The sequence below is a fragment of the Pollicipes pollicipes genome, unplaced genomic scaffold (genome assembly GCF_011947565.3).
Source record: "Pollicipes pollicipes isolate AB1234 unplaced genomic scaffold, Ppol_2.1 Scaffold_7261;HRSCAF=8764_pilon_pilon_pilon, whole genome shotgun sequence".
Taxonomy (NCBI): Eukaryota; Metazoa; Arthropoda; class Thecostraca; order Pollicipedomorpha; family Pollicipedidae; genus Pollicipes; species Pollicipes pollicipes.
Window position 1 is genome coordinate 34550981 of NW_023597054.1, and position 140228 is coordinate 34691208.

Consider the following 140228-nt stretch of genomic DNA (forward strand, 5'->3'; position numbering starts at 1 on the left):
GTCGTTCCCCCGACGCGCCGAGTTCGGGCGACGCGGGCGGCCGAGGGAGGGGGCGACCTGACGACGGCTGGTGCTTGCCCACGTGCCCTCCGGGCGCTCTCAAGTAGGCCACCGCCATCGACGAGCTGCGGCCGCACGCTCCGCAATCAATGTGGGGGTAAATAATGGAGTGGAGCTCCTCGCCACCGTGCCCGGTGACCCAGGCCGGTCGGGGCCAGCCACCGGCCTTGGATGCGAACCACGACGGTTGCCGCTCCAGCGTGGCCAAAAGAGGCTTGTTCCTACGGCGCCGCAACAAGCCTTGCCTGGCGCAGGACCCGGGGGATGTGACTCCAGGGCGGATGGAGGCGTCGGCGGTCCCGAGACCGGCCGGTGGTCGCGGGAGGGGGGGGGGGGGGCGACTGGGCTTGGGACGGCGGGCGTGCCCGGTCCACACGGACACGCTGCCCCTGTCCGTGGCGATCCGCCGCTGCCCGGTCCGGCGGACTGCTACTGAATCGCTGGTGGCGTGATCACCGCGAGACGGAGGCCGGCCGCATCGCCACTGTGTTCAGCTGATTAATGCAGCGGGTATCCGTGTCGCAGTGGGAATTCCCAGCCAAAGCTGGCTGCGTGTCTGTCTTTGGCGTGCGCTGGAAAACCGTTCCCGGCATTAAAACGAGCCATCATGTTTGAATGGCCCTCCGCTCTGGTAAGCTGGAGACGATCGCCATCGTTGACCACGAGATTACTGACATGACGAGCGTTAATATTGCAAAAACCAAATAACTGGCATTGCATGCAATATCTGCGAAATCCGTTTAACAGATTTGTCTCATTTTACTGTCTGACCCATCGCGTATGTTGTCGCCGCCGCAGCATATGACATCCTTGCGTGGCTCACGTGCACCCATGGCATAGAAGTATGCATGTGTCGAGCGATGTTCTCGTGCACAGCACGGGATCAGAACCTGGCTTTTGAAATCATCGTGAGAACCTGCCCGTTATCCCATTGCGTGCGGCTGGACCTTGACGACCCGTCTGACGGCCCGACGGGACAGACGGGACCGGCGCACCTTGAGTGGCATGCCGGCTTCGAAATGACGAGGCTGGTAATCCACCCGGCGCGGCCATGCAAAATGACCTTTTGGTGTTGATGCGCTCGCCGCCCCCGCCCCGCCCAGGCAGCGGTCTGGTAAACCGGCCGTGTCTGACATGTTGCAAGCGGCCTACGCGTTCGCACGGCCCGACCGGCAACCCAACAGGAGCTCGAGCGTGTGCCGAGAAACCGGCCTTCGTTTCCTTGGTCTCGCCGCCAGGCCTGGGTCTGGCCTGAGTCGCTTGGTAACAGTACAATGGCTAGTTCAGCCAGTTAGCGGTGGCTGTGGTGATACTCACCTCAAACGTCCCAGTTATAGACACCTTTTACGCGATCCGGCTTTCGTTCATCCCTTTGTTTTGCGTCGTGATTTTGATGCGCTATGCTCCGGGGAATGGCTTTCAGCGATCACTGTGTGGTCCAATTATGCTCGTCGTTCTATGCTTGCGCCTTTTAGTGACGCCAGGACAATTGTGACATATGCAAAATCATCCCTTGCATGGCCTTGCCGACAAAGTTTCGCTGTATTTACCGTAGTTGCTTACCACTTGTCACAATTGAAGCATATGTTACCTTCCACTTGAGCTGATCGTAGGGGACAGAATTCAGAATGGAGAGAGTGAGAGAAAGAGAAGGCGTGAATACGTCGCGCGTCTTTAACTCACCTGCGTATGTTGTACGTGTCCGTTGTTTTGCAGAATAGATTAGTTGCCGTGCCGCGAAATTGAGCACGTGCCTTCCTCCCCAGAGCGACGTGATATCCATATCACCTCGCGATGCGATAACAGCTACCCTCCGCATTAAAACTTTGCCACGGTCCCTTCTAAGTTTAGCTCACCCTATGATGTGTGAGTTTCCAGTCTGAACTAGATAACAGGCGGTCATTGAACTCTCGTAAACAGCATGGCTGTTAAAATAAATTGGAGAGTGCTTTATCATCCAGTTGAACTATATATGACCACTCAACTTTTGATATGTTGTATGAGCGGAAGAGTGCCAAAAATTCGGTGCTGAAGTGGATGTCAGCTGCGATTAGCCAACGGCACGCGTATAACGAACTTCATGGTAGGGAATACTTTACTCGCAACCCAACGTTTTCGCTGCGTGAGAGTCCCGTTCCAGCAAGTTAATGTTGTATCCATCATTCACTGTTCTCGCTGTTTTAGAGTCCTGTTCAAACTATGATTACGTCCGCTAGGCTGGAAACCAAACCTACGTAGCCAACTGTCGCGCGAAAAGTGTGAATTCGATGACGATTTTTTTCGTAAAGAAACGGCAGACTTTTAATGTAAACTCAGTAGCGACTTATACGCATAGCCATCACCTATATGCCTGTGCATCACTGTTGCATACTGTCCGAGCCTAGTGTCAAAAAACCGCCTTATAGTCTACACTTTCCACTTCAGTTATTTCTAATAACGCCCAAATAGTGACTTTTATTACTTTTTCGTAAAGGAAAGTGTAAATTCACATCGCGACTAGCACACGCGGCCGTGATCCATGTGCCTATACACGATTGTTTGCATGCCTCCACGCTTAGCGGTGTGAAGAGAACCACACTCCAGTTGGCGCTTTCCATTTCATTCGCGATGAAATGAACGTGCTCGTGCTGACAACAACCCTTCATAGCGATAGCTTTGCCGGCATGACTCGCGAAGTTCTGCCTCGATGACGGAGGACCGACAGTTTTGTTCAGCTGTGAAAGCGCATTACAGCTCGGTGACTAATACCGAGGGGCGTTTTACTTTCCGTTCGAGGGCCCGAGCGGCGGCGGCAATGTACAGTGATGGCTGCCTCGGGCGGGCATGCTCGGTTAGAACAGTTCCACCTGTCGAAGCCCGATCACCTGTGGCGGCGCCCCCGGCACCGAGGGGGACGGGGGAGGGGGTGAGGGGCGCGTGCCCGCGGGCGGTGCGCCGGCCGGCCTCCCCCGCAGCCGGCGAATGGACCGGCCGCGGAGAGACGGAGGCCGGCGGCGGCCGCTCGCCAGTCGACGACTGCGCGCCGCCCGCGCCGCCAACGGTGTCAGTCGAAACGAGCCCGCCGCCGACCCGCGCCCGCCGCCCGCCCATGGAGTAGCCGAAGCGCCTGCATGGCTTGTCGGCGAGCGTGCGCGCCCGCGCCCCGCCGTCGCCGATGTCGTGACATGGCGCCGACGTGCGAGGATAACACATAGCCGCCTGGCCGTGCCGTGATGGTGCCGCGTCCCGGCCGCCCGTAGGAGGCCGCGCCGTGATCTCGTACAGTGGAGGCGGCCGCTCGCGGCGCGCCGCGAGCCCAGCCGAGCGGCTGGCGGGCCAGACTGGAGCGGCCTGGGCCGAGTGGGACCCGACCGAGGCCGATATGTATTCGGGCATGACCTGGAGCCACGTGAGCAACCCAGAGGTGTCGCAGCCCAACCATGCGACCGGATCTATCAAAGGTCAGTTGTCTGGAGGCGCCGGCTCTCCGGATCGACACGGTCCTGACGTTCGGTGCCCGGCTAGGCACCTGCTCCAGTTGGCTCCCACTGGTCAGAGGCGCGTCGTTTGCTCGTGACGACCGCACGGCTAGACGTCAAGGCCGTCTACAGAAATGTATAAGTAATTGCTCGCTATATAGAAGACCATATATATGACGGTTTGATGTGTTACAGTCACGCAATCTCGACACGCTGGGCTTCATATTTTTTTGTACGATGATGAAATGAAAAATTTGATAGGCACTTAAAGCCGCAAGTATTTGCTCTCCGTTGGGCTGGTCATGCGAAATGTGGGGCAGCCGGCCTGGAACAGGTTATGAAATCAGCCACCGCGGCCGCCTGCTTCGTCCGGAGTAGGCTGTTCCGTTGTACACCAGTGAGTTACGGGAAAACAACACCGCTTGCGACTGCAAGGTCTTTCCAGCACATGAGCATAACACACCGAATGGAGACGCATTTGATTGCCGGAGGATGCTTACTTTGTGTTAGCCGTGCATCATGGAGGCGTTGTTAGTGCTTGCCTGGCGGGCGTAAGTAGCCGAAACGGCTGTTAACCGTGGGTGGATACTTTTCTAACGAAGATCGGTGCGTCCGATTCTGGTACTTGGCCCTCATTTCACGACTTATGGGGGCAAAGAAACGGGCGATTGTCCTCGCTGAGTGGTGGGCTGTGCCGTTTTCTATCGGTGTCGATGCTCAGGCTGGTTCATGCGGTGATGGCGAAATGCCTGCTCGTGCAAAGCGAAAGTGTTTGAAATGGATTGCTCTTGTCGGCTCTTGATGCACCCGCCTGCTGTTTGGTTGGGTGTCGCGGGGTCCGCCAGCCACGGGATCGTGTCAGGAGCAGGTGGACCGTGGTGCCATTTCTCCTGCGTTTCTTTCGTGAACATCACTATCTCCGCGAGCCGTCGAGAGGCGTGATAGGCCGACAGGCCTTATTTAGTGCCAGGCGCGCCGTACCTGAAGGCTTGCTTCGTCATTTTATAGCGCGATACATTGTGTAATGCAGTGATGCTCGTCACTAAATTTAGCGGTAGCAGCTATAAACTTAAAAATTGTTAATCGGAAGGGGCCGACATTATTTATATATATATATATATATATATATATATATAAACCGATATAATCTATATATGTATATATATATATGTATATATATATATCGGTTTTGCTCTTCTTTGAGCCAACCCTCAGTCACGTGAGCGCCCGAGAAATTCCGGGCTGACCGAGAGAGCATGCTCCGAAATGTTTTGTCACCATCTCTGGATTATTATTATTTATTGCGTGCTCAAGGCTTCTGCCACTGACCATCTTAATTGCTATGATGGTGAAAAGTGATGTTTCCAACTTTGTTGGTTATAAGTAATTGCCATAATTTTGAATAATAAAGTTCGCCTTCCGTGTCATAAGTTTGTGGCGAGCCCGACGGATTCGTGCTTTTTATGACGTCATGGCTGTTCACTGCATTTTTTACATCATGGTGCGTACCATTTGGCGCATTAATTGATAACAGCAATGAACGCTACTTTGCTGGCGTATAACGTGGTACAAAATTTATCCATTGCTCAGTATTTCCGATGGTGAAATATTTCCTTTCGATAGCAAGAGTAAGCCTTAAAGCCCCCCATGTAAGTACCCTGTTTCCTTACTATATTTTTTTAATAATTGGTATGACGTTATCATTTTCAAGAAGCACCTTTGCACCCTAACAAGTCTCGAAAAAAATGCAATTTTGCTAGCGCGCACTGACTCCGGCGTAACGCTGTGAACTAAATACCCATCATGCGAATGCCATTTCTACGTGCTTGCCCCCATGGTTTCTATGCTAAAGTAAGATTTGCGGAATTACGCAGGGTAAAGCGAAAACTGTTCTCCAAGATAAAAATGTAAAATGAATTTCTCACGCCGAAACATTTCACGTATGTTACTGGGAAACGCGGGAGGCCCATTCCTCAGCAAAGGACCGGCGAACAAGACCTGATGCTGAGATGATTATTCCCCATGATTTGATGACCACTGGAATGGGTCAGCTCCCGCCTTTGCGGCCGACAGCGACGAATGAGGCAGGGAAGGATCACCTTAAGCAAGTGCTCGGCTGGTACTGTTGTCAGGCAGGATAAGCCTGCCGGTGGCCCGCAAAGCCCGTGCGTGCCGGCGACGGGCAGCGACTGTTTGCGTGCATAATTAATCGGCCGCCGTTCGTGGACGCACATGCACGGGCGAATTGATCGAACGGCGGCCGGCCGGGCACGCCGCCGGCCGCGCCGTGCCTTCCGTGTGCGCGTGCCGGGCGTCCGCGCCCCCCGCGCGGTCTGCCAAGAGGCGCCGTCGAAATAGGCAGCCGGCGCGGCGTCGACGGACGTCGGAGCCGACGGGCCGCGGCCGACGACCTCGCCGGCGGGGCGATGACCGACGAGCCTCCGACCGACGCCGACTCGGCGGCGGCCGGGGTCGGCTGGGCGGTGCTGGCGGCCGGGCGATGGCGTGCAGGCCAGAGCGATGCCAGCCGCACGGATGGGTGGGTGTTGTGGTTTGGAACGAACGGTTCAGAGTGTATAGCAGTCGGCACCACAGCAGGGTGGGTGTATGCGTCACCCAATACAGTTAGCATTGGCTTGGCCTGCGCTGGTGAGGGCAGATAAAAAGCGCATATACAACCTCTTATTCAAGTAGTCATATTATTGTCCTTGTCTCTCATTGTCATCAGTTCAGACAAGTATCTTGGAACTGACCAGACAGTATTGATGTGCCAGCCCTTGGTCCCCACGTACCAGGAGTGCTATGCTAGAGCGACAGTGAGCCCCGCGCAGGACCATTGTGCCCTGGGCTAGCGTACGCCCTGTCGGGGGGGGGGAGGCAAGCTTGGCTGGCTGTTCACGGCGGGATGTGCGCGCCGCATCCTTTCTCTTCAAACAGGGCTCGCTCTGTCGTGATTGGCTGCTGGCTGGCGGGCTGGAACGCCTTTTACCCGGATGCTGGGCCTGGTGTCGCCAGTGAGCCCGATGTAGTACCACTGCTACGGATGTATGGCAGTGTGTTTTATGGCGCCGATTGGAGCTCTAGACCTCCCATGCGCGCTGTGAGGTCTCCCTAGAGACCCACTGTGGACTAAACCGCCAGACCCGCTGTGGACCTGGACACCAGGCCCGCTGTGGACCTGGACACCAGACACTCTTTGAGACCAGTCAACCAGCCTGGATGTTGGCATGGACCAGCAGCCCCTCTGTGGGCGCGCTGACTGCGATACCCCGCTCCACACTGCCGCTCTATCAGTCTCCGTCAATACGCGTGACGTAAGCCGCGATTGAACAAAAACTCCGCCGAAAGGGCGACTTTCATTTTCATCATCCATCATGCCGGCCCTGGTGGGCTCGCGATAGGCGCGATTCCTCTACGTCGGCGGCAGGCTGGCGCGCCAGGAGCGGGCAGGGCAGGGGAGGGGGCCGTAGAGTCCGCACCCCGGGGCGGTGCTCAATTGAAGTGCATTTGCCAAATCTGGGTCAGCTGGCGGCGGCCGCTGCACCCGCGGCGACTAATGGACCCCCGGCCAGGCCGGATGCGGCTGCCCATGCCGGCCGCGGACCCACCCGCGCGCCGGCCCGGTCCGGTCCGGTCCGGTCCGGTCCTGGCGCCGCGGGGCCTCCCCGGCCGGCTGCGCTCTGCGGCTCGGTCGGCAGCGGGCGCGCCGATTGCTCAACCGTGCGCCGCGGAGCCGCCGCCGCCACGCCGCTGACGGCAGAGGCGGGGCCGGCCGGCCGCCAGCCGTCAGCCGGTCACGTGACCGGCCCACGCCGGCCGCGGCGGTGCGACGGCCGCGTCACGTGATGCGGCGCGGCCGCTTTACGCCGCCAGGCAAGCAGATCAGATGCGTCCGGATAAAGGCGTACTGGGGCGTTAAACGTGGGTCAGGAGTGAAAGGCTGTTTACTCGGCCACTCCCCTGCCTGTTTCAACAGCGAAACGGTCTGGTCTGGGTAGGCATTATCAGTGAGGTTAACTTTTATGTGTACAGCAATCAGTAAATTATCTTGCATGCTCGTTAAGACTAAACGTAACGGAACATGCAAGCAAAGTTATGTTGAAGTGAATTAAGTTAGGTCGGTTTAATAAAGCAAGATGATTGGTTGGAAAACGTCACCTAAATTGTGATGATTGTCGCCCATGTCTGTATCATTCAACACAGACATGGTTTCATACAAGTGGCTGTAAGCTGATGCTAGCAAACCAACCTGCCGTTTGTCTCCTACTAGCACTTTGACCGCAAGTGTTGCCACTTGCGTGACTGAGGAGAGGTGGCACTTGACGGGGCCATATCTCGGCTCCCATGGAGAAGAACTTTACTTCTCCAACTTCGCCACAGTCGATTTTTTCTCCCAATAATAGTCAGGAACGTTACGTCTTAAGATATCTGTTTCGATAAAAACACAACGTGAATTCCAAGTGTCTCCCAAATGCTGATTTATCCCCCGGTTTCCGAGACATGACTACACGCCCGGCAAGCATGCACCCGGGTCGTTCTCCGTGGCGCCGCGCAGCAGGGCTACAGAAAGAGAAAGTGCCGGCGCCGGGCGCCCTGTTCTACAGCGGCCCGCTGCGGCCGGCCATGTATGGGTGACAGGGTTCGGTGCTGCTGGCGGCCCGGCTGGCGGGGCGGGCCGGGTCCGACGGACACGCGTCACCGTGGTCAGCAGCCGTTCCTGCTGCGTCCTCTGCTCAGGCCAGACGGCCGGCCCCAGTCACGGCACACAGCCAAGCTTGTGTTGCCTTGCTGCGTCCTCCTTGCAGGCCAGACAACCGGCCTCAGTCACGACACACACAGCCAGGCTTGTGCTGCCCTGCTGCGTCCTCCGCTCAGGCCAGACCCAGTCACGGCACACAGCCAGGCTTGTGCTGCCCTGCTGCGTCCTCCGCTCAGGCCAGACGGCCGGCCCCAGTCGCGGCACACAAACAGGCCTGTGCTGCCCTGCTGCGTCCTCCGCTCAGTCCAGATGGCCGGCCCCAGTCACGGCACACAGCCAGGCTTGTGCTGCCCTGCTGCGCCCTCCGTACAGGCCAGACGGCCGGCCCCAGTCATGACACACAGACAGGCTTGTGCCGTCCTGCTGCGTCCTCCGTACAGGCCAGACAGCCGGCCCCAGTCACGACACACAGCCAGGCTTGTGCTGCCCTGCTGCATCCTCCGTACAAGCCAGACAGCCGGCCTCAGTCACGGCACACAGCCAGCCTTGCGCTGCCCGCTGCATCCTTCGTACAGGCCAGACAGCCGGCCCCAGTCACGGCACACAGCCAGGCTTGTGCTGCCCTGCTGCGTCCTCCGTACAGGCCAGACAACCGGCCTCAGTCATGACACACAGCCAGTCTTGTGCTGGACGGAGTCAGAAGCGACGCTGGAAGGAACCGAATTCTGGATGAGTCACTGCTGAATCGATTCGTTAAAATATCTTGCAAGTCTGAGTAAGAGTCAAATCACCGGTGAGTCGATTTAAAAGGAAATGTAAGCTGTGGGATATACGCGCGGTTGGCCAAGCGGGCCACCAATGGACACGTGAGCCAAATGCAACACAGCTCTGTATAACTGCGCTGATTTCGAAAATACGTTTCCTCTTTAGGTATTTATGAAGCAGATGTAACTGGCCTTCTCCTAGGCTGTTTTCGCTGGAAGCGACATCGTCGGAATCGATCTCAGAATTGAGGTATGAGGTTATCTGGAGCCAAAGTCGTAATGGATCACATTCATTGTGAGTCCAGAGTCCGAGTCTATCCGCTGAGGCGGCGCCAGGCCCAAGTCCGCTGGCAAGTGCTCCCATCCTGGTCTGGCACGCGCTGAGCAACGGCGGCCGGTCGGAACGCCTGTGAGGAGCCCCCTTTTATTGGCTGACCCTGTGAGTGCTGCGGCACCCTCGGTCTCGTGTGAACCGTAGAATCCAGCCGAATCAGCACAACACGGGAGTCCATTCCAGTCCAGTCCGAGTCCAGCCGAGCACTGCCGCGTCGGTTGGACTCGGACCTCTCGGTGATGACTATATCGTATATGCTCTTGTGTGAGATGAACTTCACGCTTCTTTGAGGGGGGCGCCGGTAGTGTAGTGGTTAACGTGTCTGCGCTAACCACTGCACATCTGGGAAACCAGAGGTACGGGGTTCGATTCCCCGCGGCGCTCGCCCTTCCTGCCAGGGTGAGAGGCAGGCGATGCCATATAGCCTCAGCAGCTAAGTGCGTCGTAAAGCCCCTATGACACACACACACACACACACACACTACTTTGAGGAACAAAGTTGCACATCTTAGTTTACATAGGTGCTTTTGACAAATAGTTGCTTGATGAAGGCAAAGCACAAAGATTGCTTAGCGTGTCTAAAAATTGACGGAATCAGGACCGCACCGACCCCGATGACATTCGCTATCCTAAGTCTGCAGCCATGCCACCTCTCATCCTTGGCAGACTGCTAAGCACGGCCTTTCGTCTGTGGCGCGCTCGGCCGAGGCCAGCGGCGACCGACTCAAGGTAACCCTGCCGACTCCCGCGCGCGCACCGCAGTCGGACTGACTCGAAACCGCAGAGTCATTGCCATGAGAGCGGTTTTGCGAAACGTGCATTAACGCGCCGCGTGTGCGCGCGGCTGTGACGGCCGCCCTTGATCCTGCGCCGCCCGGTCCCTTCGGCCCTCGTAGGGACGTCCCGATGTCGCGCCTGCCCGGCTGCTCCTGCCCCTGACGCCGTCCTGGCGCTTCCCCTGACGTCGGCGTCCCTCCCGCACTCCCACGCGGGTGTGCCCGCACGTCTCCTCCCCCACGTCCTCAGCGCGCAAGACGTGACGTCTCCCGTCACTTCCTTATCGCCTGTCTACAAAAGCCCATCTCCTCTCCCGAGCAACCGGTCGCCTGTGTTGGCGCTATCCCGTGTTGGCAGCTCCCGTTCGTCGGCCCGCGGGCTGGCCGGCCTGTTCCGTTTCCCGCGCGCCAGCGGTGCGGCCGCGTCGGCGCCCTGCTCCGGCGCCCACGGGGCACCCGTGCTGACTGCAGCGCCGCCGTCCGCCCATCGGGCCGGCCCGCATACTGGGAACGGCTCGGAGCCGCGCAGTGAAGGGATGCTGACTGGGCCCAGTATCCAATCACGTGCCGCCTGTGACGCAACCTCGCGCCGTGAAAGTGGGTCATAGTGTGCATTCACTAAAGACACGGCGCTGCGCATACTAAAACGCCGACCGGTTAGAAAAAATGGGCAAAAAGCGCATTCCTTGTTTTTGTTTGCGTCTTTTGATGTGTTTTGCAGCTGGTTCTTAATGCTTTTAATCGACAAAGATGCTGGTGGAACTGCTCGGCAGGATCCTCAGAAGACTTGCGAAACAAATGACACGGCTGCCTCTGGCAGAGCCATGACGTCATTTGACGCGGCGTGTGCCGTGGATTAGCGGGCAGCGCGATTTACTCCCGGCGAGACACCTGCTTGTACCGAAGGTTACTAGCCACTATTTTTGCGAACCTCAGCCTTTGCCTTAGACCCTCCAAATGCTGTGTAAGAGTGGGGAAGGACGTGCCAGGAGGCGGATCCTTAGTTTCGATACGGCGCTGCTGACAATCGAACATTTAGCGCAGTTTCGTGATTCTATTTCTGGCAGCAGTCCTGACCCACTATGTGCCGTGTTCCCTGGAAGCGGGTGTTGACTGACGCGAGGGGACAGCCGCCTGCTGGAACGCATGGCGCTCGGGGGCAAAGTACAGAAGTAACGGTCCGCCCTCCACTATTCGCCGCGGAATGCAGATGGCGCGTCGGGAGTGGGGCCCACGCGCTCCAAACCATTGCGCTCGCTGCAGCCGTGAGGGGCACGGACGCGGGGCGCACGAGGGGCGGCGTGGAGGGCGCTGCGCCGTGGAGCGACCCACTGCCCGCTGCGGATTACACACATGAGACAGCAGATGGGGAGAAGGAGCGGCCTTCCTCCGGATGCGTAGCTGCCGCGCCTTGTCAACGCGTGGCACGCTGCAGTCCGTGCTTTATTTTGACGTGGCTGGACAACCGGTCACCATACACGTCTTCGGTGGCACCGCCATGCGGCGCCGAGCGAGTGGGACTCGGACGCTCACTGCCCGGCGCTGCGCGTTCGGGTCTCGCCTGCGGCGGCCAGCCCAGCCAAGGGGACGCCGGTGCCAGACGCGCCGTAATTGTCGCCAATGCGCGGCCGTGGCCGACTGTGATCAATGGCCTGGTAACTGTAGTGGGCCGGAGCGGCTGCGTGACGCGGCGGCGGCGGCGCTGCTGGGGCCTCGGCTGCGACAGTGCTGCCGCCGCCGGCCCGGCGGACCAGGGCTGTGCTCATGGCCGGGGCCGGCGCCGCGTCAGGCCGGAGGCCGGCTGCGCGACGGCCACTGAGCGGCAGATAAACATACACAGCCGCCGACACGACGCGCCAGATGAGCGCTGTGTGGCCGTCACGTTCTGTCGTGCGGAGGCGACAACAGCTGGAGCAGCGCCGGATGGAAACAACATGATGCGGTGCCGCGCCGCGGGCTTACGACCTGATATTGGACATTTTGTTGCCGGCGAGTAACTGAGTGCGTGATTTGGCGCCTCGCTGAATATTACGGGGCGTAGTTTGCTAGCACGAACTGAATTACCGAAGTTAGCTCATCGGATGCCTGGAGCGTGTCGAGATTGCGTGCCGGAGGGAGCAACGTTTCGTGTTTACTGTTAAAACAGTCGTAATTGCCCTCATATGCCGTTTGTATGTGTTTCTTACGCGACTGCATTTTGTTGTTTCGTCAGTTTGAGTTCAGATTTTTTGTTTAATCTGCGTGTTTTTCTGCACATGTCGTTTGTTTGAATTGAGCGTCTTTTTATTTAGTTATCTGTTTCTTTTCTAGTTGATTGTTTGATGCCGCAAACCCTGCAGCAAGTTCATCACCCCAAAAGTTAGTTTGATACGTTTTCCTTTCCCTTTGCTTTTGCCTTCACTTTTCTATTGGTCATTAGCGCCTTTTTCTCTGGGTTCTTTCGCATGCGGGTTTGGGAGTACTATCACGGTGGTGGATGACTTATTCTGTGGATGTGGTAAATTATAATTGCGTGTGCTTGAAATGTTTGTCCCTCGGAACCGGCACACTGACCGTATATCCGCCAGTCAGCCTATCCGGACCATCTTATTCTATCCTATTCTAGACTATCCTGTGTGTTCGATTTCACATAATTGTCCGGAATCGGATGGTGTTTTAACTTAAGTGATTTGCACCGCTGTACTTTGGTCTGTAGCGGGCGGCGGCCTGCTGAGATGCCTTCTGCGGTGCTGAGGTCGTCAGGACCACCCCCCGCCCTGTACTCACCCCCGTCCCCGGGCACTGCTCTGCCCCTGCCCGGTACTGCTCCGCGCCCCCGTCCTGCCGCCGTGCCGGTCCTGGCCAGTCCTGCCCGGCCGTGTCCTGGGCCGTCTTCTCGCCGGCTCGCTCGCCAGTGTGCCGGGCGCGGGACGTGCGCTCCGTCCCACCTGTTTACCTGGCGTCTCCCGCGTCCCTCCCATTTCGGCGCTGGACCGCGCCGCCGTCTCATTTCCCCTTCCGTGTTTTTTGCGTGCCCACCCCGCTGGGTCGGGGCGGGTGGTGAGAGGACGCCCGGCAGAGGGGCCGACCCGACAGAGGCAGCCCCGGATCCCCCTTCCCGCCCCTCCACTGCCCGGTGCCAGGTGACAGGCAAGACTATGTATTCTGGATGCCGGCAGGGGGGTGTCCCGGCCCGTATTCACAGGTCGTCGCCAGGAACGTTCGGGACACGACCGCGTCAAATATTCACATGCTTACACGTACATGACCTGTCCGCGGTAAAACTGGTTGTGTTTGCGCCCAGCGACGCCAGTGCGTTTTCCATAACGCCACTGCCTTTCTCACTGGTCAAGCACGCCGTTGGGGGCAGCTCCAAAGTCACATGACCTGGCCAGCCGTTTCTGAGGCTTCTCCAGACGAATGAGCTCTTGTTCGTCGGGTTCATGACCAGCCGTTGACCCTGTGGCGCCCGGTGGCCCCCGCAGCGTGTGGTCCTAGTCGACGCCGGCACGGACCTGCGGTGGTGCCAGTTGAGTTTCCTGGGATATGTGAGTTCGATTGTTGAAGGTGTGCATCTCTATTATTATGGTTCGCAAGGACGGTGTCGAAGCGCCAGGAGCTTAAGCTCCTGTTAATCATATGAAGCGCAGGTAAGTTGAAACTGGCTGCCATCATGCGGCAAATACACAACAGCTAACGGTTGTGACAATGGTGTAACCCGATTCGATATTCGCCTTATCTTAGAAGATGGTGGGGTTCGACAACAGCAAGATGGGACAGCAGGAAGACTGGCATATGCCTCTGCACGTTCCAGAACAGAGGAGGGCAAGACCTGCTCAACCTGCGTCTGCCTGCCGGGAACTGGTGTGGGCATCAAGCATAAAATGAACCCGACTCGGTCCACTTTGGGTTCTACCCGAGAGTCTACATCGCCGCATTTCTGTCTTGAGATAACTGAATATCTTGATCCCCGTCGATGACGTTGAGCGGTTGGCCGGAAGTTGGCCGCTGCTCAGTTCAGGGTAATAAATGCGGTGGCGTGGAGTGGCGTCCCGTTGCCGTGCTCCCCAGCTGTAGTCTGAGGCCGTTCATCGCGGACCGTCGGAGCTCGCGCCAGTAGCTCCGCAGTATGAGGCGACTCGACCTTTGACCTCAGGCCAATGCTCCTCTGGGCGGACAGCCTACCCAGTTGTTGTTGTGCGGACTGGTGGGATCGCCCGAGACAGGTGGTCTCCCAGCTGTCTGGTTTGTAAATCCCGGCTGGGTGTTCTCTAGAGGCGTTCAGCCGGTCTGCGCGCCACGTCACCCTGCGCTTCAGACCATCGCACTGGCCCGGACCGGCCAGCCCCAGACCACCGCACCCGCCCGGACCGGCCGGCCGAAGACACGCCGCAGGCTACTCCTAGGCTTGGGGCGGGATTTGTGATAACCCGTCTGACGCGGGATCACCATACATTCCCTGACACTCGGCGGGTGCGGATGCTGCACTTCGGTGGATGACCTGCGATGACCTGCGTAGCACATCTGATCACGCAACAGCACAATGCCGCCGGTCTGGTCTTCTGAAGTCTGTCTGAAGGCAGCTCCGGCTGCCATGCGGTTGGGATCCAGTCGAGCTCTTCCTTGCGATGCCGTCGCTTATGAGGCCGGGTTGTCCGACGTGTGTATGTCTCTTCCAACCTCGTTCAGAGAGTCTGAGTCCATCCAAGTCCAAGTCCCACTGTGACGCAGTAGGCCTTCAGGTTCGTTATTAAAGATTCAGTTGACTCGGTAACGTACCCAGGGGTATCCGGCATTGTGCGGCCACAACCAGACGCGCACTATTGATCTGTTCGGCCTGACAACGTCGCCGCTATGAGTCATTCCCACGGCATCGTGTTCTACGACATCAGCCCGGCCCGCCTGCTCGTCACGCATGCTCTTTGTCAGCGCCGTTCCGCCCGGCGGCCCTGCGCTGCGCAGTTATCGGTAGCCCCGGCTGCGGCGCGCGCGCCGACCTCGGGTGGTTCGAACACGTCGGGCGCAGCTGCCGCCGCCGCCGGGCCCGGACGCCTCCGGCGGCGAGGGGTGGCCGCCCCCGGCCGCCTCGCACCTGTCGTCGCACCCCGGCGCGCCCGCAGGCGACGCGGCGTCGAGTCCCGTTGGGCCGGCCGAACCGTTAGCCGGCCGGATCCGGGAGCCGGCGGCTTCTTGCGGCCGGCGGCGCCGCGGTCACCTCTGCAGACCTTGCCCCGACCAGGCCCGCCGGGCATCGGCCGCCGGCTGCGCTGATTGGCGCAGCGCCGTGATGCAATCGTTTGTTGACCCCGTTTGGATTTCAAGAAGGTGAATAACGCGCGGCGGCGGCCGCCGCCATCGGAACGAGGAAGCGCCGCCTACGTCACGGCCAGCGTAGCGGCTCGGCTCGGCGGGGCGGGCGGCGGCGGTGGCGGCGCGCGCCAGTGCAGTGCGGCAGGCAGCGCGTGCGGCTGGCGGTTCGGTGTCTCCCGCGTCGTGACCAAGTCTCGCCATGCACTCGGTGGGTCAGCCAGTGGCGCAGGACGAGATGGACGAGCTGCTGCTCGAGCTCGGGCTGGCCGCCCAGCAGGTGGCGCAGCTGAAACAGGGCGAGGCGCAGCTCGAGATGGCCGACCTCGAGCCGGCCAGCTCGGCGGCCGACGCTGCGCCGCTGGTCGTCGACCGGCGGTCTCCGGAGCCTGGCGCTGACGCGGCGCCGGTGCCTCGCGCGGTACCCCGCGCCGGGGCCGTGCAGGTGCGAGTCTCTCCGGCGTGCTCCACGGTCCCCCGAGAGGGTGCGCGGCCGTCCAAGTCCAAGGAGAAGAAGAGCCCCGCGGTCCGTGTCCAGTATAACAGAGGTACGTGTCATGTGTGGTGGCGGTGGAGGAAGTCAGGCGTCCGCTTAACAGGATGTCGTGCCCTGAATCTGGGCTCTGCGTTCATGACGCCTGGGACAGTTCCGAGACTCGGAATTCCACTCGGAGGTCTTTGATGTCACGCCGCGGAGGAAGTCGTATGTCAGCGTCTGCGATAGCCCTGCCTCTCCTGTCTGCGTGGTTGGAACGGCGATTGCGCTTCCTCAAAGTCGCTCGCGCAAGTGCCAGAGACATCCATCGGGTCTGCTACATTCGTCGGCCATTAGATGCGCCTGATGCATACCGTCCTGTGAGATCGGGAGCTGCCATCACTTCCTTCGCCGCGTCGCGTTACACTACCGCGCGTCGTCCGGCGCCGAGTGGTCGTCGCTTAACGGCAGCGCCAGCGTCCGTCGTCGCTTTGATCCCGTCCGGTGTAACGGTTCGACGCGGTGTCCGTTGTCGGGCGGCGCTGCCCGGCCCGCTCCGTCTCGCCGGCGGCCACGGCGCTTACGCCGGGCTTCACGCGCGGCGGCCTCCAGCCACGGCCGCGCCCAACGGTCCCGTCGCCAGCCGAAATGCGCCGGGCCGTACCGTTAACGACGTAATGGGATGCGCGGCAACAAATCCCCCTAAGCTCCGTGTAAAACGATGCTCACCTTCAGTGTGAAGCAAATGAGATGCAGCCGGGCACGGTGGCAAAAAAAACGCGCCACCATGCATCTGTCACTCAAATGTGAACGCTCCCAGCGGCCTAAGGGTCGTGCCCCGCGATTTCCTGTCCGCGAACGTGTCGGTCGTCAACCCCGCGGCGCGGCGCTGCACGGTGTCTGCCGGTCAGGTGTCGTCGACCTCCGTATCGGAGGTGGTCGGTGTTATGAGTCACCTGCAGGCCTTGGCACCGGTCGAAATCAGCCGTTCCGAGCTTTTTTTGCTCGGTGCGCCGCGTTGTTCCGGCTTTGCGCCCGGAGGACCGGCAGAGCAGGTTGCGTAGGCCACGGCGCCCGTTTTTTTCCGGGTTGATGGTTTGCTCTGCGGCGTGGTCCGCTGTCTGGCCGGTCAGCTCCCGGTGCTTGACATCCGCACCTGCCTTAGCTTTCATCTCCTGCTCCGCGCTCCACTCTCTCTATCACGGACACCTTTTATGAGTCCCTTGGCTCCACCACTCTTGCGCCGTCACACACCACCTCACCTCACCTCATGCCATCACACCACCACCTCACACATCCCCTGTTTCCCTCCGTACCACTTCTACAACACAGCAATACAACCTCCAAGCCGTCGCAGTTACCCATGCACGCCGCCTGTCCGCCGGCGCCAGTCCTCTCCCCCTCGGCTCGGCACCTCTGGCGGTGTCGCGGCCGCCGCCGGCCGCGCGCCCCCCTCCAGCTGACTCATTCAGCGGAGCGGCGAGGTCGACTTTACTACGCTACTACGGCAGAGGGGGTCAATGCGATTTCAAGGTCGGCCCGGCGCACGGCCCGACCGTCAAGGTCAGCCGAGTTAAAAACAAAACGGCTCACGGCGTCCGGGCGGCCGCGCGCCGGGCAGCCCCACACGTAACCCGCCGGTCCGCGGCCGGCGGGGTGCCCCCGCACGGCGGCCGCCGGCGCGGGGCGCGCACGTGCGACACGTCTGCTTCGCGCGGCCGTCGCATGAACGCCGGATTTGTGCGAGGGAGCCGGCGACCGTTTGTGGAAAGTCGTATTAGGAGCGTTGTTTTGTCTTTTCTGAAGCTTCTTCGCGAGCGCGTCGCTCGGGATGCCGACACGCGAGCGCCAGACCCGGGATGTTCCAAGGCGCGCTGGAACGTTGCCGAACACGGGAGATGTCCCGCCTATGATGGCTGACCGTCCCGGATCCACAGCGCCGCGCCGGCCGGCCCACGCGGAGGCCGCCGCCGCTCCCGCGACCCGGCGCATAATCAATTGCGCCGGAAGCGGACCTGACCCCGGCCCGGTGTTGTGCAACCTGGCCGCGCAGGCTCAGTCATGTCCGGCCGAACACGGATGACGCCTCGCCCGCGGACCGGCTGGCGCGCCGGCGGGCGGCCCGCGGCCCGCGGCAGTCGGGCCGAACCGTTAGGCGACGCGCCTGCAGCGGGGCCTAACCACCCGCGGCAGGAGAGGGCATTTTCCGCCAGCGACGAGGGGCCGGCGCGTCCCGGTCGGTGTGAACCGGCTTCTCGGAAGGGCCGTCGTGCCGTCACGGTGAAGTGTGCGTCATGGCAGGCCGGTGGGTGGCTGCTTGGGCTACCCTTCGGGAGACTTCCACGTACGAACGGAGTCGTCATGACGACCAGCCTGGGGCTGAGCGCGCCGGCGCTACCGCTGCGCTCGGTCGGCGGTTTCCCGTTACGACCCGTTGGCTGGTTGCGTAATGAGGCTATAATGGCTGCGTCACCAGAGCTCGCCGAATCCCTTTCGTCAACGCAGTGTCTTCATCAGCGGGCATTCTCTGGTGGGTCGGATGACGCCCGGTCAGCAGTGTCATCCGCCATCAGTGAGTCTCCTCCGGCGTACGGGTGGGGTCTCCTCCATCGGCCTCCTCCGGCTGACAGGCGGGGTCTCCTTCATCGGTCTCCTTCGGCGGACAGGTCGGGTCTCATCCATCGGTCTCTTCGACGGGACAGGTCGGGTCTCCTTCATGGGTCTCCTTCGGCGGACAGGTCGGGTCTCCTCCATCGGTCTCCTTCGTCGGACAGGTCGGGTCTCCTCCAGCTGGTCTCCTCCGGCAGACAGGTCGGGTTTCTTCCAGCCGGCCCTCTCCATCGGTCTCCTCCGGCCCGCATGGTCTCTCTGAGTCTGGTTCCCGTCGGCCGAGCCGTCTCCGCCAGTCCAGCTCGCCAGACCGCCGCCGGGGTCTGGTCCGGGGTCTGGTCTGACGTCTGGTAAGGTGGCCGGGGCGCCGCGCGGCCGTCCGTGCCGACCACCAGGAATGTCCGAGGCGCCGCGTGGACCCCATACCTGCAGGCCGTTCTGGCGGCTTCGGCCGGCGCCGCCGCCGCGCGCTACGACCGTCACGGCCGGCCGTTACGACCCACCGGCGATGATGACATCACGTACGACCGGGGTAATCCCATCGGGCGCCGACGGCGGCGCGCCCGGGCCCCGGCTCCGGCGCGCCTCGATGGAGGCCCGGCCCGGCTCGATGGAGGCCCAGCCCGGCGTGGGTGAGGTCAGCCATGGCAGCGTGACCCGGCGCGGTCCGACCTGTGGACAGCCTGTCTGGCGTGGCCCAGCCTGAGGACAGGCTGCCTTGCGCAGCCCGGCCTGAAGACAGGCTGTTTGGCGCGGCTCAGTCTGCAGGCCCGGCCGCCCACGCCTGCCGTGACGGCTACGAACTGAGCGTTGGAGCGGCCGTCTAGTTTGAACATACGGAGCCGCGCAAGGCGCTGAGCCGGAACTGAATGGTCTAGTGGGGGAGGTGCTCCGTCATGCAGTTGTCGGGATGAGACTGCCTCTGAATGTTCTCTAGTGGTGAGTTGACCCATCAGGCCGTTGTCGGGATGGATCTGCTTCTACTCAAGGTCTGTGGACACCTTTTAACTGCTGACTGGCAATCAACACTGGACATTTATCATTTGATGATTAGCGGATGTTCACGAATGGGATCCAGGGAAATGGAAATCACTTTGAAATGAATGACATCTCGTGCAAACACGCTGCCAGGCCGTTATCGCCATTCATCGGCGCTGGCTTATTGATCGTGACCAAAGGTCACACACCGCTCGCCCTCCGCACTCACCACCCAGCAGCTAGTCGACCGCCGCTGCTGCCTGTCTGGACACCATCCGCCCGCTGTTGTGTGCGGTGCCTGCCGTGGTGTCTTCCCACCCCGTCCTGCCAAGTGCCGAGGCGTCTGAGCGGCGATGCAGACAGGACGCTCCACTTCCCGGTGGCCGCCGTCCATCTATTTCTGCCGCCGCCCGGCGCTGGACGGCCTCCAGTTACCGCGCCGCCGCGGCCGGGGCGTGCTCGGACCGTTTTTTATCCGGCCTCTCCAGGCCGTTTTTGTGACCGCTCTGCACTAATCGAGGAGGCGCCGGCGGCGGCGGCGGAGGTCGCCCGGCGGCGCTCTGTTGCCGGGCGGGAGCTGGCGCGCAGGGCGGCGCGTGAGGAGCGGCGCCGGATCGTAGCCCTGTCGGACCGTTGGCGAGCGTTGCCGCTGCTGTAGGCGCAGCTGACAGACACCGGGGAGATGAAGTTGGCTAGGGGCTGTGGCGGCTCGTAAAGTCGCTATCCTGAAGCAATAGTGAGGTCTGGACGCTATTACTCACCCCGACCAACCAAAGCCTGCGGACCGCGGTCTTGTCTGTCTCCACTTGCCGCCCCATCCCTCCCGGTCCTCAAAGCACGTAGATTATCTTTCCAGATGTCTTACATGGCTCGATGCACTTTTCAAGATGTGGTTGACCGGCCACCCTGCAGTTCCAATGGTCCATGCAGCCTGGCACTAAACCCCGCTACATGTGTAATTGCAGAATACTAACAGCCTGTGGTAGTGGCCGCCGAGTAACTACGGGTGTCGGTTAATTTCGTGCTGAACCCTACTCGTGTCAGCGGAGTTCGTTATCTTGATGCATTGCTGTACTTGACCCGCATTCATGAGTAACGTTTAGAGTATTGCGTTCTGCTGCCAAGATAAACATCTTAAGAGATCATTACAGAGGCATGTGGCAACGCCTTGGCGCTCGTAAAGTGAGATAACATTTGCGTTGTGCGGTGTTCATTCAAGCCTGGTAAACAGTCAACAGCCGGTTTCTCTCATTAGCCTTCAACATTCGATTTCAACGCTCACGCCATCGCCCAGCGGCCTGTGCTGACGCTCCGTTCTGTGCTCTCTTTTCCAGCGCAAATTGAGATTATACCGTGCAAAGTGTGCGGGGACAAGTCATCCGGCGTGCACTATGGCGTGATCACGTGCGAAGGCTGCAAGGGCTTCTTCCGCCGCTCGCAGTCAGGCATAGTGAACTACCAGTGTCCGCGACAGAAGAACTGCGTCGTCGACAGGATCAACCGCAACCGCTGCCAGTACTGCCGGCTGCAGAAGTGCCTGGCCCTGGGCATGTCTCGTGACGGTGAGTGAGGCCGGGCCGGACGACACGTGCGCCACCATCCTCGCCGGCACCGTCGTGTCGAGGGGCGACGTGACTCGCGACTCCCTGGGGCGTCCGCAAGCCGCGAGCGGCCGTCGGGAACGGCTGGTCGTTAGGAGGACGCGGAGGCGGCGAAGGCCAGAATGTTGATCACGATCGGTGATCTGATGCACCGTTCCCGAACTGCAGCTCAGCTGACGCTGGTGGTGTGGGTCGATGCCGCAGTGGTCTGTGTCGGCCCCGGCTCTCAGAGCCAGCAGGGCGCCACCGCGTCACTGGTCAGCCCCGTCGCAAGCGGTGTTGGCCGGCGATCGTGGCGGCGGCCATGCAGCCGGCTTGACGCCGACCACAGCGTCGAATTAGCCGATAACGCGCCGAAGGCCGCCCTCCGCCATAATAGGCGTCATCTCGGGGCTATGGGTGTCGCAACGGCACTCGTTCCCGGGCGGCGACCGGCCACTTTCCACGAGCCAAGGCCGCCGATTCGGGCCCGGCCGCCGACAGATTACAAGTGCTGCCGGCGCACGTGCCCCGCCGGGCGCAGAGGCACGGCACATGGCACAGCGGGCCGTCAGCCGCGCCGGCCGCCGTGTCAGGCCGTCCGCACTGACCCGAGCGGTGTGGACGGCTCCCCAGCTCGTTAGCTCTCCAGCTGCGATTCCGGAACACGTCCTTCGGCCTGACGGCGTATTCATTTTTGACCGCTCACTCCCTGCGACTTATGCAGAACCCTTCGCTCGGCACGTCTGTCAGCTGCTGCAGCTTGCGCCGCATGCCGTTTGCAGTCGCCGATAGCAGCTAAGCTTGTACGCGGGTAAATGGGGCCGGTAGGTTAGGCACATACCACAAATACAAAACACACACACATACACACGTGTGCACGACGGATGACACAGCATGGGACGACGATATGGAGCGGGGTGGCGCACACCACACGGTGGATACCGCCTGGGGGCGCGCTATTTGCGCTCGGCCGCCAGCGGTGGGTGCCCGAGCTGTCGAGGCGCGTGCCTCCTGCGAGCGTGGCGGACTAAAAACACACGGGGCAGCGGCCTACTTCTGGCTGTTTACATTATCATTTGGACTGGGGTGCCGCGTCGTTGTCGCCGGCGGCCGTCGTCGGCGGGGCGAGGTTGTCCCCCTGTGACGTCACGTGGGCGTCCGGAGACCGGTTGACCGAGCGGGGCGAAGCTGTCGCGACGCTGGCGAATGCCTGCTTCATGGTCACGTAGGCTCGCCCTGGTTTCTGAAGGCACCATCGCGTTTGTATGCGAGATTACGTGGACACTTGACAAACGGCTCATCGTGCATTGCGGACGACCTCGATGCATTTGGTGCGTGGCACGCACGCGTCGAACCTGCCTAAGCACGCCATTCATTGTGCACATACGACTCTGTGGATGGCAAAAAGGCAGGCAGCAGGATGTGGCAGCATTGGGCCGGTCGCGTCAGCTAGGTCTGTTCACTCCGGCGTCCTCCGCCCAGGCATGAGAGGGAGGCGCGACCTTTCGCTTCCAGATGTGACGGGCGATCGTTGCCGCTTATTGCCTTTATCTTAATTCAGCTGGCTCACTCTGGAGTCCAGTGGCGATAATGGTGGACTGGCGCTGCCAAAATAACGCGCTCAGCGCCACCGGACGTGTGGGGAGGGGCCGTGAGGGGGGAGACCTGAAGCGCGCCAGTCCTCGCCCCCTCCTCGCTACGGCCGATATTACGCCCGCGGCCCTTCGGTCGCCCCCGCCCCTAACCGCCTCCCCTCCGCTGTCGGTTCGCTTCCTATTTACGGGACGCGCCTGCCTTGCAATCCAGGTCGCCAGCTAGGTGCATTCGCAGCGACCCTGACGACAAAGAATGTATGTCGTCGACGTCATGCATGACATCATACACAAGTCGCTTTGCGCGCCCACGACCGACCAAGGGTGATGTCAAATGCTTCATTTGTTTCAGATAGCGTAAGTCGCAGTTTCCATTGTTTGGAGCACACATAGCACATGCAACGAAAATGTTGTGTGTTGCATGTGTTGTTATTGTCTCCAGTCTCCAGTATGACGGTTGCGGAGACGTAAACAGAAAACGTGTCGCGCAGTGGCTACGCCAGGAAAAGATTCTACGCGACGTCATATATTGACAATGTTCTTGGTGCGCTACGAATACACTCCTAGGCCTGTCCAGAAACAAAATGCATCACTTGCAGCTGAAAAAATGCTTTGATTGCGGCGTTTCAAACCGGACAGCGTAAAATTGCCTGCCCTAAAAATATATCTGTTTGGCGGACTGGAGACGGCGGGACGGTCGGTGTTTGGACGGGCGGGGCACGACGGGTGCCTGTCGACTGGTAAAGGTGGCGGCAGCTGGCGAGGGCTAGGGCCGCCGGTCGATGGCAGTCGGCCCTGAGAGGCCACTTGGGCCGCCGCGCCTGGGATCATGGCCGCCGCCCCGAGCGCCCTGGTCATCAACTGTAGCCAGCTGTTGCGGACCAAGACCGCTCAGGCGTCGAATAGCGCTGTGCTGCCACCGATCTGTCCGTGCTCATTACACCGTCAGCGTGTCTGCGATAATGTTGCCTCGTGGGCCGTCAAGCACGTCCGTGGCTTCCACCCTAGCACGACGCTGCGGCTTTTCCGCCGCCGGGTGCCAAATGTCAGCAGCACGCCATATGACACGTGTGTAGCCGACGGCAGCATGGGCGGGCGGCAACAGTGTTGGGCAGCCAGGTCCGTTCCGAGAACCGCTCCCCCGCTCGTCCGTCCGCGTAACGGTGTCAGTGCTGCCACCTGTCGGCCGTCACGGTCCCTACTCCCGCCGGCTGGGCTTCTTCACCAACGGACGTGCCTACAGAGCGGAGCTTCACGCTCCGATGCGTGGCTGGCAGCGCGCCAACTAGGCTGCATGGCCGTATCTGTCGTCGACTTCAAATTAGCGGAGCCTCGGAAGTTATACTGGCTTCTGGGAGTTGGTTGCTCACGCATAGTTTGGCGAGAATGATTTTGCCATTTTTAGCTCGCTAACTAACAGGATACGTTTTTCATTTCGTGATATATATATGTGTATATATATATATTTACACATTTATTTTTGGCAGCCCTGAACCATGTGAACTAGTGTGAGCTCAGTTCCCCATGTGAGAATACCATGTACCGGCCATGGCGCCATGGATCTGTCGCTGCCCTCGCTTCTCCTTTGCTTTTGGGAGGTAAATACGAATGTCAGCTTAAGTCGCGGCGACCAATTTGCCACAGCTTAAAATTGAATTGGCATCATAAAAATGAATGTGAAGTATAATAATTAGTCCTTAGTAAATAACAAAGCTAAAAAGTCTAAAATAGGTAACCGAACAAGATATTTCTATTCTCAGCTTCTTCAGGACTAAAAAGCAGACGTCGGCAAATCAACAGCGTTTTTGAAAAATTGGTCGCACGTTTGGGATGGATATCGTTATTGACGCTCTTTGTTGGCCATTTTCCTCCAAAATGAACAAAAGCTGCATACTATGCTTCACTCTTTATTTTGGATTGGTTCGTTACACGTCGTATGTCAGGTAATTACTCATTCATGTATCCGCCAGACACTACGACCTGCACGTTGAAGCTAGGCTGAGACATTCCCCGCGGGACTCCGCTGGCGCTCAGCTGCCCTCCCCTCGCCGTGCGCCATACGGTGGCGGGCGGCGCCGTGCCGGCCTGCGCACGCACGTGCGTCGCGGCGCCGGTGGAGGAAGGCCACCGCTCGTCGGCCGGCCTCGGGGCGCCAAGGTCCCGGCGGCGGCCGGCGGCGCGCGCGCGTGCCTCGGGCGCCCCGCTGACCTTGCCAGGTGGCGCGCTGCGATCGGCGGCGGCCGGCGCGGCGTATCCCTGGGCAGCGGCCTTCGGACGGCGCTTCCTGCCCGGCGTGGGGCGGGCCGGCCGGCCGGCTGTCGCCCCCGCCGCTCGCCTGCCGCGCTTCTTCCGCGCAGGCGGATGGCGCGTGCCCGGAGAGGACGGTCTCCGATCCCGGCCCCGCTCCCACCCCCCGTCACAGCCGCTCCCTGGCCGGGCAGGGTGTGACGCACTGACTTGTTCACGGGGACTCGGGGGGCCCAGGCTCCCACAGGCGTCGCGTGCAGACGGAGCACCATCAGACCGCAAAGCGCGGATTGGCATGCATAGCGGATAACGTAACGAAATTATCATGTTGGGAATCAGTTTGTGGGGACCGGTCGAACACGGACTAACAGCTGCCGTCCAAACCCTGCTGGCGTGGAATTCCCTAAGCCGCTTGCCCCGTGAAATGCGATCGATGGTGTGCGGTGACGTGCTAACATTGATGTGGGCCCAAGCCGGCACACGGTACTTCTGTGAAACACCTTTATAGTGGTCTGGTCGTATTGGAGAGCTAAGTATCATCGCTGGATGCTGACGGGTAATGGGCGCGATGCCTGGAGGTGGCAGTGGTGCGTGTGGTGGCCGCTGCCTGGAGTGGCAGTAGTGTGTGTGGTGGCCGATGCCTGGAGGTGGCAGGAGTGTGTGTGTGGTGGCCGATGCCTGGAGAGGTGGCAGTAGTGTGTGCGGTGACCGCTGCTGGCGCGCCCAGACCCACGCTCTGCCTCCGCGCTCAGACCAGGCAGCGGCCGGCCTCTGCTCGACAAGGGCACGCGGCGCATTCGGCCGACTGGGTCACCGTGGACTCGCATGGGGTGAATCCGGGTACGGATGGGCCGCGTCACAGGAAGGCGCACGTGGCGTGGACTGTGTGAGACGGACTGGCGGTCGGATCACGGTGGGCTGGTGGATGACGGGCTCCGAGCTGCTTCCGTCCTCTTCCTTCCGTCCTCCTCTCATTCCGGTGCAGTTGAGTGTGTCGTATAGCGCACAGCACACGCTTGCTTCTATCCACACTGAAAGCCTGGACACAACCTCGTCCGAACGCTCGTTCGACTAGAGGTTGCGTACAGAGCCGGCGCGTTGGCCATGGCGTCGATAATGCGCGCGGCCCGTCTCACTTTCGATGACACACATGACCTGTCGCACCATGCTCAGTGTCTGTGACCGACATGGCCTGCGTAAGCATACACGTGGTCTTTGTCGTTGTCAGTGGTCTTGATAACGCACCACGTTGTCTTGGCACCGCCTCCGACCGGCGTCGCGGTCTTGATAGCGCACTCGGTCCGTGTCATCGTCTTGATAACAGACCCGGTTCCGTGCCGGTACCCACACGGCTGCTGTCGCCACCCACGCGCTAACGGGCCGACCACTTTAGCGCGCAAACAAAAAGCTATCCATCTGTGGCGCTGGCCGGCCGCGCCGCCGCGACGGCCGGCGTAAACAATGGAAAGTAGGCCGTCCGCGCGCAATGCCCAGCTCGCATGCGGGCGATACGTCGGCACCAGCGGCAGCCGGGCCCGCACGCCGGCTGTACCCCGGTCAAGGGGCACGAGTGGGTGGCCCTGCTCGGCCGGTTTCCCGACTCGGTCCCAGGTCCCGGTCCCAGGTCCGGGTCTCGGTTCATGTCCAGGTCCATGTTCAGATCCAGGTCTAGGTCCCGGTCCCGGTCCCGGTCCCGGTCCAGGTACAGGCCTAGGCCCAGGCCCAGACCCAGGTCCAGGTCCAGGTCCAGGTCCAGGTCCAGGTCCAGGTCCAGGTCCCGGTCCCGGTTCCGGTCCCGGTCCCGGTCCCAGTCCCGGTCCCAGTCCCTTGACGTGAGCAGGCGGTCCTGTCGTTCCTCGTCCCGGTCCCGTCCCAAGTTGCAGCTCCAGTTCCAGGCCCGCACGCACAGCGCGGGCGCCTGCCACGGAGCTGGCGTGGGTATGACTGTCGTGGTTTCTGAAGAAGCCGGTCGGTCGGCGCCAGCGTGGGGCCGTCGATGACGACCGTGCGTGAATACGACGTGTTGACAAGAGTCGAACAGGGTCGCACGGGCTTTGTATGGTGACACGCCGTGGCTGCGGCCGTGGGCTTACGAAATATGGCATGCTAAGACGTGCCTGGTGTGTGGGGTCCCTCTATGGTGGGATGTGATGCTATTTGGGCTCATAGGCGCTTCGACAGCCCTGGTCATGTTGTGCCCATGCCAGGCTGGCGGGATGTGATGTGCACTGTGTGTGTGTAGCCTCGGGTATGATGGTGTGGTGGTATGATGACGGCCGTCTGTGTGACTGCCGTATGATGACGGCTGTCACACTGCTGGGTGGGATGCGGTGTCTGACCCGGCTGCGGTCTGTTGACCCGGCAGATGGTTGGCAGCCGCCGCCGCTCTACCCCCGCTGCCGTTGTTGCCATTTGGCTGCGGCTCGCTTTGTTTCACCCATAAATAGTTGGGCTCATGTGCATGACGTCAGTGGCTCGATGGTGAGCGCCAGAAGTGGGTTAACGAGTCTGGTGCGCGCGGTGCGAGCCCAGCCCTTCCGGCGCCGCCGCCGGACCGTCCGGGGGCGCCAGTGACGTCGCATCACGGCCGCATCGGCGAGCGCCGCCGGGCATGGTGCGTAACATCACCTCCGGCTCGGCTAGACGTGTGAGGCGAGAGACGCCCGGAGACGCGTCTCGTACGTGACGTGCAGGGCGGGCCGGTGTCCGTCCTGCCCGCGCATGTGGAAACGGCGGAGGCAGATACACGAGACCGACCAACAGGCGATTTGTGAGCGGCGGTTGAAGCGAATCCAAAAAACAACGTTCGTGGCGTGAGATCCAGGCCGTCGTTTCGCCTATCGCCAAGGCCGGTCTTGCCGAACTGCCGTATTTCATCGCGGGTGAGTCACGGGCTGTGACGTCACGCCAGTTTGGCGCTGCATCCTGCGGCATCACTTTCACTGCCGCCGGCCCTCGGCCCGGCTCAGTCGGCGCTGACATTGCGTGCGCAGCTGCCCTGCAGCTGTGGGACCGCCATCGGCCAACATGGAGACCAACTTTGGGGCCGCCGGGGGCCGGATAGGTGCGGTGGCGGCATGGGTAGGATCCTCGCTGCGAAAATTTCGCCAGTGGGGCCGAGTGCTGCGCGTTGTTTATGTCCGCTGTTCAGCAAATGTGGACATTGTTTTGCTCCGGCGAATGTGGCTGTTATGCAGCTAAACATGGAACTGCTGCGGCCAATATTGTGGCGATCCATCACGCCTCGGATGGAGTGGAAGAACGGAACAGTAGCAATCAACAGCCAGCGAAGACGGACGGCCATGGATATGCAGCGCTTCGAGGATTACGCCTACGCCTTGGAGTAAATAACACACTGTAAGCACACTGTAGCACACTGCGGCTTGCTGTTCGTCCCGAGAGAGGCTTCGCTCATGCAATTGCTGTCAGTACATGAGATTCATGAGGTCCGAACGCAGCGCGGTCGGTGACGTTCCCGCTGACCTCCACGGTTTTCGGGCGATATGTGGCGAGCGTCGGTGACCTCCGTGTTTTTTACGCGATATGCGACGCAGTCGGTGACGTTCCTGGTGACCCCCACGGTTTTCGGGCAATGTGCGGCGCGCGACGGTGACCTCCGTGGTCTTTGGGCGATACGCGACGCGGTTGGTGACGTTCCCGGTGACCTTCGCGGTCTTCGGGCGATATGCGGCACGCGGCGCCCCTCTGCAGGCCGTGCTTGGAACGCTTTAGGGGCCGGGCCCTGCTGGCTGCCGTGATTTTCCGCTGCGGGGCCTCGCTTCGAGTTCAGCTCACGTCCGGGGCGGGCGGGTCAGAGCGAATCTGCGGCGAGCGCGGCCGCCGGCCCGGGGCTGACCACGGTCGGCGGGCGTCGGGCGGAGACGGCTGTGATGCTCAGGGTGGTCGTGCCGCAACCAACAGCAATGCGCGTGTGGCCGTTAGCTGCTGAATATCAGACAGCCCTTTCGGGTATTTCCTCGAAGGCTTGCTGGAGTCGTGCTCGATGTTGAACAAATATCCAGAAAGTTCTCCGGACAGCATTTTCCGTGACGTGGATAAACTCGGTCCGTTTGCTGCAGCGCTGGCCTGCAGGGTTTGTCGCCACTGTTTTCGTTCTCTCGCACCTGGCTATCAGCGATCATCGGAGCTGATACGGCCCGCTCCGTGCCGCCCGGTGTTTCCGCGGAGCGCACCGGCGACCGGGCCGGCTTTCGGAGTTCAACGACCGCCGCCGCCGCCGGACGGGCTGGATGTGCAGCACGCGCGTGCAGGGCCCAGCTCAGCACGTCTTGGACGGAATTCCGAACGGACGGCGTCACACGAACGCCAGAACGGAGCGTTGGCCTCACGGGGGCTAATCCCGCCGTCGTCCCCAGCCCTGCTCCCGCCGTCGTCCCCAGCCCCGCTTACCGCCGCGCGACACCTCCTGAACCCTCCGGCTCGGGGTCAGTAGTCGAAGCGTAGGTGTGATCCGGCGAGGAAAATCGGCCCGTTGCCAAGCCAAACGCAGCTGTCGGGCGACGGGCGCGTCGGGCCGAGTTTTGTCGCGTCGCAGGCTAACGGACTCAACAGATGGATGGAGCTGCTGGGCTGCTGCAGCCGCGGTCGGGCCGCGAGCCTGCCAGCCTCCTCCCCGGAGGTGGCGCTGACTGAGAGTCGGGTGGTTTTGTGATGGTCCCTGTCACGACAGAAAAGTGGCGCGGTTAGTCAGGTCGTGGTGGTGGCCCTTTTGTAACGAAAGGTGACTGGACTGGCTGTACATTGTGAGATGATTTTTGCGTCGTGTGTTCACGATGTAATGCTTAGAGCAACGTCCGTACCCATTTCAGAAGAAGGCATACATGCATAACCAGCTTCCTTTGTATTAAGGGAGCGGTGCATATTATTTCGTAGTTTCAGACGAACATGAATTTCACGGTCCAGTGTTTTGCGTTTACGCCACCTTCTCCTGTGTTTGCTCAAGCAGTTGCTGCCCCTAGTCTCAGTCGCACATGTCGGATGGCAAAGTTGTCTGCGCATCCAGCCTGCGCAGGGAATCGAATGAACTCTGCGGCTGAAGAGGACGAACGGAGGGGAGGGGGGGGGGGGGGGCGACGTGCGGCGCGGCTGTCGCAGATTACCGAGGCGGAACTTGCACAAAGTGGGGGGTGGGGTAGGGTATTTGTGTGCAGGGCGCAGAGCATTGAAGTCTTGGGTTCCTTGCAGAATGCCAGAGTCCGACGTGTAATGGAGTCCTGGACACAAGCGATGCTTTCCGCTGGGGCTGCAAAAGAGCTCGCACAGCACGCACAGAGGCGTGGCTTTTCGTTTGCATGATGGCTCGAGCGGAGACGCAGCGTCCTGTGGGCGCAGCACCCCCCGGTGGCGCCGGGCGGTCGGTCGGTCGGCCCGGAGCGGTGGTGGGGCCGGATCGGCGGCCCCGGAGACGCCAGGAGGAGCCGCCGCCGCCGTCCCGCCTGGCCGCGTCGCCGCCCGGACCGCCGCCGCCGCTGGCGATCTTGATGACCCGGACGGCCGGACCCGCCGCTGGCAGGCGGCCAGACTGGGCCGCGGACCGTGCCGCCAGCAGACGTTGTCGGGCGCCGGCGCCACCACGTCTTCGGGCACCGCCCGGTGCTGGGAGGTGTCGTCGGGCCTGACGACCCGCTGAAGTTAGTTAACCCGTGGCGGTTATCATGAACGCTTTTTCAAGAGTATAGGCAGGGTTTTAGGGACTTCGGCAAAGTCCAGGTTTTGCTCCAGGTGATAGCTGTGCGACGGGATTGTGTCCACGAGTTGTAGAGGTAAAATTATTTACAAAACACGTGTGGCACCAGGAGTCCGATTTTCAAAATAGGTACAGCAGGAATAGGCATTGCCAGGGATGCTTTGTTGTGCGATATCAGCGGCTTAACATTCGACACTGCCCCTTTGCCCAGACGACAACGATTCAGCAGCTTGTTGCGTCTCCGACTGCGCCGGCTGCAGAGCGCTGCAGTTCGGCCAGACGGACTGGCGTCCGCGTGCTGCCGGCTCATGACCCGCCAGCCGGGCCGCTTCCGGGAGCGTGCGTCTGGCCACCGGTTTGTACTCGACAGGGGCAAGGGGGGGGGGGGGGCTGCGTTGGCCCCGGCTCAAGTGTCCGCCGGCGCTGGCGTATTATTGGACCGGCGTCCCGTGTCCGAGCAAGGTCGTTGCCCCTGCGCGTCGGATTGACCGGCGGTCCAGGGGTGTGCGACCAACCTGTTCCAAAGAGCACAGGCGTCGGACGCTGGCGGTGCCTTTCGGCCGTGGCCCCCTGCACCCTCGAATTGGCGCCGCGACCGTGCCTGCCGTGGCGGCTGCTAACCGTGCCTTGTGTCGTTTTTCGAGACTGCGCCAGAGAGCTGGTTGTCGCTTCTTTGTTTTCCGGTGTATGGAGAGCGATTTGCCGCGCTAGCCTGGTGCCGTTACGCCGGGGTTAAAAACCCGTTACGCGTCGCGTTCCGACCGGTGCCGCACGGACAGCTCCTGCCATCTGTGGGTGGTGGAACGCACTACCACTCGCCGCGCTGCGCACTGGGTCACTGGGCCCGTGACGTCACGGGCTTCAGTCGTGGTGACGTCACCAACCTCAAGCGGCGGCAGGTGGCCGGCGGCGGCGGACTGGGCCAGTGTCTCACCGGTGCGCCATCTGGTGCACCTGCCGCGGTATCCCAGCGGTCCCGGTCCCGGTCCCGGTCCCGGTCCCGGTCCCGGTTCCGGTTCCGGTTCCGGTTTCGGTTTCGGTCTCGGCTGGACCATTTGTCCCCCGGCGCAGGTCGCGGGTCGTAGGGCGCGCCGCTGACCCAGATGATGCGGGCGCTGGATTATCGAACTAACCTATTTGGAGGACTTCGTCAGCGATGGATTTACACCGCCAGCCTACATGTCCCAGAAACAATAAAGGCGATAATGGAGTGTTGTTGGTGTGGCAGCGTGCAATCAGGATCACCATTCAGACATAGATTTCTCTGATTGAGCCATAGACACGACAACCTCTTTTACATGAACTCTGTCTGGCCAGCGCTTGTAAGCCTGACATCACACGGAGTGTGTTTTTCTCGACGTCCGTGCCATCACCGCGCCCCATTCCGCTATTCCCCCCCCCCCCTCCCCCACCAGCAGCCTCACCTGACCCGCCGTTGCCCACCGGCAGCCGTCAAGTTCGGTCGCATGTCCAAGAAGCAGCGGGAGAAGGTGGAGGACGAGGTGCGCTTCTACCGCGGTAAGATGGTGTTGGCGGCTGAGGGCTCGTCGCCCGACTCGTCCGTCTACCCGGACGGCCACCAGATGCCGTCGTCGTCGCAGGACCCCATCGGAGCGTACAGCAACTATCAACCGTGAGACGGACGCTTCCGATGCTTTCTTGGCGGTGGTGGTTTTCGTTTTTTAAGTGCTCCACAATTTGTCTATGCCAGCGTGTTTTAGGAACGTTGGTGCATCAAGTCCGTAAGATGAAAATGGTTACAATGTTTTCATGTGGCTTGATTCATTCTGTCTGTGGGGCATCCGGCAAACCGCTTGCGGGAAAATTATTCATAATGGTGTAGCTGCTGCCTATAAAAGTAGACATTCGTCGTGCTTTGTGTGTCGTCCCGCTTAACACGCTGCTCGGCTTCCAGTGGTGGCTTTCGTTTTAAGTGCTTAGCGATTTATCGATGTCATCGTGTTTTTTAGGGGGGGGGGGGGAGGGTATTGGGGTTTGGGGCTCTGGTGCATCAAATCCGTAAGAAAGCACTGGATGCAATGTTTTGATGTGGCTTGGCTTATATAGCCCGGCATATAGAAAGTATGTAGAGTACCGGCAAACCGCCTACTGGAAAAGGATTCAAAATGGCCGCGAATGCTCGCCGGCAGAAGATAACGTCATGCATGGTGTATGTCGGCTGACGCTTGGCGGCACGGTCGTGGTGGCGTCGGCCGGTGTTGCGCCGTGTGTCGGGGTGAGCGTGCAGTGTGTCGGCGTGAGCGTGCCGCGTGTCGGCGTGAGCGTGCCGCGTGTCGGCGTGAGCGTGCAGTGTGTCGGCGTGAGCGTGCCGCGTGTCGGCGTGAGGGCGCCGCGCCGACAGTCCGCTGACAGTCGTTCGTGCGCGCCCGGCGCCAGGTACACGGGCCCCAGCGAGCTGTCGGGCCAGTACCAGCCCAGCGGCTACCCGTCGCCGTTCCCGTTCTCGATGGACGACGGCGTCGACTCGACCACGCCCTCCTGGCAGTCGCCGATCGAGGCCATGTCGAGCAGCCAGCAGCTGCCCGGCGCCGGCCTCATAGGCGCATTCGCCGGCTCAGGTACGGCGCGCGGCGGCTGGTGACGGCGGAGCCCCCCCCCCCCCCTTCCCCCTCCCGTGCGGATCGGGCGACCCCTCCGGCCGCTGCCGAAGCCGACTGCGACGTTGTGAGATGGGAATCGTGGTGCGTACTCTTCTATGTCTGTCCTGTCTAACTGTGATGCATGCGAGTTGGTGAGGGGACATTTTTATGTTTCAAATAAGAAGGTGATGGCGACCTTTCAAATCCAACGCTTCATCTTGAGATATTTCACTGTATATAGTAAGCTCCTATTCAAGTTAAAGCTTCAGTAAGTTTACATTCAAGCGGAGTGGTTTGCCCTGCTCCGAATAACAATGTCATGCTAGACACATGTGACATAAAGATCCACAAAACAGCTTCATGGCCTGATCTTCATCCACTTCTTGTGTCACAATAGCCTGCCCAGCAAGCTCTTCATTAAAGCTATCGCCTCTCGCCACCCTCGGCTAGTCGCAGTGGCCGATGGTGCCTTCGCATGCTGTCTGATTTCTAGCGCATCTGCCCTTTACCAGGCCGGACTCAGGCACAACAGCAGCAGCAGCAGCAGCAGCAGCAGCAGCAGCATCAACAACAACAGCAGCAGCAACAGCAACAGCAGCAGCAGCAGCATCAGCTACACCAACAGCAGCAACAGCAGCAACAGCAGCAGCAGCAGCAGCAGCAGCAGCAGCAGGCTCTGTGTCAGCAGCAAGGTCCATCGCTGCAGCCGCCTGAAGCACAGATCCCGCGAGTTCATAGAATAACAGACTCAATGATCAAGGAGGAGATGGAGGGCGGAGGCAGCGGTGGCGGCAGCTGTCTCAGTCCACTGGGCAGCTATACCGCCGTGGACAGCACTGACGAGCGGCAGCGGAACGCCTGCTCCACCCCCACTCCTAGCCTCCCCCCGACCGACCGGCCGCCCGGTACGTCTGGCCAGCGGGCGGAGCACTCGGCGCCGCGGCAGGCTCAGCCACGGCGCCCATTTCTCGGCCGACCGCGCCCACTGGCGTCGGGTTGCACCGTACACTAGCCAGATTGAGCGATTTGTGAGCGCTCTTGGTCATGCCCGTCCTATTTGGCGAGTGGCCCCGCCCGGTCTCGCAGTGTGATAACATCGGCCCGCGGTAGTAACCCATTGAGGTTGGCGGTCTGCCAGCTCCCCGCTTACCGTTTTGTGCAATCGAGCCGGAGAGGCGGTCCTGACACGGCTACTTATGCCGCCGCCCCCACCCCCAGCCCCCACCCACCCGCCAGTGACTCCACCGAAATCTTCTGTTCGCCTGCTGTCGGTGATGGGTTTGACAGTCCTTGGCACTGTTTATGGAATATGATAGAAAGGTTCTTCTCTCACTGTCGCGTCTTTCTTAGCACTTTCCAAACAAACTTTACCACTGGAGGCTCCCATTGCTTCGAGCGGCGAAGGGGCCGCCTTTTGCCACCTCTGTCCCTCTGTCGGCTTGCACTGTCCGGCCCCACCGTTCATGACGCCCGTCTCGTCCGCCGCGTTCTGCGCCGCCCGGTAAGCGATGACGTGGGGCGCGTCTCTGTGTGTGAGTGTTCGGTCAGTAGCTTCGTCTGACTCACGCCCTGGGATGAGTTCGGCCAGCAGTGTCGTCGGCGGCCGAACCGTGACGCACCTCCGTCGACAGATCCGTCCCGCCTTTCGTACCTGCTGGCCGAGACGGTGACCGAAGCGCACAGGAAAACGCTGCTCTTCTCGAGCGAGTACATCCAGGACATGCTCAGGAAGCCCCAGGATCTCATTAAACTCTCCTACTTCAGTAAACTGGTGAGTCGCGGCGCCGTTGTCGGTGGCGGAGAAGGCGGGGGTCGCCAGGTCGGCGCCGTTGTCGGTGGCGGGGAAGGCGGGGATCGCCAGGTCGGCGCCGTTGTCGGTGGCGGGGAAGGCGGGGATCGCCAGGTCGGCGCCGTTGTCGGTTGCGGGGAAAGCGGGGATCGCCAGGTCGGCGCCGTTGTCGGTGGCGGGGAAGGCGGGGATCGCCAAAGCGGCGCCGTTGTCGGTGGCGGGGAAGGAAGGGATCGCCAGGTCGATGGTTGGATAGAAGGCTCGACCAACCGGAACGAAGTGATTTTGGATGATGGTGATGGATGATTGTGTAGGGCTGCAAAACTCTTCCGAATATTTGCGACAACGCTGTTGATATAAAGAAGGCTGATTGAGCGGTAGAACCGGCTGAATGCATCTAAAGTCTGATGAGTGAAAGAGCAAGCGAGAGGCATGCCGGCGATCCATGTGGCCTACGTCGTCCGCATGTGATCCACGTGGCGTACGTCGTCCGTATGTGATCCACGTGGCGTACGTCGTCCGCATGTGATCCACGTGGCGTACGTCGTCCGCGTGTGATCGAGTGGCATGCGTGCGTGAGGACCCCGTGCCGTGCTGCCGTGAGGTGTGGAACCAGGCGCCAGCCGGGTTGTGACGCTGTGATCGGTTGCAGAGTCACGAGGACCTGATGATGGACGCTGCCCAGAAGGTCACCTCCCAAATCCAGAACATCATCGAGTTCGCGAAAGCGCTGCCGGGCTTCATGGACTACCCGGAGACGGACAAGATCACCCTCTTGAAAGCAGGTTCGCGTCCCTCTGGGAAGTAGTGCACGGGCAGGGTCCGTTCCGTGAAGTGATAGGGCTTATTGTGCTACCTTATTGCCACGTATGCCACCCATTCGATACGGTGTCACTGTCCCTTCCCTGTAGTATTTGCCTGAACGCGGTGTACCTCAGGGTACATCTTGCCTTCCTCGACTTACATTAGTGACCCATGACCGTCCTCGTGTGGTGTGAGCGCTGAGGCGTGAGGCATGAATAGCGAATGCATCCTCCGTCACAGCTCTGAGCAAAAATCAGCATAGACGTGCCCAACTTCATTACTTTGTGCATCAACCTCTACTCATCACTAGGCGTTGGAATCGTCACTCCATATAGTGTCGAGCTTTAACCACACAGTGTATCCACACTGGCATCGAAATACTGAATGGCCTCGTGAAAGGGCTGTAGCCTCGGCTCTGGTTCGCACCAACGCCCGACTGCGGCGGCCCCCAGCCCCCACCGCTGCGTGCCGCGGCGCGTGATCTATGGGCTCCGTCGTGGAGAGCCGACCACCTCGGCCGCCGTCGCTGCCCCCGAAAAATGGCGCTGCGTGGTGACGAATGACTGGACTCCGATCGCTGCCGATCAGACGTCGCGGCAATCAGCGCCGCTGACAGTTTGGGGACGAGCTATTTTATTATGACGAAGTTATGATCGCTGAATGGAGCTCATCCGTTGTGATGTCGGATGAGATGTTTTATTGCGCTTGTGTTGAGAGCGCAGTTGTGTTAACGTGCTTTAGGCGCTGGGAAAGAGTCATAGCGTGAAAGATATGCGGGGATAGAAAATGTATTATTTTCTCAAAATTGGAAACTGACTGACAATATGAACTGACGTGCACATCACAGCGAAGTGTGCCCTGGATTACGAAGCCCACCGGCGTGTCCGATAGGCCCTGTGTCTAGCAGGCTGGCGCGCCTCTGACCGCGCGTGCTGCGCTTTCAGGCGCGTTCGAGCTGACTGTGCTGCGGATGTCGCGGTACTTCGACCCGGCCCAGTCGGTCGTGCTGTACGGCGACACGGTGATGCGGATGGACTTCTTCCTGTCGGGCGACACGATGGAGATGAAGCTGGTGACGGAGGTGTTCGAGTTGGCGCGCGCGCTGGCCGAGCTGAAGCTGACGGAGACGGAGCTGGCGCTGTTCTCCGCCTTCTGCCTGGTCTCGCCAGGTGGGGTCCGCTCGCTGCGCTGCCCGTCCTCCCTCCCTCCCTTCGAAGTCTGCCGGACGACGCGCCGACTGCTGCTGGCACCCAGCGTCCTGTCGGCCCGTTTTAGCCGTGGCATGCATCTGGGGACGCTTTTGCGTTGGAAAGTGTGTGCCATTTCAATCATGCCGACGCACGCCATTGAACTATGACTTGTTACATGAGCATGCGGGTCGGACCTACTGTGCACAGGGTTGCACGTCGACCATCCCTGCCCCGTTCTGTGAGGTTGTGACGTACAGGTATGTCGGGGAGACATTGGCCGAGTAAATTTGCTCCGTTCGAATAGCTTGTTTAGTACGACAACGTCAGTGAAGCGCCCTGGCGCTTCCACTGGCTGATAAATGTTTACCACGGCGTCGAGCCGTGTCCGCTGACTGTGTCCGTTGGTCGTTTGTGTCCGCTGTTCTTGTCCGCTGACTGCGTCTTCTGACTGTGTCCGTTGTTTGTTTCTGTCCACCGTTCGTGTCCGCTGACTGTGTCCGTTGTTCGTTTATGTCCGCTGTTCTTGTCCGCCGACTGTGTCCGCTGTTCGTGTCCGCTGACCGTGTCCACCGTCCGCCAGATCGGCCCGGCCTGTCCTGCCTGGACAGTGTGCAGCACCTGAATCAGGAGCTGCTGAAGGCGCTTCGCATCATGCTGGAGCGCTCGCACCCGACGCCGGTCAAGGGCGACGTATCCGCCTACCAGCTGCTGGTGTCGAAGGTCCCCAGTCTCAGGTGCGTCGGTTGGCAGGTCACGAGCGCAGACGTGGGACACCGCCGCCAACACTGACAGGAAACTGGCTGTGTAATGGGGAAGCGGCGTGAGGCGAGCTTTTGCTTCTGCAGTTGGCTGTCCCGTTGGTTTTCTGGTCATTTGAGGTACGCTGCAGATGCTGATGAATATCACGCAAGTTAATGAATGGGCGTCGGTGCACGCTGGTTGTTTCCATATGTTGGCTGCCAGATTGCAGGTGCCGCCTGGTCACCCGTTCATGATGTGCTCGATCGTTCTAGGGAGATTTCGTCCACCTACTTTGAAGTGATCGCAAACTTCAAGCGGCTGGCGCCTCACCTGGAGTTTCCGGCCCTTCACAAAGAGCTGTTCTCAGTCGTCAGCTGAACGAAAGGTAGCCGACGCGCTCGGTGCCGGCCGCGTGCCGGCCGCTGGCGCTCTGTCCCCGGTGACGGTCTGACCGCCGCCAGCTCAGGCGCCCGCCCCACACCACGGGCCTCCATAATGCTGCCTTCCCTGGACCAGCGCTCTGGCGGCGGGGCCGGGGGCCGCCCGCCCGCCGGCTGGCTGCCGCGGTGGCTGGCACCGACATCTACCTGCATGATTGCAATCAACTCAGGCTTTCTCATGGCGTTGGAACTAAGGTACGGGGCTGCATAATAGAGCAGCGGGGCGGCGCCGCGTCCGGTCCGCGGGGCAGGACGGGCGGACGAGACCCGCCGCAGTCGGGCCCAGGCCTGGCTTATTTTCCACGCGCTGTGGCGGACGTGAGCGTACGTGCGTGTACAGAGTGAGTAGCGTAGTGCAGAGGCCTCCAGTGTCGCGCTGTCGCGCGCCAGGGTGGGTGGCTGAGCCTGTCCCCATCCCCCTACCCCTCCCCACCTCTGTCGGGTATGGGCTGGTCCGGTCGGTCGGTGAGGTCCCACCTGTCAGAGGTGTGTCGGTCGGTCCGATCGGTCGGTGAGGCCCCACCTGCCAGAGGTGTGTCGGCTGGGCCGGTCGGTCGGCGAGGCCCCACCTGTCAGAGGTGTGTCGGTCGGTCCGGTCGGTCGGTGAGGCCCCACCTGTCAGAGGCGTGTCGGCTGGGCCGGTCGGCCGGTGAGGCCCCACCTGTCTGAGGTGTGTCGGCTGGGCCGGTCGGTCGGTGAGGCCCCACCTGTCAGAGGTGTGTCGGCTGGGCCGGTCGGTCGGTGAGGCCCCACCTGTCAAGAGGTGTGTCGGCTGTATTCGGTGCGGTGCGGAAAGAAGTGGACGGCTGTCGGTGTTGTAATAGGGCTCGGTAAGAAGCTTTTATTGACAATGGGATGGGTTTAAGACTGGTTCTAGGCGAATTAATCTAGAACCGCCTGTGAGTAAATACTGTGTAATGCTGATTTGTGCCCTGCGAACGGTTCTAGTTGACTGCAATCAATAACGCGTCATGGCTACCTGTCGCTTTTTACGGTAAATGAACAGCAGCATATTGTGTTTCATTGCTGGCTTGATCAATTTCATGGCATAATCCGTGGAAAGATCGCGTTTGATATGAATATGCCGACACGACCGCTTTCGGTCGTCGGACGCGCATAGCATGAGTCTTTAGTCTGAGGTGACAATGAATTTCTACTTCCTGCCTTGTGCAGGATCTTAGAGCATGTATTCAAATTTTGGCACCTCCAAGCTATATCCACACCTGTGTCATCGCCGAGGTACTCGCTCGACATGTAGGTGTCTGAACGTTGTAAATATTCGTTTGCGAGGTTTGTGAGCCGTGTTCGATCACGCCTGTGTCGGTGAGCGATGGCGGGGCGCGGTCTCCGGGCGGCCGGGCGGCGCGAGCGGCGGGCCGAGCAGCGCCCTCCGAACACTGCCGGCCGCCGGCGCCACCCACACAAGCTGTGCGACTCGAATGTGATACTGGTGTGACCTGCTGGTGTTTGTCACTGCACTGACCTGGGCAGGAGTTTAGTAGTTATTTAACTTTGAAAATAGTACAAAATTTGGCCCGGGCTTAGCGCTAGCGCGGCGGACTGGCTCTGTCGGTGGCTGAATATGCGCGTGCGTGCGTACGGGGCGCTGATGAGCACGAACGTCCGGCGTTGGTGTGTGCTGGGTCATACCATCAATAACGATTGTCCATGTGCGACCATGAGACAGCGTTGGCGTGCGGTGCGCATGAGCGCGCTAAAATAAGACTACCGATTGTTGGTGCTTTGCGATCGAAGCTGTTCTGTTGGTGGTGTGTTTGGATGCGTGTGTGCGTGTGCCTTATTTGCGCCGGCCGGGCGCCCTTCTGTGTGGCTCGGGGCGGGCGCGGCCGGACCTGCAGCCGCGCCTGTCTGTCAGCCGCAGCTGGGTGGGGGAACGGCACGCCCACCAGCCAGTGCCGCCCCTCAGGTCAGGTCAGGTCAGGTCAGGGCGGCTCAGAGCTGGGTCCCGCCGTCTGGTAAGGCAGGTCGGGTTGGCGTCGGCCCCGGTCGCTTCAGCTCTTCTCGGTGAGCTGAGCTCCGCGACATCGCTAGGTCAGGAGGTTCTCTAAATCCGTTGTTAATATTGGTGTCGTGCGGATGCTGCCCGTTTGTGACGATTGTGCGGCCCGGTTAGTTTTTTACCGTTACGTGCAATGTTTATGCGTTTTGTATATGAGTTGTCCGATGTGCGATAGTACAGCGTACAAGGTCGAATAAAATAGGATTGTACTTTACTAAACCGCTTCTTTCCTTCGAGGTGATGGGTGCACGGCTGTCCCCGTCTTCACCGCTCCCCGCTGGTGGTGGCTCACTCGCTCTCCCTCTGTCCCGTGGCGTCCGGCGGGCGCGCCCCAGCGCCTCCCGGACCGTCACGGCTCGCACGACTAACACCGGTCGGTGGCGCCGCCGGTCTGGCCCCGCCCCGGCCGCCGCGTCACCGGCCGCGCACAAACACCACCGCACGCCCCCCGGCGCCGCTCAGGCCCGCTGCCCGCCCCGCGTGAGTATCGCCCCCGGCGTCGGAAGGCCTGGACGAACGCCCCGCGGGGTGTCAGCGCTGACGTAGTGCGCACCGCCAGCCTGCGTCGCGATGCGGGTGACGGCACCTGTCAAAAATGAGTTTCGTTCCCTTTCTCGTGGCATATGCTTTCCGAAGTTGTGTGCGCTTTTCGCAGTGGACACCGTCGATGCCCATGGCAAACGGCGATTTGAGAATGTCCATCCTCAGCTGTGTTGAAGGGGCGACTGGCCTGCGCGTTATGGACATGGCTGTCGCGGGCAGCGGGAGAGTGATCGCCTTGGGCACTGCGGTGCGACTGTCGCCGGTTCCGTGGACAGCACTGTCGCAGTGACCTCGGCCGCCGCGGGCGCCGTGACCTGGCCGTCGTGAGCTGCGCACGCCGCGGCTGACCGCCTGGTGCCACGCCCGGCTGAATGGCGTCCGACCGTTTCAGTGTGCGGCTGCACTGTGCGGCTGTGTTTCAGTGTGCGGCTGTGTTTCAGTGTGCGGCTGCACCGGCGCCGTAGGAACGCGAAACCCACCGGTGGCTCGACGCCGCCGCCGCCACGCTTAAACCCGGCGATCGCCGGCTCCTCGGTGAAACAGGGGCCTATGCGAGGATCTGACGGCCTCCAGAGGGCCCCGAAGGCCCCGGCAGCCGACGCGGGCTCTGCAGTCCCGGGCGGGTGGAGGCCGCTCGCGCCTCTGGCGGCGATTAGACGGACTATTTATTGACGTGTGTGTGTGTTGTACATTTATACATAAAAGTAGTACGCTGTACGCTGGTGTCGGGTGGTCCGTGTTGTGCGCGCGTGCCGCGAGGGACGGCGACTCGTTCTGTTTGTTGGCGCCCGTCACCCTGCGAGGGCTCGTGCCTCTGTACAGAGACGGGGGCAAGCCGTACTTCCGCACCCTGGCGGCAGGAGCCGCAATCACTGTTGACGAAGACGTGGCGTCGATGCGTGCGCATAATGTCACAAACAAGTTACCTTTAGTGACTGAGCTGTAAAAATACCGGTACATCTGTCATTGTTATTGTTAAAAGTACAAATTGTTTAGCCATGCTATCAAATGGCATGGCCGCCCTGCCGTTCCCGGCCGCTCCGAAATGGGGCTAAAAATTACATTGAAAGCTGTCCCGTGCGACGATTGTAAACGGTTTTGCCTCGCGTGTCCTGAGCTGCGTGTGCTGGGTGTTGTCACATGGTATGGAATGTGCAGGTGTATCATTGTCTACATTTGTAAGCTGTGTCATGTCGGCATGAACGTTCGAGTCTTGCGCCTTGTTCGTCATTCTCATATCGCTTCATGTTCCGGGCGCTCCTGGTAGGCTGCTCGCACGCAGAGGACAATGCCAGATGTCTCGTTTTATGGTATGACTACCGAGCTGTCTCCCGTCGCAGCAAGCGTAGCAGCATTTCTTAAAAGAATCGGTATTTTGTAAGCGCTACATTTGACAAGCTTTTGTGCGAAGTAACAGATGAATGAATATACGGATCACAAAATATGTTTCAGTGATGTGGGCAGTGTCATGCTACCAGCGAATAGAGGAAAGGTATGAAACAAAGGTACGAGTATTTGACGAAGCCATACATCTCTGAGACGCTTTCTTAGGCACCACAAATATTGAATGAGCAAATTACGTTGACCTAAGGTCAGGAATGAAGGTCAGACCAAGGTCACAACCTACCTGATTTATTACTCTATGGCTTTCTCTATGGGATGGCTTGTGGTGCTCATTTCGAATTTATTGACGGCAGGAACCGCATCATACATCCTCCATTGACTTCTTAGAGGTCAGAAAAGGTCATTGACCTAAGATACCCTGGGTCGAAATTTGGTTTTAGGAACATGCTGCCTGGCGTAATCTTTGTTGCTTATTCAAATGCAAAACTCAGAGCAGTCTTTTATGATTTTCGTCACCATGACCTTTGAAAGGTCAAACAAGGTCACTGACCTCAAATGGGCTTTTGACCTTTTGCTTAGAAAGAGTTGCCTAGGTTCTGGGGGCACTTTGGAGACCAACCTGGAAATCGACTTTGTTTAACCTTTTTGACCTGAAGGTCATAACCTAGGAAGCTCAAACTTTGACCTAAGTAAGTTCACGTACAGGTCAAAATACTATGTAAATGTTGTGTCTAGCTTTCTTAGTTCTCGAGATCTCATGGGGGTTAAATTCACCCCCTACCCGAGCGAAGGGCCGGCCACCCGGACGCGTGTTAAATTTTAAAGACACTACCGGCATGGGCGGCGACGTGTGGAACCCGACAGCCGTAATTTGGTAACGGGGTCAGCAATAGCCGAGTGGGTACGTGCGGTGTCCAGTTAAAACAATGGAGGTACGAGAGCAACCCAACATCGATCGTGATTTCCCGCCAGGTACCGTACCCATTAGCGTTTTTGGAGTCAGTCTGTAATGAGTAGGTTCTGTCGATGGGCTGGGACTCGTTCGTAACTAATATACAGGTGCCTTAGGAGCATGGAAGTTAGGTCGATTTTTCTTCACAAAACTAGAGACAACTTTCCGATGCTTTCTTCATTTCCTTTGCTTTCCATTTATTTCAGCGCCGCTTCTTGGTGAGGTTCAGACAAATTTTCGCTTTCTGAGAGTTGACTGCTGTGTGGAGTCTGCGCAAAACAACACGATAGTCATGAATAACATGCGCATTGTTCTCTTCATTTCAAAGTTATTTTTTTCGTTTCCATGCGCAACAGACGCACCATGGGACAGGACGGAGTTGCGAGTGCAGGTAGCAGCGCCGACGAACACTTGTTCTAGAAGGCCTTCCGCTCGATGTTTGAACTTTCCTAAGGAAGCTAGATTAAACAGCACAAGTATTGCCATGCTAAAATATAAGAAATCTGCCATGAACATTTGAGTAGTCTTCTGACATTTGCCCTTGAATTCGGTATTGAATGTCGATTTCGGCAGGCCAGGAGTTACAATAGGACGGACGCTAGCTTATGCACTTAAAGTGCTGCTGATTGCGGAAGTGTCCGTAAGTCTAATGCTGATTTCTGAAGTGTTTTTCATTCCAACGCTAATTGACCGAATGCCGTTTAGTCAAACGCTTATGCATCGGAATGCTGTTAACAGGTTGTATGCAGGGACTCTTTCTTAAAGTGGTACTGGCTGTCAAGGCTTAAAATGCTTCAGGTATCTTTCGTTTGAGTTTGCTACTCATATTCGTTTCGATAAACCCATGTAGCCGAAATATAAATGCATCTGTCAGTTATTTCTTCCGATTATTCTGCGATGAATTTGGCCAGCGGTGCTGTCTTATCTATAAAAATAATGTTCCATGCCCAATTGTTAACACTGAATGCAATAAAGGCGACGATTTTGGGCTCGCGTGCCTGTTTGGTTCCTGGCTTCACACGAAATATTACTAGTTGACCTGATGGAATCAAAGCTGATATTATTGCTTTCCTCAGGTCTATCAGGTCTACGTCTATTTAGTTGCAATTTTTTGCCTTGTTGCTGTCCCACTTTGGGGTCAAATAGCGCGGGTGATCCTCTTCATTCCGTTCTGTTTAAGCGTTGTTTAAAATATCCATGCATATAACTTTTTTAATGGACAGAAACACAAATATGCATCCCTCTAGCATCATTCCGGGCTCCATGGTTCCTTCATGTCCTTGCCAGCATTGGTTAAGCTCCCACAAGGGCCAGTAAATGCAGAACGTACTTTATGGGGTGCCCCTTATGGCCTACAGGTGTTATCACGTAATATCAATTTAACCTGTTTTTTCATATTTTTACAAAACGAATTCGGCTCTCTGACCATTTGACGCAGTTGCATGTGTTTAAATGTCGCTCGTCTATTTCTCGTTTCGACAAAAAGGCAGCGGTTAACACGCGCCCGGGTGACCCTTCGGTCGGGTGGGGGTCGATTTGACCAGATCTAGAGACACCAATTCACAGGGTGTGTTGACCTGTATTTGAACTCACTTAGGTCAAAGTTTGAGGTTCCTAGGTCATAGCCTTCGGGTCAAATGAGGTCAAGCAAGGTCAAATTCCAGGTTGGTCTCCAAAGGGCCCTAGAACCTAGATAACTGTTTTAAGCAAAAGTTCACATGCTCGTTTAGGGTCAGTGACCTTGTTTGACCCCTTTAATGTCATGGTGACGAAAATCATAAAAGACTGCCTTGAGTTTTGCATTTGAATAAGCGACAAGGATTACACTAGGCAGTATACTCTTAAAACAGATTGTTGACCTGGTTCATTTTAGGTCAGTGGCCTGTTCTGATCCTTAAGAAATTCATGGAAGGTATACAATGTGGTGCCTGTTTTCAATATATTCGAAACGTGCACCAGAAACCAGCCCATACAGCAAGTCCTAGCGCAAACAAAACAGGCTGGTTTTGACCTTGGTCTGACCTTCTTTTCTGACCCCAGGCATTCTGACATATGTTTAGTACGCACTTTGTCTTTTAGCTGTCTTTATCATGGCAAAAACATGGCGGAAAAGGCAATCCGGTTTTCAGGTTAGGCAAAAAAGCATTCGACTAAGCACCATTCGGAAATGTATTTCGAACCGAGTTCCACGCCATTTGACCATAGGTTTTATATTCCACGTTGACCCTGAAAGGTCAGAACTGTAAGGTGTCCGCTGGTTTGAGTTGGCTCGAATTAGAACCTTGTCAGCCATCCGTAATCATCCCAGGGTTATGTGATGAAGGAAAATAGGTAGTAGTTGGCAAGACTGCAGGTACCGCGGAGTTCTCCGCCGAGAACTGTAACTGACCCTTGGTTTGACTTTGAAGGCTGATATTGTAAAACAGAATCAGATCCAGTGCTATCGTGCCGAATTTAACCATATAAGACGTTCATATATCTTGTTCACGCATGTTCGCATATGACATTTACATGTGGAGTTAATACAGACGATCACATACAAGCTGAATTCGGACTTGTCGCCAAATGAATCCCTTAATAAATTGCTGGTTTCCCGCACTTACCAGTGGCGCTCTCGCCCTGCTTTTAGTTCTGGCGCCACTGATTGCACTTGCATTGAATTCTCAGTAACCGGCACTACGATTCTTGGTTTGTTGTGCCGTTGTGTTTTCCTGAAATCCTTAAATGCAGGCATGCAAGGGGCCGCATGAAAAGGATCTACACCTAATGCAGTGCGAAAAATATGGTTGCAGCTGATAAAAAGGGTTAATATATAACTTGCTACGTCCGAATAGAAGTTATCTTCCAAACGAATTGAATGGACTTGATGCGTTTCAACTGCATTGCAGCCAGGGGTGTAAATTTTTGTAAATGATTGAGGGGGCGATCCGAAGGTCGGGCAACCTGCCCCCCCCCCCCCATTTTTTCTCACCGGATTTAGCCCATCAGATAAAAGCAGTCTATGTTTTTAATCTTTGTATAATTTATAAGTCTTTAATTTCAGCAGTATAGAAGTCATGCCGGGTTGGATCCAGGGAGCAGGCGCTGGATGCACGCATCTCTTCTGATCAGCACATGAAGGCACCCCTTTAGAGGCCACCTTAGGGCACCGATGGCGTTCTTCTATGGCGATCATGGGAGGTGGCACGCATTTTGGTTGTGGGGTACGGGGACGGGGTTAGCCATGAAGGACTTAGGTCATCCCCATATTCCAGAGCTTTTCACTTTTACCTCACAAATCACTGCGCGTCTTATGGCGCTAGGTATGTGAAATTTATTGCGTCGTTTATCCGCTCAGTTGTTACGATTTATATCTTGTGGTGGGAGCAGCCATGACTTTTGTTTTGAGAGTGGTACGAGACACCACCACGCAGAAAGATAAAATAAGATAATCTTTGCGTTATGATCATCTTTTCACCGAGTTTTTTAGCATTTCAGCCACAGCCGAAAGCATTGGGGGGGGGGGGGGCAAGCCAACATTGGGGGAGGCCCAACTCAACATTAGGGGGCCAGGGCCCTCACAAAAGAATGCAAATGAACATCCGTGATTGCAGCACTAAACTGATGACGTCACAGCACGTCGCGGTCCGTCGTCGCCCACGTCCATGTGGCTTGGTAGCATAATATGGGCCATTGCGTGGCAGGTAAAGACTGGCATACAAGCTAACACACTATCCCAACGTAATGAGATGGAGCCTTGGCTCATGCGCGCTAAATGCCAGTTACATCAGCACTGAGGTCAATATGATGCGCGCATGGAAAATGACAAGGGAAAATGACAAGAAAATGACAAAATGTAACTGACCCTTGGTTTGACTTTGAAGGCTGATATTGTAAAACAGAATCAGATCCAGTGCTATCGTGCCGAATTTAACCATATAAGACGTTCATATATCTTGTTCACGCATGTTCGCATATGACATTTACACATGGAGTTAATGCAGACGATCACACACAAGCTGAATTCGGACTCGTCGCCGAATGAATCCCTCAATAAATCGCTAGTTTCCCGCACTTACCAGTGGCGCTCTCGCCCTGCTTTTAGTTCTGGCGCCACCGATTGCACCTGCATTGAATTCTGACAGATACAGCATTATGAGTCGAGTGAGCACAGACTGAGATTCGAGCTCATGGCTGTGAAAGGAAGAATAGACCACAGTCTCATGGCATTTGCAAATAAGGTCTGAAGCACGACCTGCCTCATGTGTCCTGTTTTCGGTGTAATTTAATGTATCAGAATACTTTTGATTATTGTTTTTTGAATTGTAGGTGTGATGTTTGCCATGTGGTCCCTATACTTGGAACCTGGGTACCCTACCAGAAACAATGCTAACATGACAACCCTAGTTTTGATATCTGGAATTTGGAAAGTTGTCAATGTGGCGCCAATTAAGTTTTCAGTGCCTGCATGCAGATGCCTGGCGGTACATATAACACAATATAATAGAATTCTGACTTTTTGTTGCTGAAAGCTGCATGAATCTGCGCTCCGCGGTTGCCGATATTTTAGCTTCCAGAAAGCATAACGGCATAGCCGGTTCAGGCCTGGCCGGACCGTCGAATTAAAGATGTTCTCCTAGGTTGACTAAGGCTCAATCGTTTTGTGTCCTCACTCGTTACAAGTGAAATGCATACATGGCTCGCCCACCGTGTCTGGTATCGTTTACTTTGCCATCAAGTTTGTACCAATTTGTATGAAATGCAGTTCACTGGTCGTCAGGTTGTGGTTAGAGTTCTCAAAATATCATCAATATATGTATATTTTACGATATTTCACGGTCATGAGCAACGAATACATTCAAAAACGTATAGCAACATTTTTACGCACAGACCTCATGATATAAATGGCACCACATATCATTATGTACATACAAGGCCCGGTGTGTCGGCTGCGGATGGACGCAAGGTAAATGGTAGTCGGCCATGGAGGCACATCACCGCATGGCGGTGCCGTCACCATGCGGGCCCGCTGCCGACCCATCAGCGGGTGGGACGGCCAGTTGCCGGCTCTGCGCTGCTACTACCGCTGCAGCTGGCTGATGCCGCGCATCTCTATTACATGAAATTTACCCGTAGACAGATAAGGAACGTGATGTTTGGCTTCGCTCGCGCCTCCGATGGCATCATCAACCAATCCAATTAGCTATAAGTAGGACTTTGTTACATCTCGCCCCGCTCGCTCGCCGGCAGAAACCCCACGCCTGCCTTCCCGCCCCCTCCCCCCTCCCCCCTCTCTGTGTGTCTGTCTCTGTTTCGCTCGAGCTCACTCCCCAGTCTCTGCTGGCGACCTGCTGGCCCCTCCGCCGCGGTTGGCGGCGCGCCTCTTCCAGCGGCGGCGGCGGCTCTAGATGAGCTGGGCGTCCTCCTCGCTGGAACTGCGTGCGATCGCCTGGTACCGGTCGGCCGCCAGCAGGTCCGACTCGTCGTCGCTGACCTCGTACCAGGGCCGATCATCCCGGCGGCGGCGCAGCTTCTTGTCGACACCCTGCGGCGACGGAGGCGGCGCCGGTCACGGCCAGTCGCCGCGCCGGTTGCATAGTGGCGCACTCACACCGCAGCACACTCACACAGCAACACAGCCACACGATGGAACAGTTGCATCGACGCACAGTCGCATCGCGGTGCAGTCGTATGGTGGCACAGTTATACAGTGGAACAGTCCCACAGTAGTGCGGTCACACCGCGGCACAGTCACACGGCGATTCAGTCACACCGCCGCGCAGTCACATCGTCGCACAGTCAGGCTGATGCGCAGTCGCACAGTAGCACAGTCATACAGTGGCACCGCCTCACAGCGCCACAGCCATGTCCCCGCAGTCACACCACTGCACATTCACACCGCTGCACAGGCACACCACCCCACATTCACACCACCTCACATTCACACCACTATACAGTCACAACACCGCATAGTCACACCACCGCACAGTCACACCACTGCACATTCACACCACCCCACATTCACACCACCTCACATTCACACCACTATACAGTCACAACACCGCAGTCACACCACCGCGCAGTCACACCACCCCACATTCACACCACCGCACATTCACACCACCGCACATTCACACCGCCACAGAGTCACACCACCGCACAGTCACCCCAGCGCACAGTCACGCCGTCGCACAGTCACACCACGGTTTGATGACACAGGCACAGTTACACAGGAGCATGGCCGCACAACGGTACAGCGCCAGTCACTGCGGTAGTGTTCGTCGATCGACGCCAGCCACACAGCAGCACGAGTACATGGCGGTATGGTGGCACCGTCAACCAGCAGCACAGTATACGCGCAGTAAAGCAGTGGCCCAGTTAATGAAGGCGGTGGCACAGTGGGATAGCGGCGCAGTAGTATGACGATGCGTCCTGAACTGGCGTGAGTTTAGATCACACGCGGTGCCATGGGTCAGGTTACATGTGCCAGCAACGGTCACTTCGGCTACCCACCCTCCGTTATGAGCGAGCGCGCTGAATCCTCAACTAAGTGGCCATTTCACTGTATGTGACGTATGCAGCGGCATGTGAGGCCGCATGTGACGTGTTTGACCGCATGTGTGACTGCATGTGAATATTTGAGTGTGTGTCACGAAAATCTAGACCAAACAAATAAAAGTTGTTTGGTGCGATAGCGAGGATCATTATTCACATAGATAAGACAGTAGTAATGGCCTTATTGTTTGGAGAAAGACCAGGAGAATGGAGACATAGTTGAGTTGATATTTCGGCAACATGCCTTTAGCGAAACAATAGCAGAAGCTATCGTTTCGGTAAAGGCAAATATCAACCCAACCATATTTGGATTTTCCTAGCTTTTCTCCGAGGAATGATACTATTACTATTGTCTTAGCTATGCAAACAAATCACATTTCACGTCCCATGTGAGTGCAAAAGGCTCTGCTCACACATGATGCGCTACAGCTGCAGGAATCTCCATATTCACAAGCACTGACAAAAAGGTCCGCACAGGATAAATGGAGTTGTTGAACACAGTAGTAAATATATCATACTTGCACAGTTTGGTTACACGCACTAGCGTAAAAAGCTCTAATTGCACCCGGTGATAAAGCTTCTAAGCGAGAGCATTAGTCGCACAACAGCACAGAATAGACGCACGATCGTCAGTGACACGATTGACACGTGACCTGACGCAGCGACACCGTTACTTGGCGAAACAATCAACGACACGAGTCCCGGTCACACATAGTGCAGTCGTCGGTCAGTTCCCGACACACCGAGGTACCGGGTCCGAGGTCCGGCCCTACGCAGGTTCAAGTCCTAGACGCCCAGTCACATGCATGCGCAGAATCGGTGTCCATGTGCGTTTCAGTGGGCAACTTTATGGCAGTGAGCTGGTCACACAGGAGTAGATCGTCATGGATGTACACAGAGGCAAATCCTCGCAGCTATACTACGCAACAGTCATACAGATGCCACAGATGTCACCAGTCGCACATGTGGTCCGCCACACACGGTAGCACCCCATCCAGGTGAGGTGCACAGACACACCATCCCGGTCACTCAGCGGCACACGAAGCAGGCCACACACAAAAGCACGTGGTCACCGTCATACAGAGTGGGAAAGAAGCGAACGAGAGGGCCCAGCCTCACAGCTGCGGGGAGGGGAGTGCCTGCGTCCCACTCACCCGCTTGAGCTTGGGCGCGGCCGGCTCGGCGGGCGGCGCCACGCGAGCGGCCGTCTCCTCGGGCGCGGCCGCGGCTGTCTCCTCGGCCTCGGCCGCCAGCTTCTGCACCGACTCGGCGCGCAGCTCCTCGATCTTGTCCAGCTGGTTCAGGTGACGCGTCGACTCAGTCTTGGAGACGTCCGACGCGTGCGAGGGCGGCGACAGCGCCGACTCAGTCTTGCTGGCCTCGCTGGGCGCCGGGCTGTGGCGGCCTGCGGCGCCTCCCTCGGGAGGCGGCAGCAGCTCAGACGCCAGCGCGCCGGCCCCTGCCAGTGCGAAGCCCTTGTACGGTGGGAAGGTGGAGGCGGACGAGTCGGGTCGGCTGGCGGACGAGGCCGGCCGCGGCACCTCGTCCGCTGGCGGCTCGGCCGGTGTGGGCGCGGCCGCCGACGGCAGCCGGCGCGGCAGCGTGCGCGGCTTGGCACCCAGCCTCGGCTTGGCGGGCGGCGCCGGTTTGGAGTCGGCCAGGCGGTCGGCGGCGGCGGCGGCCAGGCCGGGCGGCGGTGATCGTGGGTCGCTGCCGGCTGCCGCCGCCGCCGCCGCTTCCTTGTGCGGCGACTCGGGCGGTTCGTTGGAGTCGCTCTCTCGCTTGGACGCCACGGAAGCGCGCTTGGACCGGTGCTCGGCGTCGGAGGCCTCCGACAGCGAGGCGCCTTCGCCGTGCGACACCAGCGAGAGCCGCTTCTTCTCCTCCAGCGAGGAGGCCTCCGAGGCGCTGAGGTCCTGCGACGAGACGGACACGTCGCGCCCTTCCTGCTGGTACATCTCGCGAAACTCCTCGACACTGATCTCCTGGCCGGCTCGCCACGGCCGCTCCTTCTTGCGGCTGTTCCAGCGCGTGCGCATGGCGAACTTTTGCAGGAAGCCGCGCCGTTTGCCGCCTGACGCGGCGGCGTCGGGCGCCGGGGCGCGTCCGCCCTCGAGCTCGAACAGCACGCGGTCCGGCTCCTCAGCGGCTGTCTCTTCCTGTCCGGGAACCGCCACGGGCTCGGCCGGCTCGGGACGGGCCGTCGGAGACGCCTCCTCCGCTCTGTCCAACGTGTGCCGTGTGCCCTGCAGGATGTCTGGCTCCGAGAGCACTAGGCTAGCCAGACTAGCACCACCGTCCGACCGTCGGCCGTCGGCCGTCGCGTGCGCTCGCCTCACTCCGTCACCGTACGCGCTACACTTGGCCGCCTCACTCGCCACTCTCGACCGGTGCGGTTTGCCAGTCCGAAGTCCTAAAAAATCACTGTCGTCCTCATTAGGGGTGCTCCTGCGCGCGCGCACCTGGTCGAGCTGCTTAGCCGTGTCACCAGCCGCCGGCTCCTGGCGTCGCTCACGCGAGCGCGACGAGTCCCGGGAGCGCGCCTGCCGCGCGCGCCGCTGCGCCTCGATCTCGCGCTGCACCAGGTCCACCGTGCTGCCGGCCTCGCTGCCGGTCGGCTCAATCACCTCGAGCACCGATGCCGAGCCTGAGTCGGACACGAGTGCCAGACCGCGCAGCTGTCGCCGAAGCTCGTCCTGCGCGCCGTCCGGCGCGCCGCCGCCGCGCGGCCGCGCTGCGAACGTCGAGTTGTGCACCTCGTCACCGCCGCCATCGAGCGCGCCGTCGCTGAAGTCCAGACTCTTGCTAAGGTCTAGGTTGCGCGAGAGGCCGCCGGCGGAGGAGGCGGCTGGCGCGCCACCGCCCGTCACGCTCACACTCAGTCGCTCCATCTTGTCGACGCTCTGGCCGCGCCGCTCCCGCACCGGCCGGGCGGCGCGCGCCGGCCGCCGCCGCGGGCCCGACGCCTGCCGGCCGTAGAGGTCCGTTGTCTCGTGCTCGCTGAGGAAGCCGGCGTCGAGCGGTTGGCCGCGCGCGGCGCGCCGCCGCCCGTTGAGGCGCGCGCCCGCGCCACACGCGTCACTGCCCTCCAGCGACTTGGCGCCGTAGATCTCGCTGGCCGCCGGCTCCTGCCGCTGCGGCGAGATCTGCTGGTACAACTCCGAGTCGACCAGGGAGTTCTCGGACGACGACAGCGCCCGCGAGTCCAGGTAGCGCGTCTGCGCCGACTGCGCGCGCAGGTCCCCGATCTTGTTCCTGTGGGCATTTTGAAGGGGTCAAGACTTTGGCTACCATACTGAAGGCGGGAGCGAACGTGGGAAAGTGCACTGTTTACTTCTTAAGTAGACCATTGTTATATTATTATTATTATTGTAGACCATCTTAAGTTATGACATTCAGACGTCGCCAATATATTAAACCGTCTGCTCTGTTCAGAGCTTATCGGATGTCATTCGGCGAAAGGCAGTCGATAGCACCACATGGGGAATAGACATCAGGTAGCTGGGGTCTGACACCACAGCAACATGCCAGACCTGCCTTCACCGCTGTCTGAGCTAACAACCCGCCTTCCGGGTCTGAGAGAGGCAGGCAGGCGGACCCACCTGACGATCTCCTGCGCGCTCGTCATGCTGCTGACGTTGTCCTTGCGCGAGGCGCGCAGTCGCTTCCAGGCCTGCTCGGCCACCAGCAGCCGGTGCTGGGTGTCGGCCAACGGTGCGGAGAACCAGGCGCGCTGGCAGTGTTGCCATCGCACGTGCAGCGTGTTGGCCAGTTCAGACGCCTCGTCCAGCTGCTCGGGCGGCTCGTCGGCCGGCTCCTGCAGCCGCCGGCGCAGCTGCCGGTTCTCGGCCGACAGCTGCTGCAGCTGGCCCAGCAGCCGGTCGTGCAGCTCCAGCGTGCTCTCGTGCAGTCGGCTCAGGTCTTTGCACATGTCCTCGCGCTCGCGCAGCAGCTTGCGAGAGACGGAGAGCACCTCCCTGTACGGAGAGACGCCGGGCTCAGACGGGTGGTGCTCCACGGGGGCGAGAGCACAGGGTCCGCTGGCCAGGACGGACTGTAGTGTGCCGCTTGTCGAAGCTGTTTTGGAATAGCAGGCGACAAAAGACGGCGCGAATGACAGAGGCAGCGCTCGACGCTATTTGAAATACTGTAGGAGTATTTGAGGCAACAGCCGAAGCTAGTGGAACAGGCTTTGATGCGGCGATGGACATTACGAAATAATAGCGCGGCCCTAATTCGAACCCACAGTAAAACGGTGAACCACATCACATAGAAAGTACCGATCTACCTCCACCCGCACCAGCAGCGCGTGTAAATCGAAGGTTGTTGGTGAGTGATGAGTGAGAGCTCGGAACGAGTGTCCCTGGTGATAGTGATGGGAAGTTTGCTCTTCATCGTGACGAAGCTGACCTGGGCTGCCTGGTGAGGCTGGTGGGATGCCGAGGCTACCTGGTGTTGATCATCAAAAGCTCAGGGTGTATGGTTATGCTAAAGGCAACACAAGTTGTTCCGATCACCCGGGTGGAGATGGCAGTGAAAACATGACCGCGCGGGTTGCGACGCCGCCGTCTCGACGCGCCGCCCGTCACCGAAGGGCAGCCAACGCATCTCACCGGAAGTTGTTCTTGTAGTCGCCGTTCTCGTGCTGCAGCCGACCGGCCTCGGCCTCCAAGCTGGTGAAGTCGACGGCCAGGTCGCCGAGCGCCTCGTGCGTCAGCAGGTACTCGGCGCAGGCGGCGTGACCGTGGTGCACCGCCAGCTCATACGGCTTCAGGCTCATGTCGTTCTGTCGGCGCGTCGGCGGGGTCAGGCTCGGCTCGGCCAACGCGTCGGCGGGGTCAGACTCGGCACGGCCAACGCGTCGGCGGGGTCAGGCTCGGCTCGGCCAACGCGTCGGCAGGGTCAGACTCGGCACGGCCAACGCGTCGGCGGTGTCAGGCTCGGCTCGGCCAACGCGATGCCAGCGGGCTGGCTCGTCACGTGCGTCGACCCAAGGGCACAGCGTGTGGAACGGAGCATGAACCTGACGGCTGGTGACCCAGGCACGTATCTAAAGAGGCGTTGGGAGAGTGGTGTTTGGTGGTGGGTCAGACGCGCAGAGAAGTAATGAAACCGCTGCAGTTGTTTTTTTAAACCGGTGAGATCCTGGTGGTGATTTGGGTTTTAAGGGCGCGTCGGCATCAGGGCCATTTTGCGCCCACCGGTGAGATCCTGGAAAAAGGTTGTTTTTACATCTTTTTCACCGAAGTTATACGATTCGGTCGTCTTTTGAGCTTACTTAGAAGTTGCAGTGTTCAGGTAATTCTTAAAGCAAAAATTTCGTTGCAAACATGTCATTGGTTTAAAATGAGAACTTCGATGTGTCCCTACTCGCAAGCAACGACAGCAAACCTGTGCTTTCTATGTGACAACGACATTGGACACAACGCGATAGTAACCACGTGTCGTTTGGCGCACAGTCGGCCGCGTCCCCCCGCGCCACCCTCTCACCCTGGCAGTGACGCTGGCGTTCCTCTCCAGCAGCCGCTGCGCCACGGCCGTGTTGCCCGTCTTGGCCGCCAGGTGGAGCGGCGTGTCGCCGTGGTGGTCGGCCAGGTCCACGCCCTGGCCCTCGCGCTGCAGCTGGTCGGCGCACCAGGAGGTGATCTCCACCTGCGGCAGGGCGAGGACGCGCGTCAGACGCCGGCGTCGACCGCACCGCCGTCGCGCGGCGCGTCGAGCTGCAGACCCCCGTGCGGTCGGCGGGCGACGCCACAACCGCGCGCGCCGATCTGCTGCCGCTGGGACGGCGAAGTGGGCAGAGTTTGAGAATGAAGTGTGGAAGCCTTCGTTGAGCGGCGGACGACGCTTCGGTCAACTCGTCACTTCCGGCCCTTCGTCCCATACGGTGGCAAGCAACAGTCAACGGTCAGATTCTCTCCCCCCCCCCCCCCTCCCTCGAGTCGTGTTTCCGGTTAGCACAGCTGCTATCGCCTGAAGTCTCACAGTCGATGCGGTGACGCCTCACGGGCGAGGTCACCTGGCTTATCAGCTCCCAGTGACGCGCGATGCCACTGTACGCGGGTGACACCGCTGCCATGACCGGCGCCAGCGCCACAATAAAGCCGGGCAGAAGAGCAGGTGGCCAGCACGGAGCCGTTTCGTGCACGCAGCTGTGAAGCTGTGTCGGGTGTTCGTCTCGGGAGATCTCCGACGTGCAACCCGCGGATGGCCGGGGAAGCGGCGTCCTCATTTCGGGAGCCATCTGATAGTATCCAGGCGCTGGATTGGAGCGTAATTGATGCACCACTTACGCCTTCATCCCTTCAAAACGTTGCAACACCCCCCGCGGTGTGCCTTTTGGCGAGTGCAATTCATGCTACATATACTTAATCAGGTTCTGTTACTGCAAGGTGTAATACAAATCCATGATGATCCGTATTCAAGTGCGTCCAGCCTTGCTAGCATTGCATCGTTCGTCCATAAAACATGAGCGGCCGTGGTTGATGCCTTGCCAGAATAAAACTGCCACATTCGCTGCCCAAACCATGTGGCGTACCGTACGCCTGACTCGACGAGTGAAGTTTCCGTATAAAGGACCGCAGTGCTGGCAACGTGTGCAGCGACCAGTCATGCGTAAAGCATTCTGCAGCGCTCTAAATATACACCCGACCGCGCGTTCCCAGGGATCGGGCCGCTGGCCACCACGGCAGAGCGGCCGCTCGACCCGACCGCTCCCTGCGCGAGGGCCGTGGTGGGGGCGGGGGCCACCCGCGGCCGCGCGGCGGCACCGACCCTGTGAGTGCGCGCGCCGCGTGCTCGTCGGCCGGCGGGCCCGCCTGCGTGGGTCGGACCGGTCCCCGCCAGACGGCGGGCCTCGGTCGCTGGAGCTGCGACTGGGCGCGGCGCGCGGCTGCCGCCCCCGGCGCCGCCTGTCCCGCCAGCAAGGTCGGACAGCAGCACCAGCCGAAATACGAGCACGGTGTCATGCCTCACGGCAGGGATGAATGATCTCTTAACATCAAGGGCGTAGCTCACATTTTAAAGTTATTGTGTATCGCGACGCATCTGCCGTGAAAGAGCTTTTGCCATTCCCTGTCTTATGATAACTGATAGCATAATATGACAACGCTTTCGTTCCCAGGTATAGAGAGATATGAAGGTGCTCTCTCGGGCAGAGACAGTTGGTAGTTATCTACTGAGCCTTCCTTTACCAAGGTCGGGAATTCATCCGAAGCAGCTCACGATGTTTCCATCGCCCGCTCCGACATGAAAACAGAAGCCGCGATGTGCATGCGCAGCTTCCTCCGCAGCCACATGTGATCCGTGTGGACCTCGCAGTCTGAGCTTCACGGGCGGAGGCTGGCGGTTGGCCTGGCGCACTCTACGCGCTGAGTCCGGAACTGCGGACGCCGTCCGGCCGGCCCGCGTCGCTCCGCCGCCGCGCCCGGACGAAGGTCGGCTGTGGAGAGCTCTGGCCGGCGCGCCCGCCAGTCTGCTCTGTTCGGCGGCCGGCGGCGGCGGCGGCGCCTCGCTCCAGCCGGCTGCCCGGCGGCGGCGGGCCTCCCTCCCGTGCAGCGAGCGCTGTGCGTGGGCCCGGCGCGGGACGTGTCGTCGATGCCCCGCGCCGACCCGGCTCACGTACACCCAGCTACCTCTGATTGAACAACAGTGACGACGCGGAATGTTCTCATTTGATATACAAAATCTTTAATAGAACGTGCAATAAGGGCGAATTTGCCGGGATGAATCGCGCCCGACCGACCTTACCGCCGGCCCCGCTAAATGAGGGTCGCACACCGTACATGCAAGATAAAAGGCCTGCATTATGACTCGTCAGAAGAGGGCCCGGAGGCACGCGCTCCGCCGTGTCACCCGCCTGCGGCCCAATCTTTGAGCGTGACTTGCCCGGCCGTCGGTCGGAGAGAGAGGGGGGGGGGGGGGGGGAGACGGTGGTGCAGCTCCGAGCCGGCCCATACAGCCAGCTGAAGGCTGCTTAGAACAGGCGCCGGTGCGACCGCCACGCGACGGCCGCCAACTGGGGTCCTTAACAGACTGGCGGTGGTGAACCGAGGTCCTGGACAAACTGATGTCAATGGACTGGAGGCCTGTACTGACTGATGTCAATGGACTGGAGGCCTGGACTGACTGACGGCTGTGGACTCGGGTCATGCATAGATTAGGACGTATTATTGCTTGGATGGATACCATGTTAAAAAACTAAAACTGTGCAGTACGATAGGCAAAGTAGGCGGCAAGGGTGGGGGTCGGAAGAATCCTGCGTCAGCTCGGAACTTGATCCGACGATTTTTCGTTACTTGGCCACCTCTTTCCGAAGCTTAGAAGTGTAAATGCTGCTTTGAAAACCCGACTAGAGAGCAGATATGATGATGGGGATAACGACGGAAATTATCACTTTTCAAAGCGCACACCAGTTTTTCAGCGTTTCATTTTAATTTATCCGCCTTATTTGGACTATTTCATATGTTATACAAAGGCCGAATCGAAAAGTGCATTCGAGCTGCACACCATTGTAAAAACAGCTGTCTGAAGTCCTATCAGTTACACCTTTCACTCAACAATGATGAATATGTCCGATGTCGTTCAAAAAGAGTAGCATCGGGCACTTGGGCTCTGTAACGCATTTCGTGCGAATTCTGAGGAAATTGTGCGCGGATTTCGCCGATCAAAGAGGAGATATTGCAACTTTGCAATCTCGCCACGTGAAAAAGCAGCTTTTCAGGTCGGAAAAAGGCAACATTCCACTGTCGAAAAGGCATATCAGCACCATGCGGTCGGCATTCTCATTGGCGGACCCAAACTGCGGTCAGATCATGTCTCAGCGCCGTCTGAGCCGTCACGCGCCCCTCGTCTGTGCAGACGAGCAGCATCCCCAATTACGGTTTAGTGGCATCTGCCATCGGAGCCAAGCCGAGCCGATCCAGCCGCCTTGACGGCGACGCTCGTGCGCGCGCCGTTACTGGCCGCTGCCAGCGCCACATCCCGCCGCTGCCAGCGCCGCATTCCGGAGTTACACGGCTCGGCAGTAAGGCCCGGCCGTGCGTCGCCCGCCAGCGGCAGCCCGACGGCGGACGGCGAGCGAGTTCGCCGGCGCGTCTGCGCGTTCGCCCTCAGGCGCATCTCCTGAGGAGGTGGAGCGACACCCGCCGGTCGGAGCTAGGAGACGGCAGCCGGCCGCGTCCGCGTCCCATTCGGGCCCTGACCGCATACATAATGCGACGCCATTTATAACGGGTATGCAAACGGGCCGGCGCACCGTCAGCCGCGCCGGGCTCTCCCTATGTAAAACCGATCGGCGCCGCCGTTTGGAGGCAGGTCGCACGCGGCGGACGCACGCGCACTCGGGCGGAGGCGCGCTCTCGGCCGACCCCGGCCGACCTCGCGCGCGCAGAGAAAGGCGGCCGGCCGGCGACAGGCCGGGTCGGCTCCCTGACGGGCGCAGCGGAGGCTGGGTCTGGCGGCAGCACGGGCGGCGAGAGGCGACGTCACGCATCTGGCCCGGCCCCGTCCAGCTCAGGCATGGAGCAGTGGGTCGCCCGCGCGCATCTGTTGCGGGCCCAACGCTGACGCGCGTGTCAAGGGTCAGCTCGCCCGACCGACAACGCTGCGTTGCGGTTAGCGAAATGAGTCCAGTCGCTGAACTGCTGGCTTTACTAAATTGATCGCGTCAACGCATGCGTGCGCTGACTTCCCTTCGCTCGTCAAACAGCCAGCGGACCCTCACGCCAATGCTGGAATCGAGAATGGACCTCTGGCCCGTCCTTGACGGCTCAGCTGCGAGCACGGACCTCAAAACCCCTTTGCACGCATGCCCACGTCCTTGGTAGGGGGGGGGGGGGAGATCCCGGAGCACAACATAGGTACCAGCTGATCAAAATTGGGGCACGAGACTGCGACAGGAGGTCCAGTAGTCGCCGGAAAAAGAGCCGTTCCTACTCCTAATTGCCACAAGTAATCGATCAATGAGAGTTCATTCACCTCTCGAAACCTCAAACGATCCCGTCTACGATCACCAAAGACCAGGTTACCGAAACGCATCCATTAGGATATAATGTCTCCGGAACTGGTCGGCAGCCGAACAGCAATCAAACTGTTTAGCCAGAAAAGGCTAGAGCTTTAATAGTTTGCAGCAACTACGGTCGGTTGACTTCATAGCTGTCACTCGCCTGGCTGGGCAGAAAAGGGATTTAGGAACCGCAGAGACTGTAGCCGCAGCCACATGGCGTGGTCGGAGTGATGAAGCGAGGCAGCGGCGGCGGCAGCACCGCCGGTTTCAGTTCGGGGCCCAGTCAGCGGCAGCGGCGGACGCGAGACGGACCCAGAGGCGGCACGGGAGCGCCAGCAGCTGGCCGGCCGCCAAACCGCCTCGGCGATCGAGCAGCGTGCAGAAGCTGCGGGGCGCCGCGTTCTCACCGAACGCGCCACCTGTGTGTAGCGCGCGCGGGACCGGACGGCAGCCTGGGCCAGACAGCGGCCTGGACCGGCTGACGAGCCGGACAAATGGGAGCGCAAGCTCCCCGGCGCCGGGTCAGGTTCAGCTCCGCGCTGAGACGCGTCGGTTAGACTCGGATCAGAACTCGCCGACGGACCACGCTCGGCTTGCGGGAGCATGAACCGGGCCGCGCCCTGGCGCGCTGGCCGCAGCTGACCGCCCAGCGGCCGCCGGTCGAGGCGGATCTGACCGGCGCCAGCGGCCGGTACTCACCTGGCCGTACTTGGCGGCGGCGTGGAGCAACGATCGCTCCCCCTCACGCGTCAGCAACCGGTCTCGGATGATGGTGTTCTCCACCATCCACTGGACCACGTCCAGCTTGCCGCACTGCGAAAGAGACGGGAGGCGTTGGGCGAGACTGGGTGCACATCTGCGGCGCGTCACACACACCAGAATAGCCGCCGATAACAGGGAGGTAGCTAGTGAGATCGTTTGGCTCGTCAACCAACGGTTCTGGCGGGTGCTTGAAAAATGGTTAGGGCGCTGCCTAATCGCATGGCGAATGAAACGTATCTCATTGCTAACATTATAGTATCACACATTCAGTGAGCTGTGATCTGCCCACCGCACAGAAAACGTACTCGTCTCACGGGGCCTGGAGCCCGACAGAAGTATCTGATGGACAACTCGCTCGGCATCTGAAGTCACCGAATGCGGCGGAAAGCGAAGAGCGTTCTGCCCATGCTCAGTTGAGAGTGCGGCGGTGGCGGCCCGAGCACGATGGAGCGCGCGGCACGGGTGGCCGGGGGCCTGCCCGCTGATCCGGTGGCCCGGCCGCCACACGGCTGGGCGGGGAGCGGCCGGCGCCCGGCCCGGCTCGGCACCGGTCGCCGGCGACCCACGAGCTTAGCATATTTCCATCATTACCGGAGATCCTCGGATAAAACATGCTCTGAATTCCTGGCGGGAGGCCGGGCGGCCGAGCGAGACGGGCGCACGCGGCGTCTACCCATGCCGGAGAAACCGACAGGCGCTGCACGCCGCGTCTACCCACACCGGAGGGACAAACAGACGCTTCACCCCGCGTCTACCCATACCGGAGGGACAAGCAGACGATTCACCCCGCGTCTACCCATACCGGAGGAACAAACAGGCGCTGCACGCCGCGTCTACCCATACCGGAGGGACAAACAGACGCTTCATCCCGCGTCCATCCATGCCGGAGGGACAGACAGGCACTGCACACCGTCGTACTTCGATTCAAGACTCTGTCACCAGGGTGGACAGCAGGCTCGAGGTAACGCTGGCTCGTCCCGCGGATAATTTTTCCAAACTCATGTCTCACTTTCGCCAAAACGTTGGAGCGCTGACTGAACTTTTCAGAAAATGACCCCAGCAACGACATGCATCTTAGTTCATGTTCCGCAAGTACATTGTTCGGATTCGCATGCAAGTTGATTGCACATTTCTGTCATTGACACACTGATACAGTGCATGGATGTTTAGCCCGCCGAATCTGTGTTCTCAAACACCTTGATATTGTTCTAGAATAACTTTTAAGGCAATAAACGTAGAATGGTGACATTTGCATGGCCAGATTTCTCTATATTCTCACAGCTAGGCCAGTTCGTCTAAGTTCAGGCCAGCGATGCATGCACGACAAGAACACCTCTACAGTGATGATTCTTCAACCTTTCTTAACCTGATCTGACACGTCCTAGGCCACATGAGACGAAATCTGATGCCTTTTGACTAGCGCGATCACTCGTTGATTTCTTGTTTCTCTGTCGTACTATGTACAGTTCTCAAGATAACGGGTTTGGCGAGCCCCATATCCACGGAGTTGGTCGATGCGCATGACCTGATTTGACATGTCACATGTCACAAGCCATCAACGGTCAGGGATATACAACACTGCTTTCCCCGCTGCCGTGGCGCGCAGTTCTGAATATCGAGGAGACCTTAATGTATCACCGTGCGGGTAAATACCAATGTACGTAAAGTATCGCCGCAGGCGCAATGCTCTGCTTCAACCCATCAAAGGTCATGTGCACTGGTGACACTAACTGGACATTGATTTATGCGGGCTGTACAGAGCTGCCTTCCACTAGGCTTTAGCATGTCCTGCATTTGAGTGAAGGGCCTGCCGGGCCTTTCTAGCCCGGCGAAGATGGGAAAAACACCTGTCAGACCAGGCCTGAGCCGGACTAAGGGCTTTTCATATGCGTAATAAAACAAGATAGGAGTACATTCCTGCGGTAGATTGTAATGCTTAAGTGCTTTCTTCGGTGAGGCGACAATGCCACCCATGGGTTGGTTTATCGGCTCACATGTCACGCTATGCAGGGTTTCATGTTATCTCCATTAACATGGCTAAACTAACTGATTAGGTCGGGAACAGACGACAGACGACGGACGTACAACATAACTGCCATTGCATGACTATTTTTTGCTGCACATTTTGGGAGCGTTGCAAGTACCGTACTGTCAAGCGTCACAAATCGCATTTGCGGCCTTTCCTGTTAGTCGCCGTTTACCATAATCCACACACCACAATCTCCATAGGTGTAGCTTACGGTGCAACATTACAGCACTTACCGCATACTTTCCTGTAAGCAACCACATACAGTGAAAACACATTTGAGCTATTGCTGCCAGAGACACGCGACACGAAGCGAACAGCACCAAACAATGTCAAGGAGCACAGCTGCACCAGCGGCAGGCCCGATCTCAGACCCAGAGCGGTCACTTACTCGGACGGCGGCCACGCTGGGCGTCATGCCGTGCTTGTTCTCGTCGGCCAGCGCCTCGCTCAGCACGTGGCCGCACGTGCCCACCAGCCAGGCCAGCGCCTCCACGTGGCCGCAGGCGGCCAGCACGTGCGCCAGGTTGTTGCCGTGGTGGTCGGACAGGTTACGGATCAGCGTGGGCTCCATGTCGGCCAGAGAGGAGCGCTGTTGGGAGCGACAGGGCGGCGTCAGCACGTGGCTCGCGCCCTTCCAGCCACGCGCTGAATGCTGATCGCTGTCAGATAGCTGGTGAGCCCTGTCTGCACCTGGCGCAGAGCCCCGAACAGGATACGACGCCGGATTCATCAACACTGTTACTGGAACCTGACCTACACGCCAAAAGAGGATTACTTTCGATAATCCCGCGATGTTGTAGTGCAGGTGCGTGGCTGACCACACCTGCGTCGCCTCTCTCATCTCCCCTCGCCGGCGTGGAACGTGGTGGTGTTACCCCCATCCGTTACTCACCAGCTCGGCGGTGTTGCCCCGCCGCGCCACGTCGAAAATGGTGCGGATCCAGTCGGGCGTGCGACGCACCTCGTGCGGCCGCCGGCCCTTGATGCGGCCGTACAGGTCGTCCAGCAGGTCGTCCCTTCGGCTGGTGGCGTCGGCGGCCGGCGGCGGCTCGTCGCGTCGCTCCCGGCCGCCGCCGCCCGTCGCCGGCGGCGTCGGCAGCTTACCGCGCACTGCCGCGTTGTTGGCCACCTCGGCGCGGATGTTGAGCACGGAGAGGTCGGGCCGGCGGCTGGGGATGGGCGGCGGCGGGCTGCGCGCCGCCTCGGCCAGCAGGCGCGCGATGATCGCCTCCCGGTCGAGCGTCTGGGTCGGCGCCGGCCCGTCCGTCTCCGATCGGGCTCCGGGCGGCGGCGCGCGCTTGGTCGGCTGCTTGGGCGCGGGCCGCTGCGGCGCCTGCGCCAGCCGGCGCGCCTCCGGTGTGCGCGCCATCTGGCTGAGCGTGTCGATGATGCTGACGGCGCGCACCTGCGATGACGCCATGCTGGAACGGGCCGGGAAGTCGTACAGCTTCTCCAGCGCGGCCAGCTCCTTGTCGTCCAGCTTGTACTCCTCCATCACGTAGTCACCCTGCACGGAAGCCGCCGGCTGCGGGCCGGGGACGGGGTCATTGAGGCGGGCGGGGCTCGGCGTCTGCCCTACAGACAAACCCGGTACAGACGAGCGAGCGGGCCGACCAGCACTACACAGAACAGCGCTGCCCCAACACCGCCGGACACGGGACCGAGACGGGGCAGCTGTCGCGAGACAAATGCCTCGGCGCGCGACGGCGTGCGAAAAATTCCTCCGAGAGTAATGGTTTCGCCCGCTGGGCGTTTCGAGAAATCGCAGATCCCGTGATGGATGCGCCGACGCGGGAAAACAATGGAAATGTGCTGGACGCGGCGGCGCCCAGCCCAGGAGATCTCGCCACTTTCACCGGCCGCGCGCCTGGGAGGCGGCCGCCGGCTGCCACTCACCTTGCTTTTCGCGTGCGCACGCGCTGAACAGGTGCACGAGGAGGCGTCGGCATCGCGCTCCAGGCAGAGGATGTCCTGCGGCAGGGCGCGGCACCGGCAGCCGCGGCCCGGGCTGGAGCGTGGCCGCGCCGCACCGGCGGCCTTGGGCACGTGCGTCGGGATGAGCCCCGCTCTCAGGCCCGCCGACCGGCGGCCGCCCGTCCAGCCGGCCACGTCACCTGCGGGCGCGGCCAGGTGTGACGTCACACGGTGGCCGGGCTAAGTTTGGGATAAGTTTGCGTGTCGGCAGCGGTGCTCCCGTGGGGCACAGCGTCCGGTCAGAGCTCCCGACGCGCGCGACCACAGCTGGTGGCGCGCCGTGGTCCGCCAGCCGGCCGCTAACGTACGGCCGCGTATCGTCTTACGCATGGCGTCATCGGTCCGGCGTGCAGCAAAATAAATAATTCAGCGCGGCCCATTTGCGTGCAGCTAACTGCCGAGCCGTGCTTTCCTCAGGGCTCGCCGGCCGGCCGGTCGGCGCGCGCTGTAACGGTGGCTGCGTCGTCCGGCTACGCAGCGCCGGGCGGCGACGCTGCCCAACGGAGGCCCGCCGCCCGGTCTCGGGTCCAGCACCGGCCGGCGGCGGCTGCGCGGCGCTCGACGAGCGGGCCCCGACCCCACGCCGCCGCCGGAGACGTCGTCTGCGTCGCGAGCGCCGAGCGACCGCGTCAGCGCTGTCGTGTGGCCCTGTCGGCGCCGACGAGGCGACGACGGCGCGTCCGGGAGGCCCTTGCGACCGGCTGCCACGCCGCGCCCCGCCGGCCGGCAGCGATGCCGCGCTGGCGTGGCCGCCGCACATCCATCTCCCCGATCGTCAATCGCATTTTCCGTCCCAGATTCGGAATACCGTCGGGTAGTACAGATAAGCGCTGTCCGAATAATTTATCGACATTAATGGCGCTTAATTATACATTGAAAGCCGGGATGGACGTTCCGCTGCTAAAATAGGACCGTATGTGCCTTGCAGGCCGGGAGGTACCCATTCCCCAGTCAGCTGTGAACGGTGCGGCAGGAGGAGGAAGCATTATGGTCGCTCACGCCCACCAGTGGGGAGAGGCGGAGGCATTAACGTAACAGAGCACCGAGGCGGAGACAAAGTGAGAGAGACCTTTCACTGCTCAGACGGTCAAAGACAGCAACTTGGCGCTGCGAAATCGTGTTTTCAAGCCTCTTACATGTGGTTTTTGTGGAAGAGACGCCGGACTTTGCAATAATCACCACCGGATATATCTAGCGTGTACCACGGGCAGCTGCTGCACTTGACCCCGGGTACCGCCTGCGGGCGAGCCGGCGCTGCAACAGGCCGTCTGCACTTGACCCCGGGTACCGCCTGCGGGCGAGCCGTCGCTGCAGCAGCCCGTCTGTACTTGACCGTGGGTCGGCCGCCGCTCAGACCGCGCTGCTCCAGCCGGCCGTGGGCGTCGCCGGCTGGCGCTCGGCGGCCCGGTGACCCGCTCGGCCGAGTGCAGGGGCGATCGCGTGATGTCACGCGGCCCGCCGCGGGCCCCGGCCGCCCCCCCAAGCGGTGCAGCTGTACCGTGGGAGCCGCCCGCCGGCCCGGCGCCGCTGACGGCCGGTGTCGCATCGGCACCGCCAAAAACGGCGCGCCGCGGCACGCAGGGGCGGCAGGGCTTGCCGATTCGGTACCGGAACAGGTATCAGGCCGCGGCAAGAGCCGCCGCGTCATGCCGCCTCGCCGAAGGCAGCAACAGTGGCGCAGCCTGACGTTTGTCAAGTGTCATCAGCGTGATCAACGCAACGAGAAAAAAGAAATGGGCGTCAGCGTGCGTTGAATATCACACACATTTGCATACCTGATAACGACCAGTTCTTCTATCTCAGCGAAGAAAAATTGGCAACAAAAACCGCCGCAAAATGTTCAGCCCGCTACCACCTGTTACTGTGTTGTCACCGCCCCACAGGCTGAAAATTATACAGGCAGTGGACGGTAAAGCATAGTGAGAGAAAAAGACAGCAGTCCCGGAAATTCCTCGGATGTTATCCAGCAAGGTCCAGAACGGAAGTGCCTTGTGGTTGATTATCACCTTCCGCACATCCAAACGAATGGAGTGATTCGAGTCTCATCGTGCTGCTCATCCCACGCCAGCAGCAATGCCCGGTCAGGGCTGCACCCAACTGAGAACAGAGGCTCAGCCAAAGCCCGACCGAGGGCAGAGGCGCGGCCGAAGCCCAACCGAGGGCAGAGGCTCGGCCGGCGCCCGACCGAGGGCAGAGGCTTGGCCAGAACCCAACCGAGGGCAGAGGCTCGGCCAGAACCCAACCGAGGGCAGAGGCTAGGCCGGCGCCCGACCGAGGGCAGAGGTTCGGCCGGCGCCCGACCGAGGGCAGAGGCTCGGCAGGCGCCCGACCGAGGGCAGCGGCGCGGCCGGCACCAGGACGGAGCGCTATGTCTGGCCTGTCCTGAGATCAGGAAGTTGACCACTTTAGCCGCCGTATCAGCAGTGACTGGTTTGGTTACAGCAGAAATGTTCGAATGGAAAATGACAAGATCGGATGTCAAAGTCAAGATAGGATAAAACCTGTCTGGCTTCGTGCAAAAGGTGACACGGAACAAGCATTGGAAATATAAACGACTGTGCACCGCACAACCTGGTGGCCATACAGAGATGTGGTGGGCTGGGATCGGACTACCTAACGCTGCATCATGTGTTTTAATAAGTCCGTTTCATGAGCACAGTTCAATCAAAGCGAGTCACTGTGGGGAGCATTCTAGAATCAAAGTCATTGCTTATCCAAGGTAAATTACCTATCTGTTTGGAATGAACTAAATGTTGCTCCCATGATTTATGATCACTGCTTTTCGGACATCTGCTCCTTCGAAATCGTGGTCATGTTTCAGAGGTACCGTGAATGATCGTTGTCTGATACAACAGCTTTCGGGCTACACTTTTTCCACGGGTGAAAAGGAACCCATGCATCATTATCCGGGGAGCCACACTTTCATTTGAAATGCAGATGTAACTGCGATAATTGTACCGTCAATAAAAGAAATAACATCTTGCGCTTGCGTGCCCAAAGGACATAAATTCTAGCAATTCATGTGTATATGATTAAAGGAAGCTAAGATGGGGGTCTTGAAGTCACTTTGGCGTTAATCACAACGTTATGGCATTTCAACAATTTTTGGCAAGTTATGCTTTTGCACCTAAATGTTATCCTCTCGGTGTATTAATCACTTTAATTATGAGGATAATTATAAGTGTGTAAGCCAAAACAAGGCAAGCTTTAGCAAAAACGCATGGTATTCATCTCACTGCTAGGCCCGCCCAGCAGAATCGATTGGTTTTTGCGTTGGCATACAGTGACCGGAAACCGGCAACCATTAGTCCACCCAGAGTCTCCAAACCCTAGCATTTGCCAATGTTTAATCCAGCAATGGGCGCACGGCACCGCCTTGCTCCGATGAATGAAAGCTGCGTAGCTATGCCAGATTGCACCAACATGCAGCGAACTCCCGACTACTATGACTGAAGGAGGAGATCTATCATTCTCCTTTTGCACGGGACTGGCTCATGAATAATGCAGCGAGTCCGGTCTCGAGCTGGTCCAGCCATGGCCGGTGGTGGTCGTCCGTCTCGTGGTCCTGTTATGGCGGTCCGGGTATGGTGGTCCGGGTATGGCAGTCCGCGTGTGATAGTCTGAGCATGGCGGTCCAGTTGTGGTGGTCCGGGCGGGGTACTATGGGCATGGTAGCCGGTGTATGGTAGCTTGTGTGTGGTAGCTGGTGTATGGTAGCTCGTGTGCGGTAGCTTGTGTGTGGTAGCTGGTTTATGGTACCTTGTAATGGCAGCTCGTGCTTGGCAGCTTGTGTTTAGTGGCTCGTATATGGTAGGTTGTATACGTTAACTCGTGTTTGGAAGCTTGTGTATGCTAGTTGGTTTATGGTATCTCGCGTTTGGTAGCTTGTGTATGGTAGCTAGTTTATGGAAGCTTGTGTTTGGTAAGTCGTGTTTGGTAGCTTGCGTCTGGTACCTTGAGCATGGCAGCTGGTTTATGGTGGTTTGCGTTTGATAGCTTGTGTGCGGTAGCTCGTGTACGGTACCTTGAGAGCGCTAGCTCGGATAAGCCCGTTATGATGGTACGATTGCGATGATCTAGATGTGGTAGGCCGTACGTGGTAGCCCGTGTATGACACCCCGGGCATGATGCACCCATCGAAGTGGTCCGGTTATGGTGGCCCAACAATGGCAGCCCGAGCAGGCCGCACCTGGTGCGGTGTCCAGACATAATGGTCCGGATGTGGTGCTCGAGGTATAATGGTATGGATATTGCGGTACGGCTGGGGTGGACCGGGTAGGATGATTCACACATGATTGATTATGGCAGATGATCGTCTCATAATCCGGATACGGTACAGAAAGATGCCTCGTGGTCCAGATACGGTACAGAAAGCTGCTGCGTGGTCCGGATACGGTATAGAAAGCTGCCTCGTGGTCCGGATACGGTACAGAAAGCTGCCTCGTGGTCCGGCTACGGTACAGAAAGCTGCCTCGTGATCCAGACACGGTATAAAAAGCTGCCTCGTGGTCCGGACACGGTATAAAAAGCTGCCTTGTGGTCCGCATACGGTATAGGAAGTTGCCTCGCGGTCCGGACACGGTATAAAAAGCTGCCTCGTGGTCCGGATATGGTATAGAAAGCTGCCTCGTGGTCCGCATACGGTATAGAAAGTTGCCTCGTGGTCCGCATACGGTAAAGAAAGTTGCCTCGTGGTCCGGACACGGTACAGAAAGCTGCCTAGTGGTCCGGACGCGGTATAAAAAGCTGCCTCGTGGTCCGGACACGGTACAGAAAGCTGCCTCGTGGTCCGGGTATGCTGACTGGATCAAGTTCCGAACTACCTCCTCGTCTGCTGATGGCAGAAGGATTCTCATAGTCCGGGTATTATAAAAGACAATATCACGTATGAGGTGCGCATGCGGGTCCGGTAATGACGTAGGGCATATTTATGACACGGGCTTGGGGGTCGTAACATAAGCACTGTGGAGATGAGGACCGTTGTTTCATCCCCGTGTAGTGGAGGAGTGTGGCCCCGCGCAGGTGGGCTGAGTACTGTCGCTTGGTCCATGCAGAGCGGAGGACTGTCGCCTCGCGCAGGTGGCCTGAGTACTGTCGCTCAATCCAGGGATAGTGGAGGACTGTCGCTTCGCTTGGTCCGGGCATAGCGGAGGACTATCACACAGTACTGAGGTGTGATGGCGTGCGAGACGCGGCGGCGGCGGCGCTTTGTCAGATTATCACCACTGCTGCACACCGTCGGAGCATGCAGCATAGTCTGGGTTGTTGTCGAGCATCGCCTTAATGCCAGGCATGCCCAAAATAGCCACACGGCCAGTAAACGGTGGGAAACGCTGTTATGGTTATCAGGTGTTAGTGCTTGTGCGAGGAGCAAATGATTTGTAATGCTGCAAAGTACAGTCTCGTGACGTCTTCCACAGACAAAATGCATGCGAGGTTATTTAGAGGCCTTTCTTCCCTGCCGTGCAGGGCTGATGCTTATTTCATAGAATGTCATTTAATCGGTTAAAATAAATTCAAACGTCTCGCCCCTTTCCGCTGTCACTCACGCATTCTTTACCTTTTATGCTACTGTTATTTACCACGCGAAACTTTCTCCCCAAAGTCACCAGATCCATTAGGGAGCGGAGACTGACTTTCGAACGGCAGCTGCTTGTTTAGACTTCGCTGAATGCTTTCCTCTGAGTTATGCTGTACACCTGTGTGATGTTGATCCTTGAAACTCTCGAAGATATCCATGGACATTGAATGCACCATCCATTGCACCATTGAATCGACATCCTTTCGGCATAAGAGATGGTGCCTAATAACAATCTTTTTAAAGTGAGCGTACGGGTTTCTGTACGTTTTGTGTACGAGAAAGTATGTTCCATCGCACGAGCTGCAAACAGTTGCTTCTTCAGGGCTTCAGGGCTTCAGGCTCAGGCAAACTTCAGGGCTTCTTTCAGAAGCCCTGAAGGAAATCGAGCTCTTGGTGAAGAAGTCGGCAAACACTTTATATCCGTATCATTTGCTAAAAATATGTCCGACGATGAGAAAAGGAACAAATGTTAAGAACGTGACGAATGTTAAAAAAGTAAATGCATTGAATAGCTGAATCCACTGATGATTTCTGTTGTCAATAGTCCAGTACCCCAATAAATTGCTGACAGCATATAAAGTTTTCAAAATTCTAAGCACTCTGTGCTTTCTCCATCATGTTCAGCGTGATCCACCCAAGCAGCCGGCTTTGACGGAAAACCCCCAACGATCTCTGAGTACGTTCCTGCATTTCTGCGCTCCGGTGGCCGTCTATTTCGATAGGAAGATAACGTTTTAGGGCTGCTGCAGGGTGATTAGCGTAGCGATGTGGCAAATGCGGCATACAAAACGGGTGATGAAGTCATAAGTACTGGTTTTCTCAAGCAGCCCGCGGTCTTTGCGTGCCATATGGCATTAGCCGGGGCCGCTCGACGAAATAACGTCTTTGGGATTGAAACAACGCTTAGCATCGTACCTACCAGGTTTCCAGGTGAAACACGATGAAAATGGCTTGTTTCGACGAATGCATTGTGCCCTTGTACACACCCGAAAACAGCTCTCCATGACACGGGACTCATCGATGTCTTAGAAAGCCGTACCCGCCGGACTCTCGCAGGATGTCGTTGGAACGAGTGACGTTGCAATTGTATGCTCGTGCCAGGCCGTCAGCTTACAGCTGCTTCATCAAGCTGGACGAGGCTGGGTTGTAGACTGCAACATTCGATTAGCCCACCTCATCGCTTTACATATTTTTAATTTTCAGAAGATTTTTCCAAACTTTTTGGCAGATGAGCTAATGGGATCAGAGCTCATATTGCACATGACGTACGCTTATTTTATCGTGGCATATCACGCCTGTTGCATCAAAAACGTTCGCAACGGATCCATCACCAGTTGCCTTGTGCTACAGATATCGGCACGAACAATGCGGGGAAATGTCGAAATCTAAGAAGGAAAAAATGAAGCGCTGTTAACTGTGCCTCATTGTTCGTACACAGCGTCATCTACGAAGCACGATTTGATCACGCCTTCACCAGCTGAGCCAATAATGATGCGCATGTCGTGTACCAAACTTACTGTTTTTGCCATTAAAGCACAAGTCGGGGTAGTAAACAGACATGGGCACAACAGTACAAAAGTTCAGTACCAAAACGGCATGTTCATGACTCGGGTCGATGAGCTGTGCGTTTACCGAATTTACGAGCGATTTACCTTGAGGTTGCGAATTTCGGATTTATTACTTTAAAAGTAGCTGAAGTGATAGCTGTTGTGTAATGTTTAAGACACAGTCATGACATCCTGCTTTTTATGTTCTGAATATTTGCTGCCGTATGGCAGATTCATGTTAAAAAGCTACCGCCTGGCCGTATCAAATCTTTTAACCAGTCATGACTTCTGCAGGTACATGCTGGCCAAAGACATATCAGCATGCGCACAATCCCCTCTTCCTTTGCTTACAGTGCAAGATATCTTCCTCGTAACCCATTCAGGATTCTGTACCTAACGATGTGGGGTCTTCATTCTGTGTCGCCTCTGCTGGTGGTGTGATTACCATCTGTACATTCGCCCCACTTAAATAAATTACCAAAATTGTCATCAAAGTACACATATGAAGTGATTTCAGGGACGAAGCCGACAGCCATTTACATGACCATTTTACCACAGCCTGAAAGTGTCAATCCCGGTTAAAAGCATTCATAGATTAAATGTCTCATGCGACTGGAGTCATGACGTACAGAGATTGGGGCGAAAAACATGCCGGTATGTTTAAACATAGGTAGCTAAGCGATGCACACCTCAGCACAATACACAACACTTTTTTTCAGCAAGTCATCACCTAAGCAAGCGGCAGAGGCATAGCGTATTGAAGATAGGTTGAAGTGGAAACAAGATGACGCGAGCATTTCAATTAGCATAAGCCTTTTGGTGAGTTCCTTTTTAGCTGACTATTTCGCACGATTGGGGGGAACAAGGCAAATTAAGGTTCTGTCCATTTGATAAAAGACATCGTCAGGCGCCAGTGAGAAACATGACCTTGTCTTTAAACGCCAACCGCTGCGCTCAATGGTAGAGATGCACAGGACAGATTGATGAAGAGAACCTGCAAGAGCAAGCATAGGCTGCTCAGGGTGACCTTGTGCCCATCGATACCATATGTTCAATCATTTACACCTAGGGCGCTCATGGATATCTTATGAGCATCCTTCCAACGTGAAATGTTGGAGTTATGCTTCTCTAACCAAACATTGGTGGGGGACCGCCACACCCGTTCAGAAAAATAGAGACATGGCTGTATTCATTACCCCCCCCCCCCCCCCCCCAGATCAGATAAAAGCTTTTCGTATTGTTCAGGTCTCGTACTTTTAGTATAAGCGCCATATACATTTATTTCATATTCCTAGGCAACCAACGTCTTTTCACGGTCGCGTATAAGTAATGAATGTTACTTGTATTAACATGCGAATAAATGCTAAACATGTATTGCATCATATCGCGGTTCAAAGTATCATGCAGCCTGAAGCAGCTGTACCTTGCCTTCTGAAATTGCTACATATTGGGTATATATTGGGTATGTCACAACATGCGCTGCACTTTTCTCTCCATGGGTGCGAATTCGTGCATGCGAGGTCAAGTTAGGCAGCTGTCATTTATTTACGTTATAATTAAAAAGAAGAGCAATAGCATTCTCCCTCTCCATCGATCGACGTTTCTTGACTATCAAGAGCCACACTGGGTGAAGTTGGACTGTCGCAGGGTTAAACGTTACATCAGTCACTCAAAACATAAAAGTCAAAGTGCCATTAAAAGTCGGCAATCAGCTCCTTCATAACTAGTTGTGAAATTTTCCCACCACCTTGTTCAGGTCCATTCAGGCGTACACCGCCGAGATGCTTGAACAACAGCGGCATCGTATATGACAAAAACGATTTAGTCGCATTCTGCTCAAGTCACAGAACCATTCTCACGGCGGAACAACCTCGCCAAGGGGCCTTGCAGTGGCAGCGCTGACAATTTCGCCCCAAATCGATCGCGACGGTTTCCACTCACCATGCTCGCCGGCTGCCGGCCGCAGCGAGGCTCCCGCGCGTGCCTCCCGAGCGGGACTTGTCGGCGGAGAGGGTGGCGGCGGAGGCGCGGCGGCCGGCGCAGCGCTCTGGGCACGACTGTGCGCCGGCGCGCCGCCGCCGCCGCCGCCGCCGCCCGCTATTCGGGCGCCGCCAGCTCTCCCAGCGCCGCATACCGCTTCCTGACGCGCGCGCCGGCCGCCGCTCCAAGGCTGCGGCACGCACCGGGCGCGAGCGGCGACCCCGGCCGCGCGCGCCGCTGGCCGGGCCGGACCGGACCGCACAGCCGGCCGACCTGCGCCCGGCGCCGAACCGAGCCACCGCCACCGCCGCGGCCCCGGCCGCCCGCGGCTGCGCGGCCCTCCCCCGGACGCTGCCACCGCGCTGGGCCGCCAGCTTGGCACCCATGGATCCGCGCTCCTTTTGATCTCTGGACGGCTGTGCGCTCCTTAGACATACCGGCAGGAAACGCTCTCGCCATCTAGGTATGTCAAGCGTGTAGGCTGGGGTCGCCCCGCCATTCTATTGATAAATGAGTTATTGATGAGTTAATGAGCTACGAAGCACTGATAGACAAATCTGGCTGATTGGGATCAGTCGGTTACTATCCAGTCCAGGCAGGCAAACGTTCCCTATGTTATGTCCTTTTTGCCAAGAGTTTTACTCCACGCTGCAGTAATTCTGAGAGAGCTTTGGCTATAGCATGGACTTAATGAGGCAAAGCAAATCTGCGACGATGGTGCCTCCAATTTGAATGCTTTCGGTTTACAACGTTGATGCTGAAGGAAACGCAAAAGTGATAACTTTTCAGTTGTTTGGGATTTGGGGGGGCGCTGGGCAGATACTTTCTAGAGCTCTTATGGAAGGAAAGTAAAAATAGAATGGTACTTGATGCGTCTCATTGGCTTTCAGAAAGGAAATTATCTGTATCAAATGTGTCTTAAAATTCACGAATCTAAAATGTAAATTTAACACGGTATAATGGTAATTAGAGTCGCCAAACAGCGATTGTGGACACAAATATTCTAAAACCGAATGCACATCAGTGACTGTTGCCGCCGTCCTGAACCCAGCAGGGGTCGTCAGGTGTCGGTCGCTGTAAACTTAACACGCGTCGTCAAGTGGCGACCACCCTGAAACTGACGTAAACTGGTGACGGCCTCCCATCCTGGGTCCACAGCTGGGTTTAAAATCAACAGCACGGTGTGTGCCGGTTGATCTGTGACACGCAGTCAACCGCCATGTGGCCTCGTGGATGAGACTCTCTCCAGTTAGAAAGGTCAAAACGGCCATCAGTTTATCATTGTTCAGGCCATCTTCTCCTAGCTACCACTCGTAAAAGTGAACAAACATGACCGGGTGTCTCTCTTCTCCATCGGTCTGCGTTCACGGCCTCCAAGTTACGCCACACTTGGGTCCTTTGTTTTGCTGCTTCGGTGGTCTAATGGTATTCTCCTTGACTTTGGACGGAGGAACGCAGACGCCCTCTCCAGCTGGTGACTGAGCCTTGAAGGAAGAGAAAGGTGCCGCGCATACAGCTCCACCTAGGTATTTCATCACTAAGGGTCATCACTTTGCATGAGAAAACAAGTCTTAAAATGCGTGTTAGTCCTTGCAAAACATATACTTCATCCCACACAGCCAAGTATCTTATTATCATGCTCCTAAATGAATTCATCGAAGAAAGCCTCGCATTTGCTCTGATACATATCCTTAGTTCTAACCGAGCTTTGGTAGCCTGCAGCGATCAACTCATGTGGCAATCGATATATTTGGGGTTATCACAGGTGGTTTGCAGTTTACGCGGATGACTTCGTGGCTAGCAAACTTTCATACGTGCAAAGCAGAGTGGGTTGCGTGCGTGGACCTTCAGCCTGAGCGTACTAAGAGGGCGGTGCGAAATAGCACAACAGACAATGTCATGCGGCCTTTTGGCCATACCAAATTTCGGTAGGGTCTTTACAGTAATGTACGATGCTACGACACGGCCGCCTCGTGCCAGGTGGACCCTCGCCGGCCCATGGCTTACACCAACCTTTCCACACCAGTCAGGTCGGATAGGTTACACGTTCCAAGCTCAATCCCCAATGAGTCACACCAATGACTCAGACCTCAACACAACGGCGTAAGATAACGAAGCTGGTGTGCATTGCCAGTCACGATGAGGAAAATGACATCTGTTTGGCCGACTCATATGTGCATACTTTTGCCTGGTTAGAAGAGAACTCTGTCGCCGTACTTACCAGAACCAGTTCGTGCTTCAGACGTCACCACTGACGATCCAGTGGAGGCCGCGGGACGTTTTCGAAGAGGGTTGTGTTGAAAGTTCATATTCTGCAAGTAAAGCGAGCATTGTTAGCACAGCAATGTATCGATATCAACTTCTGCAAGGTACTAAAGCACATGGCAAGTGAGTCAATATTAATGTATCTTTCCGAGATGTAGAGCTTATAAAGCTTATTTTCAGGACTTCATTCAATGCAGATCAGTAATAAAAACCAATCTTCCTATCAGTCTGCGTTTCTCTCAAAATCTAAATCTGATCGGTTTTAATTCACCGTGCAGCAAAGATGCAATCCACCACGTTCCAGCTGAAGCTCATGCTAAAAAAGGTCTCACTTATCAATGCAAACCCTTTAAATTGTGTTTGCATTAACATTTGCATTTGCACTGAAAGAAGGCAATCCACAAGAAAACTTGGATAATACCACCCTAGGTCATGGTGCTGGGTAAAAATGTACATTCGGCTATTACGTGCAAGTCGCAGTCTATGCATACAGGATGAGACAATCTTCACACGTGCGATCCCGAGCAGCTGGCAGCCAGTGGCATCGCGGTCTTTCGAAGTATTGTCTGGACTTGACTTGACAATCTGGACTTCGACTTGACTTCGTCCGCCAGTTCGCTGTCATTGGCCGGGGCTCGGTATTCAGACCACCTCCGCCCAGCCTCAATCCGCGGCTGAGAGAGGTGCAGCAGCCTTTCTTGTCTGGTCGCCCCCCCCCCCCTCTCAGGCCGCAGTTTACGAGGGGCTAGGAGGTCAAAGGTCAGAAACTCGGTACATCGGGTCACTCCGAGTCACAGAGACACCCTGAGTCACTCGGGGCGTCCACCAGTCAGGACTTGGTGCGTAGGAATGACCAAGCTTGACTCTTTAATTCTTTCCAGTCCATCAATGCTGGACACCGTTTGCTTCCAGCCTAATCAAAATCATTGACATGGTCCAGTCCAGCCCACGAACTTGGTCCGAGTGCATAGATTTGTCCCGTCCGCGAAGAGCTCTAACAGTTCACGTGAGAGTACCTGAAGAACTCGTGGCTGTTGAGCAGCGTCTGGGAGTGCCGCTGACTGTTCGTGCACGGGCGCAACCCGTACCCTGGTTAGGCCAATACAATGGGGCCACCCGAGAATAATTCGCGTAAATTATGCGTTGGCACCCGTCATAGCAAACAATGACCGATATTGTTTGTCCTTGTTGTTGAAACAGTGGGTCATGGGCCATAATATGCTATAATTTGACCTCTTGAAACACAAGATCATTGTTGAATCAACAATGACTTCAACCTTCCCTTTTTATGAATCGAAAGCACATTTTTCCTCAGGGGGAGTCTCAAATGTCACTAAAGCAATGATGCCTTTGTGTTTGTTAATGGCCTTCCTCATGAAGCACTGTGTCGAAGTAACGAACGACAATATGCAACCCGCCACCGTTTGGGGGGTTATTCGCAATACATACATTTAGCACACTGCACATGCGCTGGGGAAGGAACCGAAATATCGATACATACAGAACAACGCCAGAAGCTGCTATATTCGATGCCTCCAAATTGGATGTTGGTACGAGGGTAACAACAGAATAGCCCATTCATAACATTTTCTCGAAATTTGGGGAAAATGATTAAGTGTTGGCCTCTCTGAGAATTTTAAAGAAGGCATGGTTGGAATGACGTGCCTGTGATCAAACAATATGATTATAAAATCAGTTTCCTCCTTCAAACTCAGCACGTGCTGGAACATATGCAGACGTCAGGAATTCGCAAGCCTAATAGCATACCTTTTCTGAGGACCTCTCCTCATTTGGCACCGGAGGGAGGAGATGGGGTCACAATGACCTCACAATATGCACTACTTAAACTCGTATCTTATAAAATATTTTCTGTTTGAGTGCTATGTTTTCAAATTGTATGTTGCTTCTGGATCAGAGGTACCTGAATGCGAGAGGTCCTGAGGGGCATATCAGACTGTGTTTTGCAAATAAGGGTCTGTCACTCAGTTTTCCATTCTACAAACTCCACAGTTTGCCATGAACTGGCTCAAACGTGGCAAATATCATCACGCCAAAACCCTCTGCTTTGCTTTTGTCATTGTTTACACGATTTTCTGATGATCAAATATGCAAAAGTGTCGACCAGCTCCAAAGGACTCATGGGATAAGCTTTGACAGAAAGTCGGCAATTACGTTTCAAAGGTTTCAGAAAACGGAAATGGGCCTGTGCAAACAATCTATCAACTGGGGTCGCAGCCCAGGTAAATCCTACACTGCATGCAGCCTGCTGGTTACTTCTGGGCGGCGCCCACCAGCTGGTTCCTGCTGAAACCAGCCCGACTGCTGGTTATTGCTGAGCCTTCCCCGCCTGCCGGCCACTTCTGAGCCCTCAACGCATACTGATCACTGCTGTGCCGTGACCTCCTACTGGTTATTGTCTATTCTTGTCCGCCTGCTGTTTGCTGCTGATCGAGTCCGTCTGCTGGTTATTGTTGGTTCGTGCCCGTTTGCTGGTCTCTGCGAGCCTTGCTCGCCCGCTAAGTACCACTGACTCGTTCCCGACTGCTGGCTTATGATGAGGCTGGCCCACCTGTAGAATGGTGCTGGTTCGTGTGCGGTTGCTGGATACCGCCGGGCGTTGCCTGCCTGCCAGACACCGCTGACGCCTCCCCGGCCGCTGGATTCCTCTATACGATCGGACGCAGCCATATGGATGGAAACTAGAGCGCAGCACATAAACGTAGCCAGAGATACTCAATGTGCTCACGTGCAGTCTCCGCGTGTGACGCGTTCCACAATAACATGAGAAGAGGAGAAATGCGTAAGTTGAGAACGCACCGCGCTCCTTTCCGTTCACTGTGCCTGGCTATGTAGGCAAGGAACAACGCGTCAGCGTATCACCGTTTGCATTGATATGGAAAATTAGAACATTTTTGGACGCCATCATGAATAATGAGCCGTGAGCCGTGTCACATATTCTGGAGCAGTTGAGTCCAATCTCGTTGGGTGATTATGTATGCCCAAAGAAGCATAAGGATACCGTGAGCGTCTTAAATTCATATGTGGATGAAAGGTTGCAAGGAAACCTTTCAACGAGTCTTGATATTACATACACCCACACATTGCAGGGAACCACACCAATGACATCCAAAAACGCTAAACAATAGCGGAACTGAGCCAGAGCAAAGACAAAGCATCCTGCCAAACGCTCAATGAAATGGCACCAGCGCGGATGCCATTCGCTGGGAAACTACTCACCGTTCGTCTGACAAGGTGAAAGGTGACGACCATCAATTCTCCCTCGATGTACCTGCCGTACGCACACGCACCCAGGCCATTTTTCGCCTCACATAATCAGTTCACTGTGCTGCTCGTCGTACCGCAGCAATTACCACCAATCTTGCACGTAAAGCCACTATTTCGGCCCAGATTTATCACGTCGTTGCTAGCCCGCCCGCCCGCCGCTGTGTGCGCGCGCCGCCATCATTGTGATAGTTGCCAGCCGGCGCCACGAGATGGCAGCAGCGTTGCCAGTTCAGAGGGCACGCCGATGCTCCGCCGCGGCCGCCAGGCGGGTGGCACTCGGACGCGGTGCGTCCACCCCCGCAGCCGAGGGACATCCCTGCATGCCCGTGGACGGCTGGGTCACACACTCTCGCCGGAGCAGTCCGAGCGGGCGTCGGCTGGTGGGGCGATCGCTGACGGGGCCCTGCGAGCGCGCTCAAACACCAGCCTTGAGTCTGCCAGCTTATAAAAACGACGAAGGCTCTGGAATGCGAGCGTCCCTGGGACAGCAGGGAGGGGAGGCCGGAGTGAGGATTTGGCGCACGCTGGCGAGACGGCGTAAACGGACCGGGAGGTTGAACGGTAGAAGCTGGAATCCCGCGCGATGTGACCGCTCATTTTGTAAGCCGTGAATAACACGCAGTTTAAATAAACGCAATGCTTTACCTCCATTGTGTTGCCAACCCCAACCGTGCCGCGTGTTAAAATGCGATGACTGTATCTTTGCAAAAGCGACTAGCTTCAATAACGCTCTTAAAAACAGCTATCTTCGATTTGATGCAGAGTACCCGGGAGGGAATGTGACGCGCGTCCGTCGTCTGCATCTACGCCCACATTTCTCGACCCATTTTCCGGTCGGCGGGTGTGGTTTACCCGTGTCGCGTGGGGCAGGTCGCTTATCTCTTCGCTATCCACGTCATCTGGGCCCATTAAATCTTGCGGGTTGCGTGACGCCGCGAGTGAATCATGCCGTGCAATACTACACCACCGCCGGGCGCCGCGCCGCCAACAGCCCCAAAACGCGGTGGCGCCGCGGCGTGGCTCGCCGCGGAGAAGCGGCGGTGACGGCGGCGCACCCCGTGCGTCGCGACTGGCGCGACGGCGGCCGGCCGTCAGCTGATGGCGGCCGGGCGGCCGGCGCCGGGCCCGGCTTTCTGCGGAGCAGCGTCGCCCGCCGCGGGCACCGCACCTGCCGAGCGGACCATTCCTGGGATTCTTGACTGGACGAGTCTACCTTCGGCCGGCGCCGGGGAGTCCGCATACCGGGCAGGAGCCGCCCCGCCCGCTGAAGGAGTCGCTTCGCTCGCCGGTAGATGGCAGCAGCTGAAGACCCGCCGAATGTCGACGGAGTCAGCGGTCTGGCAACGACCACAGTTGTATATAATGGAGCACCACCACGTCGGAAGCGATTGTGGTCCCAAAACGTGACTTTTAATGTCAGATTTGGTTCCAAATGGTGGATTCATGAAGACTACAGGTTTGCTCTTTACGAGATCCGGGCATTCTTGAAGCTCACCACAAGAGCGCCAACTGTCACTTTAATTTCACAGCGGTTCAGAGCGGTTACAAGCCTTCATACGGGTGCCTGAGCGCCTATGCATCTTAAAAAGGCCACCACACTAGCTCTCCGACGTCCACAAATTAAAACGTGCGCAACAATGTGAGTTTATTTGAATGTGCAGCTCAAATGTGGCTTACCAAGCAATGATCTGCAATATCGATGAAGCCGTCTAATGGCGTACAAGCTCAAGCTTGGCATGCAGCTATTGACGGTCTACACGAAATAGTTTTGTTCAACAATAGACAACCTCATCAAAATGCATCAGAAGTTGTCATCGGGTGTGAAGTTGTTCATTTACTGTTCTGATATTTGACCGACACGAATGGCCCGAAGGTACAATCCATTTTCCGAAAACGCACCAATAAAGTAGTCTAAGATATTCACAGTATGCTGGTGATGTCATGTATACAAAGCTCCAGTGCCTTTTCCGTGCACACTAGCCGAAACTTGATAGACCAGCCCAAATAAAACATACGGTATTGCTTTAAAAAAATAGAATTAAAATAGCTATTAAATTATTGACTTTTGTTATAAACCTTCAAAGACTCGTTGACCTTATACGACATTGAATACCTTACAATCCCGAAGTACACAGTAAAAAGTTGTGCATGCAACTTGCATTGAATACTTATGATATGTAGGTGTGGCAAAGTCTAATGACCCGATAAGGATTGGAATGCGAACAAGAATGCATAGTGAGTCATCATTACGTTTGCTTAGGATATCTGTATGTCACATGAATACATTATTTAGCGCCTTTTTACAGAAAATCTAACCTTTTGAATCCTAAAGGTCAAGATAGTTCATCGTAGTCAACTCTGGTGTATTTGTACACCTCGAGAAAAAATATGCCCCATTGATAACAAAACAAACACCGGTTACTCACATTGGTCCAAAGACAATGACCAATAAACAAACTCACTCCTAACTGATGTCACTTGACCTCTTTTGCTGGGTTTGCACGGTGGCTCTTGGTGTGCCACGTAACGTCGGCATAGAAGACTTAAGAGCAGAAATGAAAAATTGTGTCGTATTTGCGGCAGACCAGGAATGATCACCAATAAGGTATATGACCTCATACCGTAATTGATTTGACTTAAGGCCATGTAAGATGTCATTAACGGACAAGATCAAGAAGTCCGATGTGCCCGATACCTCAGGAGGAAACTAATGCATCGAGGAAACCCTTACCATCATGTGCGCACGAGAACAAAGAGGATACAAATCAAAGAGATAATCCTCAATTGGGACGTTTTGGGCTCCATTAACCAACGCTGCCTTTGCTGCGCCCATAAGGCAGTACTCAATGTACCAGAAAAGGAGTGAACAAAAGGTGAAACTCGGACGCGTTTCGATGCTGAGAGCCGATGACTAACTCATCAAACGGTGCCATTTGACCCAGGTCTTATTCAACACACGAGAGGTCTGTCCGAGTGCCAACCGAAAAGCACTTTTCGAAGCTTTCGGAAAAACTTAAAAGCGTTCAAATGGCAAACAGAGATAGTACTTCGTCGGTAAGCAAATAGCATGTTTACGATGCGAGGCTTCTGAACCCGAATTATATGATTAAAATAGTTATTCTCTGCACAAAAGCGTGCATACGGGCGTGCATACGAAAGCTAGCATCTGACCAGTAGACGATGACCAGGGGTCACGTGGTGACGTCAAAGCTCATACATATCATGACGTGCAAAATGTCTTGCTCTTTGCAAACTAAATCATTCTTGAACTTCTGCTCCTGGCCATTTGCTACTGAACTTATGTGATACAGCAAGTACCGCCGTGCAGACCCGGCCGTAGCTGCTCTTATGACCCGAGGTCAAAATGTCCTGGCAATTGGGGATTATTGTATTGATCAGCCTATCAGTATACTTGAACTAGATGTATGTGTTCCATTGCTGTCGCTGCTGGCATGTGATATTTCTTTAGAAATAATTGCCTCTGGTGCTGGTGGGCTTCTGTTTCGTCATTCTTCGTTACTCTGTTTTCCGCGTGCATTGATCTGCGTTTATATGCTGTTTTGCTGAACCGTTTAGGCACACCAGACCTGATCCTTTTCGTGGAGTAAAGAATAATTTTTTTTACACGCCAATGATTTTATTTGTTTTTAGTAACAAATGAATAACCCGAAAACTGTCCAGCTTTCACCTTCTGGCAAGTGACTGGTCAACATTAGTCCTGATACATTTTCGGGCGTCACACGCATTAACACGTATGATGCATAGGACCCCCCCCCCCCCCCCAGCCTTTTGATTCAGAATTTGTGCCGACGTTGTTCAGAACTTGCGATGTGTTGAGAGGCATCAAGTACAACACCAAACCAAGCTCATGTGTGTAAACTTATTCAAGCGGCACCCTTCCTGCAATCATCCTAACTGCGAACAGAGCCGCGTGTAAAACTGATCCCACCGATACAAAAATGTCAGTCATGGTATACAGGGTAGATTTCAAGCTTTTTTTGGATGGATTCACCATTTTTGTTTCAGTGCAATCTCGACGAGTCACGATGAGGTCAATCCAAAATGAAACTCACCATTACCTGCAGAATTTGATACATGTTCATGCCCCTGCACCCCATGCTTCTCCAACAGCGTGTCAAAATTTCGCAGGCGGGTGCCTCCCAAGTCTTCATTTAAACAGTATTTAATGGGACGCGTGCTCTCGTCCACGCAAAGCCCAACCCGCCTTCCTGTTTCACATAATTTGTATGATATATATGTTCACTGCTCATTTGTGGACATTCAGTTGTCCAGCACTATACAGTTTCAAGCCTGACATGTTTGCCGAGCCGATGAACGTGGCGCCTGTGTCGGAGCCGAACGCACTAGCTGTGACTGTTGAGAGCAGGCCGCTGGTCTGAGATACCCTGATGGCAGGGTTCAATTCTCTTATGATTCCGTTCGCTCTCTTTGTTGTCGGCTTATTTAAAATGGCTGGCGCAATAAGGTGGCTTGGTTGGTCGATGTCTTGAGGTTTTTGTTTTTGAGACATTTGCAGCTTGAAGCGGCGTAATCGATTTAGTTGTCTCGGTACCCGTCGTACTAAATATTTGAATCACTCGGCTGATGTTTTCGTCAGCTGCCTCTTCGTCCAATTAAAACCGAGTAGCATACTGCATCTACGAGCGTAGCACCGTGCGTGGAGGATGACAATAAAATAATCGATCTTTTCGACCAATGCGAGAGCCTGCTTCCATTGGAAATATAACGGCACGTGCTTAAAAATCGAATATAGCCAGCTCATACCGGAAAATAAAAACCTACGCTGGACTTGGACGAAATTTTGCCACGAGGCTAACGAAGACAACCTTGACGAATATAATTCCAGAGGATCACCTCCACCGCCTGTTGCCAAAGCACGCCCTTACTTACGGCAGAGGTTAACGGTATTCCCAACACCCATGAGCCAGGCCACACCTGGGGCCGATCGCATCCGTCTGCGGTTACCCACTCCACAAGTAGTCTTGGTTGTGGCGGCGTTCCCTGACGCAACTTTTATCACTGGTTTTATCCCAGCTCGCCAATACGGGGACCAATGTGTCACGGATCAGGGAAAGCTTCCCCGCTACCCCCCCCCCCCCCCCTTTGGATCTTTGCTTAGATGTTTGCAGCCTTCAAGGCAGTATTCAAGAGGAGACTGACGCAGCAATGAGTCTTATTCAAAACAGCATAACTGAGATAAGCCTATTTTGCACATCGCTCAAGGGTGTCAGGATCCTCCTGACTCATGTCCTGACGGACAGTGACGTAGGATTCGGCTCAGAGTCCTATAATCAAATGTCTGACATTGAAATGGCTAGCACACGAGCGTCGACAGCGGCCATGTAATTCATGCACCCGGTAGAGACAGGGGCTTGTGTCCAATCTCAAAGTTAGCCCCTGGTTGCATGCTCGCGACATTGACGGAATTTTGGGAGCGAGGGCCCTCGGCCTAGAAATGCTCATCCGTTCCTTTGATAGAATGGATGTTTATCACTCACCTTATCAAAACGTCACCACTCGTATCGAAATGGTAGGCACTGTTTCTCGACGCATTAATCCCGGTACACTGGTAATCAGGCAAGTACTCAGCACACCGCCGAGCTGTGTTTCACGTTCATGGCACCGCCCATAATTCTAAATTTTTATTCAGCTCACCCGATAGCTGGCTCATGCCAAAAGAGCGGTTCTACACTCCACACGGTCGTCTTACGTCGTCACCATCGTACGAGCCAGATGGGAGATGAGTCCGGCATGATGAGACTTTCTCGGTAGTGGCGCTTGTTGGTGGTGCTTTCAAGGTATGTTTTAGTCCATAGAGTTACAGCTGAGACCAAGTGAATGAATCGCAATATATCAGATGTTCTTGATTTATTGCGAGAATGGATTTGATTTGAACCGTTTTACTCATTCACGGCATAAAAAGGCCATTTCGGTTCGCCCGGCTCCTATTGGCACCCTTTAGCACGGCCGGGTCAGGCTTTTGCCCAGGAGGAGGCTAAACCAAGGGATATCAGTAACTTTCATTCAAGGGGCCCCATCTGGTCGCTAGAGAAGCTCTGCTTTTGCTTTGGGGGAATTTTGGCAGCTCGAAATCCCATTTTGATGCCTTGATGACCTGTTTTTGATATATTAGAACTTAAAAGCATTACGAGGGTGTTGGGCTGCCAAGAAGCGCTGGGGGTTGCTGCCCCATTGCTTCTTGCAATCACTTCATCACTCACGGGGGAGGCATGACCCCGAAGCCCCCTCCCAGCACTACGCTAATGCCCATAAGCTAGCACGCAGTGGTACCTTGCAAGATGGGGTGTCATCTTGCGCACGCTGGGTTCTCAGACCCCTAGCATCTTTTAATACTAGGCCCACGGCAGTGGCTGAAAAATGGCTTCAAACACAAAACCATTAATGGACATCCCTAACCACTCTTGGAGTGACACTTCTGATACAGTCCTTCAGCACCTCCAACAACTGTAACAGAAGCCACCGATCGCACCGACCAGCAACACTTCTCTTGAACTATAGCTGTCATGTACAAATCAACGCCCCCTATAAGAGCGTGGGAGACTGCAACGCTAGTGACTTCACGCACTGCGACTAAGTGCCGTAAAGTAATCCGAACATCGACTCAAACCAACAGAGGTGGCCGAGCGCATTTAGCTGGTTTCGCTGATGGACCCCAGTGACAGTATGGTATCATCCGAGCCTGCTCGGAGTCTGACTCATACAAATCTCGTGCAGATCTGGTCCCGGGGGGCACAGGGGATTTCCAGCGACCTACAGCTGGCGGGTTTTCCGTCGCATCCGACGTGGTCGCAGGTCATAGCGACCGCACGTCGTCTGAGAAGTCACTGAGAGGATCAGGTGAGCTGTTGCGTAGAGGGATTTTACGTGCAACGCTCGTCATGGATTGTAATGCCGGTTGCTAAGCAACGGCTGCATTCCTGACCTGGTTATACAGTTGTACGTACCGCTTTTAATATTCGAAGTCGCAAGTTAACACACTGAACAATTTTTGACTGGAACGTGCTTATCCGTTATAATAAGTTTGTGCTTGTCTTGGCTGCAAAGCTTTTCAGACGGCGTGTGACAGTGGCTGCCGTGCACGGAACGAAATTTATCAATCAAGACAGGCACGATTGGCCCACTATGCTGCTACCCCACGGTTGTACTGCTACCCCACAGGAAGCTCATAAACCAGCCTCCCAAAAGCATCCAAGACGTAACACGTGGCAAATCTTTACGAGCGCAACACAACGGTTCATATCAATCCTTCAGCACGCGATCTATTGTAATGCAAGGCTGAACAACTCATTTTTCGCTTTTTTCTAAGAATTTAGTCTGACCTCTTGAATCGGATGGAATTTTGGAGTCGGCGCTCCCGCCAGGCAGTCCTTGATACGTGAGTCCTGACCCCACCACCTGAATGTGAAATTCCAGGTCAACGGCCCAATTTTGCGGCTTAACATGTCGCAATGCTCGGTACCGTCCGTCTTGCCCTCTGACGTCAGCTGACCTTTAGTGCGGCCGCTGTCGCCGACCGCGGTCCATCGCAGTCAGAGACAAATGGTGCGTGCCTACAGCGACTCTTTACTTTGCTACCTTACCTTACCTATATTACTTATTCTAAGATGCGTTTATCTTACATTTCTTATTCCTTTACTTTTTGCTGCACAGGTAGATTTGAAACATTTAAGATATAATTTAGCATGGGTATTAAGCTAGAACATTTGCGTTCTTAATTTGTTATGCTCTTCAAGAATAGGGATAACAATTTCCTCTCACACAAGCACATTTTGCCGAATTCAATCGTGTCTCATATTTAACGATTACTGTGGCGAATTGATTCGAAAGCTCTTACCTTGAAACTGCATCTATATGGCCGGCCACCGGCTTGCATATTGAGCGCCTGTCGTCAGCTTGCGGTGTGCCGTTTAACGCACCACTGAATTTGGATGTGTCCGGAACCACTCTATATAGCAAACCTATCTCTCCTTATACTCCAAATGACGAATGATGCCCCCAGATCGCACGACCTCGGCACAGGTCAGTTTGTTGATCCTGAGATGTCTGCTGGAATCACAGGCCATATCAAAGGTCATAACTTTTCGAATGTTCTTGCGAGCCACAAAACCGTTCTCACCCATCCTGATACTGCGACGAAATTGAGCTGATGTAGATAAACCAAGATGTCTGCCAGATGTCAGAAATGCACTTATGAGCATTTATAGAACCAGTACTTTCGCAGATTACACAGTGGCGCATGTGGGGGGCTACAGGGGGCACGTCTCCCCCTCCCCTCTCCTTAGGCCCTGAGGGGCCCCAAGGGGCCCCACGAGACCGACGTTCTAGGGCCCGATTTGAGGGTCAGAAGGGCAAAAGGGCCGGCTGGAGGTCGCATTAAGGGGCTCCACAAGGGTGGGACACTCAAGTGTCAGTCGGAGGACCCTTTGTGCCGATCGAGAGCCCCTGAGCCGATGAGGGTCTATGTATCGGTCAGGTACCGCTGTTTCCAAACAGTCGGCTCTGTGTCGGTATGGGCCTGGAAACCCGATTCCAAAGCAGGAATAAGGCTGGGGCTGTTGATTTACAATGGCCGGGTCCCTGAGTCATTGAGGATCCCTGTTTCGGTTAGTGTCTCCCTGCGTCGGTGAGGGGCTCACAGTTTCCAGCAGCCGTCCCATGTTAGCAAAGAGCCTCAATTAGGCCACGGCCCGCATTTGAGGGGGCCCGGGGGGGCCGTGTTTGGGGGCCCAATCGGGGGGCTCGAAGGGCTGACGGTGGGCCATATTAAGAACACCGGCCCGCAAAGCCAGGACTTCAAATACCAGTCAGAGGGCCTCTCGTACCGACTGAGGGCCTCCTGGGAGTACTCGGGCCTGTATTTTGGCCAAAGGCCACGAAAATCGGACAGTCGGCTCCGTGTTCGGCCTGAGATCTGGGGTCCATTTCCCAGGCATATCAAGGCTGGGACACGCGATTCGCTATAGTCGTGGCCTCTGAAACAATGAGTGTTCCCTGTGTGGTCAGGGACCCACAATCCAAAAAGGGATCTTGTGTCAGCAAGGGGCCCGAGTCGGTCAGTGGAGCATTTGCTAGGTAGAGACGGGGATGGGACCGGATGCCATATAGTTTTTTTGCGTTGGTCGGGGCTATCGGACAATGAAAAAGTGAAACCTATGATGAGAACTTACGAGACAGTGGAGGGGGCCCTGTGCCAGTCAAGAGCTCCAGCACCGAACATCTCACAGCAACCCTGCATCCCATTTGAAGGGATGTTTTTGTTTCAAAGACGCCCCTGCGTCGATCCGGGACCAACTCGTTGGGTCAGAGGGCCTCCCACGCCAGGGACGGGGACACATGTAGGATTATCCCTCATAGGGCTTCTGTCACGACCAGGGGCTCCGATGCCGTGCCATCAAAGTAGGTGCCCCGCGCCGAAACGGAATGTCCCTTCAGCTCCTGACCGGGAAAATAGCGTTAACTCCGGTGTTCTACTCACGCGAGCCCTTGCTCGGCAAAGGTAAAGGGTCTCTTTAGCGTTTAATAAAATTGATCGAAATGAGGTAAGTAAACAACTCTTGCATTTCTGAGGACGTTCATCCTTTTCCACGATCGACCAGGGAAATTAATCTTAGGAATCTTAGGAGCAGGAACAGATATTGCTGGGCTTGTAGTATCCATGAAACTGATTGCTGAAACCGAAGCCGAGCGCAGCGTGAAACCGCTGCATCTATCGCCGGGCGTCGGGCACCGGGCGCGAGAGAACGGCCGTCGCGAAATAACGCTTCCGAAAGTTTTTTTTGAAATCAATTCGCGCCGTTCAAGAATAACACCGTGGCGTATATTTCACCAGCATAAATCCAGTCTGCCCCTTAAATAAAACAGTAACAGCAACACAGAAAGGGGGTTCTTCTTTTCATAGTCCAGTTCCACCAGCATATCCCGTTTGCCGTGTTATAAATGCATCTTTCTAAAAACTACACCGGTGAAGGGGACTCCCAGACTGCCTTTAAACGCCTGAATTGATGTGCTACTGCGTTCGAAGATGATTCTTTCAGAAACGTCATGTTTTTCGTGCGCTTGCTGACCACCGCCAGGCGTTACACGCGGCCACCGACTGCAGCGCGAACTACAGGGGCCGCAGCGCCGAGCGTCACTTTTTTCTCACACGCGCGAGCGCGCATGGTCAAAGCTATTTAGCGCCACATTATAAACGTTTTACCATTTTCCAGCCCGTAAAACCGCGGTGTGTGACAGGCACACAGACGTTTTTCACCACCCGCCGGGGGTAAACGCTCGTATTTGCCTCCGTCTCTAACCTACTCACATCACCTGCAGACGGATCGTTACCGGGCTCCAGGCTCCGGGCATATCATGGCTCCGGACTGAAAGATAAGATTGCGATCCGTTCTCAGTGAGCTGTGCCCGCTCTCCATGTAGACTATCCTGACTGAGCCCCAGCGAGCGACCTGTAAGGCGATTCGATTCGTAATCACGCCAAAGATGGGCTGGGATCGCCAGGTCCTCTGACCGGTTGAGCTACGCAGGGCCAACAAGTTGTGCTCTTGGTTGCGTTTTGTCGTTTTGGTGATCGGTAATACCCCGACACCGGCACTTTGACGTTTTAAGCCCCATGTCTGAAAGAGGCATACAGACTTTTTCACCACCCATCGGGTGGTAAAGGTTTTGCATTTACCGCCATCTTGGGACTAAACTACCTATATTACCACCTGCAGATGAATTACTGCCTCTTGCTACCCTTTGCAGGATGCTCGTCTAGTTTGTTGTACCATTTTCCGGAAGGTGACCAGGGAAGCCGACCGTCCATCCACTGGTAAACCCTTCCCATCTACCGCCACCTCGAAAGTTACCCTTTTAATTACCCTTTAAGGACGAGAGACGCCTCCAATGTTACCCTTTCAGTGAGGGTCAACCTTCTTGGTTCGCCATTCACCCGAGGAGAACCTCCGCGGCAGGTGACAAGCTCAAAGGCGTTTTCTGGCCGCCTGCGGGGCTGTAGTGGCGTGTTATTTAACATTAATCGCAAATAAATGCAAACAGTGCAAAGATAAAGAACAGTGCCAACGACGAACAGCACTAGGCCTATCATCGAAATGAGCGCCAGGGTTTGCGCTACGTGGTGTGCTCCTAAAACACAGTGTTGACCTGGGTCATCTTAGATCAATGAACTTCACTGACCTTTAAAATGTGCGTGGAACATGTCTGTCTGTCACTTATAAATCTAGATATTCATTCATTATTGATTGTCATGTCTGTCACTAACCAGTTCAAATGTACACCAGAAACGACCCCCATAAAACCAAGCACTCGAGTTAAAAAGCAGGATAGTTTTGACCTCGTTTTGATCTTCATTCCTGACCGTAGGTTAATGGGACTGGTGGTAATTTTAAAATAAACGAGTTTATTGCGCAAGAAATTATATCAGACATGTATGGCTTCGTCTAACATCCATGTTGCACGCTGTTGAATCCATGTCGCCACTCGCCAGAAACGTCAGAAATGACCTTCGCTGACAGCCATGGCCTGAAGTTGACCTGCCATAGGTCAGCAACCTTACAAGGCAGATTCAATTTTGATATCAAAACATTTGCTATGCAGTTATCTGCAGCTACGCAAAGTTTGTTGCGGCTACACCGCGCCGTTCGGAAATGATTTTGGGAAAAACCTTTGAGGTGGGGTCAAGTTGACCCCCCCCCTCCCTCCCCCACCCAAACGCCTGTTAACGAAGGTAAGAATAAAAGTAAGACGCAAAAGTCTTGCCTCTTCCAAATCAAGTGTGCCCCATCCCAGGATTTTTGGGGAGGAATCCCTCGTCATAAGGGGTCTTTTGTCAAGGCAGTGACTCCGCTTACCATGGCTCTGGCTGCGCTTCTGTCAACATTGCATCAACTTCTGAAATACCACGTCAGTATTTCATCTTCTCATACGCGCCACTGCATTCGCCAGACGGTTCTCATCTCAACATCATTGGTGGCTGTAATGAATGGCATGTCTTGGTTGAAAACAAATTCATGTATAGTTGTTGCCTTGATCTACGTTTCTACCACCAATGATAATTTATTTTCGTTTTGGCAAATCTTTTTTATTTCTGATGTATGCAGACCCATTTCTCACTGTCCTAATCTTAAGCTTGCACCATTGGCTCATCTGCATCAACCATCTTGGTCCTTGCCCATTGTCATGATGCTCACAGTGCACGTGAGGTGACATTGTCTGTCACTGCACCATTTTTTAGTGCTTCCCCGCTCATGTGGATCTTGCTGCTCTCATCTTTCCTAGCATTATTCTTGCATAGCCTTCATTGATGGCATGATACATTGAGTCAACTAATGCTAGTCACCTGACGGCATTTCTTTTCGTATTTTGTTCTTGCGTTTTTTATTGGTGTACTCCAGCCAACCTTTTATTCACCTTGGCGTTCAGTTCGCTGCCCGCTGCAACCTTAGCAGCTGCACATAAGACGCATAGTTCCTGGATTTTTCGTCTAAATTTAACGATGACTGTGTTATTTTTCAGCTCCGAAAGGTCGCTGTCAAACTTTTGTATGATGATTTTAGGATCGGCCATATTAGTACGTCCACTGCTGAACAAGTTTTTCCTGTTTGGGCTTGTTTAAACACCACAACCACCTCAGCTACTTGCAATGTTTGACGCGTCGTGATAGCGTATTTCAGCTTTCGTTTAAAATCACATCTTGTCACTTTTTGAACGTACAGAATTCCGCACCATGGGAGTAACTGAGCTTTGCAACAGCGATTGGGAAGCTGGACTGGAGGTGGGAAATTCTCTTGAAGTCCTTCGAGTACTAACTTTCAGGTCGACACCAGGTCAGCGACTGAACAGTTCGAAAAACAGCATGTGTGCCCCACAGCTGTTGGCGCAGCGCACACGAACGGGCTGGAATCCGAAGTCATTGTACTCATGCCAGAGTCCCAATAGAGGTGTTTGCATTGGGCCGCGTAGTGGCCTGAATGCGCCACGGCGGAATGGCGTGTCACGTCTTACAGGCTGCACCTCCAGTCTCCCGGTACGACAGAGTATGGCGACAGGTCCGGGCCGCTGGTGGAGAAGTCTATTGTGGTACTGAGTTTGTCTCCGCACTGACTCTGCCGCAGCAAGGAGCACTTCAGGTGAGCAACGGAGACACGCAGGAACCTCTGAATCATGAAGTTCTTGGAGCACTTCCGACGCTTCTGGCGCGTGGAACACGTTGGCTTTTCCTCTCCGTCAAGCACCCTTTGTTGGTAGAAATGTCACAGCAGTTCTGCAGTTGCAACTGGCCCGTTATGAATGGGATCGACAGGCTCGGGTCCGAGAACGGCTCAACCGCCATGGATGCGTGGCCACACACCGTGCGCCGCAGTGTGGACTTGAGCTGGCCGACGAACAGGTCAACGAACTTCGAGTTCGCAAGCACAGGAAACGCTTCCAGACCTCCAGCGGCCTCTGGCTGGCACTGAGGCTGTCATGGATGCGGGTGGTGACGGGCGTGGGTTGGTATATGACGCCGTTCACGTTCCCGTGCCTCCAGCAGGTACGTGAGGAACTCTTGCGCGCGCTGCTGTTGACAGTCCATGAATCGAGCCACAAACCACTGATTTGTACCTTCAACGGGGAGGTGGTCAGCGCCCGGTCAGCCTCATCTCATGTAGACCTCACCCCATCCATAGGCCTCGCATTAGCGTGGGAAATGCTCTGATGGGAGAACCCTTCATGGCGGAGGTGGACGTGCTGATGTCTATCGAGTTCTTGTCTCGTAGGAAGCAGTCATGCAGTGCACGGATGTTGCTCAGACGTTGCAGCGCCGCGTTCATGAAGTAAGTATTGTTAATGTTTCGGAGTCCTGTAGCACGGAGCGGCCGGGCCTGGACAGGCAGCCGGGCAGAGCTGCACAAAGCATTCTGATTTCGCTTCGGGTTTTTACTGTTTTTGTAATAAGTCAATCTGATTGTGGCATTCGACGGTTTAAATGATGATCTGTAAGAGGTCTGTATAACGGTTCTTTCCTTGAATGGTGGCGCAGTCACAGCATCATAATAGATGTCTTGCCCCCAGTATGACCCTTCAAACTCAAAGGAAAGAAATTGTTGGGCCCAAACAAGCTTTGCCATTCATTGCTATGCTTCACAGCAATGAAAGTAATACTTCTCGCGCCAAACACATTGGATTTCTGTGCAATCCAGACGTTTTCCCACCATTTCAGTGTGAATGGTCTTGCCTTGGTGTACCAGTTATTCCTATCGTACGTCTTCGCATGTGCACTTCTTCGTACCGCATTTGTTTTTATCTGATTTCTTGGCGTTGGCAATTCTTCATGCGAAATTAATCTACATACGCCATTATTTATTTACAATTTTTCAGGCATTCATGTCATTCATTTCATCGGAATTACTCGAATTTCCAAGTCTCTGGGCGGAGGGATCCAAATGCGCTTAATCAAGTCTTTTGTAGGTTGCGCTTCACACATGTGTGACTCTCAAACCAATGAGCAAAAAATAAAGTAGGTTGATAAGTGAGCGCTTACGTTTTGGACAATGCTCAAACGACAGAAAATGCATTGCATTTGATGACGCCATTCATGTTATATGTGTTGTGATGCCACTGCCTTCCTTGGATAGTGTATTCTGCCACAGGCTTGTGACTCACGAGTCAGTGGCGTCAGAGCCTCGTTGGGGCAAAATCGACCCATTCTTTGTCATGCAATACCCGAGGGCGAACGTTAAATTTGTTCACAATTGGAGGATGTGTCCCTCTGTCCTCTCCTAATCCGCCGTCCCCGCTCTGGACAGTGGCCATTGAACCTTACCTGTTCGTGTGTTTACTGCAGGCTGCTGCTGAGCGCAGCTTTTCACGCCGTAACTTCGTGCAGTGCCGCCAGATTGACCCGGTGCACTCGTTTGCTTCAGTGCACGGTGCATTGTTTATTTGCTGACGCGATCATTGCTTGCAATCGAACCTTTCTCCTTTCATGACGGAAGGCTGAACGCTTAGTTATCCAGAACCAGTTTACACCGCCGTGCCCATGTCCGACATGTTGTCCGGAAGTATGTCCAGTTGCATAGTGAATACGTACCCAGTTGTTCATGTCCACCGACCGGACCCAGATTTTACGGTTGTACAAGGCTACAGTGACAACAACAGTTACAGTTGTGCAAGGCTGCTGTTACAACAATAGTTACAGTTGTGCAAGGCTACCATTTTAAGCATGTATTTATGCAGCCATTTTCGGTTTGCTATGTACTGGATGTGTGATGGTTCGAATTAATACCGTCTACCCTAAAATCAAGACGCCCGCTGGAAATCGTTTCGGTTGTCGTGTTTGAAATGGTCCGGCGCGTGCACCATCCTTGAATTGGGTTCCGCCTCGGCAAGGATACTACCGCGGCCTCCACCGAACTCGGCGTGTCGCGCCACACTCGATTGTGTTTCACGCATCATCAAGTCGTCTGCTTCATCGCAGTCTGATTGCTGATGACATCGGAAGACGTAATTATTTGACTTCCTGGCGTGCCCCGGTACACGGTTTGATTTGTCCGAAATAGGTTTTTTGCAATCTTTATCATCACTGATCTCACATTATTTCCGCTGAAGTGTCTTTGCAGAGCCAGCTAGGAATTCATGCGCAAAAACATTTCACTACTTATATACTTCAAATACTTAATACTAAATACTTGAGTGATGATGACAGCCGCCCTATTCCCAATAATCCTTTCCCGGCACATGGGCCATCCATTTGCATCTATGACTTCAGAATGGTCCTGATTTCCCTCGGCACCTGTGCGACAGATACGTTCTTTGATATGTTTCGTTGGAATTTGGGGGCAACTAACTCAGGTCAATTTGCGGTCGACGGATATATATATATATATATATATATATATATATATATATATATATATATATATATATATATGATCGCGGAGAAGGCTACAATCTTGGATACGATCGGATATACATAGTTGGATTGCTCAAGGTACAACGTTCGACTTGTAGGGAAACCACAAAATGAATATCAAGTCCACCTAGATTTTCGGGCCCATGTACTGAGACTCAAGCCAACGTATCTGTTGAAATGTGTTGTTTCGCGCTAACTACCGATCATATCCATCACAGAAATGCAAAGCTTCGAGCTGATTTCCGATAGTTCCCCGCAGTGTTCCGTTTGACCACCGAACTCCCCCCCCCCCCCCCCTCCGCCCGCTGACCCATGCAGGCATGTGCAGTGTCGTGATTTAGGTCATCTGTTGGCGCCTCCGGCTGTGCCGAGGCTGCGCTGGCGCAGTAAGACGGGACACCGCCGGAGGCGCCACCGGCCGCGCGTGACGTCAGGCGCGCAGCGGCCGAGCAGAACTGGAATTACCCGAACGCCGGAGCCGCCGGCGGCCGCCTTTAGAGGTCGCCGCGACTCGCGTCTAGCGCCAGTGCGCCGCCAGAGGTCGCCGCGGGAGCGCAGAGGAGCAGCGGCAGCTTGGAGACAGGTGCCCGCGCAGACAGACGGAACGCTACTGGAAGTGCAAAACTACCGAAACATGAATCCAGGTGAGCCGCGTTCGTCGGTGCGGCCGGCGCCACCGTACATGGGCTGTGTCAGTGTCCACAAAGTGGGTGGTCTCGTGGCGGCACCGCCTACGCGATTCGCTCCTAGCCCGGGCTTCAAGCAGCCGTCGCTTCAGCAGGAGGCGTTACCGGTTTTTTGCTTGCGGGGCCCAATGGGAGATTGACATACACCGCTGGAGAGCGCTGCTTGCATTCGCACGGGCACACCAAGGTGAGAGACCGGTGGCCAATTACAGGTGGGGAAGTAAGACGTGGCCGGGTAAACGAACGTGGCATGCGGATATTGACAATCGTGGGTGTTCATGTGGAGGCCGGGTAGGCGCAGTGATGCGAAGCCGGTGACTTTAAATTGCTCGGGCCGCATCAGAGCACCTGGGCATGTTTTGCTCGGCCCTCGTCGGTCGGCTGGCGGATTTTTTATCGCTCCGGGCGCTGGAAATCCCAAACCGGTAGGTAGCTGGCAAAGACCTTCACGGCTTATAAAACTTAAGCTAGCCAGATAGATGACAAGATGAAACGAACAACGCCGTTGAACGCTTCGGGATTCAGGAGTTACACTTATGAGCAAGGAGGGCCTTGAGTTCCTGGTTTTTCGGCACCATGAGCTGAGAATTCTTATCCTGGCAATGGTCGACCTTCAATGTACTAGGAAGTGCTGGTTCAGCGAAGTTATCAAGCAAGCGTTGGTTATGGTCATACAACTTTACGTTTGGAGCTGTGTTTATGGAGCATTTCGGATCATTGATGTAAGCAGAGGCCTTGTAACTGAACTGACCTTAAAACCTTTAAATGCCTACCCACGTGCGATCTGACATGCTAACGGCGCACCTGCGGAACCCATCCCCACCGCGTGCACCAGGTTAGAGTTTCCGTGACCGTTGAATCTGGCTGTAGGCGGATCCACCGAGGAGCGCTCCCCGGGAGGGAATCACGGCTTGTGCAGGGCTGCCAGTGCCGACACGTGAGGGGGCGGCATGAGCCGGTCGGGCCCGGCCGGTGACGCGTGCCGCTGAACGGCCTCTGCTCCGTTGCAGGTGCGGCGCTGCTGCTGCTGGCGGCTCTCGGCTGCTCGGCCGCGACCAGCTCGGCCCGGGAACGCCGTCAGGTGCCGCCACAGCGAGCCGCCACCCGCGCGGCCGACCGCTTCACCATCACCGAAGCCATCATCGAGTTCGCCACCGACCTGGCCTCCCTCCGCCTGCGCGATGGAAACATGGTAATGTCGCCCTTCTCCATCGTCAGCGTGCTGAACATGCTGCTGCTGGGCTCCACCGACAACACTTACGAGCAGCTGCGCGTGGTGCTGAAGTACCCGTTTGAGATGGACGACCTGCTGATCCACCAGCAGAGCGGGATCCAGCTGACCTCGCTGCGTCGCGAGGCGCGCGGCATCAACGTCCAGATCGCTAACCGCATCTTCACCGATTCGCGGTTCACCATACAGGAGCGCTACATGCGCGACGCGCGCGACTTCTACCAGGCGGGCGTAGAGCAGCTGGAATTCGGCAAGCAGCCGGCCGTGGCCCAGCGCCGCATCAACCAGTGGGTAGGCGACAACACCAACGGCAAGATTCCGCGCCTGCTGGACAGCCCTCCGCCGCGCAACACACGCATGATTGGAGCCAATGTCGTCTATTTCAACAGCTCCTGGCAGTTCCCGTTCGACCCAAGCTTGACCAGGAAGTTGAGGTTCCACCCGGACGCGCAGAGGGTCACGAAGACGACGATGATGTTCGCGCAGCTGGAGGTGCCGTACGTCAACTACCCGTCGCAGGGCATGAAGGCGCTGGCGCTGCCGTACGAAGGCGGCGACTATGCCATGTACATCATGCTGCCGGATGAAGCCGGTGAGAAGCCGCTGGCTCGGATGGAGCGGAGCCTGGCCGGCGGCCGGCTCCAGCGCGTCTTCGAAGACATGCAGCTGGTGAACATCTCCGTCTGGCTGCCGCGCTTCAAGCTTGAGCACTCGCTGGCGCTGCGTGACGCACTTCAGGCGATGGGCGCCACCGACCTGTTCCAGGAGTCGCGCGCTGCGCTGAACCGGATGTCGCCGGACCGGCAGCTCTTCCTCAGCGAGGTGCTGCACCAGGCCGTCATCGACGTGCACGAGGCGGGCACCGAGGCGGCCGCCGTCACCACCACGCTGGTCAACCGCGACCGAAACGCTAAGGAGTTCCGCGTCGACCGGCCGTTCCTCTTCATCATCCGCGACAACAAGACGGGCGTGCCGCTCTTCTGGGGCCGTGTCGTTGAGCCTGAGGCCAGCTAGGGGGTGCACTGGGTCGGGAGCGGCCGCCGAGCACCACCGGGCCGGTCGGCCGTGACGTCGCTAGCCGCGCCGTAGGCACGCACATCGTCTGGGCTCGGGACGGCCGGGCGCCGGCGCTGGAGCACCGGCCTCGCCGCGTTCGCTCCCGCTCCGGCGGTGCTCGGTGAGTGTCCGAGTCCTCAGTCCTCAGTCCTCAGTCCTCAGTCCTCAGCCATCCTCTAGCGACAGTCGGCCGGCCGCCTGTCAACTTCGACGCTGCAGCCTCCGCCCGCGCGTGCTTCGACGTCTGGGGCTGAGCTGTGATACGAGGCGCGCCCTATGCCGGTTCGTTCTTGGTCGAACCGCGAGCTCGTCACAGACGTAAGATATACACAGCGTCGCTAAACGTACAGCTATATCGGCCGCGCGAGCTCCAAGGGAGTAACATGAATGTGCCTTCGCTCGGACGGTTGAAGCGTTGATCGTCCATTTCTTAAGTGGACTGGTGTTTTAACTCGGGTGAAATATAATACGCACCGTGGAGTATGCATTGCCACCTCGCAGCGCCTGTACGTCGTTTTTAGAGCAATACATGACTGTTGACGTAATGCAGCTTATTGCGAGTGAGATCTATGAGTGATGACCTCAAGCACAAGCGAGGGGAATACCACCTGACTGCATATCACAGTGGTCAATACGGAGAGCACCTGCGCCGAGCACGCTCGCCCCAGAATGCAAATCATCACATTTCACCATGATTTACCACAGGGTTTTCTGCTTGCTGAAACGCTTAGATCTGAGTCTCACTTCGGCACAGTCTCGCTTCGAAAACTTTGCGTGACGGGAAATCGAAATGTCCATTTTGTTGTAATAGCAATGTTTTTTCACTTCAAGACAGCTCAATTTCCAGCTTGAGGTCAATCATACCAGCTCCTCTGCGGCAAAACTTTCGATATATTTTGCAAGATATGTTATTGAAACTGGTAAATCGAGGACTTCAATATGTTGAAATGAATGACATGGCTCGCTGCTTAGCCGGGTTGGCATCACGCTTAGGTGGCGACGTGCCCGATAGTTGGGAGCCGGGTCAGGAGCTTGACAGGACATATTTTTCAGCAAGAGCTGTTCGTGAGGGTAAGGAGTGTGCTCCAGAAGCCCTGGCTACAGTTGATGTGCGACAACGAAGTTCTTTGCCCTGATGAGCTGGACTCTCACACCCCGATCTGTCGCCGGCTCGTCGCGCGCCGTCGCTGGGAAATCCAGGCATGCGTCCAGCAAACGGTAGTACTCGGGGCGTAACCACTGTGAGGCTGGCAGGGCCGACAAGCTGTTCACAAAATCCTCTTAAGAACAGCACGCAGAAAACAATGCGATACTCGTACAATCCTCTTGAAAGGAGGTCTGCCCCAGGTCACCAAGTGGAATCTTTCCTGGTTCAATCAGATCCGCAACGCTTTCTTTAGCCCCGTTGGCAAGGCCTTCAGCACAGCTTGCACAAGAAACACACCGGGTCAGCGACGTAACCCGTGCACTGCTGTGCACTGCAGGGTGCGGCATTTACAGAGGCAACAAGTCAGCCGGGTCCGGCATCGCGTAGAAAGCAATGGGTCGCACAGTAAGCAACCGGGTCGCACAGTAAGCAATGAGGCGGTTCTATGCGGTATCAAACATTCACCCAGTGTTGGCACTCAGCAGCATTTGAAGGCGCCACCTGGACCTACCGGAGCGACCCGCCACGACCCACCACGACCTGTCACGACCTGTCGGGAGCTGCCGCGACCTGTCACGACCTGTCACGACCTGTCGGGAACTGCCGCGACCTGTCACGACCTGTGACGATCTGCCGGGAGTCTTCACGTCCTGTCACCACCTGTCGGGAGCTTTCACGACCTGCCACGACCTGTCGGGAGCTATCCTTGTCTGGGCACCACTACTGGAGGTCCTGACTGGGGTCGGTTAAAGTACCTCTACATATCAACTCCAGGTATGCGTGGATGGGGTAATATATGAACCTTCGGCACGTTCACCATCTGGGATTCTCACCTTTCCACTGCCGTGACAGATTGCAACGAAGTTATCATCGGCTCGGAACACGCAGGTCATCATAACGTGAGTCGATCTTACGTATACTTCTGAATATGCTGGTCATTTTGCGCAACCAATTTGTTGTGAATCATCTGGCAACCGCTCCCCGAAAACATGCAGTAACTCAAAACAATCCTGATCTCTTCCCTTCCAGTCACTTCTAGTAGGTCTAGGTTCGATCATTTATCTGACTACGGGCTAAATTACGAGCTATTACTACCGGCTAAATTCGTGCTTTCCCATGCGTCATCCACACGCCTCTTCCCCGCCAAACTGCTCTTTTCCATGCACCCACGAGACAGCACAGCGAATGTCGAAAACATATAATCTCGAGCAACCACCCAGCTATCCCGAGGCTGAACAGATGACGCATGATGTCCAAGAAACTTAATCTTAAAAAAACATAACTACGGCATTGGCAACACGCTCTGAGTGCGCACGCGGGTAAAGAACGACGGGCTAAGCCTCGGCTGTGCATGTTTCCAGCCGGCCACACGGTCCTGACCAGATAAGCCCGCAGAGCTTGCGCCGGGCTATGATCCAAACCTCAGCCGGCGGTGGGCTCAGGATGAGCCTGCGATCATTATCCGCGCTGAGACTGCCGAGCGGAGTCGCCAATTACAGCGCACGATATCTACTAATGCGACCCACCTACAGTGAAATATTTAACGGAGTCACTTGTGGCAACAAACTGCAGAGGAGGGAGACGTTGAGCCGTGCAGTTCTTGCAAATCAAGTCAGCACAGTCATGCCTTGATAATGCATGACATAGAAATGGGCGGGGCTGCACGGAATGGAAAGGAAACACGGAACATGGCATGGCCCTTCCGTTGATCGTGGAAGGGTAACATTAAACTTGTGGCGATGCACGCAAAGGTAAACTAGAAAATAGGTTGCCTCCTTCCACCCGCACAAATACACGCTTCACAAAATGGCCCAACCAAGCCCCTTCTGGCCATGTAAATCACACTACGTATACATGCATTTCAGCTATATGCGGCCGATAGCTGGCAACGGTGCAGGGCCCTGGAAGCAAACATATATAACCTGTAAACAAGCCTCGCAGTGTGTAACTCACTAACGTCGTCCAGCCATGGCCAAGGTCACGCCACGGTCCACGGCGTCAGACAATGGTTCTCGGGAAACCGCCGCTGGTAAACACGGGAAATTGTCGCTCACTGCAATCCCCACATCCGGCTTGGCCAGGAAGCTCGGCAGGTGGTTCGCAGAAGCGCACGTCTTACGTTTTCGTCCGCGATACAAACGTCGCTGAGCGAGGTGTGGGCGGGCGGGACGAATAGTAACGCCCGCGACGTGTGCAGCACTGCACTTCGTAGCCGCAGTCAATGCACCGGATGCCGTGCTTCCCAGGAATAGGGTGTCATGGCCAGTGACGCACTCGTAAGGCGACACGCACGCCTCCCACGCGGCATACCGTGTATACGGTCTGTGTATGCGATCTGTGACGTGGGAATCGGCAAAGTTTCTCGCTGCTTTTTTAATATTCATATTCATGCTGTCCTTTACATGCGGATCGGATTCGTTTTCCGATGGCATTTTCAATGTTAATTTTGACGCCATCGATACACTGACGATTATCAGCCTGCAGTATGCCAGGAGATATCAGCGCACACGCCCTACACGCACCGTTAAGCGTTGCTTACGTATGCAATCGCAAAGAGATCAGTTGACTTTCCGGCTGGCATTTTCAACGCTAGTGACGCATTAATAGACAATGATAATATCCTAGCTGCATTATAACAAGAGACACGTACACTAATAAACAGACAATACACGTTAAAAATCACTATATTAACATATCTTCATTCGGTTTGTTATGCATAACATCAATAAGCCGTACTCAAAGTTCGTATAAAGGACAATGATTGATCATGATTGTGATCATGATAAGATTATGATTTAAGCTCTAATCAGTTTTCGAAATAATGTGTGCCGAGCAGCATCTTCTGGCCTAATGAGGCATTCGTAGTACCATGACGGTAACGTTGCAATTGGCGAACCTGGCATCAGTGGTTTCCCAATCAGAGACACCTCTACAGTGGCCGTGATGCACTGCTGGCAGCTGGCGGGCGAGAGCGGGCTGGCCGGAGCTGCGGGTCCGCGGGGGCGTCCTTGTCCCGGTGACGTCGCCCGCGCCGGCCGGGCTGGCCCCGTTTCTCGGGTCGGGGGTGCGGGCGCTGGGATGCGGGCGCCGCCGGCACGAGCGCCGGAGGCGATAAGGAGCCGCCGGCGGCCGCCGCCGCCAGTGCTGCATCATGCGGCCGGCGGGCGTGCTCCTCCTGGCGGCAGCCGTGTCGGCACAGCGGGAGCGGCCGCCCGACAAGCAGCACGTGCGGCCCCGGCACGCCTCCGCTGACTTCACGGCGCCGTACCCGCCGCAGCAGCTCGGGTGAGCAGGTCCGGCCCCGGCCCTCGGCGGCAGTGCTAGGCCCGGACTCACGTCAACGGAGTCAATTCCCATTCCGCTATAACGCGTAATTCCAGTCAGACTTGACGCATCATGCATTTGTGAAAAACGTCGATTTCGACGCAAGAAGGCGTTATCGAAATCGAGTGTGTAGTCGGACACAAACGTTCTGGTCCCGGTCGACCTTTGAAGATTTCCGAGTCGATTCCAATAGCAACATTTTAGAACACACGCCCGTAAATGGACGACGCATTCACAACAGGACATAATGGACACAACACAATCATTAGTTTCAGTGGGGCCCAATTCATCGCTGTACCGTATGACAATACCCTCGATCACTGCAGACGCTTAAATGCTATGCCAAATGCCAATGCCAAATAGGCGTTTGGCACAACCGGCATTCCGGGCAAAATCGAGACCGCTCAGTCATTTGAAGCTCCCGATTTATTGGTCACTGATTTTCATATGATTACCGACGCAGCTATATTTGCACCGACCCCGGCAAGCGTGGCTCGGTGGTTCGGACGCCTGAATGTTTAACGTGGCAGGCACACGGGTTTGAGTTCCAGAAGCGGAACGCAAACACACGGCGTTCCAATCGCCGTCGTTGGCCGGGGTGGCTACCGGCACAAACCTCGACGTGCCGACGCCATCTTGAAGACTTACTCTGAATGAGTCATGAACTAAAAACGAGCTTAGAACCACATGGTCAACGTATGAGGAGGTGTTACAGTTCATTATATCCTATGAGGCGAAAGAACAATGAAACATATTGGTCAATCAACCGAACATCAAACCTAAACGGCCATGTATAGTTATGCCCGTTTATCAGTCGGCTGCGGTTATCTAATCTGTCAGTTTGATCAGATTTTATTTTAAACTTCCAGTGTTCTTGTGGCATTTCATGAAGTGCCTGAAGCATATATTTTTTTCTCTTTATATATACTTGTACCCATATATATGTATATATGTATAGGCATAGGTATATATAAAGAGAAAAAAATGTTTCAGGCACCATATATATATATATATATATATATATATATATATATATATAGGCATAGGTATATATAAAGAGAAAAGAATGCTTCAGGCACTATATATATATATATATATATATATATATATATATATATATATATATATATATACATCCTTTGTTGCCCTTGCAAATGATGAAATGCATCCAACAACTTGCGTAATTTACAGGCGTGTCCGTAGACCGCCGTAGTCAGTCAGTAGTGATTTGCGTCGGAGTGCCACATCGGGGTTCGCAAAACGATTTAGTGGGAATTTAAGATGCAATATGGGTGGGATCTGAATTGTTTACCGTCATTGGTTTGCACAGCACTATGTGGTGCCTCTTGGTACAAGCTGTTCCCATGGAAGTATTGTGTTTTCCCGGTTAGAAGCATTCTTCTCGCGACCATGGGGATTGCAAGCCTGCCGTTTCCAAAACCATTACGTAATTTCGCAGCGATAGACGTTATCACAACTGTCATGCAGGTCTCATGATCCATGCGCATGACAAAATCGTTTATAATCGCACGGACACTCAATTGAACATACGATTGCTAAATTGTAGAGATCCGACGAAATAGCCCATGCATCACATGGTCTCTGACCGCTGGATCTGCCGTAACTTCTTTCTGTCCTTGTCTGTCGGAGCAGGCGATCCAAGTCCGTCCCCGCATACGGTAGCACGAGCACAGACAACGCTGCAGTCCAGTCACGTTTTGCAGCTGTGCCTCGCCCGGTGACTCTGCCGCTGCCTGCTTGTCGCGCGCGAGGTCACGGAGATTGCTGGCGAGGCTCTCTGATCCTCGGATTGGACCGGCACGAATCTGGCGGTGCCGGCAAAACGTGCCTGGCGCTCCCCCCGGCCGGCGGGGTTTGGAGCTGCGCCTGCTGCGAGCTGCCCCGTGCCAACGCAGCCCACCGTTATACGGAGTCGCTCAGGACTGCCGCGAGCAGTGGCGACCCGCAGCATCCGAGCATGACGTCGGCAGCCGGTTAGAAGCCTGCTGTTTGAGCATGTCAGCATGAATAACTTTGAACGCACTCGTTGCCAGTTCAGAACCCAGGCCCGTTACCAGGTCCGTTGCCAGGCCCCTTGCTAGCCAAGACCCTGGCCCGTTGCCAGGCCCGTTGATAGCCCAGACCCCGTCCCATTGCCAGGCCCGTTGTCAGGCCCGTTGCCAGCCCAGACCCCGGCCTGTACACCTGCCTGTTTCCAGGCCCGTTTCCAGCCCAGACCCCGGCCTGTTGCCAGGCCTGTTGCCAGCCCAGATCACCGGCGGGTCCTGAACATAAATGTTTCGGATCTCGCGTAGCACAGACAACGCGCAACAGTGCATGCAATGCAACAATGTTAGCTAACACTCCTTAAACCGCTTCTCACAAGTCTCCCTATTGCCGACTTGCCCGTGTCTGTGTGGCCAGATCAGTTATGTTTCATGCCAGCCAATGGGACTACTACGAGCGAAACAGATTGATCAAGAAGGGCGACATCAAACAGCTAGATGCTTAGCAAACGTTTAAAGCCCTTCGTGCTTGCTAGATTGTGTTTTTTAATGACGCATGCGGCAATGAGAACCACGACGGTTGTGATTTCTCAAGCGATGATCGGCGGAGGGCGACGAACCACTGGCTGGGTAATCACGGTCGAACCCAAGATCTGGCCCAATTTGGTAGGCAGACTCAAACCCGCGGCACAGTACAGGATCTGATAGAGCGCGCCTGCCAACGCAACCAGGCGACATCCCACATGAAGCTTCTGGATGCTGGACGCAGAGGAGGCCTGTCCAGCCTCGGGGCAGTGCTCATCTGTGTTAGAGGTGCCGTCCAGACAAGGATGAGGCCCCACATGGCTTTGTCAACACTGAAACACCGCTGGCTTTAGAGGTGGCCTCGATCCATCTTCGAACACTTAACCGTGATCCGTAAGTGATCCGTCGAAAACCCTCCGTCTTCGATGAGACTCGAACCGTCCTGAAAAAGATATGACCTTTCTTGGAGCAGCCCCACGGGGCTAGACAATACCTTCTTTCAGACCCGGACGTAAGCTGTCGTTAGGCTGCTAGCCCCACAGACTTTGAGAAGGCCCGTCCCTGGAGAGGCCCCATTAGGCTTGGAGGGGACTGGGCCCGCCGTGGTGTGCCTCCGCCGGCCCTAGAGATATTCACACATTTCTAGCTGGCTATCCCGCCCTGAACAAAGCCTGAGTGTCTAAAGACGGAACATGGTGCGTCCCAAATCGGTCCCGATAGTCCGGGATCTGGAGCAGGCGTTACTCGCCATGCAGAGAGCTCTGTCGGCGACGCGGCAGACCTGCTAGGCCTGACAGCTCGGTCCGTGAAGGGGATCATTCGGCGACGGACAAGCCGCATTCGTTCTCCGAGTGGAGTCTGCTGAATTATCCACGAACATCGCTCAAGGTGACCTAAGCTTAATTGCTGGTTCTGCAGCGAAGGTGTGTCTCAAATGTGCTTTTCATAGCAGAGGGGCTTCTCGCATGCTGGTGGTGAGTTAACATTTTCGTTCGTCTGAAATCATCCAAAGCATGGTGTTTGGATGCCGGACAGAAATATTGTAGTGAAGCGGTCAGAGAAAAACCCATGATGACCAAATCCAAACATCATCCATGTTCAGCGGAAGCAGTCTTGGCGGTTGCCTCACTCGGTGGACTGTGTTCGTCATCCACCATGTAATGCCAGCAACCGACGCTAATCTACGTCAAGGCCCTGTTTCTACAGTATGCGGATTCTGTTGGGGCCAGGGCCGAGACCTGCACGCGACCATTAATCCCATTGGGGCTCCGGACTTTTAACGCCTTCGCTGCTCCTATATGGAACCAATGCTGATGAATTGCCATGGACCTTGAAGTATCATTAGCCCATAACGGGGATATGTCTACACCCACATCCGTGAAAATCCGTGTCGGACAGATACCTCTGGGAAAGGCCGTTACTGGCCCCTCTAATGCCCAGGCTTCCAACGCCACCACCGCATTAATCCCTCTCACAGTCCGGTCCCCGTCCACGCCACCGATCTTAATTGGATTCCTGTCACCTATGCGCTGATGTCGGTTCCTCATGCTCCGGCACCTTCTGGCGCCATTTCGGGGTCTGCATTGGACTCAAACCTTTGCATCGCTGTCATCTGACTGATTCTTTAACGAATGTTGACTTCTCAAGCAATGCATAACAGTGATTGCTTGATAATATCGTTAACCGCTACATACCGGTGCAATGAAGGGTGGTTATTCTCGACATAAGCATTTCTAGTCCAAATACGGAGCTAAATACCTTTCTCCTCAAGTCAAGGAAACAAGCCGCTTCCACGGTGACCATATCGCATTTTTCGTGTTTTGTCTTTTTGTTTTTGCGCATGCGGTTGGGGGCTCCAAGCGACATTAGGACAATGCGATGTCTAAAGTACAACGGCATCGGGACTTCCCAGTGGTTGATAAAACAGACTTGGTGAAGAGTACTGGCGGTACATCAGGGGAGTTTCAGCATCCATATCGTCTAGATAGCCATTAGCCTGATGAAAATATATGCTGCTCATTTCTTGCAGCGTCCACACAAAGTACACCATAAGGCAGCGGCCATATCGTAGACGTCTTGCTGTGGATGGAAGACCGCGCACGTCGTAAAGCATCGGAGTTATTGATGTCATGAAACTACCTCGCATCGTTTGCAAGATGGTCTTAGTAACGGAGTATGTGATATAAGTAAGTATAGATTGAGAGGCGCAAGAGGCTCTATCAGCTCGCCGACTATGCACTTAATCCATACGTACTCAAAGGCGCCCACTTCCAGCCACGTCGCTGTCGACACAGGTTTGCATACTCGTCAGCGCCAGCAGCCGTGCCGTGCCCGAGGATCTACTCTAGTGTCGTAGAGACGGATGCCTGCGCTGCTCTGCGCCGCCGGCCTGCGACGTCTCCGCGCACCATGGGCCGAGCAGTCGGCCGCGCCTGCCCGGCTCGCCGTCGGCGGGCGTCAAGGCCAGCAGGACGGCAGCGCCACGCAGCGGCCGCAGCCCGAAGCTGCCGGCCGCAGCGGAACGGGGAGAGCTGCCTGAGGGTCACTCGGCCAACGCATAGGATTCCACCACGTAGCATCGGTTATCCCACACGACTAATTTGATTATCAGTGGCAAGATGCGCTATCGACGAAATGCAGACCTGGTAACAATCGGCGGTGCACTTAGAAGCTGCGAGATGACACGACGTAACGCCCTCCAAATGTACGCAGGATGGCTCCGGCAGCACTGCGTTTGATTTACAACACCGCTTGCACAAACGTAGACAGGCTGTGTAGATGGTCACGTGACATGGAAGGGCCTGGTGTGGAGCGGATAGCCCAAGATCCAGGCTCGCGCGTGCTCGGTGGCGGATCGTCCCACTGGCGGACCGGTCCAGCATCCTGTCTCGTGGGGCTCACGTCCTTTGTCTCGCAAATCCATAGCTCACAGCCGGCAGGCGTGGTGTCTGTCAGGGTCGCCCATGGATGTAAATGTATGTGCATATCATCAGAAAACGGGCTGTGTCACCGAATAGTCTTGGGATTTCCGATACCGCTCGAGAGCGACGTGGAACTACACTGGATGTGCCGAATGACTGAACTGAGTTGAGCTATTATGTTTGAAATGACTGGCTTTCACTATGTCATGCGGTACCGGTTAAGTAACATTATCAAGCCAGCATTGGCTTTACTGAGAAGATTTAAAGTTTCAAACGGCGCTCATGACCATGTGTGCCCCTGGTCTTTGTCGAGTGGTCACAGTCACGACTGCTGGAAGTTGATCACGATTTCGAGTAGCCTCGAGTACTCATGGTGCTGCATAACCAATACTTGCTTGTAAACGGTGTTTAAACAATACGTCGTGGCGGCTTATCAAGGGTCAGTATGTTCAAAATACCTTCTAACTCACAATGTCCAAAAACTAGTCACGTTTCATTCCTGTTTATATAAAGAATAACTGAACTATGACGTGTAACCATCATCAAATCCAATCAAACACACAGTGACATGTAGGCAACCATTCCAGATTTGCGCCACAAAGTGCCTCTGAGACAACTCAAAGGTATATGCGGACCCATCATAAGCCAACATCACCAGTCTCCCATTGCTCAACCGCTGTCGCGTACCTGCTGACGCCCGTGCGGGTATCGATGGCAGGTTCGGCGGAGGACCTGCCTACCCAGCGCCGGCGTACCAGCGCCCGTACCCCGGGTCGGGTCACCACCACCCGCCGCCACAGTACGGACACCACGCCGCCGTTCATATTGAGCCGGAGAAGATCGTGCTCAACTGTGTCGTACAGGGCTACGCAAGCGCGGTAAGTTCGGGCGCAGGCCTTGTCTACATGGCAGGAAAGACTCGATCAGTAGCAGAGTTCCAGGATGGAAACGTGCGATCACTTCCCCATTACCGCCATGCTTATGTGCATGAGATGCTACGTACCTTGACTATTCATCGACTGGTGTATGCAAATAACCTCTTTTGGTCCAGCAGTCTACGCCGTGAATGAAACCCGGCGTCCAGAATCGACTTCAGTCAACTTCACCTGTTCCCCGAGTTCCCCTCCGTTCAGCTGCCTGTCCCCGCGCCCGACGGCCGGACCAATGAGCGACGTCACAGGTCGAGAGGTCACAGGGCACCTGCCCTCCGGCTTGTGCTCTACCCGCCCACTGTCTGCCCGCCAGCCGATCCAGTGGCTGAAGCCGGACGGGCCGGGCGTGGTGGCCGAGGACGGGCGTGTGCTCTGGGACCGGCGCCACCTGCTGGTCGAGACGGCCGTGTTCGGCGGCGGCCGCGGCTCGCGGCTCGTCATCTCGTACCCGCAGCCGCGCCACCTCGGCCGCTATCTGTGCCGGGCCGGCGCCGCCGCCAGCCGGCCCTTCAGCGTGGGCAGCGTCGGCGGCTTCCAGCCCGTCTACCACGGTCGCTCGACCGGCTCGGGCCGCATCCGGGCGCAGGAGCCGCAGGAGCCGCTGGAGCCGCAGGAGCCGCTCCGGCAGCCGGAGGCCGCGCCGCTCTCGGACGGCGAGAAGCGGCACATCTTGGAGACGATCGTGCAGGAGATAGAGGAGGCCGAGGGCGCTGCAAGGGTCGCGTAGGGCTCCCGGAGCCGAGATCTCACGAATTTCTAGTCAGCTGGTCGGCCATTGGCGTTGTGTGGTGCAGTACCGGCCCAGTACCAGCGTAAGGTGGAGTGACTGAGCAGTGGTCACTCAGCGGTCCAGTAATGGTGTGCCGGATTAGTGCCGTAGTTTGGTGATCCTACCTTGTGATCAAACTAGGTGACTTGCCGCTATGCAGGTTTCGGTGCTCTGCATATATAATCACTGATTACATTCGCTAATGCGGTATCGGAGTGTGTAAATTAATACAATTCCAAACACACATACTACCCGTATATGTCCGTCCCGATAGCTCAGCTGGTTAGAGCGCCTGCCTTCCGTCCCATTCACCGGTGGCGAGGCGGGTTTGAATCGCTCCAGGCACTCACTATTTGCCCTTGACAGATATAGCCTGCATCCTGTGGCAGGGGTCGCGCTGAAGGCAAGGTGACGTCAGAGGGCGGGACGGACCGCGACGAGCACTGTGGCAGGTCAAACTTTCCCCACCGAATTCTGCTGTCGAGTTTGAATTGCACAGTCGGATGGTAGGAGTCGAGGGCCGCACAACAAGCACTGCCTAGCGTGAGCTCCCATCCTAGAAGTCCACCCATTCCAAAGGTTCGGATAAATCTCTTTTTTTAATACAAACGTCGTCCATCATCGTCGCTCGTCCTGGCCGAGCCTCTCAAAACAACGTTTCGCCGTCACTGTAAAACATGTATTGTCCTAGTTGAGACATTCGCAGCAAAGGTGTGTGATGGCGCCAGTGACGAGTCTTTGAACCCCATCCATCTTATTTGTACCGGGTCCCCGTAACTGCTACCATTGCATAGCTCATGTCAATAGGCACAATTATCATATCAAAGGCACTGATCCAGCTGGGGCGCTGGTAAAATAATGCAGGCAGCCTGGCTGAGCATATACAAATGCTTGAAGACCACTCTGCAGATGTCAAATTTGCATTGTTTGCTTGCAGGTTACAGAGCCAGGTTTACAGACAGTGCATCACATATGCTTGGTCCTATAAGCTGCTTGACACGGATTCCACCAGCCCACTAGAGCAGTAACAACGCAAACTATGACTCAATGTGCACAGCACTGTGCACCCAATCACTTTCTCACTGTCCACCAAGGATTGCACGAACTCTGCGGGGCGTTACAGCGCGGATATACAATTAGTTGCGCATCCAATTCCCCGCACAATCCACAGGGCTTAACAACGTCGCGCAAACCCAGCTTCCTAATCACCTCACGTGCATATCACAACATTGGCCCTCCCATACTCTCTGAGCGATATATCTCCCGACCACGGCTTCCGCAGCGGCGCACTGCAGCCCCCGGCGGCTGCAGTGGACGACATCGCCTGCCCTGCACCCGGGGCCGTGCCCCTGACAGCCGGCACCAGGTGGCCAGTCCGACCGCCAGCGCCAGCCGCGTGACGACACACGCGCCCCGGCCCGACCGGCCGCAGCCGGACCGTTCCGCGGCGCGCGTCCTCCCGGCGGCGCAGGCGGCGCACAGCGCACCTCGTGCCATGCAAATCACCAGCACCACTTTCCCTGTGAATAAAACATCGGCGTCGGCCGGCCGGCGCGCCCCGGGGACCGGCCGACCGGCGGCCAGCCGGCTTACAGCTTGGCCCGGTACTGGCGCAGGCTCTCCGTGAGGTTGCGCAGCTTGAAGGCGAGGCCGGCGTCGCCCTCGTACCGGAGCCGGCCCTGCCGGTACGCCTGCTCGGCGTCCAGCAGGCCCGAGAACAGGCGCACCAGCGCGTCGTCGTCCAGCTCCAGCACCAGGTCCGGCCGCACTGGCGACAGAGCGACGAGAGCTGAGGGCGCCGCAGACGCGGATGGTGGCGGCGGCGCGCGGCCCACGCCGGCCCCACGTCCGGCATCGCTCCGGAATCGGTGGGGGAAGGGAGTGGAAGGAGAGGGCAGCCAGCTGAAATCGCTTAAGATGTAGCTTAAAACGCAAAAAAACGTTGTGACGTTGACCGCAAAAAAGTGGTCCACGCCGCTCGGCTTGATGAGAGGTGCAAACCCGGCCATCGGCGATCTTGCCCCTCAGGTTGCGAGCGCGCAGGCTCCCGACTGCTTGATAGACTTTGTTTCAAAGATCGATTCTGAAAAGGATGGACGTCCTCATGGAAACATGTGTTCGCCTTTTTTCATGTTTGACCTCATTTGGATCCACTCTATTGAACTGCGGAACACCGTATCTTACCGGGCAAGCGGCCCCGTGGGTAGAACGCATCGTCACTCGTCATTCTGTGATTGGTATAAATCCTTTTGTGACTGTCATCAATCGCATTCTGACTGACGTCAATCACACTGTGACTGACGTCAATCACGTTGTGACTGACACAGGAACACGTGAAGAAAAGGGCAGCCGGAGCGCACGGCTTCGTATACATTTTCAGTCGCGCGCGGATAGGCCCACGTGAATTTTTAGAGGGCCGCACCGCTGGTTCAGCAGGATTACCAGACAAGCTCGGCTTTGGTCTCAGGCCTAACGGAGCCGGTTCCCTGGCAATGGATGCGGCTGGCAGACTTCGCATCATTAGAACTTGATACTTCACACACGTGAGCTATTTTTTCCCATAACCCATCAGCGGGTATTTTTACGCCTGCGTTCATGCGACGTTTTAACCAATAAAAACAAACTTAAACTGCCCACAGGACCAAACCAAGTAAATATCAAGCAAGTGAACAACGCAAAAGCAGAACTTCTTGACCTTCTGGACCTCTTAGGGCATCACCAACCCGCAGACAATGCCAAGCCACCGCGGGTTGGTGACGTGCATACAACGGCAGACTTTCCACCGGCGGTTGCAGTCGCCGCGGCTTCGAACACCACCGACGATTGTGTGTTTCCTGAGAAGGATGTGAAAGGCTGACCGCTGTCAGCTGCGTCACGGTATTGTACTGTACAGCACGATGCGGTCGCCTCTGTACTATCCGGGTAACACGCTAGAGCAAAACCCCACAAATCGGATCACCCGGGTGGCGGGGTCGGCGTCCGCATGCTGTGCTTGCTATGCATTGCTATCGCTAGGCCGAGTCCAGAATCCGGTTCTGACGCCGCTGAAGAGGACGACTCACGCAACTTAATTGATGAAATCACCCGAAAAAGTTAGTCAGTTGTGTCTTGGTATCAATGTATTTTTTGTTTAATCAAAGGGAAGAGATAATCTGCCGTATATCTTGGTGGCAACATTATCCAATTCTTGCCAATGGTTGAAATGACTCTTACGGAGCATGCTTCACAACCATGACGTCATATATACGCGTTGTCACAATGAAGCACTTAAACACACCGCCCGCCCAACAAAGGGAAACTGACGGCCAAGAAAAATGTGTTGCATTCGACTTCCATGTGATGCCCATTCTCCCAGACTGTTTAATCCCTGATAAGTCTGGGGCACACCCCCAGCCAAATTTGTTCATAGCTTGACATGCAAAGTCGCCGTCTGCGCCTTTTACTGATCGTGATTATTTGTACTTTACACATTTGCAGGGTTCTTCTGTGTCACTACATAAATGATAGCAGCTACGGAAGTTCTGATGACAGCTTTTGATGCATTTCGATGCATCGGTACTATTTATTGCCTGCTATGGCATGTGCGTAAGAGCTAAGACGAAGGAATTTTACCAAGACTGTGGCGTCCTTGTGTACTGCTAGATTACTGGCAGATATTACACAAATTTCGGGAGATATGGTGGAATGTGTCGTCATGACCACCAAGAAACGAACTCATATTCCAAATCGGACTGCATGACTGCTTCGCTTAGGCAATTTTGTTTTTGCTTTTAACTACACAAAACAACAAATTGCCGCAACTTTAGTGGCCAAACATCATTACCGTGCCGCTAAATGTGGATGGGGCCACATAGGATCGTAATTCACGTTTAACCTCGTTCGCTTTCCTGAGTCGCATTCTTTCGATTTCGCTAAAAAAAAGACACTCGAACTCAGTTCGCCGAGGCGTGTTAAATGATCCTCGTTCACTGAAGCTATAAGCAAGATAAAAGCGAAAAACTCCAATTGAAGTAAAAACCATGATCATACCGACGCCCGGGAAGGGCGCCCATTGCAGAAGGCTCTCGTGATGGCGTCCAAACGAGGCGCTCTCAATTGAGCTTATGCACATTGCATTTATGAAATAATGGATTGAAATGAGTAATTTACCACATCGTAGCATACACGGAAACATTATAAAAAAAATAGCAAGGCAAAGTGTAGATGCCCTCTGTGCCGTGCGCCGACATCGGCGAGCGGTGGCGGTCTGCGGCGGGTTGGCCCGGCTCGGCGGCGGCGGCGGCCTTACGCGGGCTGTTGGGGAACACGCCGGGCTGGGCCGTCTTCAGGTCCACGGTCCAGCGCGCCGACACGCCGCCGTCGCCGGTCACACGGAACTCCAGCAAGCCGTTGATCTGAGCCGCAGAACAGACGCGCTCAAACCACACGCCACGGCCGCGACACGCCGGGTCAGGAGACATGACGACTGAACAGGCGGGCGCACAGCCGCGCCACATCCGTCACACGAAACCACAGCGGGTCGTCCACCTGCGTCACGGAACAGATCAGCTGGATATGCAGGCTAAGGCGGGCTAATTCAGGCAGGGAGTTACGTCACCCCGCAGCAGACATCAAGTCAGCAGCCCTGCGGCGCCGGAATACTGACCAAATGACGCAAGCGTAGCGATAACGGAACCACCGCGTCAAATCTTAGTTCGCTTAATCACTCCAGATAATTCAAGCAAATTTGCGTGTTTTTATGACGACTAAACTTCGTATATGACAAGTACAAACGCTTTGTGAATGGTTTGCAGTTACTGGGAACCCCTTGTTGTCATACTTCAAGGCCTGCACGGATCAAAAGCTAAGTGTCGTACGACACATCTTTGCAATCAACCTAAAAACGAGTCAAACGATTTGCCTTCTTTTGCAAGCACACGAAGCTTAAAATAGAATGTTCATGGAATTAATAGCAAGGACGTGAGCAAGCACGCTGATTCCATCCAGTCCATACCTCGGTCCCATCCCTTAAGTCCAAGCCCTTGTGCAACATTTCTGCAACACACAGAAGGTTGACAAAAGGTCCCTCGTGTGCACTAGTGGAAAGGCAACTTCAATTACATTTCGTTCTGCTTAATGTAACCGAGAAAATTATAAGGCTCCTTCCTTCTTTTTTTTGTAATAATTGTGAGTTCTTGTGGTGGAAATACATGAGCTCCCACGCATCAGCAGCTGCTGGTTAAATGGCGTTACACAGCAATCGCTGGTAAATATGCAAAAACTAAACGTTTCCAAAATGAGTTCATCGTCCAGACTAGTGCTAGATGCTAGTCATTAGCAAAGTACTTATGACTATGGGCAATGTCGCTAAACGTCCGAATCTCGCATAAAAGATACCAGTTCTGGCTCCCTAGCGTCGTTAACCTAGTTCCTGTCATACTGAACGTCCGTTATTTTCCACTCAAGAGTTCACATTAAACTCGAGCATGTTGTTTTACTGAGTAAAATAAGCTGACGTATCAGAACATATATAGCTTGCGCCATCCGTCTTTGTTACCAGTGATTGGTTATTGGGTACAACGATTTTCAGTTGTGCTGGCGCACGCGCCCATAGCCGTCGAGGTGCCCTTAAACCCCCCAAAATAGCCATCATCAAGTATTGCACGCTTCTTTTTACTTAGCTTCAGTTTGTGATTTGAGCAGTGTGAAGAATCATTAAAACGTCACTGGAATTCTGTCGTTGCTTGCTGCTGCATATAGCTATGTAATCAAATGCCGAAACATGAGTTTCGGTGCTTGATTTTAAATATTTCGGCGGCAAATGCCCAAGCATTTCCCCCTACAGATTAACGCAAACTGTAAATGTAGTAACAAGTAGTGACGTCAGCAGCCGAATGCAGTGTAACTGAGCCGACGTGTTTTTAGCATCCCTGCCGATGAAAAGAACACACCAACGAACGTCACAATGACCGCCCACTTTTCAGGCCTACCTTCTCTGTCAGCGACTTTCCGTCTAGTTCGATGAGGCCCTGCAGCTTTTGAAACAGGGCTGTCGACTTGAGACCTGTGCCGTCTTTGCGGGCCGTTGGAGCGGGTGGCATCCTGCTTCCTTCACTGGGAACGCATGCGACCGAACTGTAAGCATGCAGCATGTGCATTTAATAAATGCCTACATGAACATCATCTGCTAATAGAACAAACATCAGCGACTTTGAAATTATTCAGTCAATGATTGGTGCTTTGGACTTCCATTGTTCAGGTGTGTTGTGCATATACGGAGGACTTGAACCCGGTTTTTATGAGAAATCAGAACCATCAAAAGGCTGATCCCTTGCGGCACGTGAGCTGGTCCCCATTAACCAGCAATACCTGAGCCCCACAACCTTAACCATCACTTCTGGGAAGAGCAACTGAAGGATAACTAACCAAGGTGGTATCCGTTACACCAAGCAGAGCCTACCAGTGGTAGTACGAACAGACAAAACTCACGCAAACATGCCAAACACAGATCCGTTTTCCGACCCAAAACTCGTCGGCATTCATCCGGCTGTTGCTGGCCGCGCCTCAGGTCGGGGCCGCCCGGGCTCATCCACTGCAACACTGCTGATAATGACGCGATCAGCCGGCTAAACCGCCCGCCGTGAGAGCCCAGCCCACTGCCGGCCGTATCCACCGCTGCGGCCCCGGCTGACGGAGCCCGCGCCCAGGGCGTCCGCCACCCGGGGCGCAGGTGGCGGCCGCTTACCGCCGGGCGTCCGCCTCCAGTCGGTAGAGGGCGACGACGGCGGCGCCGCCGAGGCCGATGTTGTGCTGCAGGCCGACCCTGGCGCCGGCCACCTGGCGCCGCTCCGCCTCCCCGCGCACCTGGAGACACGGCGGCGGGCTCCGGTCAGACGGCACGGCTCCGAGGCAACCGACGACAGGCAGCTGGGGCGCGGCAAGCGGGCTCGCAGGGCTGCTCGGGCGGGACATCAGCTGGATGCCGCGCCAGAGAGCGCTGCGTACACTCACGTCGGCGACAGTTCAACTTTGCGCCACATACCCAACGACCATGACTACTCGCGTCTCAGTCTCCGCCGCCGACTGCGGTAGCCGATCGTGCCGACGCGGCCGCCGTCCGAAGCTCGGCGCCGGTCCACCGACGGGTGGGCGTGCCACTGACCTGCCAGCAGAGCTCGGCGCACTGAGCCAGTCCGGTGGCGCCCAGCGGGTGACCCTTGGAGATGAGGCCGCCGCTTGGGTTCACCACGTACCGGCCGCCGTATGTGTTGTCGCCGGCGTCGATCATGCGGCCGGCGCCGCCCTCCGGGCACAGGCCTGCCGGACACGGGCGTGAGGCGCGCCTGGGCCGGACACGCGCCGGCAACGCGGCAGTCACGGCCGAAGGTGGCATGGCCAAGCGCTCAGCGCCCCCAGCTCTCACGTGAAGGCGAGGATTCAAAACCCAGTTGCGCCACAGTCCCTGAGCGGTAAATATGATCAATGCAGTTGCTGACGTTTCACAAAATGGTGCATGGCGTGCGGCGCGTTCCCTAAAAAAATACATACATCCGGACCACTGCACACCGAGTACTTGTACACACAAACCACACCAGCTTATCTAAACAACAGCGTGCTTTCCCAGCTAACAAACACGGCCTGCAGCCACAGCTGCGCGTGAAGGCTGGCTCCGATCGGACGGCAGCCGACACCCACCGAGCGCCTCGTAGGTGATGAGCTCGTTGGCGGAGAAGCAGTCGTGCAGCTCCACCACCTGGACGTCGGCCGGGCTCAGACCGGTCTCGGCGAACAGCCGCTGCGCCGCCAGCCGCGCCATGTCGAACCCCACCTGTCGGCACCATCGGCACCGTCGCGACACCGGCAGCAGGTGCGGGGGAGTCCCGGATGCGTCACGGGACAGACAGGGGACGAGAGTCCCGAGACACCGCCGCCGACCGGACGCAGACGTCTGGGCGGTCCCAGGCGCGAGACACCGCTTCAGTGCGGACGACAGAGCAGAGGGCACGAGACGCCGCCTCAGTGCAGACGGCAAAGTACAGAGAGAGGCCACGACACCGCCAAGACCTGGGCAACAGCGTTCGGGAAGTCTGGGACCCCGCTAGCACTTCGGCTACAACTAGCAGCGCGACAGGTGTCAGAAGCCTGCATGCGTAGGCAACACATGGACCCGAGCTCGTGATCTCGCTGCCGAGCATGGAGCCTTAGCATACGCCTTTCGGAATAGATTCGACACTGGTCAATGCAGGACGGCCAGTTAACAACACCAAGAAAACCTTGTCCCTACTGCACGACCAAACGAGAGGCATGTACGGAAATGCGACTTCTCCCACTCATTACTCCAGACACGTCGTGCAAGAGGCGTGTCCCCGCGCACTGATCGACTCACCATTTTGATACAGCTCTTCTCTGTGAGCGAGCTGGGCGGGTCGGTGGTCATCTGCATGCCGAGGATGCGCACGGCACGGGCGCGCGCGCCGGCGCCGGCGCAGCGCTCCAGGAAGTGGCGCGACACGACAATGGCGGCGGCGGCGCCGTCCGAGGTGGGGCAGCACTGCAGCTTGGTCAGCGGCTCGAACACGGTCGGCGACGCCAGGATCTGCTCCAGGCTGTACTCGTCCCGGAACTGGGAGTACCTGCGCCGGCGACGGGGCGCGGTGACGGGCGCGACCGGCAGCGTGCGCCGCCGACACCCACAGACGTAGCCCAAAGGGACGGACCGCAGGTCAGGGACAGTCGCGGGAGTAAGGCGAGGCAAGAGCGATGGGAAGGGCATCAGCCGACATCTCTGCTGATCGTTTAAGGCATTTTATTGTGTGTTGGGAAATCACAGCCCAGCAAGACAGAGCAATAACACCTCATGACTACAACTCTTCAAATGCTTGAACAAACAGCTATGTTATCAACCCACTTTAGTGGCATTACACCTCAAAGTCGAGCCCCAGCACTCAAGAATGCTCTCACGGCAATCCCAGCCGGCCGCCCAGATCTCTCTGGACACCGCCACCGCTCACGGGTTGTCCACGGAGTGTTTGTGGTTCTTCCAGGCGATCTTGGCGAGCTGCTCGGCCGTGGTGCCGTACTTCTGCATGTGCTCCCGGCCGGCGTTGCCGAACATCTGGGCAGCCATGGGGGCCGCCTCCAGCTCCGCCACCTCACACATCATCTCCACGTGCCGGTCCATCGGGTTAGTGCGGTCCGTGAACTGGAACGGAACGCGTACCATCAGCAGCACGCAAAACGAGATGAAACGGCTCGGTCACCGGTCCGTGAGATGAAACCGAATAATTCGGAGTAACAACCTGAAACCGAACGGTTCTGGCCAGCGGCCCATGAACTGAAACGGAGCTGTCCGGCCCGGCGACTAGTGAACTGAAACGCACCAGTTAAGTCTCACGGCTCGGACGCCCGCGAGGGTCGCTGAGCTCAACAGGCGGGTGCTGAGCGCCACCTCCAGCCAACGGGCCGCGATCCTCTCGACTGGAACATCGACCCGACAGCCGCGATCGGGGACGTTTGCGCGCTTACCTGCGAGGTGAGGGATCCACGCTGCATTTTCTCGAAGCCCAGCGCAAGCGCGCAGTGCACCTGGCCGCCGCGCACCAGCTGATAGGCCAGGAACAGCGCGCTCGAGCCCGTCGAGCAGTTGTTGTTGACGTTGATGACGGGAACGCCGGTCATGCCCACCGGGTAGAGCGCCCGCTGGCCGCAGGTGGAGTCACCTGGGGACGGCGCCTCCACGTCCGATATCACGCACGTGAGTCTGATCTTCACGTAGAGCGAATGCCCATGAGACGAAGCCGGTCTCAATGCGGACTATGTAAAATACAAGCGCAGAGGAAGAGCATAACCGAGAGCATCTCGCACTCAAAACCAAGCTGGATTAAAACTAAAATATGAATGAAAAACTATCAGCCATATCTGACACATGTACAGAATGATAAGCCCCCTGTAGATGACACCTGTTATCGCTGCAACAAAAAGTGAAGCGTGGCCATTAATCCCACGACCGCACGCCCACCAGTTACTTAATCCCTCATGCAATGTTCACATACCTAAGACTCTTAGTGCTACCCTACGAAACCACTGACTCGGCTCTGTGGTTTTCAGTCTGTAAGGTCTCGATGCCTTCGGTGTCAGCACCACTTTTACTTTCTGCACTGAAGTAACAGGTAGGGGTAGGGGTGAAGGTTCAAGTAACCCCAGGCAAACGTTTGCAGCGCAAAAACCTCCCATGTGGTCAGGCACCATCATCTCCCGACACCTTTTTCCGTTGAAATGATCCCATCAGGAAATCCTGGCTGCGGTGCTGGCCTCCTACGCAACTGCACCAGCTGTGTTCCGTGAAAACCAAAGCATGCAACTATGCCAGGCTGCACATCGACGCTCGGGACAACAGAGTGAGCTGCGAGCCCGCCTCACCGTAGACATATCCGACGCAGGCCTGCTGTACGGCCGTGTACTCGACGCTCGCGTCCGCCAGAGCCTTGGTCACCGCCTCCGACGCCATCTCTGGATAGTCAAAGTTCTCTCGACGGCCTGGTTTTTCGAACTGCGTGCGCACGAGGAAAACGTTATAGTCACGATTTCCTAGCAGCCATAGCACAGAAAATGCCAAAACTTGGGTCCGTGCAAAAAAAGAACGAATGACTAACCGTATTTCATATGCACAAAAAGAATTGGCACGATCTTTATATTTCCAAGATACACCTGTCACAATGGCATGAAATCACGCGCTAGATATGCGCATTTCAAATCAAGAAAAAAGAAACATAAAGATCTTATAAAACTTAAATAAGAAATCGCATGAAATAAGGCACACCTTTGTCATTCCAACCCCCAGGACGAAGACGTCGTTGCTGGCCTTGGCACTCATGGTGATTGCTGCAGTGCGACACCGGGAGACAAGCAGACGAGCACCCTGTCAGCACATCAAACCGCTTTCAGCGCACACGCTGACGGCCAGTGGCCACAGCGATGACCCGGCCGACGACATCTGATGGACCGCTGGGACACCTGTCCCCCATCTCATCGGACCGGTGGGACCACCGGACCCAACGTTCCATCGGACGACGGGGACTAACGAACCCCGCCTCGACGGACTGCCAAGCAGCGAAAAGACACGCTTGAGTCTGTGCTGCTCGAATCTGTTCTGCTGGCTGTCAGGAGTGTTGTGATGGCAGTGAGACTCAGACCCGTGGACAGCCAGCTGAGAGCAACAACAGCCAAGTTAGTGTCACTGTCATCTTGTGTGAATGGAATGAGGGATGGGATGGTCAGGGAATGAGAATGTGTTCTGTTTGATATCTGCATAAAATACAAGCAGAGATATCTAACATTTTGTGTCTCAGATGAAAAGTGCAATATTCAAGGAAGGATCAGCCCCTATGCTGCCTTTTAGTCACCTCTGTGGTCAGAAGTAATAGCCCAATCTCTGCTCTGAGGCAACAGCATTGGTCAAGGATACAGACATTGCCAGGCCATTCAAATATGTATATTATGCACAAAATTTAATAATGAAGAAAAATGAGAAAGCACAACACCATGGTAGTAATACACATATTGAGTCTGGCCTCAAGCAAGACCAAAAACATTGCTTATGAGTGTGAGCTGTGAGTCAGACCAGGTGCTTGATAGCCAAAAGACACAGTTCCTTCCATGACATAGGAATTATGACACACAGGGACCTACCAAAAATATGTTTTTGGTTATCCGTGCAGGAAGCTTTAGCATACCCTCCTCATTCTCACAGCATCTTCCACTGAATAGGGAAACAGCACAGCGATACAAATAAATAGGAGAACAGGTTTGCCTGGTGCCATGGTCTCAATGCACTGTAAGTACCAAAATATGCTTTTTCCACTATGACAGCATTTTGGGAGAGCATTTTTTGAGAATGTAAGTCATTATGCAAGTCATGATAGTTCTGGCATTCAAAATGTCTTACTCAAAAATATTTTTGTAAATTTTCAATTTCTTGATGACTCCAGCACCCAAAAATAAAACATTTCAGGTATCAGTTGGAGGAATCAACCACACATTCTGTCCTGAAGCCACTCAAGCAGCATCCAGTAAAACTTGACCAAAACACATTCTCATTCCTAGCTGTTGGATACATCATGGGTCCACAACCTGTTTTCATCATGAGAGCAGCATACACAAATTCAAAAGGCAGGTTAAATCAAGAAGCACATAACAATGAACACCCATGACAGTGGTGCTGCTGTTAATGCAAATGGTTGGTCAAACAAAAGGTAAGCTATGGGTCAAAGATGCATGCCACCCAGCCAAACAAGCAGATGTCATCAAAGCATGTAGCAAACATTCGAGGTCTATGAAGAAGACAATGTGAAGCAAATAACGTTCAGTAGTCAGACCACACCAAAATCATCAGTAATCGAAAAACTGACGATGAATATGAAGCTGTAGCACTGGTGCCTCAACAAATTTGATGCGACTGTAAGATGTGTTCACATGTAGTTCAAATAAAACGGTTTCAGAAAAATTCGACGATATTTAATGCCCCACCTCAACACTGGAAATTTTGCGACCTCTAATCTTTTAATATACCCGCGGGGCACGCAAACAGCGTGAAAGCATTACCGAAACTGAAATAATAAAAAAGCTGGGTTGTATTTGTCACAACCACACCGTAAACGTAATTTTATTTGGTGTCTGAGAATTGGTAAGAATTGACGTCATAGAGCTACAACTATATAGCGTTAAAACGTGAACTTGAAAAGAAATTGTTATAATTGCGTAAATACCACAGGAAGTTACGGCATGAAATCATTTGCTGTTCATTTGCCCCAGTATTTGTTAGTGACACGGTGTACGCAATTGGAGGAATATGCGGGGCGGGTGAAGGCAGGAGCTCGCATTAGCTATATTGCAAGTTAGTCCCGCTCAAGCTTTATAAAAGTCATCTCCGTGTCACTGCGTTTAGCATAGTGCGTTCTTATGCATTGCCCTCGCATAAAAAATAAGTTAACTGGCGTGATTTGTGATGTCTTTCTTCAAGAGAAAGTTCCGAAGTAAGTCATTTAGATGCGTGTATATACATATTGAAAATGTTGATATGGTTTTAAAGCACCTAAGGTTCTGTCTTGCCCTTTCATGAAAGTGCGCCTGTTTGGGGTTAAGTCTGCTGAGTATTAACACATGATGTGAACATATGCATGCATACATTGAAAGCTGTTCAACAAGCTATAGAATTAAATGCCATTATTGCTTGATAGACTTGATGTTTATGCACAGACATAGTCAGCTACTTATCCTGGCAGGCTTCAGTCATTTACAATCATCTTTAGCTGCTCCAATCATACTTAGCTGGTGCTGGTTCTAGGCATGTTGTATTGATGATATATGATTTCAGCTCATTCCCGGAACAGCTCAGTGTCAAGCTCTTCCTCCTGTCCAGTTGAAAGGAGCATTACCCCACAGCCCAAGTCAGGAGCTGGCTCTCCAGACCCACAAGCCAGCTTTCTGTCAAGTATCCAGGAGGAAGAAAGGAAATGGCAAACTATCACAGGTATTTAGGACTGGTGTTGATGTAACAAATGATGCCTGACAAAAGATCAGGAAGGTCCAAAATTCAATTTTTTATTTGCATTGCCATGTTAAGGGTCATGATAACAGGCATTTGTACTATGCTGCAGTCATATAAAAAGTGTAGTGACATTGTTACCTGGTAGTCCTACATTTATGGCAGGTTTCATCACAGTTATGATTCTTACAAAGCTCATAGTTGCACTCATATCCATAATGTGCACTTAATGATAATATCACACATTTTTCATACCATATTATTAAACCAAGTGTCAATAATCCAGTTCCTTTGGTATATATATATACACATCTTTTGGCGCAGGGACCGCAAATGAAGCATGGCTAATTAAAGTAAAACAAAATCCTATTTTCATTTTGATACACATAGAATGCTCATAATGGAACTCTACAAAGCCACAATGAGAACACTATTGCCACAATCGCATCAGCAGTGTTCACTGCCCACCACCTAATAGTTCAAGAGTTGTACAAGAATTGATTTGTCTGTTGGGTGCTGGAGAGAGTTCATTGATAAATATACTCTTCCAAATTTGAAGGAGTCTTCTGTCATGGCACTTGTAACATACATATATATATATATATATATATATATATATATATATGTATAATATCACAAACATGTGTTTAGTGTTGTATTAGTACAACATGGTACAACACACACCAAGTTACATGACTGCCTTTAGGATTGCTCCACCTTAGCTAAATCAGTGAACCCCATTTTGATCTATGGTGCTCTTGGGAGTTAAATGGTCATGACAGGAAAAATTTGGCTATGGTGGAATATTCTGACAGGCATGATTTTTCCAGAAATAAGCACACAATCTTTTGTTTTAGTAAACAAATTAAGCATGCACCAGTCTCAAACATAGCATGTGTTCATGTTATTTTCACATACCTGACATGACTACATACTTCTGCTAGGTCCATGCCATGGTTATGTGTTCTCTGCTCACTGCACTTCTATTCATACTGCTACCCCCTGATCCTCAGACAGCGAGAAGGAGCATCTGATCAGCCAGCGTCTGACAAAGACTCTCAGCTGCCTCGTCTCGGACAAGTGCGCACTTGGCTACCTGACAGCCTTCTTGGAGAGCCGTCAGGCGGCCGGCTACCTGCACTTCTGGATGGAGGCAGAGGCGATCCGACGCCAGCTGGAACCGGGCGCCAGCGCCGCCGACCGCGACCCGGCCCCGGCGCCTGCCAGCCCGCGGCGGGACCCGGCGGCCGAGCCTGGCGCGCAGCGTGACCCGGCGGCCGGGCCCGAGTCCAGCCCGCGGCGCGACCCTGCCTGCAGCGCCGCGCCGGCCGCCCGCAACGGCGAGCGGCCGGCGGCGGCGCTGGCCCGCCTGCTGCAGCGGTACCTGCTGAGCGAGGGTGGGCCGCAGCTGCGGCTGCCGGCGACGCTGCGGGCTGAGGCGCAGCGCGGCCCACCCGAGGAGCCGGCCCGGCTGGCGGCGCGCGCGCAGGCGGCCGCCGACGCCGTCCTGGCAGCAGCGCACCTCACCGACTTCTTGCAGAGCGACTATTATCAGTGCTATCAGGTGGACGTGCTCACCAGCAGCGCTGTCGAGATCTGTGATATCCTCTTCAATGAGACTGTCGTGTTCATGTTTATGGAGGTGAGTGGTCCTTTCAGCTCACAATTCTTTTTGGGGTAGAAGAATACTGTCGGGGCTGAGAAGGCTAGAATTTTTTGGTTGTGTTTTGGAATGTATGCTTACAAAAGGTTGTGTTTTGGAATGTATGCTTATTGTGCAGTTCGCGCTTTTTCTTTTCCTTCGCTGTCAACTACCTTCGAGCTCTGCTGTAGTGTTGTTTGTTATGTCCTTACCTACCTGTAGTTTCCATCCAGCTGCCAGGCCCAGGAAAGATTGTAATCACATCTAAATAAAGGGCTTGGGGGAAATATCAGCATGGGGAGGAAATATCAGCTTGAGCACAGGGAAAAGATTGGTCTTGATTGTATGTGACTGGTGGCAGCCGACAGCGCACAATATTTATAAGCATCTGACAGTACTGTGATCCTTGGTTTGTTCACTGCAGTTTATGGAGCAAGACGGTCTCGCTCACTACATGGAGTTCTGGCTGTCTTCTAATAACTTCCGCGACCAGCTGTACGCGATGGGCGACGATTGCGACGGCGAACAGACGCAGAATGACGCAATGATACTGTATGACAAGTGAGTGATAAATGAAACAAGCTTGTGACTGGAGGAGTTGTGTTGCCACCATCTGGCTTTTCAGAATAACAGCGTGCATACCTTTCATGAGTCATTTAATTTTAAGTGGCATTGTCCCCACTATCGAACTGATGTCTGTCGTGACACCCCTTGTGCCGAGCCGACACCCCTGCTACTGATCAGACACCCCAGCCGGCGATCTGGCCGCCTGGACACCCCTGCCGCCGACCTGACACCTCTGCCGCCGATCTGACCCGCCTCCGCTGTCGGCCGCCCGGCTGCAGGTACTTCTCGCTGCAGGCGGCCAGTCCGCTGGGGTTCGGTCCGGAGACGCGCACAGAGCTGGAGCTGAACATCTGCCGGGATGGCGGGCCGCGGCCGGAGTGCTTCCTGCGGCCGATGCTGGTGCTGCACAACGTCCTGCAGCAGGTGACTGACGTGACTGGCAGGACTGTGTGGTGACTCGCTAGTGACTGACTTGACTGAGTTAACTGACGTGGTGACTCGCTGGTGAGGCGGGCTGCCGGCGGGCGGTTGGTGACGGACATTGGTACCGGATCCAGTGGCCGTTGTTTGTCCTTCATGATATTGCGGGGATGGGAGGTTTGCGGCGTTGTAGAGATTGTGATAGCGGCGAGTGCCTTGGTTTGAACTTTTCCTGTGGGTGGTAGTATTCTTAAGCAAACGAATGTGAAAATTGTGCGTCAGTACTGGATTTGAGCCATAAGTTCAGTTCGACATTAGGGCAGTGTTTCCTTGTGTTGACAACGTTCGGCCGCCGATGATATATGGGTGAATCTTCCTGACCTGTTCTGCCACGGCATGGCAAATGGAAGATGGGTGGGATGACGGGTTGGATGTCGAGACTTTTCTTGACCTGAGCGGGTGGTATGGAGAATGCTCTTAATCCCGGCCATACATGGGCACAGTCCTGTTTGAACGGCAGATGGCGTGGGGAGACAGGATACCGTGATGACTAATGTATGGATATCAGGTAATAAGAGACGCCCCTGCACTGTGGCTTGAAAGCCTTGCTCACAATATTCTGTTGTTTCCAGAGGTATCTGAGCGCGTTTCTCAACTCACAAGTGTTCTTCAAGTACGCGATGGATCTGGTGAACACGATACGACATCCGGCAAAGCCCTATCCCTTCGACAAGACGGGTGAGCACAGCCTGGCGGGACGCTCGTGCACTTTGAACATTAGTCGGGAACCATTGCGAAATGTGCGAGGTGTTCATTATGACATTTGTATCCCGGGAATTGGTGCCTTTCATAGGTAAGGGAGTATAACAATTCGTTGCACAGGCCTTGTGCTCCCTCCTATCTTCTATGTTGTGGTTGTCTGTCGTCATGTAGCATCTTTGGTGTAATGCCCGGGTACCAATCTTGTGGCATTGCCAGTATTGCCGAAGATCCTGTGTGGTATGAGGCGCATTAAGCCTCAAGTAATTATGGGCGCTTCATGACCTACAGCAGTCGATGCGCCCCAAAACACCAAATCATCATCATCAAGCCCCCAGGTGGCTCCCCGCTATCACCTGCGATCCACTGAGGTCAGCTGCTCTGTGACGTGACCTAGAGCCCAATTCGTCCCCGTGCATTGCCTGCCAGCACGAAGTCGATTAATCGACAGAGTCATTATGGGCTCCAGGTGACGCCATGCTCCCACCTGCCTCTGTGGTGGCACCATCCGACCGGTCGACAAAGGGGCCACCGACGGCTATTGATCCCGCTGTTGGCCATCCGCCGTCTGTCGTGTCTGAGGCCCAGTCCTGACCGAGCACTAGCCACCCTGGGGCCCCGGCGTCGTTCAGTGCCGCGGCGACGGGCCGAGCTGGTGCGCCGCTGTGCTGACTCGTTGAATCTTGCCTGCTGTGATGTGCCGTGTGTCGCTGACGATGACTCGCTGAGTGGTGCCGGGCGCCGCTGCGGCGACTCCGAATGGTGCTGGGAGCCGCTGTGATGACTGGCTGAGTGGTGTTGGGCGCCACTACGGTGACTGAGTGGTGCCTGGCGCCTCTGCGGTGACTCTGAGTCGTGCCGGGCGCCGCTACGTTGACTCTTGAGTGGTGCTGGACGTCGCTGCGGTGACTGAGTCGTGCCGGGCGCCGTTGCGGTGACTCTGAGTGGTGCTGGGCGCCGCTGTGCTGACTGACTGAGTGGTGCTGGGCGCCGCTGCGGTGACTCTGAGTGGAGCAGGGCGCCGCTGTGGGGACTCTGAGTGGTGCCTGGCGCCGCTGCGGTGACTGAGTCGTGCTGGGCGCCGCTGCGCTGATTCTGAGTGGTGCTGGGCGCCTCTGTGGGGACTCTGAGTGGTACCGAGCGCCGCTGACGATGGTGGTGCGACTGCTGACAGACGCGGTGAGCACGTGCAGCAGTGATCAGGGCTCGTCAGTGACGGGTGGCTCTGTGCCGGAGCGCTGGTCACACCCGGACCCCGGCCAGCTGCACCGGCGCCGATACTACGGGTCAGTCCCCGCTGCCGCTCCCAGTCAGACACACGCCGCCTCGCCACGCGCTGAGCACTCTCACACGCTCGCACACAGAGTCGCGGAATGAGTTCAACACTCATTCTCAACACCCTCACACGCATCCTCGGCATGGAATGCCCGCTATTTGATACCGCCATTGCATGCCTTGGCATGCAATAAACGTGTTTGGCCCGCGGAAAATGCACCTGCTTTACGGCATGGCAGCACACGGCATAGATGTTAAGTCCGGGATGTTACGATTTGTGTCTAATGTCAGTATTTGTCCGACGTCGGGGTCGGGTGCCTGCTTAGTTACTCGTAAAGCTATGAACGGTGCCGTCTGGCCGACCCAAACGTCTTCACCAGCGATGATTTCGTGTTGATTTTGACGTTAGCTCGGGTGAAAACACGCGCTGCGTCGCCGGCTGTGCAATATCGGGCATCATTACGGCTGGATGTTGGAGTAAGCACCAGTTTCATACCTGCGAGTGCAGTATGCGAGCAAATGCGGCATGGATCGACTCGCTTTCGACTCGATTCGGACTCGACGCGGTACCTCTCATGAGAAAACAAAGCAAATATAACGATCTTGTAAAAACTTGCTTTCCACACGGCGATTCAGATTATATGTTAATGAGAACTTTTATATAAATCAGCTACGCACTAAGCTGATGCTATTTTATAGCGCTTTTCTCTCACCGTGGCAGGAAGGGTGGGCTTCGCGGGGAGTGAACCTCGCGCCTCTGGTTTTCCAGACACGCAGCTTAACCGCTACACTATCGGTACCCCCTTCAGAGCGTTAAGCGGAGTGCGAATGTTATGCATGTCGGTTGGTCAGCAAAGAAGTGATAGTTTTGGAATACGTAGGCGTTTTTTGTTCACGTTCTTGGATGCAGCCCAGGATCGTGATCGGATCCAATATCCGAAAGAATGGACACCGCCAAGACACACCAGTGTGAACAATTATACTAACCATGGAAACGCTGGTTGAGTTATACCGTAAACACCGGTTTGACCAAAAATTTATACCAGAAAGCTATCGGGAATGTTCCAAAACACTCAATTTTATAAGTAGGTCATGAACGTTTGTTTAATGACTGACAAAGTTGTAGTGCAACCAATTATGTTGACACCTTGTGAGAACACCAGACATTGGTGGTATCCGAGCGACTTAATTACTACTTGTAAGAAGTTGTAGAGCAGGCGGGGTTCCTTATCAAGATGTAGGCACATTTCTTCTCCGTGTGTGACGCAATAAACTTCGCAATGTTAAACACAGGGCACACATCCTGAGTTTGTACATTTGTGCGATGAATTTCTCTTACGTGAAACACAGTGTGGCGTATGTTTCCGTGAAGGCGTTGGTTTCCTCACTTTCTCAAATATTTATGAGACGTGCAAAGAACATTGTTTATGTGCTCTAAGACGAATGTACTGTCAAAACAACCTAGGCCAGAATGCAATGAAATGTTGGGTCCTAGAAACGCATTTAGTTGCGTTTATCGACACCTGCGACTGAGTTCTAATTAAAGCTAGGTCAGCGCTGATTGGATTATTTTCCCATAAATATATAACAGATTCGCTCTTGGATTGTACATCTTTATCATTATTGTTGTGCACTCTTGACTGTAGTCTCAAACTGGATGAAATACACTAACTAAGCCGCAAAATTCTCTACATTTCGGCAAATATGCCTTCATCTGGCACGTTCAGAACTCACTTAAAGGCATGTCTCTGGAAATAGGGTGAACTTTGCGGCTTATTTGTAGCATTTCATTTGAGCGTGAAACTGTAGTCACGAGCATACAGTATAGTATAGTCGTTTTCCATTCACAAGAATCGAATCAGCGCTGATCCTGTCGCTTAAAATCAAGCGCTTGATGTTATCCCGATTCCCTGAAGTTTGGAGTGATCCTGATTCAGGCTTGCACCTGAATCTTATCAAGCTCAAGGCTCGTGAGCAGACTCTGGCCTCACAGACCGAATACTGTTCTACCCCGTTGGCCGTGGCTCGCTGTCAGTCGTGGCCTTTGTACACCGTTGAGCCGCGCTTGCTCTCAGTTGCCGATCTCGTCCCCTGCTGACCCGTGCTCACCGTCCGTGGCGGCCAGCCCCGCGGCCGCCATCGCCGGCTGGTAACGCCCGTGTCGGCCACCCTCAGGCTCAGCATCGGCCACGTGAACCACGTGGGCCGGTACGAATCTCACCTGGAGCCGAAGCCGGACCCGGGCCGGCCGTCGGCGCTGCGGCGCGCCGTCAAGTCGCTGCTCCGGCACGACGAGAACAAGGTACGGCACCCGGCCCCGATCCGGGCACCGGCTCAGGTTCCCGGCGGGCAAGCCAGCGTTTGCTGTTTTATGGTCTGTGGTCAAAATGAACGTTGAGTGGCGGCAAAACAAAATTAATTAGATCGTCGTACGGCGGGTCCGGCGATAAAATTGGGCAAGTAATGAAATACTGCGTGAAAATCATTCGCGACCAAACCATATTATTGCTAGCGTTGTCCATATCTCGAATATCTGGCAATAGGTTCTGGAAATTTTTGATCCTGTCTAGTGCGTGTTGACCGTCAGCATATTAAGACCACAATGTTCTGACCCAGTTAACCTTAGATAGACCCAGCAGGAACCTTAGGCAAGCTTGAGGTACTAAGCATGCTAATGAGAGCTAATGCATACGGATCCGAGTTCCAAAAAATTGTATCGTCATGGGGCAAATAAAATCGTGAATCTTCTGCCAAAAAAAACACGGCTAACTCATGTCTCTCCTAGAAATGAGCCGGTTGAGCGTACGGGGTGCATCGCTGATTCGACTTTGTGGCATTGATGTCAACTCCAGACAATTCACGCTAGTGCCAATGACTTGTTACTTTTATGTGACTTCTGCGCCACGTTTGACCCGCAGCGATTTGCCGGCGTGGCGCGCCGCCGCGGGCGTCCCGCGCTGCGCCAGCTGACCCGACCTCTGCCTGCCAGGTGAAGGAGGAGATGGCCTGGCGCGTGGCCAACATGATCGTGAAGGACGTCACCAACGTGACGATGGGCCTGGGTGGCAGCCCCACCCACCGTCCGCACTGGTGACCGACGGGGCGGGCAGCTCCGGCGACGTCCCGGCCGGGGAGTCAGCGGCGGCAGGCCCAGCTGCCGTGCCGCCCTGCACACGACTTGTGATCTGCTGTTGGGGTCGGGCGCTCTGTTTGGTGCGCCCGAGGCCGTTCAATACTTTATCTCCTGGTGCCAGGCGTTATCACAAAATACGTATATGCGCGGACACCGTGTTGTGTGGTGAGACACCAGTGGATCTGCCTGCGTTGCTCTGGTGTTAAGTGCGTTTGTTCGACATTGGTATCAGCAGGGCACCACTGGCGTAGGTGCCCCGCTCTGACTGCCACGCAATCCCTGGTAATCGCGCTAATAAGCTGAGGTTGTGCCGTGCAATGCGTGCTTATCTCGTCAGAGGACATGCTGGCGTGAGTGTGTGACGCAGCCGCGCCCATGACACGCATTCGACTGGGGCGCTCGCTGGCTCGCTGCGGGCGTTTGTTATGTTATCAGCCTGCCAAGTTACAAAATACTGAGGCGTAGTGACGCCCGTCGTCGGAAGGGAGAGGCGCGCGCGGCGCCGCTCGGTTGTGGTCCCGCCACCTGACGGTTGGGCAGGTGGCGGGGATGTCGTTCCCAGGTCGTCTCGATCCCGCGGGACCGAACTCGCCTGCCGCGCGCCGGAGCAGTGCCGATGCCCGCTCTCAGCTCGAACGACTCTGCAGTTTATTGCGCCGTGCTGGCGCACGGGACGGGGAGCGCTCGCGCGCCGGCCCCGCTTGTCGACGTGGTCTCGTGCCGGAGCGCCGCCAGTGGTTTGAATAGGATGCTTCCATAATATCGGCATATTTTTGCGAGTCATGTGATCGCGCTTGAATTGTATTCGATAATTCGAAGGTGTTATGTGATGGCATGCGTCGCAGGGTGAGATTAGCTAGTTTCTTAATATACATATGCATATCTGCTGCCTTTGATGTTGGATGTCATGAACCAGTTACGCGAGTAGCTGCTCGGCAAGCCGTCTGCCTGATGCGAGTATGATACACGAGGCGATCCGATGAATTTCCAAAACGTGCCTCCAGCCACCATTAAGGATAAAGTTAAGTGCAAGGAAGGACCAAAACGCTGTCAGAACGTCACACGTCCTTGTATTCTTGTGCAACTTCACTAACCGTCTCGACCACTTCAAAAACGACAGGCCGAGCTAGGTACAAAAGGTATCACAGCATGCTCTGAGATCACATCACCAATCAAGTCCAGCCGGCATGGCGCCCTCGCCTCAGCCATGGCCCAGCGTGACCGTCACTTGCGCTGCAGCCACTCGAAGTGCCCGCAGTTGGCCGCCGGGTCGCCCGGCTTGCCGACACCGCGGGCGCAGCACCAGAACAGCTTGCCCAGGTTGGGGCCGGCCTTCCTGACCGTGCGCTGCACGCAAGGCTGGCCGTGGCCGCGGCAGGACGGCGGCCGCGCCGGCTTCAGCGCCCGCCGCCAGAAGGAGCGTGCCGCCGCGTCCGGACCGTTGGCAGCCGCCTCCTGCCCGCCGGGTCGCCCCGGAGCCGACACCGGCGGGTCGGTCCGCTCTGCGCAGTCATCCAGCGTCCGCTGTTGTCTCTGGTCTCCAGGCGTGACCGCACTGCACGCGAGCGCGTCTCTCCTCACGTCCCGTGCACCCTCCGCCGGCTCCGGTGGCGTGACGGCCGACGGCTCTCCGTTCTGGCTGTCAGCAGCGTTCACCGCCGCTCCGAGCTCGCCCCGCGAGGACGCCGTCGGGGCGCCGGCGACGCCCTCCTTCGGCCGGAGGAAGGCGAGGAGGGTGGCCTGGCCGGAACGCGGCCGTTTGGCCGGCGGCGGGCGGGCCGCCGTGGTGGCCGGCCGCCGGGGGCCGGCTGACGGCGCCGGCGGCGGCAGGCGGGCGCACAGCTCCCGCAGTGTCACCTGCCGGCCGGCCAGCTCCGGGTAGTGGCGCGTGCAGGCGGGCGGACAGCGCTGCTCGGCCAGCAGCTGGCCAGCCACCGCGGCCCGCACCGGGCAGTGGTCGCTGCCGAGCACATGCGCTAGCACGTCACAGCTCCGCAGCTGACTGGCCAGCGCCCGGTCGCTCAGCACGTAGTCGATGCGCGTGCCGAAGTTGAGCTGGCGCGCGTTCTGGCGCGTGTTCCAGCAGGTGTAGACGTCAACGGCGGTCGGATGCAGCAGCCGGAAGGCGTCCACCAGGCGATCGTCGTCCGGCTCCGGCTCCGGCCCACCGCCGGCCGGACTCGGGTCGCACAGCCAGCCGTCCAGGAACTGGCGGCTCGGGCTCGACCGAAACTCCTGCGGCGCAGGCGCGGAGACCCTCAGCCTCAACTGATCGTGGTCGGGGCAAACGATCAAAATTGCTGCATAACGGAGCTCCCAGAGCGTTCCAGCAACGAAACTGAGCAAGTCAATGTTGACCACACGTTTTAAACAGAGACGTATTAGCCATGCACGTGATTTGGTGTTCCTTTCGGCATCCCTGTTTCGGCATCCCTGCTTCGGCATCCCTGTTCCCTGTTCTGAATGAATGACGAGTGCAGCCCTCGCCGTCAAGTTTTCAGGACGCGGGGGTATCTCGTTCGTCGTTTTCACATCACCTGACTCAGGCGGCGGTCGGCGGCATGTGACGTGTCTCAAGTGAAGTATCTCGCTGCCACGTCATCAGTGTGACGTATGCATCGCCGTCACGTCACTCAGGTCTTACCGCCACATCAGCCCGCGCCCGGTCGCCAGGTCACGTGCACTTGGTGTCACCTAACCACATCAAAGACGTCTCGCCGCCAGGCCCTGACGCCATGTCCCCCTCACCGTCAGGTCAGCCAGGTCGCTGCACCCCCTCACCGCCAGGTCAGCCAGATCGCGGGGCCCCCTCACCGTCAGGTCAGCCGGGTCGCGGTGCCCCCTCACTGTCAGGTCAGCCTGGCCGCGGTGCCCCTCACCGTCAGATCAGCCAGGTCGCGCGCCCCCCCCCCCCCCACCGTCAGGTCAGTCTGGTCACGTTGCCCCTCACCGTCAGGTCGCCGGGATCGCAGGAGTCGACTGGCCGGTGGCTGCAGTTCAGATCTCCCACCACCATCACGTGGTGTCCGGCCGCCCGCAGCGCCGCCGCGCGCAGCCGCAGCGCGCGGTAGAAGCGCATCTTATAGGCGAGCCGCTCAGGCCGGTCCGGGTCCACCCGCGGGCAGTACACGTTGATCACCGCCAGCTGGCACTCGGCGCCGACTGCGACACACTGCGGCGGAGCGCAGGTCTTCAGAAGGCGGGGAGAGGCCTGCACCAGGACCGCCCACTGACCGCCATGACGGCCTGTGCTTGGTGACGTGACGAGAGCATGCTGTCCGGCTAGCTGCGAACTAACATGACGAGGCGGTCTGTGGGGACCTCTCAGAAGACGGTGGGCATGCAGCGGATCAGCGGTGTAGACACCGGAACAGCAGAGTCTGGTTAATATGGTGACGCTATATAACTGACGTGCCAGTGGCGTGTGCGGGACGACTAAACAGCTGACCTGACAGTGCAATCTGTGCAGGGTGACAACGCAGCGTCCCTCGGCGTCGATTTCGGCCCTCTCCGTCGGGTCCAGCTCGGCGGCGATGGCGTCGTAGCCGCCCACCCGGCCGCCGCCGTCGGCCGCCGCCCGGGACCCGGCCAGTCCCGTCTCGGCGCCCAGGGGCGTGGCCGAGTCCCGGCAGTAGGTGGCAACACCTGCGGCCGGCAGAGGCGCCCGCTCACAACACCCGGCGGAGGGCTGCCTGGCGCCCCGGCGGTGAACCCCTGAACGTCAGACACGCTCGCACCACTCTGGCCCTCATCTGCCGGAATGCCAGGGGCGTTTCGCGTGACATCTCGGTGACCTCATCAATCTGCCCCACGGTTGACTTCGTAATCTGGAAGCCCGGAGTCACCGAGAGGTTTGTGAAGCAGTTTCGGCTGACGTTCAGGCGGTACGTTGGTTGGTGACCGGCTTTTACCACTGACCTTTTAAACGACATTCGGACTTTAATTCTAACTACGCAGCTTAGGTCTACACTAAAATGCGGTAGCTCTCGGTATTCAAGCAGCCAAATACATATTTTTGCGCAAATACCAACCAGATCTTGGCCTTCCAAACAATAGCCTGTGATACATGGCTACAAACGTGTAAATCTGACATCGTTGTTGGTCAGTAATGCCGGACACCATCCCCTTGCTTGCAAGATCGAGCTCTAAAAGGACAAGCTTTGTGCGACGCGAATGCGACAGGACTGAATGCGATTTTCCTGAATAAACTGAATGTGGCGAATTGCGGTAGATCCAGATCTGAACAAAACTCAACGTATCGACGCCCCCCGGGTGCAGGCTAAGCTGCTAGCATCCTGAGTTTTGAGCACCGTAGCCAGCCTGAGCTTTGAGCCCAGCACAAAGGCTTACCCGAGTATCCGCTGCGACGCTGTGAAAAGTCGAAGTATGAAGAATAGCCTGGCACAATGGCGAGAGGTTCCGTCAGCATTTCACCTGGAAATCAGAAACAGTTGCCTTAGATGGTTTGGTGCAAAAAAACAGCATGGCATGCTGTAACTCTTGCACGATGGAAAGGCTCTATCCCATTTACAGCATACTGCAAAACTAAATATACCCAAAAACCACCTCCACTCAACCATAGTTGTTTATCATACATTACACACTGGGGCATGCTTTTGCACACAAAAGACATGGTAACTTTTTCTGATAATGGAATATGATGCACCAAACCTATGATTCTCCATTCTTACGGGTTATCTTAGTTTCCTGCAGGCATATGATATCTGAGTCCAGATCATCTAGCGTAGACTTCAAGCATTTTGCCGTGCGGAGGCCATTGATGTTCCATGTCGTGACACGAAACATGGCTGGAAGTCGCCTGCAACAGTAAACCAACGTTACATGGTGACCATGACCAAAGACTAACACAGTAAAAAATGATAAAAAAACAGTGCATATGCATGTCATTGCATAGCTAAGGAATTTTAGCAGGAAGCAAAGTAAAAATCAAGAAGAGCTGAATCATGACGGTCAATAAAGGCATACCAATGAGCTAAATGATAAGATGATTTGAGCGATGGCTGAGGTACGGATCGGATTGGATCTAAATAACGCTGCGCTGATCCTGATCTAGCATAGGTTCATTTTCGCACATCTCGCTCGATTCTCGATTCTCGATCTCTCAGTTAACAGGAATCTGAAGGTCACTAAGCCTGTGGGGCGTGGAGGCACGTTTTCATCGAATTCGCTCACGTACAACACCCATCAGTGCTGTGCTGTATGTCAGGCCTTCGTCGGACCAGTGGGCTCGCGATGGTCATTAAGGCACTCACATGTCTGGCACCTTATAATACCGCGCCACCGCCGGCTGTCAGGGTGGGGAACATGACTGAAGTAGGCGAGCCTGGTGTCGCCCACAGTGCCACAGGTCATTGGTGCACTGAGTACTGTGGTAGCCCAAGACACTTAAAAAATGTCTGTACTTTGTGTGCCTGGTAGGTGAAACATTTGGTAGTGGACATGGGCCTGTCTGTAACCACATTGGTTAGGAAAAGAGGTGGGGTGCAGCTGATGATTGCCCAAATGTTGAATGCATCAGGATGGATCACACTCCTTGTCTGATGAATTCCATTTAATTATAAACTATTCACACATCACAGTACTGGACCCTCTCCAATGGTTTTTGGTCCATCCTGACAACTAAGTCCCACATTATGCTTCAATTTTCAGATGTGGTATGCAAGGTGATCAATTTGAGCACAGATTAGCAAGCTACCACAAGTGCCCAACTGGTTTTGGTCCCTGCTACCATTGTGTCTCAAAACATGGAACGAAACAATAAAAAGAACACAAATAGAAGTATTCCTCAGCTAAATATCTTGATTATTGACATCTTCTAGCTAATGCAGCAATACTTCCACCCGTGACCATCCTTATTACAACATAATTTTGAGAGAGTTTGACTGTTGGATAGTTACGATGGAAGGCAGTGGCATATTCAAGGGTGGGAGCAATTGGGGCTGAGCACCACCTGGAGGTGATGGGGTCCCTTTGGAGCCAAAGGCCCCTGTGCTTTCTGGCAATTTAAAATTCCCACAAAGCTTTTAAAAACATACAACTAAGCCCATGATGTGTCAACATAGAACCCAAAGCCTAAAAAGGCCTTTTGAATCTAAGAACAGGTTGCCCATAGTGACATGGAGGTCCACTATGCTGATATAGTCCTGATGAGCTGCTTCCACCCCCCCCCCCCCCCACCCCCTGCTAGGCAAAATATGGGCTCCACCACTATTAGGAGGCCCACCTGCTAGGCAAAATACTGGCTCCACCACTATTAGTTGAGTACCACCTACTCATGTTGCCCTTATCATAGCATTTTTGTCCAAATGGTAAGGGAAGACAAGGCTCAGATAGTGATACTTGTTTTAAGAATTTCTGGGTTTGAATAGCTAGTTTAATTCACAATCCTCCACAATCCCTTTCTTTGAAATTGATCCTGCCAAGAGAACCAAGTACTATCATTATGCCCAGATGAAGGTGGGTGCATTGTGAGTGGCCCAGCACTGGCTTAAATATGATCTTGATATTTTAGGCCCATGGTAATGCATGGAATGACCAACACACCATAAGTCCAAAACTACTGGTGGAACATAGGCAATCCTAGGGGGGGGGGAGGACACAGGGCCATGTCCCCCTCCCAAAAAAACTCTGAGAGTATGTTTTGGCCTCCCAAAACATTCCCAGAACTTCATAAAAGGTTTGTCTACCTACCTCAACAGATGTACCTCAAAATAATAGCTTACATAATGGCAAATACATAGTAGCAAAATAATACTTCAAAATGAGGGTTACAAGCTTTGTAAACATGCATACTGCATACAGAACATTAAAAAGCATTTTGGTGCTTGAATGGCGCCCCTACTAGGTACCCGCGAGAGGTACCATGCACTGGACCTCAGATCCCACACCAGCCAGCTGGCGACGAACGGTCCCCCCCCCCCCCAAACAAAAACAACTCCAGGCTGGATCCACCCCTGTGTTGGAACCCTGGCACCCAATACACTTAAGGATGTCGTCGTGGTGCCATCATTTTCAAATTACGGCCAAATGCTAAATGTCAACTTCATTATAAAATGGTATTGGTAGTCGCTGCTATGTTGTTAATATGGCTGAGATTTGCCCCATACCCGGAATTGGAGGCTTTGCCTCCAGATAGCATTCCTAGACACATTATCCCACCGCAGGGGAAAAAGAGGTAAATCATAACACTAGCGCAATGAAGCCCTTTATTCCAGACAGACAACTGTAAGTAAAGAAAATGGCCACGTCACACATAATAACACCACACCACCGCACCCAGCACGTGTCCCACTGACGCGTGGTTCTACGGCCCTGCACCAAACGTAAGGCCTCTCTAAAAACAAATTGTATCGGCCGCGTAACAAACATGCCCACCAGCTGCTCTTCTTGTTGCTAAATTACTGTTCATGTATGTAATATCTCAAATCTCATATTCAACAGCGGAACAAAAACCAAAAGTGCGTAATTTTTTTGATCACCAGATTATAGAATCATGTCTTATACTGTTGCGGTGGAAAAGCCGCGATCAATTCTGACGGGTGGGGTTGGGATCGGTAAATCCCACATCCACCCCTTCGACCTCGCATTAGTTTTAAGCTGTGACCGAAATCGTTAGATTATGAATGTATCAGCGTAATGATCAGCAACGGCATCTACGCGTAAAAAGTAGTGCTCCAGGAAACCACACACACAACACACACACACACACACACACACACACACACACACACACACAGGAGGCATAACGCGTGCATCACTAGCACATTGCTAGCACTGTGACTCGGTCCGCGCTAGTTTCTGCCATTCACGGAGATGGGCCCGGGTATTAAGTAAAGCAATGGATGCACGAATACATGAAGGGTAACCAGGCAGCAATGTGGGCACACGCAACTTTTTTAACCACCATGGCAACCTTGAGATTGGAGGTTAATTCTGATGAAGGTAACAATGAAATTGAATGCTAGCGCTGTCTATGCAAGATACGTAGTTCATGTTTATAAGCTCAAAGGCCATTTGGAACCTCTTCCAAAGATGTGCTAAATTGTTTATCCATGGTTATGAATCTGAAACGGCTCTGTGGTACAATCTTATCGGGAGGGCCAAGGAAGCTGATGACGTCAAAATTTAAATTACCTCAGGATTGGAACAGAAAAACCGCGCGCCGCGCCGAAAACGCTCTTGAGTGGTACGTTGGCGGGTAAGCGTGGCGCGCGGAGGCTCATGCAGAAATATCCGTAATAAAGACGGAGTAAGTTGCAAAGAACGGCATTAAAAGCGAGGTAGGACGGGTATTTCATAAGCTGAAGATGCAGTGTTGTCTTCGAGGGTTGCTTTTCCTGTTGACCTCTGGACATGTTCTCTGAAATTTTGTAACTATAGAGAGCTGTGCATGCAATTTGGGTATATTTACAGCCAGTGGCGTAAGTAGCTTTGCAAAAGACACTTTTGGGTGGGGCTGAGAAAATTGGTGCTTTACCACTGCCCCATGTGTTATAGGAACCATGCATGAATGTGAAGCCTCCCATCCCGATGTAATTACATGAATGTGATTTCTAAATACCGGATTCTTGTACTTTGAGTAAGGCTTAAAACTTACAGAAGAGGCACCATTTAAAATGATCTCCTTCACACCACAGCCAGGCATATGTTGTCCATCTGTCTTGCTGTATGCATAGTCAAGGTGGGATGTAGATACTCTAAGTGCTGTTCAGGAGAATGATCCACACTTCAGGATATTAGAGCAAGCTAATACATGATGGAATAAGCACACTCATCCTATTGGTATACTTTGAAATGAAAGGCTGTTCTAGATAATACAATTGAAATTGAAATTTTGGGACCCTTTCTAAAGAAATTGTATGATCATGTCATCATACCTTGCTTATCAGTGATGGAAGCAATATGTGGCCATAATATCTGGAAATGGCACACCAATACCAGATACAAATGACTCATCATTATTTTCTCAGTGTTGATTGCAATGTTTTTAATGGAATGGCATGGTTTGCTTGATGTCATGGATACTTGGGTGGATATGAAAAAGTCTTCCTGAAATTCTGCACATCTTTGCGGGCATGTAGCTCTGGTGTAGCTAGCATGAAATGTGTAACTAGAGTGGTTTAGGTCTTGAAGGGGATGTTTTATGTGAGAAGATATTGATCCAAGCATCAGATATGATGAATCAAGCTTACTTATAACTATTGGTATACTTTTTAATGAGATAAGACTGCTCTAGGCAGCACAATTCTCTGTTTAGTAAATATGCTCCTCAATGTATCATGGTTTGATCATCATCATACATTACACACCATTGATTGAGTGACAATTGGTAGCTGTTATATCTAGAAATTGTGCTCATGAAGGCTAGCCTCACAGCATGACTTATGGAAGGGCAGGATTTGAA

The 140228-nt window shown here is 55.5% G+C and overlaps 7 protein-coding genes and 2 long non-coding RNA genes across 13 annotated transcripts in view; 5 read left to right on the forward strand and 4 right to left on the reverse strand.

Annotated features, from left to right (window-relative positions):
* The first annotated feature begins 3083 nt into the window (after positions 1-3083).
* LOC119112755 (putative nuclear hormone receptor HR3) lies at positions 3084-42140 on the forward strand. 3 transcript variants are annotated; one of them, XM_037237034.1, is made up of 10 exons: positions 3084-3500; positions 12402-12449; positions 20775-21002; positions 32019-32202; positions 32967-33148; positions 34801-34940; positions 35611-35743; positions 36707-36931; positions 37533-37686; positions 37966-38071. In XM_037237034.1, the coding sequence occupies exons 1-10, from the start codon at positions 3422-3424 to the stop codon at positions 38069-38071; spliced, it is 1479 nt and encodes a 492-aa protein (XP_037092929.1). In that variant the 5' UTR covers positions 3084-3421. The 3 variants fall into 3 exon arrangements, with proteins under 3 accessions (XP_037092929.1, XP_037092930.1, XP_037092928.1); XM_037237033.1 differs by lacking the exons at positions 3084-3500; positions 12402-12449 and adding exons at positions 15545-15925; positions 41137-42140 and having other exon boundaries at positions 37966-38078; XM_037237035.1 differs by lacking the exon at positions 12402-12449.
* An 8597-nt stretch (positions 42141-50737) lies between these two features.
* On the reverse strand, positions 50738-63204 carry LOC119111338 (uncharacterized; the record flags this gene model as incomplete). The annotated part of the gene is made up of 10 exons (XM_037235154.1): positions 63199-63204; positions 62712-62912; positions 60232-60345; positions 55017-55178; positions 54140-54312; positions 53500-53503; positions 53129-53343; positions 52604-52781; positions 51221-52441; positions 50738-51088 (listed from the first exon to the last, which is right to left on the reverse strand). Coding segments are annotated over exons 1-10 (2625 nt in total), but the record flags the coding sequence as incomplete, so codon positions are not given.
* Positions 63205-64360: 1156 nt separating this feature from the next.
* Positions 64361-79106, reverse strand: LOC119112219 (uncharacterized). The gene is made up of 3 exons (XR_005095696.1): positions 78908-79106; positions 75627-75717; positions 64361-64437 (listed from the first exon to the last, which is right to left on the reverse strand). It is a non-coding gene; the product is annotated as an uncharacterized LOC119112219 (long non-coding RNA).
* Positions 79107-95399: 16293 nt separating this feature from the next.
* On the forward strand, positions 95400-98407 carry LOC119112502 (serpin B3). Its single transcript, XM_037236701.1, has 2 exons — positions 95400-95533; positions 96586-98407. The coding sequence occupies exons 1-2, from the start codon at positions 95524-95526 to the stop codon at positions 97818-97820; spliced, it is 1245 nt and encodes a 414-aa protein (XP_037092596.1). The 5' UTR covers positions 95400-95523; the 3' UTR covers positions 97821-98407.
* An 11745-nt stretch (positions 98408-110152) lies between these two features.
* Positions 110153-122063, reverse strand: LOC119112159 (non-specific lipid-transfer protein). 3 transcript variants are annotated; one of them, XM_037236212.1, is made up of 12 exons: positions 121991-122063; positions 120285-120383; positions 119885-120014; positions 118991-119184; positions 118477-118667; positions 117852-118098; positions 117161-117293; positions 116628-116782; positions 116211-116329; positions 115456-115600; positions 113775-113880; positions 110153-111254 (listed from the first exon to the last, which is right to left on the reverse strand). In XM_037236212.1, the coding sequence occupies exons 2-12, from the start codon at positions 120336-120338 to the stop codon at positions 111076-111078; spliced, it is 1653 nt and encodes a 550-aa protein (XP_037092107.1). In that variant the 5' UTR covers positions 120339-120383; positions 121991-122063; the 3' UTR covers positions 110153-111075. The 3 variants fall into 3 exon arrangements, with proteins under 3 accessions (XP_037092107.1, XP_037092108.1, XP_037092106.1); XM_037236213.1 differs by having other exon boundaries at positions 115456-115579; positions 121873-122053; XM_037236211.1 differs by having other exon boundaries at positions 121873-122053.
* Positions 122064-122303: 240 nt separating this feature from the next.
* On the forward strand, positions 122304-124212 carry LOC119112732 (uncharacterized). The gene is made up of 3 exons (XR_005095771.1): positions 122304-122496; positions 122838-122993; positions 124022-124212. It is a non-coding gene; the product is annotated as an uncharacterized LOC119112732 (long non-coding RNA).
* Positions 124213-124638: 426 nt separating this feature from the next.
* Positions 124639-130765, forward strand: pkaap (A-kinase anchoring protein pkaap). The gene is made up of 7 exons (XM_037235155.1): positions 124639-124650; positions 125075-125211; positions 125496-125640; positions 126270-126375; positions 127571-127682; positions 129847-129973; positions 130661-130765. The coding sequence occupies exons 1-7, from the start codon at positions 124639-124641 to the stop codon at positions 130763-130765; spliced, it is 744 nt and encodes a 247-aa protein (XP_037091050.1).
* Positions 130766-132028: 1263 nt separating this feature from the next.
* Positions 132029-138110, reverse strand: LOC119111340 (DNA-(apurinic or apyrimidinic site) endonuclease 2). The gene is made up of 8 exons (XM_037235157.1): positions 138101-138110; positions 135496-135623; positions 135155-135238; positions 134253-134449; positions 133755-133976; positions 132740-133039; positions 132386-132544; positions 132029-132163 (listed from the first exon to the last, which is right to left on the reverse strand). Exons 2-8 carry the CDS (start codon positions 135608-135610, stop codon positions 132029-132031), a joined length of 1212 nt encoding a protein of 403 aa, XP_037091052.1. The 5' UTR covers positions 135611-135623; positions 138101-138110.
* A 907-nt stretch (positions 138111-139017) lies between these two features.
* The window catches only part of LOC119112362 (FACT complex subunit Ssrp1-like), a 5221-nt gene continuing 4010 nt past the window's right edge, over positions 139018-140228 (forward strand). Inside the window, 1 exon segment of the mRNA XM_037236520.1 lies at positions 139018-139104. The gene's annotated coding sequence lies outside the window, so the exon portion shown is untranslated.

What these genes read in the sequence shown, in the direction of transcription:
- LOC119112755 (XM_037237033.1), top strand. Translation starts at nt 15,580, where the DNA reads ATGCACTCGGTGGGTCAGCCAGTGGCGCAGGACGAGATGGACGAGCTG. An exon ending in TCTCCTACTTCAGTAAACTG is followed by an intron (nt 34,941 to 35,610) that starts GTGAGTCGCGGC and finishes GATCGGTTGCAG; the next exon opens with AGTCACGAGGACCTGATGAT. An exon ending in GATCACCCTCTTGAAAGCAG is followed by an intron (nt 35,744 to 36,706) that starts GTTCGCGTCCCT and finishes CTGCGCTTTCAG; the next exon opens with GCGCGTTCGAGCTGACTGTG.
- LOC119112159 (XM_037236212.1), bottom strand. Translation starts at nt 120,338, where the DNA reads ATGAGTGCCAAGGCCAGCAACGACGTCTTCGTCCTGGGGGTTGGAATG. An exon ending in AGAAGAGCTGTATCAAAATG is followed by an intron (nt 117,294 to 117,851) that starts GTGAGTCGATCA and finishes TGGTGCCGACAG; the next exon opens with GTGGGGTTCGACATGGCGCG. An exon ending in CTGGAGGCGGACGCCCGGCG is followed by an intron (nt 115,601 to 116,210) that starts GTAAGCGGCCGC and finishes GCATGCTTACAG; the next exon opens with TTCGGTCGCATGCGTTCCCA.
- pkaap (XM_037235155.1), top strand. An exon ending in TGCACAACGTCCTGCAGCAG is followed by an intron (nt 125,641 to 126,269) that starts GTGACTGACGTG and finishes TGTTGTTTCCAG; the next exon opens with AGGTATCTGAGCGCGTTTCT. An exon ending in CACCGGCGCCGATACTACGG is followed by an intron (nt 127,683 to 129,846) that starts GTCAGTCCCCGC and finishes GGCCACCCTCAG; the next exon opens with GCTCAGCATCGGCCACGTGA.
- LOC119111340 (XM_037235157.1), bottom strand. Translation starts at nt 135,610, where the DNA reads ATGTTTCGTGTCACGACATGGAACATCAATGGCCTCCGCACGGCAAAA. An exon ending in GCGTCGCAGCGGATACTCGG is followed by an intron (nt 134,450 to 135,154) that starts GTAAGCCTTTGT and finishes TGCCGGCCGCAG; the next exon opens with GTGTTGCCACCTACTGCCGG. An exon ending in TGCACAGATTGCACTGTCAG is followed by an intron (nt 133,977 to 134,252) that starts GTCAGCTGTTTA and finishes GCTCCGCCGCAG; the next exon opens with TGTGTCGCAGTCGGCGCCGA.